The sequence below is a fragment of the Alligator mississippiensis genome, chromosome 1 (genome assembly GCF_030867095.1).
Source record: "Alligator mississippiensis isolate rAllMis1 chromosome 1, rAllMis1, whole genome shotgun sequence".
NCBI classification, from domain to species: Eukaryota; Metazoa; Chordata; order Crocodylia; family Alligatoridae; genus Alligator; species Alligator mississippiensis.
In genome coordinates this window covers 412,995,242-413,139,420 of record NC_081824.1, presented here as the reverse complement: position 1 = coordinate 413,139,420, position 144,179 = coordinate 412,995,242, and the positions used below count along the sequence as shown (strand labels likewise).

The window sequence follows — 144,179 nt, the reverse complement described above, 5'->3', positions numbered from 1 at the left end:
GCAGTGATCCAATCAGCTTTGGATCTGGCCACTTTGGGTGGCAGTGATGTGATCTGGAGCTCCAGACCAGGTTTCCACCTCCATCCAGCCAAAGCAGCTCCAAAGCCTTGGAGATCTAGCCATAGGGTATAATGGGGAAACAATAAAATATCTAACTTTTTGTTTGTTTTTTGTCCAATTTAGATTAAACTTGCAGGGATGGTAGCCTCTGCTGAGAGCATGAAATCTGCCAAGTTTCAGGAAGATCAGTGCAGGGGTTTGGGGGAAACTACCCCAAATTCTTGAAAGCCAAACTCATGTCACAGCTGTGTGTCACACCACAGGGGGGTCAAAACTGCATGGATGGTAGCTCTTACTGAGGCCACTAAGCCTGCCAGGTTTCAAGAAGATCAATGCAGGGGTTTGGGGGGAACTGCCCCTCAAGCTGCAGACAAGCAAAACTTGTGCCATGGCTGACACTGTTTGTGTTAAGGTGCAGCAGGGTGGCAGCTGCAGGGATGGTGGCCCCTGCTGCGGCCATGACGCCTGCCAGCTGTTGAGGAGATAGGTGCAGGGGGGGGGTTCTGGGGCCCTGCACCCCTAGCTGCTGACAGGCAAAACTCGTGCCAAGACTGTCTCTGACTTGGGGCAGTTGATTGTCTGTATTGAGTCTTTCTGCTCCTTAGCCTGGTTTTGTAGGTGCTAATTGATGCTCATTAAGTCATTATGTAGTAGCTAGCTCCTGTGTATTGAGCTGGTCCCTGAGTGAATCATGATTGATTGACTGGGAACACAGTATCTTAGCAGTCAGGCCTGCAGTAGCTGTCCCCTCCCCACCCCAAGCCAGAAACAGTCAGTCCCACAAGCACCCATGGCATGAGTTTTGCTTGTCTGCAGCTTGAGGGGCAGTTTTTCCCAAATCCCTGCACTGATCTTGAAACTTGTCAGGCTTTGTGGCCTCAGTAAGAGCTACCACCCCTGCAGTTTTCACCCACCTATGTTGTAATGCCTAGATGTGACATGAGTTTTGCTTTGAAGAATTTGGGATGTTATTTCCTCCTCCCCCCCCTCCCCCCCCCAAACCCCTGCACTGAACTTGGCAGGCTTTATTCTCTCTGCAGAGTCTACCACCCCTGAATTTCATCCGATGGGACATAAAACAACAAAGTTATAGATATTTTATTGTTTCTCCATTATACCCTATGGCTGGATCTTCAAGGCAGCTCCGAACCGCTTTGGGAAGCCTAATGAGGCCAGCGCTTCGACCCGGACATGCTGCTTTGGACCCCAAAGCATCCAAAGCTTCTCCAGATCCGAAGCTCTGTCCAAAGCCTCACACAGTCTCTCATGTAGAGGCACCCAGTTCGGAAATATTGAAGTGGTTTTTTTTTTTTTTTTGTTTTGTTTTGAACATGTTGAAATATTGACATCAAAAGTAATGTTGTTAGATATGATATTTAAATATTCCATTATAATAAACATGAAAAGGAGAGAGTTGGAACAAAAGCATGAAACAAGAATTAGAAAGTCAAAACAAAATGTTTTTACCTTATTGAAATGAAATGTTTTGATGTGAACAAAATGAAACTAGAATTGGAATGATTCATTATGATTTTTTTTTTCTCATGAAAAGTTTTGCTATAATTGACATGTTTCTGTGAAATGTTTTGATGGGGGCTACATTTAAAAAAAAAATAAAAAATTGTTCCATTAAATTTTGGAAGCCATGAGCAGGGATACGTGGGTGGTACTCCCTGCTGTAGGAAGTTGGAACAGCTGAGACTGGTAGGGTGAAATGAATCCCAGGAGGAGTACTGCCAACACAGGGTTGATATGTGGGAGCTGAGATCTTAAACAGTGGGCCAGAGCTGAGGGTGCAGCCAGAGAAAATAAGGGCCAAGGCTGAGAAAGCTGAAGCCCTGACAGGTGTTCAGAAGCTTGTGGGAGACCTCCCTTAAAAGGAAGCACTTGAGGGAGAGCACAGGTGCCAGGTGGGAGAGCTGGTATAGCCAGGCAGACAAGACAACCAGCAAAGTTACCCCAGGGACTGCCAGCTCCAACAACAAACTAGATAACATCAAAGTTGTGGCAGGTGAGAGACTGGAGGTGAGGTGGGGCTGGGAAAGAGCTTACAAGTGGGTTGGACCATAGGGTGGGACCCTCCTCAAAGCTACCAAAAACATAAACAGATCTCACTGCAGAAGTGAGATTTGCACAATTAGGGAGACTAAGCTGTATTACAAAGGATTTGGGTTATACCATCTCAAGATTTTATATTAAAATCCATCTTGTTTTCTCAGTTCAAGGGAGTGCTTGGCTATCAGCTGGTGCTTTGACATCTTGTAATAGGATATGTCCTTCTCTCTCCCTGTAAAGCCTTGTCCCACCTCTGACTGTTATGTGGCTTTTTGTATGCAGGTGTTATAAACACCCTTAAGCACATTGTATTTTCCTCAACTATTAGTCCCAGGGCTAATACTCAAGGCAGCTCTATCCCAAAATGACAGCATAGCTGTTGTGTTCAGTATTTCTTTCCACCACCTCCTTGATTTTTCCCTCCCTCCTCCTAACTTGCAAGAGTGCATATTTATTCATTTCAGAAGTATTTCACCCATTTAAAAGCGTCTCTAAGAGGAGTTGGGTGTGTACGTGTCCTATAGGCAGGTAACTGAGCCATCTAAGATTGGATTTCTGCAGGAAGCAGTCCCTTCCTTCTTGCTGCAGGGGTAGACACAGCAATTCCTGGGGAAGTAAACTACCATTCTTCAATGGTTATAAAGAACTCTAATTTTTCAAATGGTGCCTAGGAACAAAAATTCTTAAAAAGCGTGTGTGTGTGTGTACATCATAACAGGGCTGGAAGTTTAAATGTGGCAGATCACACTGAGGACAAAATGCACACCTGTGTCAAACCAGAAGCATCCACACAGGCAATTGGATAGGTGGGTTTCATTCATCTGTCTGTCCAACCCAATAATACTGTATGTTAGCGAGTCATTTATTGGCTGAACCAGAAGCCTAGGTCTCATTAGAATGACTGGGAAGGATTGACTGCTAAAAATCCCACAAAACTTTGAAGCCTTTAAGTTGCATAACCTGTCCGTGTCTGATACCTTTGCAAAGATATGGTATATTCTGTTTGAAATCAGAAGGAATAGTACCAGGCCCTGAAAGGGAGTGAACAAAAGAATTCAAGAATGAAATTCATTACCGGACTATTCCAAGGGGGATCAGAAATTACCCAGTGGAACTGAGGGAAAAGAGCTAAAGCTACTTGTGTTTTGTGTGGAACACGGGAATCTTTGTCACAGCAGGGGCATCACTGTGTGCTGCCCAGCCATAGAAGCAGTGTATCTGGGGGGGGGTGTGGGCAAGTAGGGCAAGCAGAATGGGCCCCTCATTGAGAGTTTTTGTTACAGCAGGCACAACCCCGCACCCAATAGCATATCTGGAGGGCATGGATGGGATGTAAATGGGCACCAGGGGAGGATCCTAGGATGCCCATGCCATGGGGATGCTGTCCCTGAAGATGATGCTGTCTTCAGTATGCAGACAGCCAAGGCAGATAAGGCTTTTCTCCCCCTCCTTCCTCACCCCCCCCCCCAACCTACAGTGGTTGGCATACCCCCTTCCCCAAGCCCTAGGCGTTAAATGAGGTAATTATGCCTCTGGTGCTGTGACTCAGAACCATCAAGCTTGCTTGGTGAGTGATGATGTGACTTCAGATAGTGATTTTTGCATTTAAAAAAAAAAAAAAGTGTTCTTTTACTCTAAAGTCTTTGCCTAGGGATTGGAACCCTCCACAGGCAAATTATTTATTTAATGAGCCAAAATAGATTACTATAAAAATAAAAAGATGCCTAACAAAACTGTTTAAAAGTATGGGCAGTAGCAGCAACAGACACCTTTTCTGGTTAAAGTTAAAAGCTGTGAAGATATTCAGCAGGAGTATGATGAGCCTTCAGATGAGGTGGCTGACTTACAGAACTGATTAGCTTGTTTCACTATGAGGAGCCAGTGTCCTTGGTTGGGATGTCTTTCCCACTGACTCTTAAAGCTAGCAAACCCACAGAAAGTTTTATCTGCTGTTACTCAAGAATTGCATATTCCATAGGCCCCAATTATTAGAAAAAATGAAAGAGATTGGAGATCAGCCAGCACAACAAAGGGAGTCAAGATGCATCTCGGTACCAGAGGTTGAGTCTTTCTTTATGTAATGGGCTGTGATTCCATGAAATAATTTAAATACATATACCAAGTAGCTTATGTAGAACCTGTGAAACAAAAATTATACAGCCTAACCAAAGAACACTGGCATATAGTTTTTCAAAAGGCCCATGAGTCATTGTTATGGTTATGTGTCTTCTGACATATTCTAGGAGGAAATACTGCAAGAGCAGCAGCATTATTCATACTCTGGTTCAAAATAAGAAACCGGGGGGACTGAAAGAATCAAGTTAAAAAATGGGACTAGAGGTAGGGCCTTAAGAGGGCTGGATAAAATGCAAATATGTTGGGCCAGTAACACGCACTGAATGACCTAATAACATCCAATAGTAATAGTATTAGTAGCTCTGGCAGCAGCCAAGCTCTTAGGCTGTAATACGGGGTAGTGGATTTAAGGAAATACATTTACCAAGTGTAAGTGCTTCTCTCTTCTCTTCCTCTTCCCAATGCAACCTCAACCCCTTCAAACACTTCCTCTCCCTCCACTCCTGTTCCTACAATCCTGTGTCCCATTTCAAAACCTTGGCTAGAATCCGGTGTATTATTCCAATGATGGAATAAAAGATTGACACTGTTGGTTGGATAAATGTTTCATTGTTACTTTTTTCTGTTAGGCCAAACTCGATAGTTTGATGGCCACTTCATGGACATGGTAAACTGTGAAAAATTTATCTATATTGAACTGTGGAAAGACCCTATGGGCCTGTGCATGAAACATAACATTGGATTATTTTTCTGGTCTGGATGTGACCCTTGGAAATACTGCAGGTATTGGAACATTGCATTTTTGAATTAACAGTGTGGATAATGGAAGAAGAAGGGCTGTTAAAATTGGCGGCTGTACTAATAGTTTTTAATTCAATCAACATTGACTTGGGGCCACTTCTGTAATGACACTAACATTGGACAGTGCCTTGACAATCAGTAGCCAGCTGGCTTGCTTTACCTCACCCCCTGAATACCTTTAGCTAGCCATTTAACTAGCATTTAAATGTATGTCACCCTGGGTGGTACGTGGCTGGTACCCCCTCTTCAATTGAAGGGATGCCAGTGGGTGCATGTGTGCTGTGGAGGTGTGACTGTGTCTAGCTGCAGGGCAGCTCACCTCCTTTCCCTACAGAGCAGAGACCAAGGACTCCCAGTGATACTTAACTACTTACAGGTTTAACTGTGCAAACGTGCCTCCCCCCCCCCCCCCCCCCCCGAGCTACATACAGGATTTTTTGTACAAACATATTTATATGTATATGTATGTAGCCCCTGCCTTCAAAATGGCCCTCCAGGCAGCAGACTGGGAACACTCAATGATAAAACACAGGTTAGGCAGTAAATCAACAAATGAAAATCTGGCAGTGATGGGACAATAACAGAACATACACATTGAGATTACAACAAATGAGATACAAATACATAAAGATAACCAATACAATGAATTCAGATACAGAGTTGAGGCTGTGCTAGCAGACCCCACTAGCAGACTAAATAGACCAGTTTACAGTCCTCTTATAATACAACAGTAAGGATGCAAAAATCCCAACAACATGAGGAATCCAAACTCAACAATGGCACAGCAGCTGTGCCCAAAGAAGAAATGGTACCAGGAGAAGGATTCCATTACCTAAGAGGAACACCATCACCCTCTCCTAGGTTGCCCGACTAGGAGGAGGCCTGTAACCATGGAAACCCCCCTTAACAAACAGGGGGCCCTAGATTCCTCTCTACCCCCAAGGGTGAATGGCCAACCCTCCCCATCAGGGGCTTCCCTTTGATTACCCAAAATGTGGAGGACCCCTCCTCCCCTGTGAAAATCCCCTTCCCAGGTAACTCACAACATCCAGCAGCTTTTGAAGGACTAGGCTTATTTCTATTTGTGGGTTGAATGTGGGGTGTCCTCCCTCACTAGGGTGGTCAACCTGTCTAGTTGCTGCTTACTGCAGAAAGGCCCAAGCTGCCTCATGCAGCCACTCAGCCTCTCTGCCTCCTGTGCACCAAAGGGGCCACCTGCCTCTAACAGAGTTGGGGATCTGAACTGCCTCTTGTAGCCATGTTGAACCCTTCAGCTCTCCAGCCCTGTGCATCAAGGCTCCTGCCTTGTGCAGGGTTGGGGACTAGTGCTGCCTCGTGTAGCTGCTGCCGGACCTTCCATGCATTGATCTGTGCACTGATGATGCAGCTCTTCCCATGGTGGGGCTGGGATGCAGCCATCTGCTGCCTCCCACTTGGCACGGGTGTCTTGGGACAACTGCTCTGCCCTGCTGGTCAGCTCTTACTAGCTGTTCTGTAGCCCATCTTCATCGTCCTTAGTTGAAGCCACTTGTGTGCTCAGCACATGAGCTTTTATTCCTTCTCAAGGCTCTGCCCCCAGATTGGGAATGGATCAATGGGAAAGCCTGAAGGGGTAGTTCCCCCTTGGTCCTCTTTTTCACTTCACCACTTAGGTCAGGGTGGGGCAAGCCTCTCTCCTCCTCTTGCTTGGTGGGGAAGGAGAATGCCTGTCCAATCAGCCAGAGCCATCTGGCTCAAATTGTCAAGCCGGGCCGCCTCTGGCAAGACTGCCACATGCACATGTTCAATCATTTAATTTGTCTTCCCATTAAAGGAAGGTAAGAACAGGATCCCTAGGTTGCTGATAGCAGAAATGTCACTTTCCAGCAAAACAAAGGCTTCAGAAATGACTCAGGAATGAGAACTTCCATGTTCAAACGTGTGGTGGCCAGAACCGGAGGGGTTACTATCATGAGCAATACATATATGCTCTTGGAGACATCCAGGCAGTTGTCTAGCAATTGAGATTAGCTAATGCAAAGCTTGCAAGTTTGCAACCCACAAATGGAATTTGTCTGTCACAATTTAACCAAAGTTTGAATCTAACTGTTTGCACTGATCATGGGGGGAAAATCCTTGAAAATTTTTTCAAGGATCACATCTGTGAGGGGCCAGCAGGGGAGATCATGCCCAGGGGAAATCAACATGGGTTCATCAAAGGCAGGTCCTGCCAGACCAACCTGATGGCCTTTTATGACCAGGTAACTAAATCCCTGGATGATGGTGTCGTTGTGGATGTAGTCTTCCTGGACTTTAAGAAGGCCTTTGACACTGCCTCTCACCCCATTCTCATTAATAAATTGAGCAACTGTGGTATTGATGCCTACACAGTTGGATGGGTTAGAAATTGGCTGATGGGGCACACCCAGAGAGTGGTGGTGGCTGGGTCATACTCGACCTGGCAGGATGCGAATAGTGGGGCCCCACAGGGCTTGGTTTTGGGGCCTACACTGTTCAACATCTTCATCAGGGACTTGGATGAGGGGGTGGAAAACACGTTGTCCAAGTTTACCGATGACACCAAGATGTGGGGAGAGGTAGGCACGCTCGAAGGGAGAGAGAGGCTGCAATTAGACTTAGACGGACTACCCAAGTGGGTGGATGGTAATAGAATGGGCTTCATTGTGGATAAGTGCAGGGTGCTGCACCTAGGGAGAAGGAATCCACAACACGCATACAAGCTGGGGAGCTCCCCCCTTGAGAGCACAGAAGTGGAAAGGGATCTTGGAGTCATTATTGACTCCAAGATGAACATGAGCCACCAATGCCAGACCGTAGCCAGCAAGGCCAACCGCACCTTGTTGTGCATCCAAAGATGCATCTCAAGCCGGTCCAGAGAGGTGATACTCCCCCTCTACGCGACATTGGTTTAGCCTCAAATGGAGTACTGCATCCAGTTCTGGGCACCGCACTTTAAGAAAGATGTGGCCTGCCTTGAGAGGGTTCAGAGGAGGGCCACCCGCTTGGCTAGAGGGCAACAGGGAAGGCCCTATGAAGAGAGGCTGAGGGACCTGAACCTGTTCAGCCTCAATAAACGGAGGCTGAGGGAAGATTTGGTGGCTGCCTACAAACTTGTTAGGGGAGATCAGCAACAAATAGGAAGGGTCCTATTCCCCCCAGCAGCACCTGGGGTGACAAGGAACAATGGCCAGAAGCTGCTGGAGAACAAATTCAGGTTAGAGAGTAGGAGGCACTATTTCACTGTTAGGGTGACTAGGATCTGGAACCAACTTCCTAGGGAAGCGGTCCTTGCTCCTTCCTTAGGTAAATTCAAAAAGAGGTTGGATAAACACCTGTCATGTGATCCCAGCATGTGCTCCGGCCAGTGGTAAGGGGTCAGACTAGATGATCTATTTAGGTCCCTACTGACCCTTAACTACTATGAAACTATGGGACTGACTGGGCCCCAAAAATAAGCAGAACTACAAGATTAGCTGATCTAACAGGTTTTTTAAATGTCGGCCATAACAAGATCTGACCACCTAATATAATTAGCACATTCCAAGGAATAAGAAACCAAGGGGTTGAGCTTGGGCAGAGTAATGCTAATTTCAAACCTCAAATTAATGTGGTGTAATTTGCTTATTGGGTGAACCTGAGTTTGGGCGGTAACCTTTCATGATAATTTCTAACACTTTTTAATCCCATAGGGTAATAGCTATAGGGCAAGACTGTGAGTGGCTCTAAAGCCAACAGATTAGCATAAAATAAGGCATAAAGGAATGCACATGTCAAGTGACCAGGTAGAAGGACCATTGCTGTACCAAGCCTGGACCCCGAACTCCCAGTGTGAGTGAGGACCGGATCCTGACCAAGGGATCTTCCCAGTGACCCCTCGGACAGCATTGATTGGGGACACCTGACTTCTCTGGAACAACTTGGCATGCACCTGGCATAGAGGGACTGCTGATAAGTTCCCACATGGGGTTGGCAACTCTTTGTCATTCTATCTGTTGTTATAATTCACTATTACCTCTTTATTACTATACTATCTGTTTGTCGCATTAACCTTTCTGTTTAACTGTTATATGCTAAGCTATAAGTAAAAATGCCTTTCTTTCACCCCCGACTTGCCTCCTTGATCCCGAACGCAGAAGCCTAATGGCTGTTACACACACTCACAGTGCCTAGCCAGCCTGTGACAAACATGCACTTCGTTATTCTTTATGTGAACTTTCAGGCTGTGGAGTGACCAGAACTACTTCATTTTTTGTTCCACTTAAGAAGGGTTGAGTGGTGGGGTAGGCAGAGCCCTTGGCTCCTTATTGTACTCCTGGGTTCTGATCTGGATTTGTACTCTAGCTCTTGGGTCAGGAGAAATATCAGATATTATCTGAATAAGAAACCAAAAAAAGCAATAGAATTGTGAATCAAAACACAGAGGAAAAATTGGAGCTTTTGTAAATGTGCAAACAGAACTTTTTGAAACACATAAAACAATGGTATAAGAAGGCTTTGCTCTATACATAAAAAGATTATGCTACAGCAAGCATGACTAATGCTATGCTTAGTGTATTCCATATATGTTCTTAAAAATTTTGGTGGTAACTTTTTGAGCCAAATTTTCAAAGGGATTCAGCTACCAGAAAAATAGACAGGCAGGTGGGTGCTTTAAATATTTCACTAGGCATCAAATTCCCATTCAATTCAAGATCCATTAGGTGCCTGTCTGCTCTGTTAGATGCCTTTAACCAAGAAGCAGCAAAAGGACCAGATTTTTAAAGTTTAAAAAAATATTGCCATTTAAGGAAACGATCAGTACATGAATTGCATCTAATTCTGCTCCCAATGAAGTCAACAGCAAACTCTCATTAATGTCACTTGGAGGAAGAGAAGACCCTGGATTCCTTTGGGAATGTATTACTGGGGAAAAAAACATTGTATGAGAGTGTATTTTCTTGTAGTTATTCTGGCACTGAACCTAGTAGACCCTGTGAAATTAGTAGCACCCCAAATAATGTCTTATTAAGAAGCTCTTAGGAAGAAGTCTACATTTCCCTTCCTTTTGGAATTCAGATTGTGCTGCTTAAAAAAAACAGTGTACTTAAGAGCAGGAAAAATGTTTAATATTATGCAGAGGGGTATTCATGGTAACTATTCTTTTCTAATGTGGAATCTCTTTAACAAGTTGCCCTAATGGGAATTGTCATTGGTCTGAGTTCAGATGGGGACTAGAGTCTCTTTGTTTTGCTCAGCATGTGAAAGAATGAAATTAGTAATCAGTTTTCTGAAGCAGAGGTTGGCTTGGACATTGTTTCCCCAGAAATGGAAATCAGTGGCAAAGTACTGATTCCCTGAAGTTTTGAATTATGCTTTTTCTGTTAGCTAAGGTTTCTCTCTGCCACCATGAATGACTCCTATTTAGAAGCCAGCCATTTTGTAGATGCACATAAAGAAACTACTTGGCAATGGGCAAGAAGCAAGCATAACTGCTTGATTTACCAATGGAAACTTGGTAGAAATGTGCTAGAAAGCTGGTCTGTTTTGTAATCAAGTATTCTGAGTTTTTCCTACATACAGGGTGCATCTACATGAGATGCTGACTGCCCAGTAGCCTGACACAACTGCACAGTGGCATTGCATGGCAAAAACTGTGCCAAGATGCTACTATGTGGTCATTGGTGATGAGTAGGGGGTGCATGTGCACCTCCTGAGCATGGCGGTGCACCCCCTGTGAAAAGGCAACACTGACACTGCCAGTGGCGACTGCGGGTGGTCGCCACTCACCAACACCATTGCGTCTGCAGGCAGTCGATGCTGCTGGCAACCACTGCTGCTACAGGTGGTGTCTGCGGGTGCTTGACGACCGCTGGTTGGCATTCGTCACCCCCCCCCCGCCGACAGTGCCGTGGACATCTGTGAGAGCCCCCTGCTTGCTGCTGCCATGCTTTTGTTGCCAACAGTGCTGCTGCCACCTGTGGGAGCTCACTGTGCCCCCTCCAGCCTCTGGGGGCATGCGGCATTCATGTACATGGTAGTATTAGGTTACTGGGCAGTAGTGTCACTTTAAAAGGCATTCACCAGAGCTACTGTGCAGTAACTCCAGTTACTGCACATTTATTTAGTACTTGCTTATACAACTCTAATCTGCCTAACATAAGCAGGCATGTGTAGCAGGTCTGGTGATCTCATGGGTAGTCTGCTGCCACCTGGCAGCCCACCCCAGCCTTCTTCACACAGCACTATATTGGTGACTTTCCTACCTCACCTGTCATGCCTTTGATAAATTTATAGGTGGCCACAAGGTCACCCCATAGCCATCTTTTGTATAGGCTGAAGAGATCCAGATCTCTCACCTTCTCCTTGTAGGGTCTTTCATGGAGACCACTAATCAATACGGGTGGCCCTCTTCTGAACCCTTTCCAGATCCTCCGTGTCCCTCTTGAAGTGCGGTGCCCAAAACTGGACACAGTACTCCAACTGTGGCCTGACTAGTGCTGCATAGAGGGGGAGCATCACCTCCCTCTATCTGTTAGTCATGCATCTGCTAATACACGACAAGGTGCAATTGGCTTTGTTGATGGCCTCGTTGCACTGCTGGCTCATGTTCATCTTGAAGTCAACTATGACTCCAAGATCCCTCTCAGCCTCTGAGCTGCTGAGGAAGACATCCCCCAACCTGTAGTTGTGCTGGGGATTCCTCCTTCCTAGGTGGAGTACCTTACATGTATCTTTATTGAATTGCATCCTATTACATTCTGCCCATTGATCTAACTTCTCCAGGTCAGCCTGTAACTGCTTCCTGCCCTCTGGTGTATTAACTTTACCCCATAATTTGGTATCATCTATGAACTTGGAGAGGGGTGCTCAACACACCTTCATGCAAATCACTGATGAAGATATTAAATAATACCGGCCCAAGGACCAAATCCTGTGGGACCCCACTGCCCACCTCCTTCCAAGTTGAACATGACCCATCAACCACCACTCTCTGGGTGCGGTCCCTAAGCCAGTTAGCCACCCACCTGGCTGTGTAGGCGTCCACTTCACAGCCCATTAGCTTCCCTATAAGAATAGGATGCGAAACTGTGTTGAAGGCCTTCCTAAAATCCAGGTAGATGACATCGGCCTCCGCTCCTGTGTCAAGGCAGTGTGTAACCTGATCATAAAAGGCTATAAAGTTTGTCAGGCAGGATCTACCTTAGATGAACCCATGCTGATTTCCATCCAGCATTGTTTCCCCTGCTAGGCTTTCACAAATATATTTTTTGATTATTTTTTTTCTAGTATTTTCCCAGGGATAGAGGTAAGACCTGACTGGCCTAAAGTTACCCAGCTCCTCCCTTCTCCCCTTCTTAAAAATAGGCATCACATTGGCCTTTTTCCAGTCCTCAGGGACCTGTCCAGAGCACCATGAGAGCTGAAACACCTGTGCCAGCAGCTTGGCAATGACACTGGCTAATTCCTTCAGCACCCATGGGTGGAGGTCATCCGGGCTGGCTGACTTGTACCCATCCAGCCCTTCCAAGTGCTCTTTAACTAAGTCAGCACTAACCTTTGGCAATCTGGTGCCTTTTGGACATCTGCCTATGTTCAAGGTGGGGGGATTATCTTGATTAGTATTAAGGAATACTGAAGCGAAGAACTCATTGAAGAGCTCTGCCTTTTTTGTCTGCATCAACCACCAACTGTCCTGATTTGTCCTGCAGGGGCCCTATGCTCTTTTGTGCCTTCTTTTTGCTTGCTATGTATCTGTAGAAGGACTTTTTATTGTCCCTGATTGTTTTAGCCAGCCTAAGCTCCAGTCCTGCCTTGGCCTGCCTAAATGACTCCCTGCAATAGCGCGCCAGTGTGGTGTATGCCTCCTTGGTGGCTGCCCCCTGCTTCCACTGGCAATATCTCTCCTTTCTTTGCCCCCAGTCTTTCCTGAATCTCCCTGTTCAGCCAAGCAGGCTTTTTTTTATCCCCTTAGCACCTTTCCTGCGTAAGGGGATAGACTCCTTTTGTGCTACAAGGATCACTCCCTTGAGAAACTTCCAACCCTCTTGGACCCCCATTAGCCCAATGCTCTTGAGTTGGGTCACCTCAGTAACTAGGTTCCTAAATTTAGTAAAGTTGGCCCTTCTGAAGTCTAAAACTCTAGCATTACTGGATATTTTTGTCACCCTTTGCTGGATAGTGAACTTTACCAAGTGGTGGACACTATCACCCAGGCTACTGTGTACCCACAGGTCCCCCATGAGATCATCCCCTGTTGCTAGGACCAAGTCTAGCAGGGCACTACGCCTGGTGGGACTGGACACCATCTGGGTTAGGTGGAGGTCCTGCACACAGTGTAAGAACTTCCTTGAGCGGCTTGTTTTGGCTGTCTGTTCCTCCCAACTGATATCTAGGTAATTTAGGTCCCCCATGACCACTGCCTCCCTTGCCTATATGGCATCTGAAAGCTGCTTGGAGAATACCTCGTCTAGCTCATCATCCTGGTGAGGAGGTCTGTAGTAGACCCTCACTACCAAGTCCTTCTCCCCTGCCCCCCCCTGGATCCTGACCCACAATGTCTCGGTATTCCCCTCCTCCACTCCTGCGCTTTGATAGCAGAAGATGTGTACTGCTCCTTAACATAGAGAGCTACACCCTGCCTTTTCTCCCCACTCTGTCCCGTTTATATAACCTGTACCCCTAAATGTCTACCGCCCAGTCATGCGTAGAATCCCACCATGTTTCAGTTAAGCCGACTAGGTCATACTGCGTGCTAGCAAGCAGGAGTGTGAGTTCCTCCTGCTTGTTCCCCATACTCCTGGCATTTGTGTAAAGACATTTTAGCGCCCCCAGTGGGTGCTCTTGGTATCCCTTTGCCTTGATGGCACGTGTTCCCCTTAATGCTTACCTGGTTAGGTCCAGTGCCTTGTTTGTGGCTTTCCAACCCTGGGTTCACATCATCCACCGATTCACACTCTTCTCTGAGTGTCCTGCTCCCCTAATAGCTGTCTCGTGCTTCATGACATCTCTGCCCAAGAATCAGAAACAAACACAAACTACTGCCAAGCAAACAACTCAGTTCATGCCAGGGCACCTTTTACCTCAAGACTTTCTCTTTTAGCCTGCTGGCTACTGTAGCTTCAACCCTCTTGGGCTTACTTATCATTTCTTCCAGTACTTCCTCCACCCAAGCTGCTTGCCCTTTCATGGACCAAGCCAGACTTTCTTCCTCTGTTTTGGCGCCCAGCTTATCTCCCTTGGCTACGCCCTATCTGGCCACAGTCCTCTTGGACCTCATGGCGAGGGATCTACCTCATGTAATTAAGGTTGTTGCTTTGCTGTTTGTAGGCCTTCAGCTTGGAGTCTGTAGCTTATGCTCACCCTCTTCTAAGTAGCAGGGGCAGGGTTCTTTGCTACAGCATTCATTGTTAACATCTTTTTCAAAAATGTTTGTTGAAGAGAGACTGAGATGGGTAGTACAATTTGTAGGAAGGGTGATCTCCACATTTCATTGCTGTTCCTATTAATTGTTCATTGCTGATCTTGTTAGCTGACCTATAGTGAGTGAAGGTGTTTCCTTCAGGATCCCAAACTGTTTTCCATGTGTTCTAAAGCATACAAGCCCCACTTCCTTTCAGCTCATCTGCAAGACATCCAACTTTTACCTTAAGAATTTCTCTAAGTGGACTCTTGCATTTTCAATACAAAATACTGAAGCACAGGGAAAATTAAAATTTTAGGGCAGTATAAAATTAAGTGTACTATCAAATTAATAACACATGGATTACCATACTGATTGCATTATTCATTTTCATATTTAATTCAATAAAAAGCTCTAATTTTTTTATGCATCTGATTGGAGCTTCATGGGATCCAGACCCTTTGCCATAGAGTTCACAGGGCCTTGTACATGAGATGATGTCACAAATATGACTCAAACAACAAGAGAACCTCAATAACAAAATGAGCAAGGAGGCAAAGATCATGATCCAAATTCACCCTGTATAAATCCGCTGATTTAAACTACTTCACCTCTGATCCCATAATCCCTATTAAGCCTTTAGTATTCATAACCACTAGGGCTGTGTGAAACAGCACCATTCTGTTTCACCTTGAGTTTTGACAGTTTGAAGGAACAGAGTTTTGTCTTGAATTTCATTTTGAATTGAAACAGCTGTTCCATTTTGTTCCATCAAAACAACAGAAAGGCTGTTTCACCACTGTTTTGAGTTTCACTGGGGATGGGGAGTCAGACCAGCTGGGCTGACTTCCCATCCCCAGCACTAGATCACCTAGCTGGGCTGCTTCTCTGACCCCCCGCGTGATTGCGCCAGGGGCAGGAGGCAGCTGAGTGGGGCCGCTTCCCTGACACCCACGTGTGATCGCGCTGGGGGTGGGAGGCAGCCCAGCTGGGCTGTTTCCCCAACCCCAGTGTGATTAAGTGCGGGGGTTGGGAAAGTAGCCCCACTCGGCTGCCTCCTGCCCCCTGCCAGATTTTGCACTGGGGATCGGAAGTCAGGCCGGCTGGACTGACTTCCCATCCCCAGCCTATGGTCGAAATGTTTTGATCAGCTTCGTTTTGTTTCGAGGCTATTTCAGTGGCCTTTGTTTTGTTTCGATTTTGCTGTTTCGAACTTGAAATTGGTCGAAACAGTGTTGGAACGAAACAGCCATCGAAATTTTGCATAGCCCTAATAACCACACCCTTCCTCTCCTAGCATCAGACCATTTTGAATTCTCCTCCAGCTAATTCTCCAAAGGATCCTGGTTACAAAGGCCCTCCATTGTATAGTAAGCAGTATGGACTTGGTAGAATCCCCTCTGACTTTAGACATTTAGGCTAAAGATCACAAAACTTCAGACCACACTGCAGAATATGATTAGTAAATAATATTATAGCCACTGTGGTGCCACTAGTATGAAGGGTGATTCTGCACTTACAAGTTCACGTGTAGTGGCTTCAGCGCTTAGAACATTATTTGGGTCAATGATGTCTAAAGTAATTTTTATATTATTATCCAGCTCCCAAAGTCACAGAATAGCAGTTGCTTTCCTTCTAGAGTCTGTTAACTTCAAAGTTTAAATAGACCAACTTTCTCTTTAAAAGTGGCCAAACAACAGCTGAATAATATGTTCATTTAAGTAGCTAAACTTTTAATATTCCACTGATTCTGTGACTTGTGTTCTAAAATTCTAACATGGTCTGACATTGCAGGTGCAGCAACTGAGTGTTTCTGTGAAACTGGCCACTGAGAAATGGACAGTGGGAATCAAAGATCAGATCTCCCCTGGAGAAGGGAAGAAAACCTGGAGACAAGACACAGAAGTAAGATCATTACTTCAGTGGTAGGGAAGCCTGCAGCGACAGTAGGAAAGACTACACAATACAGGAGAGAGATCAAATGAGCATATTAAATGCTGAAGGCTTCATTTTGTAATTACTATTTTTATTAAAGCTTGTTGTTGGTACATGGATGGCAAGAGCTTCAAAGAAAACCTGGCACTAGATTATAATGTTGGCTTTCTCATTATTATTCATCCTAGCTCCTTTGCCTTGTGCTCTGCAGTACTGCAATCAGACTAACAAAATATTCTCTCTGAATCCCTTTGCTGTGAAGAAGAGGAATCTATGATGTAAGAGACTTAGGACAGTTTGAAGCAGAGGGAGGAGAATGATCAAAGCTACTCAAAATTATTATGTTTTTTCCAAAGTGACTCGAATTTTTTATTTTGGAGAGATCATGCATTTTGTACGAGGCTTCTCCAGACTGTTAATACCATTAGGAAGATTTTACCAGGGTAAAGTTATTGAAGGTAACTGTGGTTAGTAGAATTGAAATGAATTAAAATTTAAAAATAGGAGTTTTAAATGGCAGTGTGGATTGAACTTTTTTAATGTTAATTTCTTGATTCCCTCCATAGGCAGACAGAAATGAAGGCACTGGCTCTGGGCTAGATCCAGGGAGATGCAACTGGTAGAAAGGAGGAGTAGGTCACCCTTTGCAGTCTTTAATCCTGGGTTCCCTCTGAATCGTGTCGGCCCTTAATGTAGTTTAGAACTGCAAAGACGGCATCATTAACTGAGGAGTTTTATGGAACCTGAGTATCTGTGGGCACAGGGGAGCCCTTGACAAGGACATTGCACAGGGCATGCTCCAGGGACTTTATTTTACTGGAGCTTCCCTTCCCCCTGCCAGAAATCTGGAGATCATCAATATCTTTCTTATGTCCTCAAAGCCAGTGACTTAAAAGCAAGTAATGTAAAAGAAGTGGCTTAAAAGCAAGGTTGTTGCATTTGCAAGATTTTATTTTTTGAATGGTTAGAAACAAGTGTCTGCTTGAATGTAGTAAAAAAAAAAATAAAAAAAATCACCCAGCAGTGTCTAACTTTTCTGCCTTCCCTCTTTAATTTTGGGGAACTTTACCATTTATTACAATTTTGTATTCTGTCCAATGAACCTTGTCTCTTTCTATGATCAAGTAATAAACTGCTTATATGTAGATGATGCAGTTGATGATGCTTGGATTTTAAAAAGGTATGGTCTCCCATGATGTTCTTACAAGAAAACTGGGGGATTGTGGGCTGGCAGAGTCCACAGTCAGGTGGGTTGGGAACTGGCTAAGGGGTCAAGCCTAGGGAGTGTTAGTGGACAGGTCTGTATTGTCCACTGTATTGGTGGGAGGTGGCCAGTTGTGTCCTGCAGGGTCTTGGTCCCATGCTGTTCAACATCTTTATCAGTAATTCAGATGAGGATGTGGAAAGCACACTGGCCAAGTTTGCAGATGATACTAAGTTATAGGGAAAAGCAGTCAAGCTAGGGAATAGGATACAGATTTTCAAGTGGACTCGGACAAGCTGCAAAGGTGGGCAGTGCAGAACCGGATGCAGTTTGATAAGGATAAATGCAGAGTGCTTCATCTGGGCAGAAGTAACCTGCAATATGAATATAGGTTAGGAGGAGATGTCCTGGCCAGTATGATGGCTGAAAGGGATCTCGGGGTTATGGCTGATCACAGGATAAACATGAGCCACCAGTGCGATGCTATAGTCAACAGAGCTAATAGCCCTGCTGGTGTTGCATCAGCTAATGCATTCCAGTATGCTAAGGAAGTGATACTTCCTCTCTACTTGGCATTGGTGAGAACCCAGCTGAAGTGCTGTGTCCAGTTCTGGGCATTGCACTTCAAAAAAAAGACATGGAGAATCTTGAAAGTGTCCAGAAAAGGGCCACAAGAATGATTAAGGGCCTGAAGGACAAACCTTATGATGAAAGGCTAAAGGATCTGGAACTGTTCAGCTTGGGGAAGAGAAGACTGAGGAGGGACTTGGTGGTCATCTGTAAAGTATGAAAGGGGTGAATATCAGGAACAGGGAGAGAAACTGTTCACTAGGGCACCCCAGGAGGAGATAAGGAGCAATGGCCATAAACTGTTAGAGGATGGTTTCAGGTTGGATGTAAGGAAGAACTTCTTTATGGTAAGGGTGACCTAGAATAGACTTCCCAAGGAGGTGGTGCAGTCTCCAACCTCCTCTCCTCTTCAAGAGGAGACTAGACAGACCTTGCTGGGATCATTTGAGCACAGCAGTATTCCTACCCAGAGCAGGGGGGTTGGACTTGATGATCTTTCAAGGTCCTATGATTCTATGATTCTGTACAAGGCTCTGATTGACAGCACTAAGACTCATGTCCTTGACACCCTGCCAAGATGCCTCAAACCTACATTACATGGAACATTACTGGGGGATGCTAATTAATTTTATGTGTCCATTCAATCTTCAGCTTTACTGAGACTTCTAGGAAGGCTGCCAGTTGTAGCACTGGTTTTTGCAATGTAAATACCTGAGTCCTGGGATCTGGAGTGAAACCAACCATTAGTTTAATTGATTTAATTCAATTTAAAAGAATCTGAATAAAATAATGAAATCTGTGCACCTTCTTCTACCAGGCCTTACTGTATGCAAGAAAAAAATACGCAAAGGATAAAAACTACATCTTATGTTCCAGTGGATCTTTCAGATATTTGAATTATAAAAAGACCTTGTTCTATAATGCTTATTCCTGTGAATATTCTTTACTTGTATGAAAATCACCACACACTTCAGTAGGACTATAGCAACAGCTCTCTTTGTATCAAAAGCAATGGCAATGGCCCTAGAGACTTCAATGGTGCAGGATGAGACTCAGGGCAAATAAAGATTTCAGACAATGAGTTTAGTTATGATGCAGGAAACTATGGAGCCCCTATACATGAGCAGCAAGGCTGCTCCGACATGCTGTTGGAACAGATTCGGTTAATCGAATCTGCTGAAGCGTGGTAATTATTACGTTCCAGTAGACTCCAGGATCTTATGTACCCATGTCCCTGTGCTTCAAAATGATGGCAGGGGTGCTTTAACTAAAGCTAATTGAACAAATTTAGTTAAAGCTGCCATTTTGAAGCATGGGGATGCTGATACGTGAGATGCTCTGGGTGTTTTAATTAGAATGGCTTTCAGAGACACTCTAATTAAAATGATGTCCCCACCCCACTCCCAGAGTATGTGTATAAACGCCTATGGAGTTCATTTGTCAGTTGTTTTGAGACTACAGTTTTTGGCATGAACTAGTAGTGCAAAGGTTGCAAAGTCCAACATTTACAGTTTGAACAAGTGCATGCAATTTTAATTTATGCCCTTTATGTGCAACCATCATGTTACAGCCAGATTACATGGTCATCTGCTATTTTAATAGAGAACTCTGTCTCACTCCGGGCATGGGATGGACTGTGTTCAATCAGTGAGTATTTTATTTTCTCCTCATTGTTTACCATGTAGCCCTGGGTCATCTTTACTGCTCTGAATACAGAATTATTAATTTCCTCATGGGCTTTCTTCATGGTACTTATCATTATATTACATGAGTCATGCCCAAATCTGAGCCATCTTCCCACAATTGCCAAGGTGTGAGAGGCTATTATTTTGACCCTGAAGAACTGAGTCACAAATGGCTAGATTCACAAAGACATAATGGCTGTAGCTCCTACCTTCTAGGTGTTTTGCTGCCTAATGAAATCTACTGCCCAGCATTAGGTATCTAGGTTCCCTATAAAATACATGGTGATGCATGATTTAGGCATGTAAGAATGGGATTCAAGGGAGTCAGCCCACTGAGCAAGGAGATGCCTCAGAAAAAAGGGTTATGTATGAGGAGGTCCCCATCATCTTAGAGACTTAAGTTTGGGTTGTGGAGAGAGGGGCTGAGGCCTACTTTGATTTAATAGCCACTAATGCTTTCCTAGAATCCAGCACCTCAGCCAGTTAGGCCTTTCTTACTAAATATGGAGAGGCCTGCCCAGCCCCCTCTTTCCCTAATGCCAAGTGCTTAGGTTACCTACCTGAAATGTGGAAGGCTGGGATTTAAACCCCTCCTGTCTGAGGGAACATGCACTCACATCTCCCTCTTCCCAGGAGACTGCCCTAACCATTGGGCTATAAAGTATGGTGGAGCACTCCCTCAGGCTCACCTGTGTAAACTTTTCCAATTTGCATGCATGCAGGATTGCCAACTCTGACTGAAGCTATTCCAAGAGATTTTTTTCCCCCAACATGACATAACATCATTGTAACAAGGGGGCCTTCCTGGGGCTGCCTTCCCAGTGGCCCACCCACCTGTTTCTGGGCTAACTGCCCACCTTCTTTCCTGCCACACCTTGGTGGTAATTGATTCATTGATGTAATTAAGTGGGAGGCTGCCCATTTCCTGCCCCAATGCCAGGGGGTGCTATCTGCAGCTCCATTCCATCCCTACACCACAGCCCAAGCCTCACAGATGGCATCTAGATGGTATCATCATCACCGTCCCCCACACTGGGCCCCAGAATCTTCCTAACTGAACCTCAACTAGATTCCTCTCCTTAGGCGGTCTCATCCACCTTCATACAAGGCAGCATAGCTCCGTGAACTGCTTCCCCCTTCAGGTGTAGTTCCCCCGGGACCTTTGGCTACTAGCCCTGGCCCACCTCTAGGCCTGTCGGAACCCTAGGCCCTCAGCTCTGAGCATCCCTCACGGTGGCCCCTGGCCCTTAGACCCTCCCAGTCCTGGCCCCAGCATTGACCAGTCAGGGGAAGTTCAGACAGGTATGAGTCTATGGCCTTTTCTCTCTCTCCAGGGATCCACCCTCCAGGCCCTCCAACCAAGGGGTAACCCACCTGGTTTTGGGGGGGTAGGGGTTAAGGTGCCCTGACCCACCTTTCACCAGGGTGGTAACTGGTAACTGGCCTGGCATTTCCTGGGGGCTCCCATGCCACTGGGAGCCCCACCAGGCCACCCACTCCCAGCAGGGTGCAGTTTTAGGTTATACCCAGGACCAGGAGCCTCCTGAGCACCCCTACCTCCAGAAGATACCAGCAGCCCTCTGGCCAGGCAATGTTGTTGCCTGGCCTCCAGCAGCAGAACTGCCCTGTTTATATGGGCAGCCCTTGGTTCAAAATGACTGCCCTCATCAGGCACCTGGCAGCTGCCAGCTCCAGGCCCTTAAAGTGACTGGCACAAACAGTGCCCTGCCACAGTCATTAATAGGGGTACACCGATAGAGATTTTTTGGGCCGATACCAATGGCCAGTTTTTAATGAGCCATATTGACTGATACCAGTCTGATTGCCGATATGCAGCTGGGTAGCTTGGACAACAGCATCTATCTGGTAAGTCTATTGTGTGGGAAGGAGTGAGGGGGGAGAGAAAGGGCATGGATGGGGGCAGATTGAGGCCCCCAAGGTGAGGGAGGGAGTGGGGCTGGGGCAGGGGCAGGTGCTGCACAGCTGGGGTGGAGCATGGGATGAAGCCATGAGTGGCGTGTCCAGGGGAACCCGTGGAGGGGGCAGCTCCCATTGCTTCATGCACCCCAGGAGGACATGTGGGGGTACACCCCCAGATATGCGCAGGGCAAGGGTGGGCTGCTGCTGGGGGCTGGGGCTGGGGTGGGTGGTGGGGCTGCAACCATCCCAAAATTCTCCATAGTCTCTGTGAAAGAACTCCATTCCCGGTCTCCTCTTTTGGTTTTTTTTCCTTTCCTCTTTCTTTGTCCTCTCACATGTCTGGTTGCCCTGAGTTACTGACTTCAGGTAAGAGGGTGTGAATTAAACCTCTCTATTGTTTGGAGCTCTGACCTCATGAAATGGGGGCTGGGGCTTCAGCCCATGTCATGCCAGTAGGTAACTCTGATGTTTTTCAAATTGATTGACCAGCATCAAATAACACCTATCCCTGACTGGGATTAGCTGGTGAGGTCAGTAGGGCTATTTAAGAGGGTCGGTCCAGGAAGAAGGTGGTCAGATATTTTAAAATGCACACAGAAGTGTGGGCCTCTGCAGCTCTCTCTCTCATACATAGGATGTGGAAGTGAGTAACTTACCAGAAACCTAACTAGAAGCTCAGTTTAATGTGCTCTAGTCACATTTTGAAAGGCTGACAAGCCATCTAGATTTGCTCAAGATTGGTTTTCTTTCTATATTTCACTTTTAGTATTCCTTCCCCCCATCCCTCTTGGTTCAATAAATCTATCTGTTTTAGCATGCCTCGCTAAGGGAAGGGACCTGCTAATGTGGGCTCGGCTTTTTACTTTCCCCCTGCACGGGAGGCTGCAGGTGAGTGCTTCAGGCCTATAGAAGCACCCCAAGATCCCAAGGTCTACAGGTCCTGTGTATCTTGGGTGGCACAGGGCCCAGACAAAGACCTGAGTCCAGGTGGTGGTGGCAGTACTCTAGGCTTGCAGATGTGCTCCAGGAAGGGGGCTGGCTGGGCGTAGGCACCCCAGAGGAAACACTCAGAGCTTGGTTTTGGCTAGGCACAGTGACATGGGTGGCTCAGTGCAAGAACACCCCCTGCTGGCCCTCCAGAGCTCCCCTAACCCCCCTCCACCCCCTTGCTGCCACTACCCACCCAAGCACAGCCTGGCCCAGCCCCCACACTGGGAAGAGCTGAGCACCACCCCGGCCCCAGCCCACAGTGGCAACCTGCCCGTGCCTCACATGCAGATCTGGGGCACATACCCACCATGCCCTTCACCATGCCCAGCACCTCCCTATGCCCCCCCAGATGAGCTGCTTGCAGCTCCATCCCACACCCTGCCTCAGCTGTGCAGTGCCTGCCCCAGTCCCAGGCCCACTCCCTCCCTCACTGCTGGAGCCTCGATCTGCCTCCCCCCACACCCTTCCCTCACAATAGACTTACCAGCCGGAACTGGCTGCTCTCCATGCTGCCAGGCCGCCTGCTGCGCACATGCACAGGGCATTTATCAGTGACATTATCAGCCACATTAACCAAAAAAAGCCAATTGCATATACTGTCAATTTTCTTTATATCAATGCCAATCCGATATAGGACCGATTGTATTGGTGCACCTCTAGTCATTAATTGTACTGTTCAACCTGTTTACAATATCAGTCTCCCAGATTGCTTTCAATAGTCACCAGGAGATCGATGCCAATTCTGGCAGACTCCTGGCCACTCTGGGAGGGTTGGCAACCTTACATGCATGGAATAATTAAACATTCATTAGGCCAAATAGAAGAAAGAGCCTAATGGTTAGGGCATGCCACACAATGGTGTGGAGTGTGTGGAAGACCTAGGGAGCAGTCCCTGCTCCAATGAGAATACATGAATAGTTTATATTATTCAGTGGGATGCTGATTCTCCTTCCCTTTGGTTCTTGGCAGCCCAAAAGAACAGTTGCAGGACAAATCATGCTTGCCTCCCATTGTCCCAGGCTGAAGCACAGCCAGGTCAGATGGAAAATTCAGATAATTTAGTTTCCAAACTTCAAAAGGTCTCTACTGGGCTTGGGCAGATTGAAATCTTCCAAAGGTACAATTTGGATGTTTTTTTAAAGGGAAAAGCAAAAGGCACGAGAGCTGCCAAGAGCTCTGGTCTCAGCTACCCAATGTGTGAGCAGTGAGCACTCTGCTGATCCTGCACCCACCCTTCCCTTCCCCCACTATTCATCATCCTGGATTTGATATAATAAAGTAATGGGCAAATATAATAAAGTAGCATTCTAGAGTCCAAGGGCTTTTTAAGCATGTGTTCTGACAGCAACTGCTCTTTATTAAGTTATCTTCCTTTTGAATAGTGACATAGGGCGAGGGTTCTCAATTCAAGGGTTATAGATGATATTTTCAATTTTTAAGCTTTGTGATGTAGTTTATTTATAGCTGTTGTGTTCATGGCTAGGTAAAGAAGGCTGCAGGAGCAGCAACTGGCACTACTGGGGTGCCTGCACTCCCACTCCCAGCTTCCCCCACTCCACCAGAATGGGCAAAGCATGCTGGGAACATTTTTAGTCCCTGAATCAGGTAAGAATGTCCCTTCCCTTCCATGCTCAGCAGCATGTCCCCTCCCCTTCCCTTCTATTTGTCCCCTCCCTCCCCTACTGCAGCTGGTGTCCCTCTGTCCTCAACTGCCAGAGTCTCTCCTGTCCCCTCTAGCTAGGCTGCGTGGGGACCTGGATTCAGCCAGAGACAGAAGCAGTGGTAGCAGGTGGGTTCCCTCTCACTGAACTTGCTCCTGGGCTAGTGGGGAACACCCAGGGGGATTGGGCAGGGAGAAGAAACCTGGCCACTGCTGCTGGTCTCCCTGGCTGAGACCAGCCCCCGACACAGCCTAGCTGGAGCATGGCAGGAGTGACTCTGGAGCTCCCTATGCTCCTGGGGCAGCTGGGGACAGTGGCAGCAGTGGGCAGGAGAGGGAGTGAACGGGAGTGGAAGGAGGGGGAATTCTTACCTGATTCACTGACTTAAAGTTCCTGGTTGCTGATCCCACAGTGTAGTTTGAAAAGGCGGGTATAACTGCTTTACTGTACCCTGTTTGGATCTAGAGTTGTGTTTGGTTCTGAGAAAAGAAACAGCTGCTAGAGTTAACACACTGTTAACTATATGCCAAACTGGAGGATGATTCACCCAACAGCAACAATTATGGTCACAGGCTAATCTCAAAGGGCATTTGTGATCCACTGGGTTTGATCCTCATTAATTTACCTCGCCTAAAAAATTTTAACCCATGTTATTTTGGTGCTTTGTGTTTGTGTTTACACACTACGGGCTTTCAAATGAATTAAGTGATGTGTGTAATTCCCAACAAATTCCAGCAGGGGGAGTCAAATACCAATCTAGCTTGGATTGCCTTGCCCCTGTTCCCACCAGCCCAGTAAAGCAAAATCCTGAACATCTGGTCAGAGCAGAGGGGGTGGGGGTAGAGGCTGGTCAGGAGTGAGGGGCAGTGGCAGAGCTGGAGGCCAGGGTACTGCTTTTTGGGAGTGAGGGGCACTGGCAGAGCTGGGGTCAGTGGGGTGGGAGTGAGGGGCAGCAGCAGAGCTGGGGGGGCTGTGGCTTGTCAGTGAGGGGCAAAAGAATAGGCAGGGGCAGGACACCAGCATGTCACTTGCCCCCCCACCATCATATTTCCCCTGCCCCCCCAGGTGTCCTCTTTTTTGGACCTGGAAATATCTGGGGTCAGTGGGTTGGGAGTGATGAACCACAGACATGGGTGAAGGTCCCCCAGCCTGCCCCAGCTGATTGCGTGTGGCTCCTGTGTCCTGGCAGGGGTGGGTGGGGGGAGCACATTCATCACTAGCTGCTGGGCGCTGACAGGGGGAGGGAGGCAGGGATGCAGGCGGCTGGATCAGCTTGCATGCCTGGCTCTGTGGCCCACTGCACATCCAAGGATGTACGCACACACATGGATGAACACACACAGTATGCTCTCCTGTTATGGGCATGCACACATGCACTGGGACAGGCACACACAGCCGGGGCCCGTGCACACCCAGGTTACATACATGTACACATGGGGCACAGCATGGCTGGATGGGGAGCTGACAAAGGGGGGCTCAGTGCTGATGGGGGCAGTGAGGGGCTAGGTCAAGCCACAGGGGCTGTGCCTCACAGACCCCCCCACACCTGAGGAGTGGGCTTCAGACCCGCCTGGAGGCTGCAACGGATTTATACCCCTTTCATCTATCAGCGGGGCACCGAGATGAGCTGTGCTGAGAAATGGGGCCATGTGCCAGCCACCCACTGCATCCCCCAGCCCCTGCGAAGCCTCCCATGGAGCCTACAGCCCCTGTGCCAGCCCGAATGCATGGCAGGGGGCACATGCCAGCGGGGGATGTCCATGGTATGGCTGGCAGGTTGGGGGGAGGCTCCAAATCTGCAGCACTTCAGTCACCTCTGGAGTGGAGCAGAGAGGAGTGACAAGGAGGAATGGGGTGCCTGGTTCCCAACGGGCTCCCAGCAAGCCTCCTGTGTGCACCTAGTACCCGCTGAGGTCAGTGGGGTGGGGGCAAAGCTGCCCTCAGTGCGTCGCTGCAATGGGTGCACCCAAGCATGGGCTGCCACCCCCTTGACATAGCTTAGGAGAGCCTCAGGGATGGCAACCCATTGGAACTGTGTACACTGCAGGCACAGGGTGGGGTGGAAGCATCCGGTCTCTCCCAGGCTCTGCACCCTTCCCCCCGCACAGCCTTTCCCAGCCCTGGTGATAATTCCCCTCCAGCCATCATGCAGGAGCTAATTGTCAGCCCACAATGGCTGCACCTCCTGAATGGGCTTTTGTGCGCCTGTCCAGCCCGGCATGTACAAGTGCCCAAAATGCCAAAAGGGAAGAACACCTTGGGTGGGTCTTGCAGGGGTTTCTGCCCTTTCAATCAGGACACACTAATGACCCCTCCATTTCCCACTGTCAGTATTAAGACACCACACCTGGTATCACTCTGGCAGACAAGTATATAACTAGGTATTGCACTGCAGAGCAGCAGAAGATGACTGGGAAACTGCATGGATCAAGCATTAATATTTAGCTTCTAGGGTATGAACCTATTTGAATGATGTTCCTGTTGGTGCAGGGTGCTGAGTGTTTCCTTCAAGAAGCAATATTTAATCAGCTGCTTACTGGACATGAGTTTAGTGGGAGGCCAAGGAGCTTAACACTTTCCTACACCTGTCCCTAGCACCTGGCTGTAGTAGTAATAGTAGTACTAGTAATACTTATTATTATCATTGTTATTATTAGTTACAATTTCTTCATCTTTGTCTTCATCTTCTTTGTCTTTGTCATTGTCGTCTTTTTCATTACTACAATGGGCAGAATTAAGTGTTTGACTTTTGTGCCCCAGGGAGAATTCTGAATGGAACAGTTCATGGTCCTGAATAATATCCTTTTTCATAGCAGTAGCCCTACTGCCACTTTTTTTATGAAGCCATACCAATAATCCAGGGCTGATCATTCACAGAAACTGTCCTTTGTCTTTTTCATTGTGTAGACAGAAAGAGAGGCTCATGCTGCATACTTGAGTGGGCTGTTGGGTTGGATAAAGAGATACTTTTAGATGCAAAGTTCATAAAGTGGCATTTCAGGCTGCACTTTATTTTGTGAATAATAAACGTTGCTGAAAGCATTCATGCATCTCTACAGACTGGCTCTGGACCAGGCCCTTCAGAGATGCAAAACAAGAACAATAAATGTTGGTGCTGTTTGTGTGAGGCAAGCAGCAGAGAAGTTCCAATTTGTAAGTGGTGTTTCATTTTTATTAGATTTGCTGTGCATATTTGGTTTGCTAGGCCAATATTCACAAATCAATCAGGCTATAATGGCCGTATTTTCCTTATGGTACAAGGAGCCTCCAGTGCATTTCTCTCATGTATTATTCACACAGAAGGATGAAAAAATAAGTGATCTACACAGAATATAAGTGAGGGGAGATCTGTAATAATTAAAACAGGGAAACTCCGCTGGGTTCTGGTCCCTGCTGCCAGGGCTATTTCTGGGTTGTTTTTTGTTCAATAATTCTTTAATGCAAATTTAGAAACAGGTCTGGGAATGGAACCCACACCTCCCTCACTCTCAGCTGAATGCCTTAAACATTAGGCTAACTTTTGCTTGCTTTCCTCCAGGCCCCATGACACTCCCAAACTTGGCTACTCAGTGACCCAGCTTCAAAAGGAAGGGCACGGGGTACCTCTGCAGCCAACCTCACCTATTTCTCATTGGGTAGGGCACCTTCCTGGGAGATAGGAGATGTTGATTTCAATTACCCCAAGCTGACAAAGACCTAGAATCCAGGTCTCTCACTTTGTGGTGAGAACTTTGATACTAGGCTATTACAGAAAAGGTGAGCACTGCCTTCTCTGTGCTTTTAGTGTAAGTGACTGTAGCTAGTCTGCTTTGTATTAAACTAAGTGCTGTTGATGTGAACTCAGACACTCTGATTGACTGGACCCTGTCAAGAATTTAAGTGCAGTTAGCAGCCCCAGTGTTAACTGAGACCTGACAACCTTTGCTTTTCTATGCATCTAGGGTTCACTGAAGTCCTAGGTGAGGCACTGAATCAGAAGGAGGGGAAGAGAGACAGCAGAGGGGGTGCTAAGTACTTGTCTTCTTATAGAAGGACTGCTGCAGCTACTGTTGGAGTAGTGTGACCTTCCCAGGGACTGCCATTCCAGGGCCTCTTCTAACTCAGTGCCTGGGACTGGTGCCCTGTTTACTGATCCTTATTGAAACGCCTGTCCTGAATGAGTTTAGATGTCTCAGGGTTGTTGTATCATTCGAGTGGGGTTATTCTGGATCACCTTTTGTGAGCTAGATGTCTAAATTCAACCTAGGTCCCACTTAGATTTTGGTTTAGCTTGATAAATATAAAGCACCTTTTTTCTGGCTACTGTCTGAGCACTGGATTTTACTTTCTAGCATGGGTGATTTGCAGAAGTGCAGACTGCTCAGAACCATGACTCAAGTTGATGGGAATTGTGCTTTGAATATCCATTTAATGTGCTGTCCAGTGCTGTGGCAAGAAAGTTTGGCACCTGGGGCAAAGCCTGCAGCGGCAGGTCACCCTCGCCTCGTGCACAGATCCAGGTGGCATCCCCCTCCCCATGTTTGTCCAGGAGTGTATGCAGCTGTGCCCCCCCTTCCTCCCCCCCGCTATCAAATATGTCACTTGGGGCTCTGTCCCGTGCCCCGCCCCAGCTGGACAGCACCTGTTGGTGCCCCTTCACTTTGGTGCCTAGAGCGGTCGCCCTGCTTACCTCCCACTTGCTACAGCACTGGCTGTGTCATGCTAAGGAGCATGTCTGCACCTCCAGAGGACAGTATTAAGTAACACTGCAGTGAAGCATGCAGTGCCTGCTCCAAACATGCCACCTACTAAAACTACCTTAAAGCCACGCTGGCCACAGCTAATGAGCACTCCCAGGAGAGCAAGGTTAATAGTGCTTTACTAAGGCTTCTGTGCTGCATCCATTTTAGGATACAACATGTGGAGTAGGTGTGATATGCTGTTGCCTTGAATGAACAGGTCATGCAAGTGAGAGCATGAAAAAGTCAAAAGTTGTCAAAACAGACAAAGAGGAAGTGGGTAAGATCTTGCAGATACCAGATGGATTGAGGCAGGGGGGCAAAGCTTGTACAATGTTGCTAAAATAACCAATAATCTAAGCCTGCTATATTTGTGATCAGTGTAGTAATTGCAGCTCTAAAATAGGCGTATGCTTGTCAGCAATAAAATAAATTGAAAAACATTAGCAACTAATGCATAAAAGGCCAAGGCAGGACCTTGGAGTTGATTTCCCTATTTTTCTCCCTGTAAGTAGAACACAAGCTGATCACTTATTTCACCTAATAAAGAGCCATACTTGCTTTCATGCTAAGTCTGAGGTTATTGCAGCGTGGACTGAGCAGCAGACCAAGGATGGGGATTCAACATACGCTTCACTGCAGCAATACTTAACACGATTCCTTGACAGTGCAGACTTTCCCTGGATTCTTCATTTGGGGCATTCAGAATTGGTGCTTAATGTCTTTGTGCCTTACCTCTAAATCTCTAAAATGGATATAATTCTTCCTTATCTCACAGGGACTTTGCGGAGAGAAATTAATTGATATTTGTGTGGCATTCACAGTGATGAGCATTATTAAAAAAATCCAGGAGGAAATGAATACTTTTCTCTTCAGACCAAGGTCTTTATTGAATGTGCAATAAAGATGGCTGTGGGTAATGTATGGGATGAGAAGAAAATTACATTTTGACTAGTTGTTCATTAACTAAACAGCATTGTGGCAGTGCACCTTTGGGTGCTTGCCACTTTAAGTGCTGGAGGCAGACATCTGGCAGGTGCCTGATTAAGGTGGCCAGTTTATATAGGGTGAAGCAGCAGTTTGCTGCCAGAGGCTGAGAGAGAAACATCAGCTGCCTGAGCTATGGCTCAGGAACATCTTGGAGGTAAGGACAGGAGCTATGGGGATGGTTTGGAGGCTCCTGGTCCTGGGCATGACCTAAAACTGCACCCTACTAGTGTAGAGAGGCCTGGAGGGATTGCCAGTGGCGTGACAGCCCCACTTAAATGCCAGGACCTCCCCAGTGAAAGGTGAGTTGGGGCACCTTAACCCCAGCCACACCATCTGGTGGGTATATAGGAACAAAGAGGAGGTCCTAAGGGGTGTAGCATTATGATAGGAGGCCCCAAAGGGTATAGTGTGACTTTGAGAGGCCCCAAGGGGCACAGAGTTATGTTGAGGGCCTATGCAGAGTATGGCACAGCAGGGTGTCTGAAGGACTGTGCGATCTGTGGTGCAGAGTAGGGCTGCAGAGGGTGGCTTGAAGGGTTGCAGCAGGGGCATATTGAGTAGGGTTGCCAAGGCAGCTTGACGGGGAATACATGGGCCAACCCCAAGTGTGTGTGTGTGTGTGTGTGCGTGTGTGCGTGTGTGGGTCCGTGTGCATATGCGTGTGTGTGCGCATCTGCTTGCCCATCTGCCTGCCCAGTGAGGGCAGAAAGCAGCCCAGTGAAGGCATAAGGTGCTACCATGTAGAGTAGGGGAGCATGAGTGAACTGAAGTAGCTGCATTGCAGGGCTGGAGTGAGAGTAGCAAAGCCTGAAGGCCCAAAGGAGTTGTTCAAGGGGAGCAAGGGTGGTGGAGTGTTGTTTAGTGATAGGATGTATCTAAGAGGCCCCTATGAGAGGGGGGCAGAGTGTATGTGGCTCTTGTGAGAGGGGAGCAGTGTGAATGAGTGTGCAAGCAAGAGACCAACAACGGACTGAGTTTGCTCAGGCCTCAGACTGGGGAGCAAATATAATTTGGATTCCATCTATGAGGCATGGGCCATGGTGTAGGGAAGGTACAGAGCTGTGGATAGCACCCCAATGACAGGTAAGGGCAGCCTCCCGCTTATTATATCATGTTAATGATATATTCCATGGTCCTTATCCATGTGGGAACAAATGACACGGCCAGGGGCAACCCAGACCACGCCATGAAGGACTTCGAGGCCTTGGGGGCCAAGCTCAAGGAGACAGGGGCACAGGGGGTATTCTCCTCTATTCTCCCAGTAAGTAGACGTGGATGGCAACACGAGGCCTGCATTGGCGAGGTTAACCGGCGGCTACGGAGCTGGTGCTGCCAAGCAGGCCTTGGGTTCCTGGACAATGACCCACACTTTCACACAGGGGAAATGCTTCGGAGGGATGGGCTGCATCTCTCCCCTAAAGGCAAGGTTGTCTTTTCTTCCAGGTTGGTTGATCTCATACAGCATGCTTTAAATTAGCTTTGCCGAGGGATGGGGCCATAGGAGGACATGAGGACACCTCCTAGCCAAGACAGGCTGAAGTGCTCTGGGTCAGAATACAGGGGGGTTGTGGGGAAAGGGACTTAACGGTGGGGGTCTAGTACAGACCACTCAACCAAGGGGAAGAGCTGGACCACGAATTCTCGGGTCAGCTTGTGGAGATACTTAAGGCAAGGGATGTAGTTGTCATGGGTGATCTAAATTACCCAGACGTCTGCTGGGAGGAGCAGTCAGCCAGGTCGGACCGCTCACAAAAGTTCCTTGCTGAGATACAGGACCTCCACTTAACCCAGGAGGTGCACAGTCCCACCAGGGGGAATGCCCTGCTAGACCTGGTCTTGGCCACAGGTGATGACCTGGTGAGGGGACTCCAGGTTCTTGACCACCTGGGTGACAGTGATCATCGCCTACTGGAATTCACCATCCAGTGCAGGGTGTCAAGGGCCTGCAGCAAGGCAGTATCCCTTGACTTCAAGAGGGCCAACTTCAATGAGATGAGGAGATTGGCAGGAAAGGCACTGGGGTCCTGGAGGGTAGGGGAACTGGGTGTCCAAGACGAGTAGTCAATCCTTTAGGAAACGATCCTCTGAGCCCAAGGGGTGACAATCCCAATGAGAATCAAAGGGGGCAAGAGTGCTCAAAAGCCCCCCTGGCTCACCAAAGGCATTCAGGAATGCCTGAAAGCCAAAAAGGAAGCGTACACCTAGTGGAAGGGAGGGGCTATCACCAAAGAGGAGTATACTTCCATCCCTTGGGTTTGTAGGGGGGCTGTTAGGAAAGCTAAGGCAGATACAGAACTAGGGCTAGCATCAAGGATCAACAAAAAGTCCTTTTTTAAATACACGGGGAATATGAAGAAGGCACAAGGTAACGTGGGGCCCCTGTGGGATACACTTGGCAATCTGGTGGTTGTAGCAGAGGAAAAGGCAGACCTTTTTAACAATTTCTTTGCCTCCATTTTTTTGTGCAGGGACCGGGACTCCCCCACCGAGATTCAGGACAGACTCAGGAGATACTCCGCCAGGCCTAGGATCAGGGAAGACCAAATTAGGGAACTTCTGGAGGGACTGGATGTGTTCAAATCAGCAGGTCCAGATGCTGTCCACCCCAGGGTGCTGAGGGAATTGGCAGGAGTCATCATGGGGCCCCTCGCACGGCTTTACAAGCACTCGTGGTGCTCTGGCCAGGTGCCAGACAACTGGAAGAAGGCCAATGTGGTCCCCATTTTCAAAAAAGGGAGGAGGGAGGACCCGGGCAACCATAGGTCTTACTTTGAGCCTGGGAAAGCTATTTGAGAACATTATCCAGGAGCACATCTGGGAAGGATCAGCAGGGGGGATGACACTCAGGTTCAACCAGCATGGGTTCATTAGAGGCAGGTCCTGTCAGACCAACCTGATTGCCTTCTACTATCAGGTCACAAAATCATTGGACGCAGGTGTTGCAGTGGACGTCTTTCTGGACTTCAGGAAGGCCTTTGACACGGTCTCCAACCCTATTCTTATTAAAAAGCTAGGTGACTGTGGCATTGATACCTACACAGTCAGATGGGTCACAAATTGGCTGAGGGGCCGCACCCAGAGAGTGGTGGTGGACAGGTCATATTCGACCTGGAGGTATGTGGGCAGTAGAGTCCCCCAGGGCTTGGTCCTTGGGCCTGCACTGTTCAATTTCTTTATTAGCGACTTGGACGAGGGGGTGAAAAGCACCCTGTTCAAATTTGCTGATGACACCAAGATTTGGGGCAAGGTGGGCATGCTAGAAGGGAGGGTCAGGATACACCTGGACCTGGACAGATTACAGGGGTGGGCAAATGAGAATTGGATGGGATTCAATACTGACAAGTGCAAGGTACTGCACCTGGGGCAGAAGAACCAGCAGCATGCCTATAGGCTGAGGAACTCCCTTCTCATCAGCACAGAGGCAGAAAGAGATCTTGGAGTCGTTATCGATTCCAAAATGAACATAGGCCGCCAATGTGAGGACACGGTCAGTAGAATCAACCGCACCTTGTCATGCATCCACAGATGCATCACAAGCAGGGCCAAGAAGGTGATCCTCCCCCTCTGTGCGACACCAGTCAGGCCACAGTTGGAGTATTGGATCCAGTTCTGGGTGCCACAGTTTAGGAGATATGTGGCCAGCATTGAGAGGATCCAGAGGAGGGCCACTAGCATGATCGGGGGCAGCAGGGCAGACCCTATGAGGAGAAGCTATGGGACCTGAACCTGTTCAGCCTTCACAAGATAAGGCTGAAAGGGGACCTGGTGGCCATCTATAAATTGACCAGGGGGGACCAGTGGGGAATGGGAGAGACCCTGTTCCCCCAAGCACCTCCCGGAGTAACAAGGAATAATGGCCATAAGTTGTTTGAGAGTAGGTTCAGGCTGGACATTAGAAGGTCCTGACTTCACAGCCTGACTTCACAGTCAGGGCAGCTAGGATCTGGAACCAACTTCCAAGGGAAGTGGTGCTGGCTCCTACCTTGGGGGTCTTTAAGAGGAGACTTGATAATTACCTAGCTGGGGTCATATGAGCCCATTATTCTCTCCTGCCCAGGGCAGGGGGTCAGACTTGAAGATCTACTTAGGTCCCTTACGACCCTACATCTATGAATCTAATATTCAAGTTGTGGCAGGAAAGTTAGGGCAGACTGCCCTGGGCAGGTGGGTGGGCCAACTTATGGCTTGGCCTCGAGGTTTCCCCCTGTCACAAGCATCTAGTTTGTACACTGAATGAGGGAGGGTTCCTGAGGAAAAGTAGGCATCTGGTATTGTAAGCAAAGACTAGCATAATACATGTGCCTCGCAGGGCTGAATTAAGATTGCATAGACAACATTAATTCTGGAATTTCCTAATATTTGAGTGCCTGACTGTTCAACTCAATTTTTTTTATTGAAGTGTGTAAAATATAGATATGTAAATTAGCTAAGGTTCTGAACATAAATGGTATTCTTTAACTTGTCAGAAGTCGTGATAAAGTTTGACTTAAAAGAAAAATGATGCCAGCCTTGTCTTAAATCCTTTCTGCATAGTCATTACCTTCACTCTAAAACTTAAGGGTGCAGTGATTTGGGAGTATCTTTGGCTTTCACAAACACTTCTTTCAGTATTCACAGGCTGTTTGGCTAGGGACAGACATTCAAAAAGCCTGAGCCTGAATTGATTCAGTACCTTTGCAGGTTAGTCGAACTTGGCTATGCTGAACCGGTTTGTAACTGGACAGACATACTCTCTGGACTGAGGAAATTGAGGCATATGCCTGCAGTGGTTTAGGCTAGAAGCCTGGGTGTGGGGTGCTAGAGCAGCCCTCCCTTCTCTTTCACAGAACTGAGCTGGTGGGGGGGATGTGGCCAGGCCCTGGCAGGACCTCTGACTAGGGAGGGCTGTCTGCATCATCCCAGGCTTTTCTCTGCTGGCTGCTCAAGGAGAAGGAATGTTGCTAGCTCCCTGCTAGCACTCTGAGGCAAAGAGGGTGTGCAGTGCATGCATCTACTGATGATGCAGAGTTTTTCAGTCTCCCTCCCTGCTTCTTTATACTGTCTGCAGCAAACTGACAGGTGAGCAAGCCAGCAGGGGGCTGATAAGTGTTTATTACCTCATCAGCAAAACAGCTCCAAAAAGCCCTAAGCAGTTAATGTTCTGCCTGCTTGTCCCAGTGAACTTGGAGACAATCACGCACAGAGACACCTCTCAGTATTAGCTAGCATACCACGTGCCTAGGGTCCGTGGGGCTTGGGTTCGTGCTATGGGAGATAGGAGGAAGGAATGTAGGGTCCCTGCTTGTCCAGAAAGTAGCTAAGTGGGGGAGGGGGAGAAGAAATTAGGGCAGGAGGAAGCTAGGCAGATCTGGCTGTACCTGCAGTCTCTACTGGAGCTCCAGCCAGGGAGCAGAGGGGAGGGGCAAGCTCTGCCTTGGAGCAGAGAGCCCCACCCAGCCCAAAGAGCATGCCGGGATGCTGGGGGACTCTGTTTTGTCTTAAACCAGCAAGGGCTCTGGGGCAGATTTTGCATAAACTGGTTTGAGCCAAATCAGTTAAGTCTGATACTTCATTCAACCAGGTTTATCTCAAACTGGTTTCAGCCATTTTCAAACTGGTTTACGTGCACTGGTTATATGCATCTGTTCTGTTACAGGTTTAAACCAGGTTCTGATCACTTAAACCGGGTTATATGTAATATCTGTCCCTAGCCTTTATGTTTAGATTCCTGTGGAAGCATTTTTTGTTTAGATTAACATTAGCCATGTTCTAGCCTGAAAACATTTTATGAATACAGTAAATTTTAACTCTCTATGAATGTAATCAAGATGATTGGAGGCGTGTTTAGGAAAGTACATAAACATTAAAGGGAGCTAGACTGAAAGCATTTCTTGTAATAAATTCATGACCTGTTTTTTCTCTCTTATACTTCAGCTTCTTGTCTGCTTTTCTCTTTTGTTCTTTCTTCTCCATTATTTTCCCCAACCTTTCTGAATTAAAAATAAACTTTGTATAATCCCACTCATCCTTGGCTCCTTCTCATCTGAAAATAATTGCAAATGGGACAGGATTGATAATCTAAAGATTAGAAGATTAGATTGTGCATGGGGACCATCAGAGACTACAGAAGACTCCCTTAGCAACTAAGGGCCATTGCAAACACACTTCTTATTTTTGGCTGAGTGAAAGGCACACTCCTTCAGTGTTCCTTCTCTATCAAATGCATAGTCATATGCATATACTTAACTCTCCTTCAAACAAAGCATACTTCAGTGAACCTAAGTAACAGATGCTAGTTATGTTGTTTAATGTACTTGGGGAAGGAGCACAGATGCTGTAGGGAGAAGAACAGCAAAAAACCCTGTAAAAATAGCATATATCTAAGGTACCCATGTTGTTGCTGCATATTTCCTTGTTGTTCTGCCTGAGGGCAACAATGGACCACAGAACAAACTGAACACATCTTTAAAATATTTTCTGTTTGTCTTTATTCTGGAGAACTTTACCAGGTTTGGAAACCATAGGAAAATAATGTGGTTTCCATGTGACAATGTATATTGCTAAGTAATTGACTGCTTTGTCGTTAAATATGTAACAAACATATTTTAAACAGAAGGGCTATAGAGATAGATGGGATTTGGGGCTGAGGGGGGTGGTGAGATCTGTTGGGGTGAAATGGAATGTGAGGAGGGTTGGGAGCAAGAAGGATGATGGGTGAGGGGGGCTGCAGTGAGGTTTCCATGAGGGGATCAGTGAGGTGTCAGGGGGATGGAGAAAGGTCAGAGGTGCTGAGGTGTGATGGGGATGAGTCTGTGCAGGGTGTAGTGGGGTCTTGAGGGCAATGAGGGGACAGGGTAAGACTCAGTGAGGAGTGAGGGGATGGGGTTCTGATGGGTTTGTGGCATGATGGAGTGGGGCTGATCATGGGTTGTTTGGCATAATGGGGAAAAAAGTAGAGCCAGGGGGCATTTGAGGTGAAAGGGGCAATATATAAAGGGCAGTGAGGGACAGTGAGTCCAGGGTAGAGTGTCTGGGGGACTTGTGTTGGGGTGATGATGATAATCTCAGTTAGTAGTCATGGATAAAGTTTTTGAGACAGTGAAGGGTGTGGTCATTATTGACTATATCATAACAAGCAAAGTCATCATTGAGGAGTATTATGCTTGTGAGAGGCTGGAGAGGGGCTACTAGCGGTGTTCCTCTGGAGTCATTCTTGAACCCTATCCTGTTGAATACTTTCATTAGTGACCTTGATACTAGAACTACATATGTGCTTGCAAATTTGTAGAAGATGCAATGTTGGGAGACATTGCCAATAGGGAGGAGCACTGTATTATTATACAAGGAGAAGAAGGTAACCTTCTGGAGTGGAGCAGTAGAACTGGCATGAAGTTTTACTACAAAATGCAAAGAAATGCATTCTAAGGTTCAATGGCAAGAATGTTTCTATAAGATGTGGACTTATAGACTAGAGGCAATGGCAGAAGTCAGGGACATGCGTATGTAAGCTGATCATGGGATGACCAAGAACTGCAAGTGTAATATGGCAGTGAAAAAAAATAAATGCAAATTTGGAGTGTTAGGTAGGGTATATTCAAGAGAGACAATGAAGAACTAGTACCACTGTACAAGGCTTTGGTAAGAGCCTGTTTAGAAAGCTATGCATAGTTCTGGCTATGTATGTTTAAATCAATAAATCTAAACTAAAACAGATACAAAGAAAGGTTACTAAGACTGTTAGAGGAATGGAGAACCTATTATGAGAGGAAATGAAAAGATCTTGGCTTGTTTAGCTTGGAATAAAGGTTGAAAGGGGTCTAATTACTCTTTATAGATACATTCCTGGGGTGAATTTCAGAGAGGGAGAAAGGCTCCTGAGGTTAAAGATCAGTACTATAACAGGATACAGTGGGTACAAACTGATCAGGAACAAATTGAGAGTGGTAATTAGAAGATTTCTTTTCTTTTTCTTCTTTTTTTTTTTTAAATCCAGGCAAATATAGAAACAAAATTCTAACATCGGAGAAATCCACAGGAATTACATGAAGTTAGAGTTATTCAATACTTAAAAAAGAAATAATGTACAACAATTTTTATAGCTCATCTATACTACTGATATAATGTTTATATATGTAAATATTCATTAATATTAAAACCATCTACAGTAAAAGCTGCGTTATCTGGCACTGTGTTATGCAGAACTCTCTATTAACCGGCATGCCGATCGACGTGGAATCACCGGCCGATTGACGCAGCAAAAGTGAAACCGGAAGTCCCACCGTGGCACTTCCAGTTTCACCAAGTCCTACCTGTTCCTCGCTTACCATGGCCCAGGGTAAAGCAGCCTGTGCAGGGCCCACCTCCCTGTCCCCTGGCACACTGATGCCATGGAGCGAAAGCCCTGGTGCACTGGATGTGGTGGGAGGGGTGGCGGCCTGAACAGGCAAAGATGCTTCTCAGATAACTGTCATATTTGGTTATCTGCCCCCTCCTCCCCCATTCCCCATGGATGCCAGGTAACAGACCTTTTGCTGTAAATGGTTTCTGCAAAACAGAGACTGGCTGACTGGCTGGTGTAATATATATTAGCTAGAATTGGCTTCACCTCTTTGTAAGAAAATAAGAAATATAGCATATCTAGATTATGTCTGGTCTGCTTAATATACCTCAATACTGTTTTGATCTCAGTGTATTCTTGTATACATTTTTGCCCTAAAATTAACTTTATTTATTAAAGCCCCCTCATTCCCCCTTCCCCCCCCTCATAATTTACCCCATCCAATTTCCCTCCAATGTGTGTTCCCAAATGATTCTTATTTTACACCCTTTACCCTTTAGTGTGCTCTCCTTTCTCCCCACCTTCATTATTTACCCAGTCCAATTTCCCTTCCTTTTCGATCTCCAAATGATCTGTACGCTTGTACCCTTTATCCCTTTCCTAAAATGTGAAGATTCACCGTAACTCACAGATACAAGGGAATATTTAAGTCCTCCACACTTGAGCAGTGAACTCCATACTGGGAGGCTCCTGGCTCCCATGTTGGGCTGGTCATGGCACTATATCACAGTTTATCAGATTCTGTTTTCTGGGGGCAGTTGTGTAGAGCTGTATTTCAGGCCTCCCCAGTCTCTTCCCATGTTACACTATATTTATATCCCTCTACTTCTCCCTGTCATTACCCAATGATTGTGTGTGTGCTTCGGCACTGCAGAATTATTTCCCGCCACATGGAGCTTTCTTTGCATGGTGCAATTCTCAGCTGCAGAGAGAAAACCCCGGTGCAAAGGAGTTCCCGCTGCTCGCATGCAAATTTGTTCCCCATTATTGGCTGTTTCTAAATTATTCCCACGTGGTGGCTAGCGATTGGCTTGCTAGCCGTATAAGATGCTTGAGCAGTTTCTGCCCAAGTCGGAGATCTCCGAGAATCTCAGGAGGATCCCGAGAACCCCGATTCCGAGAATTCCGGCAAGGAGTCCACGATTATCTCGTGGATTTCTACGTATATCTCGGACCCAATGGTGGTTTGATCACCCATCAAGAATCTCTTCCCGTCACCGGATGATCTTTGACGTACCCCTGCCCTGCGTGCTCGTTGAGAGTCACAGCACGGACTCTCGTATCGGTTTAAAGAGCTCTCATTGTTCGAGTTTTTCTTCTTTTCTTCTGTCTACAACTGTAACCAAGCAAGTTTTCCTGCCTGCACCGCGACCATCTACGGTGTAAGTAAAATAATCTTTAATCAACCTCCACGCGTCAGTGCCTAATTCTAGTTCGCCGTGCCGACTTCCCCGGCCCACGTGCCTGGGTTGCTGGCCACAGCCCCTCGGCCCCGACACTCCCTTACCCTTTGCTTTTAATCTCAGAATATGTCTTTACTCCTACCTTTTCCTAATTATTCCTGCTTCCAACATTGCTGTTTTTTTACCTTTTTCCTGCTTCTGATATTACCCTTCCCATTTTTTCTTTTAATTTCTCTCATACTCTTATTCCAGTCCCTCTCAGATCCTCTTCAGTACCCCTAGTCTTGTGAAATGTTTCCAGTCTCCTCATCCTTTCTTTCTCCTGGGCTTGAGTTTGCCATCTAGTATTAAGGGGTGTCTATACATGTACTCTAGGGTGTGTGTGTGTGGGGGGGGGGGGGTTGGGGGTGGGGAAGTGGCAGTTTAATTAGAGTGGCTCCCAGATAGTGCTCTAATTAAAAGAACCCAGCTTCATGTGTACTCAGCGTCCCGTATTTCAAAATGATGATGGGGGAGCTTTAACTAAAAGTAATTTGATGAGTTTTAGTTAGTGCCCCCACTGCCATTTTAAAATATGGGACACTGAATACACATGATGCTGCAGCACACTGAAGCATTCTAATTAAAATGCTCCAGCAGACTCGATTAATCAAGTCTGCTCCAATGCACTCTAATTAGAATGCGTCGGAGCATGCCTATCTGTCAGTCTTAGGCTGATTCCTGGGTGTTTTTTGTACATTTAGTTTCTCAAGGATTTTAAGACCTTCTTTCTTCTCCTTTATAGTATGCTGCTGTTCTTGATACGTGATCAGTTTAAAAGGAAAACCTCACCTGTATTGTATTTGCTTTTGTGAGAAACGCTTTAATTTCATTCAGTTTCTTCCTTGTCCTTAAAGTAACCTGAAGCACTTGTATATCCTCCCAGAGTAGGAACTGAGGTCTCTCTACCTTCTTTAGAATCTGCTACTTCTGCTGAAAACAGAGCAAATATAGTATCATGTCTCTTTGTTTGAACTGGGGGGAAAGTAGAGATCTCTGTGTGTTCTATTTATAAGGACAGTTATCTTTGTTTTCAGCTGTAAGATGGAGTGGGATACCTGCTTTAAATATTTTCTGGATCTCTCTTCACCTTTTATTCTAGGGTTATTTCTTCTCATGACTTTTTATAGTCTCAATTTGCTCTGCAATTTCCTTTCTTTTCTTTTTTCCCCAATCGTCTTAATTTTATTTTTCATATTTATTACTGATTGCAGGTTTACCTCCACCTTCACCTTCTGTCACCCCCCCCCCCCCCAGTTTATTTTATCTCTACTTTGGCAGAGAAAGTCTCTGAAATCAGAGCTTTAAAATTATTTAAGGAGGCACAACTAGATAACATCAAAGTCCTCTCTGGGCTGTTTTATCTTTCCCTGCTACTTGGTCTGTTCTGTTTCTTCATAAAGCAGCTATCTTTGATTCTGAAGACCCTGTAAGCTGTTCTTAATAAAGGTCTTCCAGTAAGTTTCTTCTGGGGAAACAGCTTTTCAAATTGGTCCCTGTACATGGGCATGCATTCTACAAACAGGAAAAATGCTTTTTGGGAGTCAAGGGCATCACAGTTCACCAATGTCTACAGATTGTGCCATCCATGGGCGGATCTATGATTTTGAAAAGGGGGATACAGTGGGTATTGCACATCATCACATATGACACAACATCTATTTATCTTTACTTAAAGAGAAACTAGATGCTTTACTAATATGCTAGGGGACTAGCACTTTACAAATATAACTATTAGCAGTGCACTGATTTACTAGATAATTAGTAATAATTTACTAATTTACTATATAGGTTAAAAAACACAACAAACTAGGCAAAAATAGTCAAAGTAGTCAAAAGATATTGTTTTATTAGTCTTCTAGTCATTCTAGTTAAATATGTGTGTCTTACTAAGATTTAGAAAACAAAATCTAGCTTTCTTGAGCATCTTGACAGTGTCTCCAGTACTTCACTATAAGTCATTTCTACACTGGAGTTAATATTACTACACCTGAGTTAAGGCTTTTAGCTAGAGCTAAAAGTAGTCTACAGGGCTGTGAAATAGAAGAGAGACATTACCAGGGATGGTAAACAGAAAGCAAACTTGCAAAAGGAAGGATAGTGGAGCATCAAAACCATTGAAAAGGAGAGAGGGTCATTAACACTTATGGAGTGGAGGGAGAGTAACAAGAATCAGGGAAATGACAATGAGCCAAGAAGTCAACTGACTTTATCATAACTGCCTGAATGGAAATGGAACTGCCCCTCTGAGGATGTTGGTTTTAAAGTTTGGATGTGGATTTCGGGTTACTTTTTTTAACCCCAAAATTGGGAATTTTTTTTTTATCAGAGAAAAACAGAATCCCTGCTGATGAAAACTACAGTATGTTAGGCTATGCATGTTCTTGAATTAGTAATCAGAGCATCAGATATGTGGATCTGAGTATCTGGTATCTCCATTAATAAGGCTGAAAAGAAACTACCACTGTGTGAGAGGTATCTAATAATCTTACGTTTCAGGCTTTCTGCGGGTTGCCTGCAGGAGATAGAGGGTGTGTCTACGTGAGACGCTACATTGCCATAGTGATGAGCTATGACAACATAGTGTTGGTGGACATGAACTGTGATGCCACCACTGCTTCGCAGTAGCAACGAGCTACTGTGCAGTAGGTTCGGAAATGACCCGTGTGGCGCCGGGACTGCACAGTGCCAGCAGTTACTATGCAGTCATTTAGTATGTGCTAAAGTTGGGACCAGCTCTTGGAAATATGTGAGTGGAAGCCTGTCATGCTCTTGAGAGCAAAAGACCCCCACCCCCCCAGCATGGAGCCAGGAGGTAAGTGGGAACCGTGGTTGGTAGGCAGGAACAGCAGTGGGAGGCAGCTGAGTGGAGCAGAGGAAGATCATGCCCCTCCCCTGGCTCCTACATAGCCTAGCCCCTCCAGGGAGTTGCGCAACCAGATCTACGCAAACAGGTGCAGTCTGGGCCCCAGCGTGTGAGTTAGCGCAGGGGTTCATGTGGAAGGGAGAAAGCCTATGAATATGATGGGGATTCTCAGCTGTGCTACACTCACTAGCACCACGACTGAAAGAGACTTGGGGGTCATGACTGACCACAAGATGAACATGAGCCATCAATGCAATACCGCAGCTGGCAAAGCAAATAAAACTCTGGCTTGCATCTACTGATGCATCTCAAGCAAGACCCAAGGAGTCATCCTCCCACTTTACTCCAGCTGTGGCCTCACCAAGGCTGAGTACTGCATCCAATTCTGGGCTCCACACTTCAGAAAAGATGTGGAGAAGCTTGAGAGAGTCCAGAAGAGAGCAACATGCATGATTAGAGGTCAAGAGAGCAGGCCTTATGAGGAGAAGCCGAGAGGCATGGGACTCTTCTCCCTGGAGAAGAGAAGGCTCAGGGGGGACTTGTTGGCAGCCTACAAGTATCTAAGGGGTGTGCATCAGGAACTGGGAGAATGTCTGTTCAGCAGGGCACCGCAAGGGAAGACAATGTCTGATGGTCACTACCTGCTGGAAGACCATTTTAGACTGGACATAAGGAAAAACTTCTTTACCATCCAAGTCTCCCTAGTCTGGAATAGACTTCCCCAAGAAGTGGTACAAGCACCTACTCTGGATACTTTTAAAAAATGCTTGGATGCTTATCTTGCGGGGGTGATCTGACCTCAGCTGACTTTGATGATCTTTGGTGAGGTCCCTTCCAGCCCTAATGTCTATGAAACCTGTAAGTACTAAATGACTGCATAGTAACAATGGTGCAGTTGGGTGCACGTATAAATGTGCCCAGGAAGATTTTTTTTCATCATAAAATCATTATTTGGATAATTTTTTTCCACCTTCCTCTGAAGCATGGGACATTGGTGCCAGCTAGAGTTGTGAATTTTTGGCTGTGGTGTTCTGATTCAATTAAGGATCAATGAAACCTCTCAGGTGCTTGGCTCATGGGTCTTCCTCATACATTGAGGGTCAAACTGATCATCATGTTTTGGGTCATGAAAGAATTCTTCTCCCAAATTAAATAGGCAAGAACTATTGGAACGTTTTCCATGTCTCTGTCAGTGTGGGGCACAGTCCTTTTCCTGAAATCTGAGTATATTTTAACACGGGGGTGTCTGTATGTGGCTTGTGAGGGGTTAAGTTGTGGTTCCCGGGCTCTCGCCCAACTACTGCTCCTTCTAAACAGCCAAAGTCTCTGTGCTCCCCCTTCCTCCTCTGGCTGCCATTTCTTGCCCCTGCTTCAGGTGGTGGGTCAGTGCGGTGCAGTATGGGGAGCTGAGAGTGAATGATGCCTGTGTACTGGGGGTGGAGGGTCTGGGATGAGGAGAGGTGGAGCTGAGGGGATCATGAGCACACAAGGAGGGAGATTGTGGCTGTATGGGGCACCTGATGCAGTGGTGGGGGGTGATCATGTCCACAAGGTGCAACCTTGCAGGGGCTGCTCAGTGTAGCAGTGGGGGCCACATGAGGGGCAGCAGGGGAAACAGTCTGTGTGGCATGGTGGCCTGTGGTTTGCCTGATGTGGCCCCTGCTGGTGTGTTTCCTAGAAGCTTAGAAGTTGGATCATCCTGTTGTAACCTAACACATTCTTTGCTATTTCAGGAGCTAATATATTAGTGCCCCTCTGCTCTTTTACCCATAGTATGTTATAGAGAGTTTTAACATTTTTTAAATAGGATCCTTTGAGGTTCTGGTATACAACATTTTGGACTAATGGTTGTCTGAGGATTTGTAGGACTGGACTTGATAGCTTGGGAGGTACATTCCAGTCCCATGTTTGCATGTAAATTATATATGTGTTTGCATGTAAATGTATCCATCTTGCAGTCATGAGAGGTAGCTCATTTTGTAAATTAATCCCCGGTCATGTTCTGAATGAGCCTGGACTTTCTGAAGACTATCACATGGGACTTCATAAAACAAAAGAAGATGTCTATGAATTGGCAACCACTTTGCTATTACTTAACTTTCATCAGGACTCCCCATTTTAGAGCCTTCTGTTCTGAAGGACAACAACCTTGCAAAAAGCTAAGAGGACACTTGTATTCAATTCCCAGTGCCTGTCTTGTCAGGCTAATGCTCCGTTACTAATGATGTCTGTCCTCAAGCAGTGATGAGAAACTTAGAGGTTGTCGTGGACAAGACAAAGCTATTTCAGCACCTTTACAGAAAAGTGTGAGACATGGTCTCTAGCATGCTTTCTGTGGCAGTGCTGAAAATGGTTGTCCCAGGTATACAAGCAGTTAAACCATTTTCAACAGCCCTGGATGACAGAGGAGCAAGGAATATTTATTTCTAACAATGATAGCCAGAGTGAGTCATTTTCCTAATATAGATGGTCCTTTAATCTTTCAATGTCATCTATCGTATTGTGAACTCTCCCTTCTTCTGAGGCATCTGAGATGAGATCAGTACCCTCTCTCAAGCCCTTGTAGGCCAGATAAAGTGGGAAAGCTGTGAAGGGGACCTCAAAGCCCTGCCTGTTTCTAGTTAAGTATTTCCCTGATGCCACCATTGTGGGAGACAGTTGTTTCCAGAGGAACCCCTTCACAAACTCTGCTGTGGGGGAGGCAGGGCTAGAGCGAGAGACAATGATTCAGGGGCAGCCATGCAGCATGTGGTCCTGCAGTTCATAAGGCAGCCTGTGGAGCCTGCCACACTTTAGACATGTCCTCAAGCTAAGTGTCTGCTAGGGGTCTTTCTATCCTTGAAACAGGCCAGGACTTGGGTGGGCTTATCTGTAGGTTAAAGTTACTCCCCCCAACCCCGCCACCCTTTCAAGTTTGTGATGTGCCTATGAGATGCAGGACATCACTCCTAGCCTTTTCCAAATAAGACATAGATAACTCTTACCTCTTTTCCAGCCTCTTCCATAAACTCTAATAGCATGGGGTACATTAATTAACAGTTGTGGCTGCTCTGGGTTTGTCTGAAGTATTTTTTCTTCAGTGCTATTCTTCACAAAGCATGCAGTGTGCACTAGTTATAGCTGAGTAATGTGTGTGCTCTCTGACTTATTCTTTACATGTCTCAGCATAAGAGATGCTCTGGTCTTGTTGTAATGCCCCATCTCCACTTGTCTGAGCACCAGGAAGAGTTGAGAACAGCAGTGATGATGCAAGCTGTAGTTCTATCACCAGGATTTTCAAAGTGACTTGCCTTTTGGGTGCCCATCCTGAGACAACAAAAAAGTGCAGGGTGCCATTCCACAGAAAAGTTGGTGGCTGTGAGGTGTTTCAAGTTGGGTGTTCAAAATCACGTGTACCTAAAATCACCATCTACTGCTGAAAATCTCAGCCATTCCTCTTAAGATAGAAAACCCTGTAGTTTTCACCCCAATTCTAAGAGAGATGGAGGCAAAACTGCTGTTGAGTCTCTTGTTTCTTTTAACGATAGGTGATAGTCACATTAGCAGATAGAGGCTTCTGTTGGTAGTAAATGGAGGTTTGTTGATGATTGATCATATAGGCTAGGCATAGACATTCAAAAAGCTTAAGGTGGAATCAATCTAAATTACATGGTTTCCTGAAAGCGGTGTAGTTTTGATCAGTAGTTAGCAGAACACACATTCACCTTTTGGTGGCGGGAGCAAATCTTAGATTGGGTTTCACCATTTTTAAACCAGTCTTTGTGTGCTGAACTTCTGTTCTGTTACTTCTGTTTGGTTACTGCTCACTTATACCTGTAAAAGTATAATGTTTGTACCTGGCCATATATTGTAACACTGATATGACACGTTTGACTATGGATCTGGAATACTTTCTGACTCAAAGTATCCTAAGCTATGCTCTCCCCTACTATTCCTACCCTACTAAAATCTTATTAAGATTAGACAGTTTGCTGATACGTGGCCATAAACAACAACATGTAAAAAGCAGCCTTGGAGCAATAGATGGTTCCCAGGTGGCAGTGATTTGAATATTTTTTTATAGCCCCAAGACATCTATGTTGTGTATCTGTGTATAAGTGGTGCTTGACTCCAGTCTGCAAGCCAGAGTTAGCCAATGGAGCTGTGTCATCTAACCTATGGGGCTTCCCGTGGGTCTGGCAATCTGGAGGTGGGCAAGCAGTACCAGCATTAATTGCTCTCAAAGCCATGGCAATAAATAATGCCACCATTCTCACATTGCCAAATTTCCAGACCCATGGGGAAGCCTGTGGTCTGGATGACATGAACCCATGTGCCAAATCACATTGGTGTATGGTTGCTCTTTGAATGGAAGCAGTGGGAGGGATTGGGCCAGTTCGTGGGGTCATGCTGTGGCTGGATCCAGCATGCCAACCCTGTGGTGGATCGGGCACATGGACTGACCCTGAGTGTGGGACCCAGTCCCTAGACCACATTCACACCACTTGTCTAGCCTGCTACAAATATATAGTTTTGCAGTCCTGTGAGACATTGGCATTCCTGATAGAATTAGATTGAGTTCCAGCTGTTCTAGTTTGTGGTCCTCTTTGTATATTTCTGTTAGTGATGGTTCATTCTAGATAATGGGTCACTCTAAAAAACTGATATTTTACTTCTAGGCTAAAAAAGCATTATCTTTCCTTACTCTCTCTTCCCAGAGAGCCCAATTTCATCCGCAGCTTTAAAATTCAGTGCATGAGTCATCAGCAAGAGAGAGACTTCCAAAGTTACCTTTGCATGGGGAATAAAAGACATACAAGAGACTCCCTTCAAGACAACCCAGATACTTTTGACACCTTGCCTTTTGGAGGAAGGAAGAAAAAACATCTGTCAAGCAGCAAGTCACATTTTTCTCATTATATCTACCAGAAAAAGCGTTTGATGCCTGAAATAGCTAAAATTAAGATGGCTTTCTTGGACAACTACTCCTCTTAAGCATCCATTCATTCCTGCACCCCACTCCCTTTTATACCAGTGTCCCATTAACATTTCCTTGCAAATGATTCTAGGAACAAAAGTAAGCCCTTTTGTATGTGGGGTGCAACTCCAATGAAGTCTTCTGCTTGTTACATTGTGGCTGAATTTGGTCTTATGATTTATTAGAGTAGGTGCTCAAGTGCCTATTCAGTTGGTGGCATACCTCCCTCTAAATCTGTACTTTTCTGGTGACCCATTATGCTTTCTGTTGCATTGTGTGGCTGGAGAGCACTATGTTTCAGATGAGATGGACTTGAGGACCCTTGCCCTTGGTCAGTAAGGGTCCCAAAGTACTTCTGTAGGAGTGGGAGGGGTGATCCAGGTGTTCTGGGCAAACTCTAATTTACATGAGTATATCTTTACCTCCCTATGTGCTCAAGATAACCCCAGTCAAGTGTGATCTTCTCACACTAGTTCAGCAACATAATACTATGTGTAATTTTAAAGCAGAGGCATTTCACCACAGATGCAGCTGCATTTCAGTGGGTGAGTCAACATGAGACGCTTTACTGCACAGTAGATGAATTAACTGAGTAGTAGAGCATTACCATGTAATAGGGGTGTGCAAAATAGGCGGTATTTGATTTGGATTTGGCCCAAACTGGGGACAGTGATTTGATTAGTTGATTCGGATTACTGTCCCTGATTTGATTCAGCCAAATCCAAATGTGAAGATTCAATGCTGATTCAGAGATTCAGCTATTCAGCCACAGACACAGCTTTAAATGTTTTTTCTACATACCTTGAGGTACCAATGCGTGGCTCGAGAATGCTGCAATGGTGGGGTGAATGGAGTGTCCCACAGGAACATGGGGGCCCCCCATGTGTTCGGCAGCGAACCTAGTTGTGGACCAGAAATATTTCCAGTCCACTTCTGGGTCTGCTGTTGAGCTCACAGGGGGGTCCCCTGCACCACCCTGGTTCAGCAATCAGCTACAGGGGGAACCCTGGGTGCCCTCCCAGACCCAGGAGGCACCAATCACTGAGCCAGAAGGGTGTGGGGAGGTCCCCCGCACGCTCCCTGGTGGACCCAGAAATGGACTGGTAGTGCTTCTGGTCCACTTCCAAGTCTGCTGCTGAGCATGCTGGGGAGCCCCCCGCGTTCCTGTGGGATGCTTCATCCAACCCACCATTGCAGCATTCACGAGCCGCCTGGTTCCTTGAGGTATGTAGGAAAAACATTTAAAACTGGGTCTATATCCGAAGTGCCAAATCTTTCCTAATCTCTCTGAATCAATTTGGAGGGTTTCAATTTGATTCAGAGAGATTAAAGGAGCTCTTGATTTTATTTGGATTCAGAGATTTGGCCGCTGAATTAGGCCGAATCTCCACCAAATTGAATCAGGGACTGAAGCTTCACACAGCCCTACTGTGTAACTGAGTGCAGGAGCTACCATGCAGTAGATTCATCTACTATGTGGTTTTCTACTACTGCACATTGGGTGTGTCTACATGTTCATTAATGTGCCGAAGTTACTGTGCATTAGATTTAGTATTTGGATAACGAAGTACTAAATCAATGTGTAGTAACTGGTGCTACTACTTAGTATTGTTGGCACATGAGTATTTACAGATGCTAACTGTGCAGTAGCCTGATACTACTGTGCAGTAGCATATTAGCATGGGTTTTACCCAGCACACTGCATCACAGTGTTATTAGGCTACTGTGCAGTTAATGTCTTGTATAGATCTGCCCAGTAGCTAGTGCACAGTAGTCTATGGTTACATAACTGACTGGGAGCAAATTGCTCCCGGTCAGCCTGGGCAGCAGGGGGTGGGTGAACACTCCTCTCCCCCAGGCCACTGCCTGCTGCCAGGGCCAGCTCTGATCATGGAACTGAGTTGGGGACAATGTCCTCTTGCCTCTGCAGCAGGCAGCTCCAGTCCCTGTGATCAGAGCTCCTGGTGGAGGGCATAATGTCCCAGCTCTTGGGGGCAGGGGCAATGTCCCAGGAGCTGCCTGCTGCAGGGGCAGGGGACATTGTCCGCGCCCCAGCTCTGTGATCAGAGTGGGGTTTGTGCAGCAGGCAGCTGCCTGGGATAGGGGTGGGTGTGGAGGCAGCTGCCTCAATGGGGGGACAGCTCCTCCCACCCCCTGGAGCCTGGGCCTGACCCTGGTGTTCCCTGCTAGCTTAGGGCTGGCACTAGGGAGAGCCTAGAGCTCCCTGGCTGCCATATAATATCAGAACGAGGCAGGAGTATCACTGTCCTGAACTGCTCCCATCAGGAGAAAATGTACTCCTCATGGGCATGTGTAGACTCAGGGAAAGTTTACTGTGCAGTATTTTACTTCGCAGTAAGCTTTATGATCACTAATTGCTCATATAGCTGCTCCCAGTGGCAAGTAAGTGAATCTCTGTGTATACTAATTAAATAAAGTACATTCCATTATGGTTTATTTTTGTATATGTGCATATGCAGCGGTGGGTGTGGTCCTTTTTCTTGGATCTCTTGAGTGTGTTTTAACAGTTTAATCAGGGATGATCCTACCTTGAACTAGGGGCTGGACTAAATGACCTCATGAGGTCCCTTCCAGTCCTACTTTCTTTAAATCCTATAAACCCTTGCAGCAGCAGGACATTGGCTGCCCTTGTCTGCCAGCTTTAACTGTGGCAGGTTAGGATGCTTTGTCTTACGGTTGTGTCAAGGTTGACTGTATAGTTTTGCTAATATGTTGGACCTTGGTTTTGTACAGGATGGTTTGGATAGGGATGATCCTGCCTTTGGCAGGGGATTGGACTAGATTACCTCCAGAGGTCCTGCCTCACTCTTCTATGATTCTATGTGTCCACATGTATAAGGCACACAAACCTGACAACCACTCAGCATATAGTCCTTGTATGTCCCAAACACATCACCTCAGCATATACCCCCAGGTCTGGCTACTTGTGACATGCCTAAAGCTCCTCCTCAGACACCTTCCTCAGACACCAATTTCAGCCTGTTTATGTAAAGTCCTTCCCTGCTGGAACTCCCTATCGGGAGTGACCTCCTGTGCCTGGGCTGTCCTTGGCTCTTCACTGTTCTCAGTTGCCAAGTTAGAGATTTCAGAGGTAAGCCCTTATGCCAATCCATAGTGCTGTGCCTTCTGCAGCCCTTCTCTCTGATCTAGGAAAAGGTGGTACGTAAGTCCTTTGCTTACTCTCCTTTCCTGCTCCTTAGTCTTTTCCCACAAGGGGTAGCCAGAAAGGCTGCAAACAAATGTTGCTTTTGTGCCACCATTAACATTGTTATGACAACACGAAAGCTGAGCAAACATACCTCACAGTCCTCTATTACACCACAAGTGCCCATTTTTGTGAGTGTGACCATACCTAGTAATAGCTCGTGCTACTTTTTCGTGGCTGACATCTGTTTGCTTTTAGGGGGTCAGGGGGTTGCTCATGCTCTCCTGCTGCTCTAGGCAGGTGGTCAAGGGCTTCAGGGGCCAGATCCTGTGTGTTTGCAGATGTGCACCCTGGGAATTCCCCTACAGGTGTACTCCTGGGGTACACGTTATGCCACCACACCGGGATTTGGGTGCACCTCTGGAAGTGGGAGGACCCTGTCAAGTAAGAGAACCCTAGCTTTCTCTGTTTGCAGACATGTACCCTGGGAGTCCTCTGGCAGGGAACTCCCCAGGCATGCAGGGCTGTTGCCTGCAGGATCAGGCCCCTGAAGCTCCAGGAGCAACAGGGCCCCAGCGCTACTGGACAACCATCCCAGCAATCTCTGTAGATGCCACTGAAGTGGATCAGCTTTGTCAAGATATCTTCTGGCACAGCTGATCAAGCTCCAGAGAAGATGTTTGTATATACCCTAGACCAGTTGTCTGTCTAGCAAGCCCTCTCCAGCTTTGCCTCTCTGGCTCAGGATCATCAAGACTAGGGACAGAAGTTACACATAAACTGGTTTAAATGATCAGAAACTAGTTTAAACCTGTAACAGAACAGAAACTCAGTCTACACAAATCAGTTCCAAAATGGCTGAAACTGGTTTAAGATAAACCTGGTTGAATGTAGTATCAGATTTAACTAATTTGGTTTAAATCAATTTATGAAACTTCTGTCTCAGACCCCTTTCTGGTTCAAGTTCAGTCACAATCTCCAAGCATCCCAGCATGCTTTCCAGCCCTGGGCTGGGCTGTGCTGTCTGCTCTAGCAGAGAAGGGTTGGAGTGGGGGAGGCAAGGACTACCCGCCCTGGCAAACCCCGTCTGGGGCCAGGGTGGGAGGTTAAACCCCCCTTCTCCCAAGTACAGAGCTGCCCTGCTGCTAAACTTACTGAAACTTACTGCTGCCTGTGACTGTGAACAACAAATCCCATAGGTTACCTGAAAGCAGGAAGAGGAAGTAATGAGCAACCCTGGAGAGTCCTGCTGCTGTGATTCTGGGTTGCAAATCCCAGAGACCACAGGGCAGCAGGAAGAGATAGCAAATACAGAGCCCATGCTGGCTATGTGTCAGAGAGGTATGCTCTAGTGTCTGCTTCTAGCCTGAGTCACTGCAGGTATGTGGTTGCATTTCCTGAATCAAAATTTAATGTGTTTCCAGTTGTTTCTTAGTTTAATCTCTGCTAGTTTTTTTAGACTACCCTGCAAAGACTGAATCAATTCAGCCTCGGGCTTTTTGACTGTCTATACTTAGCCCAACAGGCCCCTCTACTATCCTCCCTACTCTGAAACTTAGAGTCTTCTTCAGGAAACTCTTGTTCTCCCCATATCTCAGCTAGCAATAAGATAGCTCTTTTTCTCTGCTCTCTGTCTCTCACTATTTTATTTTCTCCAACTCTATTGGCACTTGTTTGGAAAACCAGCATAAATATTTAATGGAGAAAGGACATGTTGATCCTAGACACAATACAACTGCTGTAATTACTAGGCCTGTGCAAAGCAGCTAGTATTTGCTTCGGATTTGAATTCGGCCGATTTGGGGGACAGTGATTTGATTCGGTGATTCGAATCACTGTCCTAAATAGATTTGGCTGCCGCTAAATCAGCCAAATCTCTGAATCAAATGATCAAAAATCATTCCCCCCCCCTCCCCCCCCCTGGTCAATGGCTGCCCCACCCAGCCCCAGCATCCTGGCTTTTTTAAGAAAAAAACAAAACAGCCCTGCACTCACCGGCTGCTGCCAGGCTGGGAGGGTGGGGGTGGGCAGGCAATCCCCATTGCCCCCACTACCCCATGCTGCATGGGGGGCTTGCCATAAGCCCCAAGAAACCCCGACAGCCACTGCAGCAGCCGCTGAGTGCAGGACTTTTTTTTTTTTAAAGAGCCGTGATGCTGAGGCCAGGTGGGGCAGCTATTGACAGGGCTGGGAGAGCAGGCGATGGTTGGGGGTTGCTCAGAGGGGCTGGGGGAGCAGACAGGGGATGGGGCCAGTGGGGGTCCTCCCATGGTTCCCTCCCCTCTCCTCCAGCCCCCCCCACCTCCTACTTACTGGCACAGAGTCTGGGTCCAGCTCCCTGCAGTGGTGAGTGGGGACTGTCCAAATCTCCGAAGCTCTCTGAATCTTCTCTGAATCAATTCGCAGAGCTTTGATTTGATTCAGACATTTTTATTGGTGTCCCAATTTGATTTGGTGATTTGGCCACTGAATCACCTCTGAATTGAATCAGCACCCGAAGCTTTGCACAGCCCTAGTCATTACCCTTTTACTTATGCAGCTTTAAAAAAGGACTGGAATACAGACACTGAAAGGCTCATTTGTGAAAAGAACAAGATAAGCAAAATAAAAATGCATAGTCTTGTCCCCACTGCAGCAGACAGCAAATGCACAATAAGCTTTTGGCATATTTGATGTTACAAAATAAAACCAGTCATATATTAATAAATAAATAGATATTTAAAAAAATGTTTGCCTAGGAAGACAGAATAGCAGCATACAAGAAGGAACTGAAGCTAGGATATATGATGATCTGTGGTGACTGAACCCCAATGGTTTATTTCAGTTAGCCTCCTATTATAAAGATATAAGATTTACCTGATGGTTTTGCTCTTAGCTCAAATAACGTGACATTGTATTTGATTGAGTTTTCATGCCTCCTTATTACACAGCTCATTTTTCTAGTGTTTTGACTCTTGCTTCCTGCATTTCCAATTGCAAACAACACTGTTTAATCTCCTTCTTTCTTAGCCTCATTTGAGGTCAGGTTTAGGCTCCATGCATCTACCCTTTCACATAGGAGTTGGACCAATTTTACCACAAGGTGCCAGTGGTATTAATACGTGCATATTTTGCATATGTACAATTTTTTATAATTTGTGTATTGTAAGCTAAACAGACCAAAGGCTTCAAGTCTTTCTGTTGTGTACAGTATCCTGAACAAAACCAAACATTATGTTTTTAATTTATAATGAAATACAACATGTTTCCTCTCAATAGCATCCTCCTCTCCCTCTTAGTTGAGTCATTTCAGATACCAACTGCCTCTCTAACAAATGTCTTTTCTCCATTAGCTGATCTAATGTCTAGATGGTCCCTGTAGAGTGATGTAGGAAGGAAATCAAGCTTCCTTGTAACCTTCCTTACAACAAGCCCAAGAAAATACAACTGAAATTTTAGTAGTGATTAGCACAGGGAAGTGTAAGTCTGTTTTCCTTTTGCGCCTTTACCTGACAATATTTTTATACATAGATTGAAAGAATGGGCATCATTAGAGGATCTAAAAGCCAAAACAATACACTTGGCTACTTTAGAAACCCAGATGAAGTTCTGGATTCACCAGTAAATACAAATGATCAATAGTAAACAAGTGTTGTAAAAAAATCCTAAAATCCCAAATCATTTACAGAATGTGCAGACACGATGATGAGCAGGGATCTGGGTTTTCTGTTTCCAACAGACAAATGGAGAAAACCATGCATTTCCCCTTTTTGTCAGAGAAAACGGGGATTTCTCCTTTTAGCAGATAAACCCATGGATTCCCCGCTTTTTGCAAACAGCTCTGCAGGCTGCTTGAGCTCCAGCCTGCAAGAGCTGTTTGCAAACAGGGCGGGAAACCCTAGCCCTGCCTGGAAGGGGAGGGGGAGGGGGAAAGGCAGGGCCTGAGGCTCTCACTCAGCCACGGTTGCACTCGGCTCAGCTCAGCCTCACTCTTCCCCTGGTGTCTGTGAGGTAAGTGGGGCTTGCAGGGCTGGGGGGGCCCTCTGGGAGGGATGGGGGGTTGTAGGTCATGGCTGGGGGCACCTGCAGGGCTGGGGGGGGAGCCAGAAGCCCTGGCTCTGCCCAAGCAGGCAGCAACAGTGGAGGAGCCAGCTCCATGCTGCTATTGCTGCAGCTGCTTGCTGTTGGGGGCAGGGAGCTGCAGACTTGGGTCCCTGGCCCCATAGCCCAGGCAGCTGGGGGCCCCCTCTGGCAGGCCTGGGAGTCAGGGGCTGTGGTGGGGGCAAGAGGCATGAGTAGTACAGGGTGGCTGTTGTGGGGGCAGTGAGGGGCACCACCAGGCTGGGGGAGGCACTGGGGGGTTGTGAGGGGCACCAGCAGGGGTGAGAGGTGCTGCAGGGGGCTTTTAATTTTAATAACAAATTTTGGGGGTTTTGTCAGAGAATTTGTGATTTTTTTTTTATCAGAGAAAACCAGGATCCCTGATGCTTACTAACAGAATTATAGTTTAAAACAGAATATTGAATTTGCTGCTAGAGATGAGTTTAGGGTTGTATTTTTGCAGCAAGAGTTTGTGACATTACAGTCATTTTACTTATTACTACTAACTATTATAGTAGTACATAATAGTAGCACCCTGAGGTCCAAATGAGAATACTGGCCCCATTGTGCTATATAAAACTGTAAACCAGGTGTACCCAAGTATGTGCTCCCCTCTTCAAAAAGAAGGGATGGGTGGCCAGGCAGGAGTGTTGTGAGAGGGATATACAATATCGGCCCATTCCCTCTGTTCTCTATAGCAGTGGTTCTCAACCTTTGGTACCTTATGTACCCCCTACCTATCAACGTGGCAAAACCAAAACCAGAAGTCTCTCTGTGGCATTTCTGGTTTCACCGTCGTAAGCTGAGTCCCACTTTTTTCACCACGGCCTGGGGCAAAGCAGCCTGTGCAGGGCCTTCCATCCTATCCCCCGGCACATTGATGCTGGGGAGTGAAAGCCCGGTGCACTGGACATGGTGGGAGGGGCGGTGGCTGAAACTTCCAGCCCAAGCAGGCAAAGACCAAAATGCAGCATCCGTGTACCCCTGCCTGTGTTTCACGTACCTGCAGGGGTACACATACCATGGGTTAAGAAACACTGCTCTGTAGAGTCAGGCCAGGACAGAAATAGTTTAACTATATATAAGTTTATTAATATATACAAAACTGAAAAAGTGATATTAATAAAGATACAATACTATATACAACATAGACACTTTATATATAAGGCTATATGCTATAATAGGTGACTAGGAAATTATACCATCACCAATGGCCTCGAACCAAGCACAGGTAAGTAATTGATCTGAAACCGGTAAGCATAGGTAGGTCCAAATAACCAACAAGTAAATATGGGTGAGCAGCAAATAAACACTGACAAACTACAGAGGGGGAGGGGCTATCAACAAGGAATTCAACAAGACAGGTAAATATATATACAATATACAACAATTAAACAACCACCCACATTAGAAATAACAAAATATGAGGCACCTGCACACCCTTCAGTGTATCAACATCACTGTGAGTACAGGAGACTCCCCTTTGATGCTAGGAGATTTGGCACTGTTCCAAAAAAAAAAGGGAGAAGGAAGGGGCCCCATTACCTCAGCCCCTCGTGGGCTTGTCAGGGTTTCTTTTCCCACAGGGTCCTCTGCTAGACCCACTTCTTCCCCCCCCGTAAGAACCCTTTTCCTGATAATTCAGCTCCGATGGGCGATGTGGTGTCCTTGTCATCCCAGCCAGGGTTTCTTTCAGCTGATGTAGATGCAGTCCTCTGGCTCCTGCAGGGCCTCTGATCCCCTCGCAGCCCTGTGCCCCAGTTCGGGCACTGAGGGCTCTGTCTGCTGCTCATGGTTGGGGACTCATCCTGCCTTCTGTGGCTCCAAGGCCTAGGTCCCCACCTGGGACCAGCTGCATACTGAGTGTGCATGTGAGCCCTGGCCATGTGCCAGGAAATGGTGGACCCGAGCAGCCTTGAGCGGCTCCCAGGATTGGAGTCCTGCTGGACCATGCCACACTGTGCTGCCAGCTCTGGGTTCCCAGCCTCATGCTGGGGGTTGCAGACCTGAGCTGCATCATGCAGCTCCCAGGGTCTGAGGCTCCGTGTGCTGCTGCATGCAGAGTGACTGGAGACCTGAGCTGCCTCACATAGCTCTCAGGGTCTCGCCCCATGCGCCACACTGCATCGACTGGAGCTGAAGCTATTCGCTGCTCCTGTCTGGCAAGAGGCATCTTCAGGAGATGTTCAGGGCAACAGCATTCACCCACTTGGCTGTTCTTCCCCAGCTCTTCTTAGCCCTGCTCTCTTCTCCATCCCTTGATGCATCTGCCTGCATGTCTGGCATGCTGTTCTTTTATTTCCTCTAGAGGCTCCACCCCCCGGATTGTAAAGGGACCAATCAGGGTGAGGTGGAGTCAGTCAACAACCAGGTCCAGACTCTTTACCTCGCCCTAGGTAGGGGTGGGCCAGCCCCTCCCCAAGTGTTACCTGATTGGTGGGAACAGTTCACCAATCGAAATCAAGCTTCTCCAAGCCCAGTGTGCTGGGCAATGGCCGATGAGCCCATAACAAAACCATGGAAAACATAATCCCTTTCTTATATGTACAAGTTAAGAAGACAGGCAACCTGCAAAGGACATGGAAGAGGACTGTAATTAGAATATTTTGTATACGAACACAAGGCTTCTTAAAGTAATATACATGTGAGTACTTGTCCTCTAGCTATTGTTAATTGGCAGATGCCTTATAGACATCAGAGGAGAAGTGAATTTCATAGATATTAGATACTAGGGCTGGAAGGGACCTTGAAGATCATCGAGAGGGATTCATTCCGGGAGAAGGTAGTGGCTTTAGAGATTGGATTACAGCAGATTTGCATAAAGGGGAAGATGGAACAAAAGCAGCATAGAAAATGTATTCCAAAGGGATGTTGTGAGACAAAAAGATAAACCCCTTTCTTTCCCCACGTTATTTTTACATCTCACTCTTTTAAACCAGACCACCTCTTCTAGTCTATATAGACTTTCATGCATTGCTCATTCCATAACTTGTGGACACATTCCAGTATTTTCTTAAGCAATGCAGCTCGGATCTGTCACTTATAATGGATTATTTCTATGCTCCCCAGCTCCAGGGACAAACACTGTGTGTAGTGCTGTGTTTTGTTTTAGCAAGATTTTGTTGTTGGTTTATATTATTCTAATCTTCTCCATTTGTGATTCATTCCTTTATCTCCTCTCTGTTGATGTTACTCTGTGGTAGTTGGTCCTCCATACCTGTCCATCAGCTGGTTGAAAAGGTCCATCACGTCTGAGAGAAGGAGTTCCTGGGGTTGGGAAATAGGTTTGTAACTGAAAGCTTTGGCTGTTGTAATGATGGTTATTAGTTCACCCATAATGGAAGCACCCCATGCCTCTACACCCTTGCTCTTGACATACAGATATCTATCTACTCGGGGTGTGTGAAGCAGGCCCTATTTGATTCAGATTTGGATTTGGCTGGAATCAGGGACAGTGATTTGATTAATTGATTCAGATCATTGTCCCCGATTCAATTCGGCCAAATCTGAACCTGAGGATTTGGTGCTGATTTGGAGAATCAGTGATTCAGCCATAGACACGGCTTTAAATGTTTTTTCTACATACCTCAAGGTACCAGTGCAGCTCTTGACCACAGCGATGCTGGGGCAGATGGAGCATCTCACAGGAGCGTGGGGGGGCCCCCACATGCTCAGCAGTGAACCCAGAAGTGGACTGAAGTACTTCCAGTCCACTTCCAGGTCTTCTGGGGCGTGCACAGGGGAGCCCCCTGTGCCCCCCCTGGCTTGGCAATCAGCTATGGGGGGGACCCTGGATGCCCCCCCAGACCCAGGGGGCACCAGCTGCTGAACCAGAGGGGCGTGGCGAGGGGCTCCCCTGCACACTCTCTGGTAGACCCAGAAGTGGACCAGAATTGCTTCTGGTCCACTTCCGGGTCTGCTGCCAAGCGCGCTGGGGACCCTCCTGTGCTTCTGTTGGATGCTCCATGCACCCCAGCATTGCAGCATTCACAAGCTGCCTGCTACCTAGAGGTATATAGAAATAACATTTAAAGCTGTGTCTAGGTCCAAATTGCCAAATCTCTCCAAATTGTTTTGGAGGGTTCCGATTTGACTTGGAGAGATTAAAGGGTCCTCTGATTCGATTTGGATTCAGAGATTCGGCCACTGAATTGGGCTTAATCTCCGCCAAATCAAATCAGGGACTGAAGCTTCACACAGCCCTACTATTTACACAGCTGAAAGTTACAAAATTTATTGTCAAGAAACGTTTAAAAGCTACCTCTTCCCTCCAACTGATTAACACACACATGAACGTTCCAATGATACAATATAGGCAAATGGACATGCCTGAAGAAAAGAACAAGACAGAGGAAATCTTTTTTTTTCCTGCTGTATCACCAGTGATGGGCATTGTGGAAAAAGAACATTTTTATATGGCTTTATCACATGCATAACTATCTCATTCTCTTTATTCTAATTTGAATAAAAGTTTTAATTTAATACTTGGTGCTATCCTGCCAAGAGATCAGACCTGGAAACATGAGGCAGCCCTCCATTGGGAAAATGGAGGCAATATGGTTGTCCCAGAGTATGAAACCCATGAAATATGGGTCATTTTGTCAATTGTTGCTTTGATTAAAGGAAATGAAGAAAGAAATACTTTACTCTTAAACAAATTAACAGCAAATGTGTATTTATTCTGTGATTTAAAATTGCATCTAGAAGCACATGATATTCTATTAAATACAATTGATGAACACATTGCTTGAAGGAATAAGTCTGTCATAAATGAAACCTTGAATAAGGAGGATTTTATTATAATTGATGAATTGATGGATTTATGAACGGACCAAACTTCTTCTGTTTTTAATCATCATAGTTCTATTAGAGATGGAATTAAAAGCTCAATAGAGGAAAATATCCTCCTATTTAGTATTTGTCCTCACAAGAGAGAGAGGTGTGTAAAAGAGAATTGCAAGATTTGTACATAAAGGTGGAATACTCCCTTTTGGTAATTGGAAAGCAACATTTTTAATTTATCCTGGCTATAGTCCTTAAGTGGATTAATAACAAACCGCCTCCCCCTGAGAATTTGCTGTAGGAGTTTGAATGTTGGGTACCTTGTGGTTACTAGGGTAGCCACTAGTCCTCTTTATTACCAGAAATTAAAGAACCCCTCCAAAGTTGGGAATGTGATAGAGATTTGAGGACCCAAGTCCATGTGCATCCTCCAGCTCTGACCAATGACTTCATAATCCACGCATCTGTGGATGTAAGACAGGGGTGGGCAAAATGCGGCCCGCGGGCCAGATGCAGCCTGTCAGGCCATTCTACCTGGCCTGTGAGGCCCCTACAAAATTGAGAAAATTGATATTTATCTGCTCCTGGCTGCAGTAGTATAAGTGTCACTAAAAAGCCATATGCCAGCGCTACTGCACAGTAGTGCCAGTTACTGTGCATTGATTTAGTACTTGGTTATACAAATACTAAACTTAATGCACAGTAACTATGGTGCATTAAGGAACATGTAGATGCACCCCTAGGAGAAGCAAATTGCTACATCTTCAAGTGAGTTTGGACTATTGGTCTGGAACATTGCTGGACTCTCAAATAAATTGCCCAATTCATAGTGGAGAACTTTTATCAGTGATTGAAATATTGTGATTTTACAGGAGACATTGTCTGGGCAGATGGTATCCATTCCTGGATTTCTGTCATTTTATAAAAATGGCTGGAAGGATAAAGCTAAAGGGTGGCTGTAGGGAAGCTTGGTCACTCATCTCCTGGGGTGGATCCAGCACCTGCTCTTAGCTTTCTCCGTCTCCCCCATGGGGACACACCCCATTGTGGCAGCCTCTGGGGACATTTTTCAAGTGCATGCAAGAATCCCCCACCCTTCCCCTCCATGCTCAGAGGCACATCCCTTCCCCTCCTCTTTTCCCCCTTCCCAGCTGCTGCTACTGCTTTCTCTGCTGTCTTGAGGGCAGGAAAGCTTCAAGTCTCCTCCTGTCCACTCCAGTTTGGCTGCCTGGATGGTGGGGAGGAACAGTGACCACAGTAGCAGCTAAGATGGGTGAGGGGTGGGTTCCTTCACCCTACCCGGTCCCCTGAGAGCAGGCTTAGAAAGGGGGATCCCCCATGCCCATCACCTGTGCAGCCTGGCTGGAGCAGGCAGGATCAGCTTTGAAGCTCCTCCCTCATACCCCAGACTGTAGGGAAAGCAGCAGCAGTAGGCAGGGGAGGAGAGAGAAGTGGATGCATCTCTGAGCATGGAGGGGAAGGAGAGAAATTCTTATGTACTTTTGGGACTTGAAAAAAGTCCCCAGAGGTTCCTGGACTGGATCCAATCCAAAAGCAGGAGGTGGTGGTGGTGGGGGAAGGGTCAACTGCATTACTGTACCCCCTCTGGATCCACCCCTTCTCATCTTAGTAAGGAGCCTGCTTGTGGGGGTTAGAAGTTGAAATAGGTTCTACCATCTATTAACAACACTTACTAAATTTCAAGGCAATTATCTCCTGATTCTGATGAATGTATTATATTTTCCACCATTTAAACCTAGAACTGATATAATCTTGAAAGGGGAATCATTATGTAATGCTCTCAAGGTGATCCAAATAAAGTTCCAGAGTTGGAAATAATAATAGCAGGTGATTTCAGTATTGGAACTGGTGGCACTGACATTCTTGGAAATGACAATGTGATCAATGTACTATGGGACCTTCCATCCCTTCCCCCCACTGGTGAATTTATGACTTGATAATTATTCATGTAGCTTTGTAAAGAGAAATACTTCTGTCCCCATGCCTCTTCCTGACTGGCCTGTTTACCTGCAGCAGTCGCTTTGACCTCTCTACCCAGCTACTTCCCTTTTTCCTTCAGGCCTCTTGGGTACGTGTCACTATTAATTCTGTTCCCCTGCTATCTTACTTACAATAACACCTACAATATATTTCATGGGGAAAAATATAAGTGGAAGCAAAAGTCCCTAGAGCAAAAAAAAGATTTGCCCCAGGTTTGTCTACAGTATTGCAAGAAATTATTGAGAATCAAAACTTTTATTAGCAATTTCCCACAGGTTTGAATGGAGGTTCTGGGAAACGCCTGAGAAATGGAACCATGCCTCTTGTAGTCTTTTGACCACTTAACAGGTCAGGTAGAAGACATTTGGGGCATTTTCACATGTGCTCCAGGAGTGTGTGTGGGGAAGATGGGGTGCTGAGGGGGATGCATTAATTAAAGTGCCCTCCCACTGCCATTTTGAAGCACAGGGATGTTGATACACAAGACGTAGAGACTGCTGGAGCACACTAATTACAATGCTCCAGCAGACTTGATTAATCACAGGGGAGATTAATCGAGTTTGCTCTAACGTGCTGTAATTACAGCACATCAGAGCAGCCTCCCCATCTGTCGACAGGCACACTTGCTTCTTAAACCCAAGGGATCACTACAAGGTAGAGCCTGATATGGCATTATTTATATGACAAGATTCCCATGAGCACTTCATTTGGTTACCTGGGTGACCCATGTCCTTCTACCCATGTATCTGGCACTCTGCTGTAATTGATTTTGACTCCAGTCCAGTTAGTTTCTTGCTTCACTAGAGTAAACTTGGTTTAGTGGTTGGCATGTTTATACTTTTATTGCAGCCAAGGCAATTTATATCTTAAACATTTACAAATTTTATCATATATAAGTCTTATATAGTGTCAGTCCTGGATAGTGATTCTCTGTAGTGTGAATTTAGATTTAGATAGATTTATCTAAATTTAGATGCATATTATATATTAGTGATCCTCTTTGGTGTACATCCTACCTATTGTAGTTACCATATCCAGGCCCTTCTTGAAAGCCTCCAGAATAGGGATTCCATGACTTTCCTAGGATACCTGTTCCATTGCCCTATAGCTCATGAAGTTTTTCCCATGATTTAATCTTAATCTCCTTGGCTACAGTTTAAGTCCATTGCTTCTGTGGTAAGGGAGGACTGAAATTTTGTCTTCTTTAGGAAGCCTTTCAAATATTCATGAGCTGCTGTTATGTTCCTTCCCTAATCTCATTTTCTCCAGAATAAACTTAACCAGTTTTATCAACTCTTCCTCAGCCAGCTGGCATTATAACTCTTTTGTCCTCATGATCCACTCCCCTTCACATCTCCTTCAGTTTCTTTACTTCCAGAACTGGATGTAATGCTTCCACTGAGGCTTACTTAGGTCTAAATAGAGTGATATTATCACCTCCCATATGTTACATACAAAACTTCAATTACTGCAGCTTTTTATGAGAGCATCACATTGCTGATTCACATTGTGTTTCTGGGCCACCTTCAGCAGTCTCCTATTCTGTATACGTGCATTCAGTTTTTCTCCCTTAAATGTAGTACGTACATTTCATAGATTTCATAGACATTAGGGCTGGAAGGGACCTCGGAAGATCATCGAGTCCAGCCCCTCACCCAAAGGGCAGGAAGTCAGCTGGGTTCATAGGATCCCAGCAAGATAAGAGCAAACTGGATGCTTGAAGGTGTTCAATGTAGGCGCTTGAACCACCTCCGGTGGCAGGCTGTTCCAGACCTTGGGGGCTCGGACAGGAAAGAAATTCTTCCTTACGTCCAGCTTGAAACAGTCTTGTAGTAGTTTATGACCATTCGACCTAGTCGTCATCCCTTGGGGCGCTCTGGTGAACAAACGTTCCCCCAGATACTGGTGGTCACCCCTGATAAACTTATAGGTGGCCATCAGATCACCCCTGAGCCTGTGCTTTTCCAGGCTAAAGAGCCCCAGGGCTCTCAGCCTGTCATTGTAGGGTCTGCTTCCCTGACCTGTGATCATGTGCGTGGCTCTTCTATGGACTCTCTCAAGCTTCTCCACATCCTTTTGAATTGTGGAGCCCAAAACTGGACGCAGTACTCCAGCTGCGGCCTCACTAAGGCCGAGTACAAGGGGAGAATGACGTCCCGGGATTTGCTTGAGAAGCATCTATGGATGCAAGCCAGAGTTTTGGTCGCTTTACTAGCCGCAGCATCGCACTGCAGGCTCATGTTCATCTTGTGGTCAATGATGACTCCCAAGTCTCTTTCTTGCATAGTGCTAACCAACATAACACTGCCGAGCCTATAAGGATGCTGCGGGTTTTTCTTCCCAAGGTGGAGAACCTTGCATTTATCAGCGTTGAACACCATCAGATTCTCGTCCGCCCACTTGCTGAGCCTGTCCAGGTCAGCCTGGATCACCTGCCTGTCATGTCAAAGACATTTGTCTTTGTTGAAGTTCATTCTGTTTCCTGTTGCACACTTCTTAAATTTATCAAGGCTCTCTTCAATTCTGTTTCTGTCTTGCAAAGTGCTTGCAAACCCATCTAGTACCATGCACTGAAGTTCACTGTGGATCAGCTCCTCCGTGAATTGGCATAACAACAGTGCCCTATTAGGCACGTGGAGATAGGCTAAATGTACAAAAGATTGTAAATTTCTCAAATATGGGGTGGGTGGGGGCAGTACAAGTACATGGGCAAGATAGTAAACTCCTTGGATCCCTTGTTAAGGTGCCTGGCTGTAAGTAGCTACTTCTTGTGACAGAGTGAAGTGAAGATGTCCTTCCCTGCAAGCTCCTTCAGAAGCAGAGTGTGTAAGGCAAGAGTGAAGTGTTATAGTTGTGTAGTCTGAGTTCTTGCATAACAGGTCTTTGAATTCACCCGTTAATTTCTTCACTGACCTCATTAACTGGAGGGAGTTCTGTCTTCTGCCATTCACAGATAGAGGCCAAGGTGCACTTTGCACCTTCCTCCATTTTGGAAGCCTTTTGTGCCATCTTAAAAAAAGGAAAATCCTGGGGTGACGGAGGTAGCCGTCAAGAGCCCAGTGCCCTCGGTCTTCTACTCTGCAAGACACGGACAGAGGTAGCAGCAGTAAGACCGCATAATGATTGAATTTCTGTATCTCTAAAACTTCTTCATTAGCAGGGATCCTGGTTTTCTCTGATTAAAAAAAAAATCCCCAGTTTTTGGTTAAAAAAAGTAACCCCAACTCCACATTTTTTGTGATTTAAATGAACCATCATTAAATATATATATAGCAGTGTTTCATTTAAATCACAGAAAAATATGGAGTTGAGGTTACTTTTTTTTTTTTAACTGAAAATTGGGAATTTTTTTTAAATCAGAGAAAACCAAGATCCCTGCTCATTAGGACCTTATCCTCCAGTGCAGCCTTCCCACAGGCTTCCATGCCAATGCCCCTACAAAGTAGCCTCACTAGGCAATTGGAACACCTACTAGCTCTGTCCATTTTCTTATTGCACCTTGTTGTGCAGCCCATCTGAAAATCCATGGGAAGAGCTTGGAGTGGACAAGGACTTCCGTGGTCTTACCAAGACTTCCTGGTCTTGGGAGACTGCAACAAGAAATCAGTTGAATTTGGTTTCCTAGGCAGTGCTGTCCAACTTCAAAGCAGCTGAGGGCCACATGCCCCAGAGGTTGCACATGCCAGGGACAGCACTAGCAGAGGCCATGCCCCCTCCCCCCACCCCAGGCTGCACATGCTCATGTGCATGAGAGCAGGTGGGCACAGGAGTGGATCTAGGGGGGGTTCAGTGGTGCAGTTGTACCTCCTGTATGATTTCTGGTCCATTTAAAGTTAAAAAAGAAACAGCTTGACAATGGCAGCAGAATTTGTATTCAGGCAGCAGTGAGGGAGTCAATTAAGTTCATGGCTCTCTGTAATCTAAATGATTCTTTCTAATCATTCCGCAGGTGTTAACTACCCTCTCTCCTTTTTAATGGTTTTGATGTTCCACGAATCAAGCTAGCCTCTCTTCTATAATTCTGCATCTGTTAGTGGCTTCTAGTAATGTAGCTCCCTTTTCACAGCCCTGCAGACTGTTTTTAATTGTAGCTTAAAAACATTAACTGGAAATAACTTTCAGTGGAGCATTGGATGAACTGTCAAGATACTCGTGAAGGCTAGCCTTTGTTTTATGAATCGGAAAAATGCTAATGACCACAGGACTAATGAAACAACATATTTTGTTTTTTTCCCCCTAGTTTGTTGTGTTTCTATATGTACTATATAGCAAATGCATATTACAATAAACATATACTTGTTTTTGCTTTGATCTTAAACTGAATAATATAGCCCTAGGCCTCTGGCATATTAGCTAAACTTCCAGTTTCTTTTTAACTGAAGAAACATATATATTGTGTTATATGTGAGGTTGTACAACCCTATTGTTACTCCCCTTTTCAAAATCCTAGATCTGCCCATGGGTGGGCATTTCCCTCCTCTTGTTGGAAGCAAGATACTGAATTAAAAGGACCATTGATCTGACCCAGTATGGCAGCTCTTTTGTTCTTACGTTTTTAGAAGCTGGGAGGAGGTGCAGCCCTGAGAAGTTTAGTAGCAGTTGGGTGGGAGCTTGGGGAACACATGTTAACCCCTTGTAGGCCACATGTGGCCCATGGCACACCAGTTGTACAGCCCTGTTAATGAGTATCAGCTTCCAATATGGAGAGAGCCTGAGTGCTGGTGAGCACTGAATGACAGGAAAGAATGCCAAATTGTGCTCTTGCTTACTGATGTGGAGCCATTGGTTTCTGTGGAGTTGCTGGCGGGTCACAGAGCTTGGAAGAATTCTAAAGAAAAATTTTGCCTGAAGTTGAATTGATTGAAGCCCTGTAGTGGGACTGGTTGGATGGCTTTCTTGTCAATTGATTTTCTTGTAGTCCCCACTTAGCTGAAGTTAATGCATTTTCTAAGAAAATCCAGAGGCAACTGAAAATAAAATAAGATAATCAGAATGTGTGATAAGAGAGTATCTGATTGTGAGATTTACTTTGATCTACCAGAAGGACAGACTCTAAATCACTGTGATGGCCACTCATGTGATAGTATTTAAAAACATTAATAAAATGGACCATTTCTCATGCTGCAAACTCTCTCAGGTTGGCAACTATAGGCCTTGTCCTATACGATGAGAATTTGAGATGAACAAAAGAAACTATGGAAAGTGAAGCTTTTTTAAAATCTAAGAAACAGAAATACAGAGAAGGACAGGAACAAAACATCTGATCCAGTTGTCTGCCGAATGGAGCTCTGGAACATTGTAGGCAGACCAGGGTCCCACACCTCTCTGCCTCCCTCCCCCAGATCACCCCTTTAGAATTTCTTCTTCGTACTCTTTCTCCCAGTGAATTGCACAGGCTTTTCCAGGACTGCTTAGGCCTACCTATTGGACATCTCCCCATAGCATCAAATTATAGAACCATAGAATCATAGAAGGCAGAAACTAAATTAAAGCAGAACATTAGGAAAAACTTCTTCACAACTAGGGTGTCCAGACTATGGAACCAGGTCCCCCAGAGGTGGTGCAATCACCTACCCTAAAGGTCTTCAGGAGAAGACTTGACCGTCACCTGGCTGGGGTCACCTGGCCCCAGATGTCTTTCCTGCTCATGTAGGGGGATGGACCCAATGATCCTTTGGGGTCCTGTCCAGCCCTATGATTCTAAGGTCCCTGCAGTGAGGGAGGGACAGGGGCTGGGGCAAGCGCTGCTTAGCCAGGGCTGCACAGCGCTCTGGGAGCTGGGGCTATGGGTGGGCACAGGAGAAGCCATGGCTTGTCCAACTGCTCCTGGCAAAGCCAGGCAGGCAGTGCCGGGCTGCACTCTGAGGGCTGTGAGTGGCTCTGCCTTGCTGTGGGGGAAGCAGTGGGGGAGCAGCCAGATGAGTTGCAGCTGCGCTTTGGGGGCTATGGCCAGCTTTGGGAGAAGCCATGGCCCCCGCTGCTCCCCCCACAGCGAGGTGGGCAGTACCGGGCTGCTACTACAGCTGCCCATAGTCCCCAGAGTGCAGCCTGGCACTGCCCACTTTGCCAAGGGGAACAGCTGGATGAGACAGCTGCGCTCCAGGGGCTATGGGCAGCCATAGGAGAAGCCGGGACACATTTGGCTGCTCCCCCACTGCTCCCCCCATGGCCAAGTAGGGCTGCCCATAGCCCCCAGAGTGCAGCCATGGCTCATTTGGCTGCTCCCCTGCTGCTCCTCCCATGGTGAGGTGGGCAGTGCTGGGCTGTTCTTGCAGCCCCCCACAGCCCCCACTCCGGCAGTGCTGGGAGTGGGGGCTATGGGCAGCTGCAGGAGAAGCTGTGGCTTCTCCCACTGCTGCTTCTGCTGGGGCAAGGTTGTCAGTGCTGGGGCTGTGCCAGACTGGAGACTTAGATTGGGCCTGGAGGAAAAAAGGATTGAGCCCGCAGCTACTTTTGCATTCCAGAGGCTCCTGTGCCCGCCTGGAACCTGGCTGCCCTCTGGGAAGGGCTGGCCCAGCCCAGGGGGTAGTGTAGGAGTGCAGCTGAGGCCACTGGGGGCGGCATGAGCCGGTGGGGACCAGCACAGGGACTGGAAAGCTGGGAAGCCTCCCCCTGTTAGATTGGGCACCTGAGGTTTTGGGCAACAGTGGCTCAGCTTGCCCCCCGAAAGGGTGGCACTGAGGGGTGCTGCTGCCTCGGTGAGAAGGCCCGTGTCTCTCCACATGACAGGTCACCCCCCAGCCCCAGGGCAGGCAGGGAGGCTCGGCAGCAGCAAGGAATCGGCCCACCACTGCTTCTTTTGGAAGCAGGACCTTCTGACTGGCAAGGAAGAGGCCAGCTTGCCCTGCGGGAAGTGTGGGAAGGGGGCAGGCTGCTGGTGGGGTGGGGAGGCACTGGGGACGGGGGGTGGTGGAAGCCAGGAAGACTTAAGCCCAGGTAGGGGGGAGAGGTGTTTTCAGAGCTTAAGCCTCCAGTGGTGAGGCAGCCCCTCTGTGCCTCCCTGCCCAGTTGCCCACAGCAGCACTGGGAGCAGGGACTATGGGCGGGTGCAGGAGAAGCCACAGCTCATCTGGCACCTCCCGCCACATGTCCGGGAGGGGATTGGGAGTGGGGGAAACATGTGTCCCCAGATCTGGTTGGGGCTGGGTGGCCTGCATGCAGGGCAGATCCAGGGACACGTGCCCCCACCCTCCATGCCCTTTTGGACACGTGGCTGGAGCAGCAGCGTGTCACTCGCTTGGGAGCCATTTGTCAGACAGCTCATCTGGTGCTTGCTCATTGCCACTGTCACCACTACAGCACTAACTCTACTGAAAAAACATAAGTCTCAGTCCAGTATAAAATAAGTAAATGTAGCTGTATTACTCGTCTATAATTGAGTACTGTACAAAATTCTAAGTTAGTTTTGGTGAAAATAGGGTAGCGGGCCTAGGTTCAGGAACCAATCCCCCATTTATAACATTGTCTTCTATGGGAAAATCATGTTTGAATTACAACATTTCAACTTAAGACATAGTTTTCAGGAACTAATTGTGTCGTAAGTGTGAGGACTGCCTGTATTCCATACATCTGTCACAATTTGGGAAACCAGTTTGCCTTATGTTCCTATTTCAGGTTGACCAAAAGTTTTCCAGAGGTTCCACCAAGTCTGTGGAGGCTCAATACAAATGACAAAAGATAAAGGAAAAATGTAGGGAGGGACCTCTCATAGTTTGAATCAGTAAAGATTGATCCATAGGAAGCTGCAGGCTGCTTCTGACCAGTTCACAGCAGAAAAACCCTTAGACTAGGGGATGAAGGAAATCTAGAGGGATAAATGACACTACAAAAGGCATGGTCATTGTTGGTGCCAAAACAGCTGTGATGGAGCCAGAGCAATGTGAGCAAGCTTTGACCCTTAAGCTTCATCTCATTTTAAGCATCTGCTGAAAGACTGTAATAATTATACTGACCAGGAATTGTATTGTCTTTGCACATGAGCAAGCAGCTCTCTGTTTCTAGGCTTCTTTTGGTTTGTAAAGATTTAAAAAGGAGGAAGAAATTGTTGCAGCACTCACTTTCAGCTGTTTTATTGCCTCTGACAACACTTCAGCCTGCTTCTGCTGTGTCTGAAATCAGGTACGGGGTCTGTATTTCTGAAGGCAGAAACAGAGCTGCTTACAGCCGTATGGCAAAAAATCCATTGTGTTTTGCCTTCACTACTCAGGTCAGTGAGGCAGTCAGCTAGAGAATTTTCAGAGGGAAATGAAGCTGTTTTGTTCTGGTCTTGTGCTTTCTGAACAAAAGGAGGGAAGAGGAAGTGAGAGGCTAATGATACAGTATAGGGTAGAGGCGGGCAATTATTTTGGGTGGAGGGCCGCTTACCCAGTTTTGGCAGGGTATTGAGGGCCACATGGGTAGCTCCACCCCTTGACAGGTGCCCCGCCCCCTGGTCACCATCTTGGGACCAATGTCCCAATGTCTTTGGTCCCAAGACATTGGGACATTGGTCCCATATGTCCTAGGGCCAGCACTGGTGGAGCCCAAAGTGAGGCACAGGCTGCCAGGGGTCTGTGGAGCTGGGCTGGGTTGCACCAGCAGGGAGAGGGGGGGAACTGGCCTGGCTCCATAGAGCCCCTGCTGGCTGGGACCCCGCAGTCCTGCCACCCTGCTCTGGACCCCGCTGGCACAGGCACTGGGTCACTGGGGTGGGTCCTGTGCTCCCACTGGCTCCGTGCCCACTGGCTCCCAATGCCGCACAGCTCCACAGTACAGGCGGGGGGCAGCGCACAGCCCTATTTCCTTTCCCTGCAGGCCCAGGCACCCAAGGAAGAAGCAGCCCGGGGAGTGCCCTCCACAGCAGAGTGGCAGATGGTCACAGCCAGGACCGGAGCAGCTCGCAGCGAACCGGTACCAGCTTCTCCAGTCTGACTGGTGAACAGGTACGAGGCCCTGGCGACCCTGCAGGAGATGGAAGGGGAGGAGGAAACCCTTGGGCAAGAAGAAACACCACGTTCTTCACACTCCAAACAGATCAAGAGATCCACGAGGACCCAGAGGAGGAGGCGACGAGTGCTCGTCATAGGCGACTCCATCCTGAGAGGTACGGAAGGACCCATCTGTCACCAGGACCCCTCGGCACGAGAGGTATGCTGCCTCCCTGGAGCAAAGATTCGGGATGTGACGGAGGTAATCCAGGCCAGGATCAAGCCCACCGATTACTACCCCATGGTCCTAGTCCATGTGGGTACTAATGATGCGGCCAGGAGAACCCCCGATCACCTGATGGCGGACTACAGTGCTCTGGGTGGCGTGCTGAAGGAGTTCGGTGCACAGGTGGTTTTCTCTTCCATCCTACCAGTGACCGGACGAGGAAGACGGCAGGAGAACTGCATCAGAGAGACCAACTGGCGGCTTCGGCAGTGGTGTCTCGAGACAGGCTTCGGATTCCTGGACAATGACCTGCACATCACGACGAGGGACATGCTCAGCTGGGATGGGCTTCACCTGTCCCCCAAAGGTAAGCGTGTGTTTTCTACTAGGTTGGCGGATCTCCTCTGGCGGGCTTTAAACTAGGCTCGTCGGGGGGAGGGGAGTACGAGGGCAGGGGAAGCTGTGGACCACCAAACCATGTGGCACCCACAAGGACAGCCCAGCCTGAAGAAGGAGAACATTGGAAACCTGAAAGCCATGGGGAGATCAGCACTACAGAACAGGTAAGAAACAAGAAGGTAAGAAACAATGGGCCCCTTGGGACTCGGAGCGGGGGGGCAGCAAAGGCACCAGTAGCAGGGCTCAAGTGCCTATATACTAATGCTAGGAGCATGGGGAACAAGCAGAATGAATTAGCGCTCCTGCTTGCACTAAACACCTATGACTTAGTGGGGCTAACAGAGACCTGGTGGGAATCATCCCATGACTGGGCGGTACATATTGAGGGCTATAGATTGTACAGAAAGGACAGGTCGGGGAAGAAAGGGGGGGGGGTTGCACTTTATGTCAGTGAGCAATATACATCAACCCTCATCAAGACAGAATCCAAGGTTGAGGAAGTAGAAGGATTGTGGGTTAGGCTACATGGGGGGCAAGGAGAAAGGGATTTGGTGGTAGGAGTCTGCTACAGACCCCCACACCAAGGGGAAGAAATAGATGCGGGGCTCCTGAGGCATCTCTCAGAGACCATAAAAGCTAAAGAGGCGGTAGTCATGGGGGACCTAAACTACCCGGACATCTGCTGGGAGACGCAGACAGCAAGGTCCCATCGCTCACGCAGGTTTCTAACCTGTGTACAGGACCTCCACCTGACACAGGAGGTGCATGGTCCCACTAGGGGGAATGCCATACTGGATCTGGTATTGGCAACAGGAGATGACATGATAGGGAACCTCCAGATCGGTAGCCATTTGGGAGACAGTGATCACCTAATAATAGAATTCAACATAAGACGGCGAGTGGGTAAGGTAACTAGTAGGGTGAAAGTGCTAGACTTTAGGAAAGCTGATCTCAATGCACTCAGGCGATTAGTCAAGGAAGCACTGCAGAGTAGGAGTTTTGAAGGGATGGGAGCCCAAGAAGGGTGGCTGTGCCTAAAGGAAACGATCCTTCGGGCACAAAGCAAGACGATCCCCGAGCGAGGCAAAAAAGGGAAAGGGGCCAGAAGGCTTCCATGACTGACCAGAGAAATCCAGGGCAGCCTAAGGGCCAAAAGGGGAGCACATAAAAAGTGGAAACAGGGTGAGATCACTAAAGACGAATATACCTCCTCTGCTCGTGCTTGTAGGGAGGCAGTTAGGCGGGCCAAAGCTACCATGGAGCTGAGGATGGCAACCCAAGTAAAAGACAACAAGAAATTGTTTTTTAGATATATTGGGAGTAAAAGGAAGGCCCAGGGAGGAATAGGACCTCTGCTAAATGTGCAGAAACAATTGGTGACAGATAGGGGGGACAAGGCTGAACTCCTCAACGAGTTCTTTGCCTCAGTGTTCCTAAGTGAGGGGCACGACAAGTCTCTCACTGGGGTTGTAGAGAGGCAGCAGCAAGGCGCCAGACTTCCATACGTAGATCCTGAGGTGGTGCAGAGTCATTTGGAAGAACTGGATGCCTTTAAATCGGCAGACCCGGATGGGCTCCATCCAAGGGTGCTGAAGGCACTGGCCGACATCATTGCAGAGCCACTGGCGGGAATATTCGAACGCTCGTGGCGCACGGGCCAAGTCCTGGAGGACTGGAAAAGGGCTAATGTGGTCCCCATTTTCAAGAAGGGGAGGAAGGAGGACCCGGGCAACTATAGGCCAGTCAGTCTCACCTCCATCCTTGGTAAAGTCTTTGAAAAAATTATCAAGGCTCACATTTGTGAGAGCCCGGCAGGGCAAATTATGCTGAGGGGAAACCAGCATGGGTTTGTGGCGGGCAGATCGTGCCTGACCAATCTAGTCTCTTTCTATGACCAGGTTACGAAATGCCTGGACACAGGAGGAGGGGTGGATGTCGTATACTTAGACTTCAGGAAGGCCTTTGATACGGTATCCCACCCCATACTGGTGAACAAGCTAAGAGGCTGTGATGTGGATGACTGCACAGTCCGGTGGGTGGCGAATTGGCTAGAGGGTCGCACCCAAAGAGTCGTGGTGGATGGGTCGGTCTCGACCTGGAAGGGTGTGGGCAGTGGGGTCCCTCGGGGCTTGGTCCTTGGACCGATACTCTTTAATGTCTTCATCAGCGACTTGGACGAGGGAGTCAAATGTACTCTGTCCAAGTTTGCAGATGACACAAAGCTATGGGGAGAAGTGGACACGCCGGAGGGCAGGGAACAGCTGCAGGCAGACCTGGATAGGTTGGACAAGTGGGCAGAAAACAACAGGATGCAGTTCAACAAGGAGAAATGCAAAGTGCTGCACCTAGGGAGGAAAAATGTCCGGCACACCTACAGCCAAGGGAATGACCTGCTGGGTGGCACGGAAGTGGAAAGGGACCTTGGAGTCCTAGTGGACTCCAAGATGAACATGAGTCGGCAGTGTGACGAAGCCATCAGAAAAGCCAATGGCACTTTATCGTGCATCAGCAGATGCATGACGAATAGGTCCAGGGAGGTGATACTTCCCCTCTATAGGGCGCTGGTCAGACCGCAGTTGGAGTACTGCGTGCAATTCTGGGCGCCACACTTCAAGAAGGATGCGGATAACCTGGAGAGGGTCCAGAGAAGGGCCATTCGTATGGTCAAGGGCCTGCAGACCAAGCCCTACGAGGAGAGACTAGAGAACCTGGACCTTTTCAGCCTCCGCAAGAGAAGGTTGAGAGGCGACCTTGTGGCTGCCTTTAAGTTCATCATGGGGGCACAGAAGGGAATTGGTGAGTATTTATTCACCAAGGTGCCTCTGGGGGTTACAAGAAACAATGGCCACAAGCTAGCAGAGAGCAGATTTAGATTGGACATTAGGAAGAACTTCTTCACAGTTCGAGTGGCCAAGATCTGGAACAGGCTCCCAAGGGGGTGGTGCTCTCCCCTACCCTAGGGGTCTGCAAGAGGTTAGATGACTATCTAGCTGGGGTCATCTAGACCCAGCACTCTTTCCTGCTTATGCAGGGGGTCGGACTCGATGATCTATTGAGGTCCCTTCCGACCCTAACATCTATGAATCTGACCCCCTGCTCACCAGCAGGGAAGAAGCTGGTGTTGAGCGCAGGTAAAAGCGGCCTCTCACCCGCCCCGTGGCTGGCGCTCCCTGCTGCAGGCTCTTGTAGCCCATGTGGGGCTGTCCTGAGCAGGCACAGGAAGCCCCACACAGGCTGCAAGTGGCTGCAGTGTGGGGCACTGGCCATGGGGCGAGTGAGGGGCCATTTTTCCCTGCGCTCAGCACCAGCTTGTAACCTGGCCCTGCCGCCAGCCTGGGCTCTGCACCAGCTCTGGGCTTGCCCACTGGGGCTGTGTGCAGCGGCAGCTGCTGCAGCCCCCCCCGCATGCCATGCCGGGCAGTGTTGGCTGCTGCTGTCTGTCCAGAGCTCACGTGCTGGGCAGCCCGTAGGCGGCATTGGCAAACACTGCCTGGCGTGGCAAGCTGGGGGGCCGTAGCTGCTGTTGCCATGTGCAGCCCCAGTGGGCAAGCCTGGAGCCACACGGGGCCCAGGCTGGTAGTGAGGCTGGGTTACAAGGTGATTCTGAGTGTGGCAGGGGGAAAGCAGCCCCTCGCCCATCCCGTACCTGGCACCCCACGCTGTAGCCACTTTCACCCTGCCTAGGACTGCCTGTGCCTGCTCCAGACAGCCCCGCATGGGCTGTGAGCAGCTGCAACAGGGAGCGCTGGCCATGGGGTGGGGAAGGGCCGCTTTCCTCTGTGCCAGGAAGGAGCAAGGGAAAAGCTGAACACGCGTGGGTGTGGGGGAAGCAGCCCCTCCCCAACTCTGTGGCTGTCGCTCCCTGCTGTGGCCACTCGCAGCCTGCATGGGTCTGTTTGGAGCAGGCACAGGCAGTCCCATGTGGGATGTAAGCAGCTGCAGCCCGGGGCACTGGGCACAGGGTGAGGGAGGGGCCGCTTTCCCCCCACCTCCCGCCGTGCTCAGCTTTTCCCCAGGCCACTTTTCCCCAGGCTCCTCCCCTGCCCGGGGTCCTTCCCTGCCCTTCCCCCTTACCTGAGGTTCCGGCATGGGGCAGCCACATGGTCCCAGGCCAGAAGCCCCTGCTGGGGCTTCCAGCTGGGAGGGCAGGGCCAGGCAGGCCCTGCTGTTGTGGGAGCCTGCCAGGGCTTCCCCTGGGTCCTATTGACCTTGGTTCTTGTCATTTTTGACAGGAACCAAGGGAAGAGAAATATTAATTTTCTAAATTTTTTAGGGGCCCTGTGGGCTGGAGAGAATGGCCTTGCAGGCCAGATCCAGCCGGCAGACCATATTTTGCTCACCCCGGTATAGGGAAAGGGAGTGGCTGGTGTCTGGGGAGATCCGTCATCTGAGGGAAGAAGGTTCTAATGGAGCCAGAAAGGTAGGAGTTCTGCAAGGTCATGGCAAAACCTGGAAAAATTGAAAAGAAAAATCAAGGATATGGGAGAAACCACAATATACCAGTGTACCAAGGGTTATTTTATTGTTTAATATAAATCCTGTTGATATTTTACACAGAAAACAACCTTTTATGACCATGTACTGGGTCAGAAGGCTACCAAAGTTTGCCAAAGAATTGTTTTACATTTGACACAGGGGTGTGTGTTTTAAAACCTGTTTTTTCCTCCCCCTACAATGAAAATAGTTTTGGAGGTGTATCTTGTCCTGCAGGGCTTTCCAACATGGGTTGATGACATGCAATACCTAACCTTTCTTTCAAAATGCTAATTCACATTTCAGGTCCTTAGTGATAGTGTTCATTTAGGAAAAAAAACCCACCTTTGCCAATGGTGAATTTTATGTGGATACAGTATTGCTTGAACAGACGAGAAGGCTCAGGGATGAGCCTGGGATGTTTTGTAAGGCAGATGCTGTACAGGCAGTCCTTGACTTACAGTGTTTCAAGTTACAATGTTTTGCACTTACAATATTTATAAATTGACACCCTGTTTCAACTTTATGACATCAGTTTCAACTTTACAATGCTTGATCCAATGAGACGCCACACAGGCAAAAAAGTTTGTTGCATCACTCATCTCTCTGGAGAACATCTGTCCAAACTTCCTTGGCGCTTTAACAAAGCAGCCAAAACTCCAGAAAAACCTGCAGCCAAGACTCCTGAGAAGACTCCAGCCAAGAACCCTTCAAAAATTCCAACCAAGAGCCTTTCAAATAATCCACCAAAGTCACCTCAAAGAAGTCCTTCCAAATCAACGTGTTTGCTATTTACAATATAAATACATTAATGTAGCTATATTACTCATCTATAATTGATCGAGTACAAAATTCTGGGGTATTTTTAGTGAAAATAGGGTATCGGGCCTAGGTTCAGGAACCAATCCCCCATTTTTAATTTTGTTTCTTATGAGAAAATTGGTTCCGAGCTACAACGTTTCGACGCAAGGCGCAATTTTCAGGAACCAATTGTGTTGTAAGTCCAAGGACTGCCTATATCCTCAAAGGGTTTTGGCCCTGCTCTGTGATCATCAGATGGGGTTTTCCAGGCATCTTAATTCACCATTAGCTCTGCAAATTTGAATAATCTCTTTACTGAGCTCATGTAATTTGCCTCAGGATTATCTTTAGTGATTAGCACGATGACACATCTTTTAGCCCTATGTCCGCTGTCTAACGTGGTAAACAGAAGTTGTAATAATGGGTGTAGATATTTTTACATTCCCTTCCTAAGGGTAGCCTGGTGCCCCAGTGGGGTACCATTTTGTCTCTGGCTTCTTCTATTGCCTCTGGATATTTCCTCTTGTCCTCCATCTCTAACTTTTTGCCATTCATATTTTTTGCCAAGTCACTGCAATGATTCCAGCCCCCCCAGCTCTTAGAGAAATGAAGTCCCTCTGAGCACTGAGAGAGTCACCAGAACTCCAGCCTGAGGGATAGTAAAGTAGCAGTAAACATTGATGTTGGGAGGGTGTTTTAGAACATGGTAGGTGGAGTCAATTAGCAGTGCAATGCAGGGAGGGATTCCTTGGTTTCAGAACTGAGATGTAGCCTAGCTAATAGAGGGTGTTCTGTCACCAGGCTGCGTAACAGCAGCATGGGCGGGACAGTAATGTGGCCAACTCCTGGATACAGAAATTGGAGAATGAAAACAGTGCTAGCAAGAATCACCATGTACGAAAATTGTGAATTTGTGTGTAGGTATATGTGTGAACACTTGTGCAAATGGGGCGAGAAGATAACAGGGGTGTATTCTGTTGGGAGGGCAGAATGTGTGCGCTAATACACAAAGATTTCCAGATTCCTGGAGGTGGAAATGCACAGGCTCCCCTTATGTGGCATGTCAGTGCTTATGATTCCCCTGCTGATGCAGGGAGGAGGAGAGTCAGTCTTTTGTCTGTGGCAGTATAAGTTGGCACCTTTTATCTTGTGGGTAGGAACTTGTCATCTTCTTACTATGTCCCTGTAATGGTCTTTTTGTTCTTCTTTATGTTTGCCTGCTACGTGACTGTTTCTTCTTTATGTTTGCTTTGCTGCGTGACTGTTCTTTAGTGTGTAGAGAGGTAGAAACAGCGAGTTGTTAGATGTGAGATATATGAACTACATTGAATCTGCACATGAGAATCCAGCTTTTTGTTGAATCTGCACATGAGAATCCAGCTTTTTGTTGAATCTGCTGATGCCAATAAACACATAGCTTTACCTTATGTTCACAATACTTTGCCAGCCTGGCAACATTTTTGCCCACAATTATGGCCCAAGTCATTTTATTTTGGAATGCCCTTGGACAAAAATCAACAATAGAGCCTGGCAGCCACGTTCTTCAGGAGCAGTTTGCAGGGAAGCTGAGCAAGGGGCTGTTGGGTTCTATTGATGATAAGGTCTGCCTTTCCAGAGAAGTCTGCTGACATATGTATGAATCACAAGCCTCTCTGTGAGTGTCTTGGATCCTTTACCTTTCTTACTGATATGGGACAAGCTCCGTGTCCCTGAGAGATGGCCAAATAAATGGAAGCGCTGTAACATTTGGTGTGCATGTAAGTGCCAATGCCTGTGTACTTCTGCACTGGTTCAGGGGAAGCTCTGCTTTGGGTCTCCCCAAAAAGAAAAATTATTCAGTCTCCCTTCTTCAAGACCCCTTGAAATTAGCCCTGGCATGATTTCTCAAAGGGCAATCTCTGGCTTGAGATGTTTTATGGATTGCCAGGGACAAAGAATCAGCCTTTCCTCAGAGAGCTTCCTTCTTTGGTCAGCTCCTGGGAAGGGGGGTATTTTTCTTTTCAAGGGGGGGGAAGGGAGACCAGAATGCTGACATCCGAAACAGCATAGCAGCTGCTGAACTCTAAAAATATTATCTTTATTGTGCACCACAGTTCCCCAGGGGTCCTAACTCAGACCCTTGCTGAGAAACATAAAATGATAGAAAATTAGATTAGAAGGGACATCAGGAGATCATCTAGTCTGACCCCCTGCTCAAAGCAGGACCATCCCCAACTATATCTCAGGCAAGGCTTTGTCAAGCTGGGTTTAAAAAAACTCCAAGGATGGTAAAGCAGGCTGCATGTCTTGGGGGCTACAGCTCAGCTGCAGGCAGTAAGAAAGTGATTGCAGGCCTGCCTAGGAAGAGGGTAACTGGCTGGCTCTGGGGAAGTTAAAAGCTCCCAGGGAAGACAGCTGTGGCAGAGAGAAGGCTTGTCAGGCAGAGGCTGCAACACTGAGCCAGAACACTCTCTCAGGGTCTGGGGAAGGACCACAGGATATGAGTTAATGCTTTACTATTGTTGTTTCAGTTTATTTGAGTATTTATGGTTTATGTTGTCCTGTGGGGCAAGTTCACCTCAGGCAATTAAAGACCGTGTTGTGCAAATGGACAACCTGCAATAGATGGAGATTCCACAACTTCTCTGGGTAACCCGTTCCAGTGCTTTACTACCCTCCTGGTGAGTCTTTCCTAATATCTAACCTAAACTTCCCTTACTACAACTTGAGACCATTGCTTCTTGTTCTGTCTAGTTCCATCTGTTTTGGAACTACCTAAAGGCTGCTGTTAAATTTCCTCCCCCCCAGTCTTCTCTTCTCCAGACTAAATAAGCTCAGTTCCCCCAGCCTCTCCTCAATCATGTGCTTCTGCCCCCTAACCATCTTTGTTACCCTCTGCTAAACTCTCTCTGTCTATATCCTTTCTGTAGTGGGCGGCCAAGGGCCCCACACTGGACATAGCACTCCAGATACTGGACATAGTTAGGACTGTCCCTGGGGAAGGTGGGGGGCAAATCAGGGTAACTGCCCCAGGCCCTGCACTTTGGGGGGCTCAGCAGACAGTGCCATACAAGCTCCGCCACAGTCTCTACACGCCACTGGCTCCGGCCACTCGCCGCCCCCCCCCCCGGGCCCTGCTCTGGCTGCTTGCCACCCTCTGGGCCTGCACGGGCTGATATGCCCCGGGCCCCACACACCCCTAGGGACGGCTCTGGATACAGTACTCCAGATACTTCAGATGTGGCCTAATCAGTTCTGAATAGAGGGGAATAATTTCATAGACATTAGGGCTGGAAGGGACCTCAGAAGATCATTGAGTCCAGCCCCCCGCCCAAAGGGCAGGACGTCAGCTGGGGTCATAGGATCCCAGCAAGATAAGCATCCAGTTTCATCTTGAAGGTGTTCAATGAAGGCGCTTGAACAACCTCCGGTGGCAGGCTGTTCCAGACCTTGGGGGCTCAGACAGTAAAGAAATTCTTCCTTATGTCCAGCCTGAAATGATCTTGTAGTAGTTTGTGACCATTCGTCCTCGTCATCCCTTGGGGCGTTCTGGTGAACAAACATTCCCCTAGATACTGGTGGTCACCCCTGATTATTTCCCTCAATCTTCTGGCAACACTCCTACTAATTCAACCCAGTATGCTGTTAGTTTTCTTCGCAACAAGGGCATACTGTTGGCTAATATTCAGCTTATTGTCCACTGTAATCCCCAGGTACTTTTCTGCAGAAATGCTCCTTAGTCAGCTGGGCCCTAGACTGTATTGGTGCATGTGATTTTTTCCATCCTAAGTGCAGGACTTTGCACTTATACTTATTGAACCTCATAAGGTTTCTTTTGGTCTAATCCTCCACTTTGTCTAGGTCTCTCTGACTCCTATCCTTACCCTCCAGAGTATTTACTACTGCCCCAAGCTTGGTGTCATCTGCAAACTTGCTGAGGGTGCACCCCATCCCATCTTTAGGTCACTGGTGAATATACTGAACAAAACTGGCCCCAGGAACAACTCCTGGGGCACTCAACTTGATACTGGCTGCTAAATATACATTGAGCCATTGACTATCCTTTCAGCCTGATGATTCAGCCAGTTGTCTCTCCACCTTACATTAGTCCATTTATCTAACATGCACTTCCATAGCTTGCTTGCAAGAATGTTGTGGGAGATTACAAGCTAATAGAAGGCAAAATTCTGAACGACAGCCAGCACAGTTTTTTGTTGCGGGTAGGTCATGTTTGACTACCTCATCTCTTTCTACAACCAGGTTACTCACCACCTGGATAAGGGAGATGACGTTGGCGTCATTTACTTGGAATTGTCTTGTCCTGCAGGGCTCCTCAGTATGGGCTGATGACATGCAAGACCTAACCTTTCTTTCAAAATGTTAATTCATATTTCAGGTCTTCCACCAATGGAATGTGCTTCTCCTTTTCTGTTGCTAGAGCTCCATATTTATTCTCCAGGCAAACCATTGCAGGTGCTGCCAGAGGTAACAAGTTTCCAGCTTCCACCTTCTTGAGAATCCATGTCTTTTTCCTTCTCTAGCTGTGCCTCTGGCAGTCCTCCCTCTACAGTACTAGAGGTCTCCTCCAGCATGGAATCAATGAAGTCCTCATGACAGAGGATGCTTGGGGGCTTTGCTGCCACCTCCTATAGTTTTCTTGCCTGCTTCTTGAAGGATACCACTAGGAGGTACCACTCATTTTGCTGTCACTTTCTGACCTGGCTGGCACTGGAGGGAACCTGCAAGCTGCAGTCTCCATAGAGCCAAACCAGGACCTAGGTGGAAGCCTCAACAGTGAGTGGTCTCAACTAGACAGATACCTCATACATGCAAGCAAAGGAAGAGCTGGCAGTGGCAGTAGCTCTGGCATTGCAACATCCTCCAGTGATTTCTTTGGGTCTCTCAAGCTCTTTCTGGCCTTCTTCTCCAAGGCTTTACTCTGTCCTCACTGGGACTATTCTTTTCTCCCCAGATCTCTGTCCTCCTTCGACCTACGTCTTTTTTCTCTACTCTGCCTTCCCTGGGACTGCTCCTTTCTCTCCAGCTCTCCCACAGCCCCACTCTTCATTTGGCACAGTCAGTCACACTAGCAAGAAAACTGAACACAAGTATAATATTAATGAAGTATAATAATACACAAGTATAATATTAACAAATAATATCATTATTAATAATAACAACAATATTAACCAGCAGCCACCCAATCAAATGGAGCATAATGTTATGGGGAACAGTCTCTGTGGCATGCCGCCAGGCCCAGACTGCCATCTGCACCTGGGGTGAAAAGGGCATAAGTTATCTTACTTATGAAACTATTTACAGAAGCTATTTATAGGAAAGCATGCTCACACTGAGTTCCCCAAAGTATTCCCCACCAGAACTGCAGGCTAGAAGTCAGCCCAATCTTTGGTCACAGAAGAGAGATGTGTTTCCAATTGTTCCTTCACTGGCTCCACATTAGTTATTCAAAGTGGTTATGATAAAGATTATGACTAAAATGCTTGTTTTCTTCAGTGCCTTATTGCACCATTCCAATTTAGTCCAGCAGTTGGAGCTGCCTTCTATGGTAGGACTCTTTGGAGCAGAAAACCCCTATATACATATTAATAGCAGGAAGTGAATCTTCTAGTGGTGCCTAAAGGAGATTAAGGCTGCATTTGGCGAGAACTGCACTTCCTTTCCTTCCACCTGAGAAAAGGACCTTAGCATGCGAGGTTCTTCCTGTGTTGCCTTTCCTTTTTACCTTGCTCTGGGATGATGTGTTTTTGTAGGGTCCGGTGACACTTTGGTTCTATCACAGATCTTGGAATGGCTGTTTCTGTTAGAACTTGGTTATCGGATATCTTGAGGAGCTAAACCTTGACTGATTGTATAAGCCCTGGGAAGATTGCAAAACTGTTCTGTTGTAGTTTCTTAGTCTTTGAACTTCAAGCACAAGCATGACATCATGGAGGATGTAGGACTGGCAAAGTTGGAGCCCTCTGGTTTTATGGCTTAATGATCTCCAGGTTTAACATTTTGTTATAACAAAAGGATCACCTTTGTAGCTGCTTCAAAAGCAGTCTACAGCAGAAAAAAAATCCTGAACAACTGGTATACCATGTACACTTATCAAGCAGTCTCTTTGTTGAGTAAACTTCAATGTAACCATGTGACTCAGAGCAATTACCTGGTGCAGACAAGCGCCTCCTAGAATTGTTTAGCTTCAAGTGCAATAGTTTTGAACTTGGAAGGACTGACACACTATTTGGTAGAGGCAATTTTTTATTGAAAGGAAGACATTGCCTCCTTCCAACAAAGGAAACCCAAACAAAACCAAAAAGGCTCCATGTGCCATAAGGAGACTTTATTGCTTTTCATATATAGACAACTGTGACAGGGGGCCTCCTTGGGGCCGGCCTCTGTGGCCTGCCCCCTGTCTGGTGGGCAACCGCCCGCCTATCTCGCCCGCCATGCCTTTGATGATAATTGATTCAATCAGATGTCAATTAAGCAGGAAGCTACCTATCTAACACCCTGATACCAGGGGGCACTCTCTGCAGCTCCTATCCTCCCCAATACTGCAGCCCAAGCCTTGCAGATGGCATCATGGTGTTCACCTAATCACTGGCCCCATACTGGGCCCCAGAATCATCCACACAGGACCCCTCTATGATCCTCTCTTATCAGGAGGCCACTCCGCTGTCATCCGGGCTACCTAGCCCCCCTGAAGCCACATTCCCCTCAGGTGTAGTCCCCCCGGGACCTTCGGCCACTTGCCCTGGCCCACCTCCAGGCCAGTCGGGACCCCAGGCCCCTGGCTCTTGGGCGACCCTTGTGGTGGGCCCCCGGCCCTTTTGACTCCCATAGTCCTGGCCCAGCTTGGGCCAGTCGAGGGTACTCTCCCCTTCGGGCAGGGTCTCTAGCCACTCACTCGCATCCTCAGGCCTCACCATATCACTACTCCCTTTCTCCTAGGGGCAACCACAGCACCATGCCCTGTACTCAATCAAGCTCTCGGGGTCCACCCTCTCTGAGCCCCTCACAACACTGGCTTTCTGGGCCCCCCAACAAACACAAGGGTAACCCACCCAGTGGTGGTGGGAGCTAGGGGTTAAGGCACCCCAACCCACCTTTCACTGGGGTGATAACTGGCCTGGCATTTCCTGGGGGCTCCCGCGCCACTGAGAGCCCCACCAGGCCACCCACTCCTGGCAGGGTGCAGTTTCAGGCTATACCCAGGACCAGGAGCCTCCTTACCAACCCTTTGCAGCTCTCCCTTACCTCCAGGTTGTTCCCAGCAGCCCTCCAGCCAGGCAATGTTGCTGCCTGGCCTCCAGCAGCCCAACTGCCCTGCTTATATAGGCAGCCCTTGCCTCTAAAATGGCTGCCCTAATCAGGCACCTGGAGGCTGCCAGCTCTAGGCCCTTAAAGTGGCAGGCACACCCAGTGCACTGCCACACACCTCCCCCCTTAGATCATCACTGCCCCCTTGCTGGGGCCACTTCACCACCCCCTTTCAATGGGGCTTCTCATCGCTCATTCTACTGCCCCCTCACACTGGGGCCCCGCAACCCACTGGTTGCTCTCATTGCTGCCCCCTCTCACTGGGGCCGCCCCCTCACTGGGGCCGGGGTCTCCATACCCCGCACACAACCCGGGGTCTATGTTCCCCGCCTGCAACCCACTGGTTGCGCTCATCACTGCCCCCTCTCTTGGGGCGTCTCTTCTTATCGAGCCTCCGGTCTTCTAGGCCCCACACTGCTACCCTCAATTAACTGGGCTCACCGTCCTGCTATTCCTTCTCCCGAAGCTACCTTCCCCTCTCAGGTGTGGTTCCCCTGGAACCTTCGGCCTCTTGCCCTGGCCCACCTCCAGGCCAGTTGGGACCCCAGGCCCCCGGCTCTTGGGCATCCCTCACAGTGGGCCCCTGGCCCTTTTGACCTTCGTGGTCCTGGCCCCAGCTTGGGCCAGTCGAGGGTACTCTCTCCTTCAGGCTGACCACCGCAGGACCCTGCCCCCCTCAAGGCCTATTGCTGTGCTCATCTACCACCGGGCTTGATGTACGGCCCCTCTCGGGCTCCTCTCGTCGCTGTCCCCCTTTCAATGGGGCTGGGGTCCATGCACCACACACGCAACCCACTGGTTGCAAGTGGCAGGCACACCCAGTGCACTGCCACAGCAACCATCAATCCTCTGGATCCCAAACAGGCCTGACTTATCCTTGAACTCAGCTTAGGGCACTCTTGAGACAGCAGCTACTGGGGATGACCCAGGAGCATACTGGATAGGTATCAATGTGCTTCCAGGTTTCTAATGTATCTGTGCAATTGGTTGAGCAGGGTGTGCTGGCCAGGAGACCTTGTTGCGGTAGGGTAGATGAACCGTGTGGAATTTGGAAGATGACATTATTGTGTTACTTTATGCCCAAAAGCCCCTTCATCATGAGAAAGTGCAAGGGGAACTGCATAGGGAACTGCAGCTTTAGAAAAACTTTCCTTCCTTCATGTGCATCTCCACTCAAAGGTAGGATTTGGAGCATATTTACTAATCTGACAACTTGCACAGTGACGGTGACTAATAGTTCCTTGAAGTAGACATTGCTATTCTTCACATCTGGATTCCTCCTGCTTTATTCCAAAAGCCCGTGTCACTTTTCTTAATTAACTGAATCTCATCTACTGGAAAATAAATATACGCATTAAAAGAGAGGGAAATGAAACTAATGATCCTGATATGACCAAGCAATTACTGAACTGGTTTCAGACAATCAGGAATTAATGAACATAATATAAATTCTGCTGTTGAATATTTTAAAGCTGGGAATATGGGCAAATAAATCATCAGAGCTAGATAGTGTACTCTCTGGGGGGGCTGAGGGAAATAACCACAGCTTTTTCTAGGAATGATGTCTGAAGAGAAAAGGAGAGTGTGTGTGTGTGTGTGTGGGGGGGGTACTAGAGGATTTCAGAAAGCAAATATTATGAATTTTAAATGAAACCTACCAAAGCTATTGACTAATTCCATAGCACTGTCAGTACTGAATGCTGCTATGAATTGGTATATTTTGTGTCTGTGTGATCGTTTAGGGTAGGCATCCATTGAAATAAAGGAAATGTAGGGAGTATTTACATATTGCCCTATGGTGATATTGTTACTGCAGCATGCTTTAGTATTTCCTTTTGGAAGTACTAAAGCATGGTGCAGTAACTGCTGTGCATGCAGTACAGTTTTTATCGCTACTTTGCCATAGCAGCATGCTAAAACGAGGGAGTATGCTGCTACCGCAAAGTAGCTGCTGATCATGTGTAAACTCACATGATCGCTGTGTCATTGTAGTGTTTCATACAGTGACGTAGAGCTTCACTACAGCAACGTAGGGCAATGTGTAGATGTGCCCATAGTATTACAAATGGTGGAGAGGAGCAGGGGCACATGACAGTTAGCCCTCAAAGCCAATCAGTGGCAAGGGATGGGAACACCATCTATCTTGCCCGCAGCCCTTCTAGCGGGCAGCCTCCTGCTTCCCTGCCCTGCTGGGCTGCTGCAGTGCACTGAGAACTGCTGAATCCCTCTGAGAAGCCAGCATTTTCTTTTCTGTAAGTTTTTTTTCTCCTGAGGATTTCACAGATTTTGCAGACATTGCCAAGATTTCATGGGCAATACTGGATTTTGTGGACTTTGCAAAACAATGTAGTGGCTCACCATGACTGGAAAAAGTGTTGATGCTGAGGGGGACTGAGAGAAATAGACACTACCATATATTTTATTCAGACATGCTGTATTAACTTGTCTTGATGGGAGGTTTCCCATCACCATCTTTGCCTTTTGGCTAAGATCCTACATTTTTCTGCTCCTGATGTTGGCCTGGTATTGCAGTACCACCAAGCTCAGTGCCAGCACTCTGGAGAGAGAACCTTTACCTGCTTACCTGCTTTTTTTAAGGGCTGAAAAAAATTTCCCATCAGTATGGTTGCCCAATGTGGGCTATATTTTTTATAGTCATGCTCAGTGTTGGTGTTGTCCCCAAAGGACAGTGAGTTCGTGCCCGGTGCGCTTGTGCCAATAAACACACAGGGGTGAAGGATCCAACTTAATCTTTATTTCTGCGCAGAAAGCGGTGCTTGGCAATCGTTCGCAAAGCAAGCATCCCCACCCACGTGGGCATCAGCCTTATATAGCCTCTTTTAGCCTTATACACTGTACAGTCTCTATAGGTTGCCCCTTTTGGTCCATGCGCACTTTACCCTAGCTACAGACCCCTCCCTAATCAGTTGGAACTGCCTTTGTGACAGTATAATTCGCTGATGTGGCATCTGTTATTCAGCATGCTCAGCCAGCGACCCCCCTTTCCACACCCTTAGGGACCTTGCTGATATGGCTTTACTTCTAGCAAGGCCAGCAATTAAGTAACTAGGCAACAAGCGATCTCTCCCAGCCTAAACAACCTACTCTATGCCCTTGGTTAGATAAAATACTTTTTCAAAACCTACAAAGCTGTTCCCAAAGTATAAAAAAAACCCTATAAAAGTTTCAGGGGTACTCATCATTGGCTGCATTTAATCAACCTCATAGTTGGTTTCTATTACTGAGTTTAATGATAGACAATGTATTTAATGAGGTTTCTTTGTATGCAAGCATAAAACAAGGAACTTTTTCCCCATACTGCTTGAGGAAACAAACCTCTTCTTATATTCAAGTAAATATGGTAAATTCAGCCCATGATAGCTTCTGTTACCTGCATCTCCCTGAGTATTCAGTCTCAGTCATGTGTACATTATTGTGCTTACACTTCCATGTAACAGTGAGTTGAGTCCTTAAGACTATGCCATAAGAAGTTAGTCTTACAGAACTGCCTTTCTTTTAAGAGAAGGGAAGCCCTTAAGGGTAGAATCAGATTCAAATGTTCATTTGATTTACATTGTTAATGAGAACTGTCAGATTCAGCCACGATGGATGTTGGATGTAACATCACTTTGTAATATATACTCAGTGAACTGCTTGGCATGCTGGTCACTCAGAAAGAAATGAGCTGCATCTGGCCCACTTTATCTGGTCCTTTGGTACAAATAAGCTGTAGCTGTACTGGCTATGCTTTCTGGAGTATTTCTCCTGCACTGTAGAGCCTTAAGGTATCTTGCTGTTTAGTAGAATCCTTTGCTTTCAGCTAGGTGTTCAGGCACATGAGGAAGGGATCCTCAGGCATCAAATGAGGGTGACAGTCATCTACCTTAGCCATGAATGAAAGGTAGAAGGAAAGGCAGGATTTAGATGTCTAAGCTGGACACTCAGATTCCACAGCTGTGAGCTCCCACCTGGAATTAGGAGCTAAAATCAGATCAATCTGCTTTCCTATCTGCCAAGAAACTGAGACCCTCCCAAGGGATCAGAGGTTCAAATCCCTGCTCTGCCTGATTTTGGTGTGTGAGACAACCACAAGATTATTAATTATTTTGGGATGGGTTGTTCTTGCTGAAGCTGTTATGCTTTGTAGAAATAACTAGTCACTGGGTTGGAGGGACACCTGGGATGTGAGACAGATAGGTTCAAGCTTCTCCTCCAATAAACTTTCTTTTAATAGTTAATAGGAAGCAAAATAGCTCCATCAGGAGTGGTGAAGAGTGTTTCATCTCAGAGTAGCCAATAGTTTGGTGGTTAGAGCATTGCCTGAAGTAGTTGAGACCTTTGTTCAATTCCTTCTCCAAATCAGGCAGAGTAGGAATTTTAACTGTTTCCCTCATCCCACAGGAGTATTGCCTGCCATTCCCATACTCTGTCATGTTGGCTGTGTTTGCCTTAGGTGCGTTCTGAATATTCCTAGCAAATCAGGCCCTGCTGGTGACCTAAACAAAAGAACACTTTGACTGGAAATCCTCCTGTGGGGTCTAGTGAGCTTTTGCTTGAATATTAGCTTAAAGCAGCTCACTAGCTATATAGGGTGTCATTAGGGCTCAGATAGCTTTACATATGCTGATTGATGGGGGGTTAAGCACTTAAGGGGTTAAGCAGCAGGTGACTGGTGGTTTTGAGAATGTCATGGGTGCCTAAATGCCAGTGTTAGGTTTGTAAGTACCTTTAAAGACCACCTCTCCGTATAGACACATTAAACAGGAAACATTTTAGAATTGCCAGCAAAATTGCTATTACTGCTGTCTTTAGCCATTAAAACACATGAATGCAGTTAAGTTGTTGTTCTCTCAAACATTTAAATTTGCTAATGAAGCCTCTCTAAAATTAAAAATTGTTGCATGCATATTAAGTTGTCAGGGGAATGCTCAAGTATTGAGCTAATTAGAGCTTGTGCCAGACCCAGGTGCTGTCAGCTCAATTTAAGTTATTGAACATAAAACAAGATGCAAAATCTTTGCTATTTGCAATGCATTCAATTAGTACAAATTGCAAAATGGTCAACAGTGCCACTCTAACCTCCCTTTTTTAGATCTGTGGTGCTAATCAGATCTAAGTTTAGATCACCAGCCACCCTGAGGGTTGGAATAAAATTTCAGCAAGCACTTTGAATTCAATAAAGAACTGACTTTTAACTGCTTGGCTCCCACAGTGGAATCCAAAGCTTGGATTGAAGTGTTTGAGCACCCTTTGGGAAGGAGTTAATCATCTCAGAACAATATTCAAAACAGCAGATGGAGCAGGGAACTGCCTAAACTCAGCACACATGGTTTGGAGCTACCTAGGGCTAGTCAAGAGGAAGGAATGAGGATCCTGCCCTTTTTGGGGAACTCTTAATACTTAAGGAAGATGCCTCCATTCACTTTGGATCAATAGCCTATAACTGTCTCCCCATGGCTCACTCTTTCCTATTAAATAGTGGTAGCCATAACATCCCTTCTTGCATTATTGCTTAGGCCAGGGTTTAGAGCACTCACCCATGAAGTAGGAGATATATGTGTAATCCCTTCCTCAGCCCAAAAAACTTAAAATCCCCTACCTCCCTAATCATCAGGGTATAGGGCAGGGGGATGGATAACAAAGGGGAGCCTGCACTGTGCAGAAAGGAATGCAAAATTCAAGGGTTATGAATTTTGGGATGATAGAGAGGCTGTTCAGGCATTCTGTATTAAATAGTCATTAGATAAAATACAAAAACTATCTTGGAAGCAGTGACTGAAACCCGGGATTCTCTGTCCCTATGTGAGTACCTTGATGAAGAATGCCTTGCATTCTAAAGGGGTGTAGGCTGTAGCCGTGTTGGTCTCAGGACATAGGCAGACAAGGTTCTTTGGGTGAATATGATATCTTTTATTAGACCAATTTAAATGGCTGGAAAAAAATTTTTTTGGCAAGCTTTCGGATTTAAAAATCCTTTGCCAGGCTGAGGAAGTCTCTGCAGTTGGTGTGTGCTCTTCCTGGATGGAATGAAAAGTAAAGAAGTCAGAGGCTGGGCTGGTATGCATACAAGATATGCAGTCAGTAAAGATGTAAACTGAGGTGTCATCGGGTGAGAGGCAGGCTGGGTGGTGGGGAGAAAGGGATGAATGTAGCAGGTAAATAGTGGAGAGGTACCTGGGGAGTCAGATGTCAGGCAGGTAATAATGTGTCATAAATCCAATGTCTATATTTAGTTCATGATTTTTAGTATCCAGGAGTTTGATGAAGTGGAGTTCATAGGCTTGTCTCTGGGAAGTGTTTTGTAAATTTCCTTTTAGGATTAGAACTGAGAGATTGGAGAGAGAGTCGTTTTCTTGTGAGAAACGTGCCCCCACAGGTACTTGGGTATTCTTGTCTTTGATAGATTTCGGTGTGCATTCATTCTGGTGCGCATTCATTCTGGTGCGCAGGTGTTGTTTGGTCTTCTCTGGATGGATTCATTTAATCTAGGAAGAGCACACACCAACTGCAGAGGCTTTCTCAGCCTGACGAAGGGATTTTAAACCCAAAAGCTTGCCAAAATTTTTTTTCAATTACAGTAAAACTCTGTTATCTGGCATCCTCCGGGAATTGGGGATGCTGGTTAATCAAATAAGCCGGTTAATTAAATATGCTGCATCCGGTGCACCAGGTATGCACCAAATATGCTGTGTCAGTGTGCCTGGGGACAAGGAGTGGGACCCCGCGCAGGCTGCTCTGCCCCAGGCCGTGGTCCACAAGGAAGAAGTGGGACTCGGCTTGTGGCAGCAAAACTGGAAATGGGCCTTCCAGTTTTGCTTTTGACAGATGCTGGTTACTAGAGCTTTCCGGTTGGTAAAGTGCTGGATAACATGGCTGTTGCTTTATTTAAGTTGGTCTAATAAAAGAGATCGTATTTACCCAAAGAACCTTGTCTTGTATTTTAAAACTTGTTTAACTTTGTCCCTACCATGCAATTGGTCCAATACAAGATATCACCCACAGTAATCCTTGCCCTAGCCACTAAGATATAGGGGTAGGTTCTCTTATGTGCATACTTTCTCTCTAGCTCAATTAATTTTGTATTCTTTTCTGCAGAATGGCATTGTTTCAACATAAGGGGTGGAGCATCTTCCACCCAGAATAATTTATAGTTTGGTGGTTAGGGTAGCAGGATGGTAGATGTGGGTTATAATCCCTCAGGGTGAAGCAGGAATGTCATTCATTTCAGGTGCTTCTACACGTTAATTTAGGTGCGACTGAATTTAATGTACATTAAGCTAATGCACATTAGGAGATTTTTGACAGATGTCTACATGTGACTTGGGACAAAATTAATTAAAATTAGGCCCAATTAAAATTAGTCCCAAGGCCCTGCAGCCCTCCCATGTGACCCTCTGGCCACCAGGATGGGGAGCTCCAGCCTCTGGCCATGTGGTTTGCAGCACTTGGCAGCCATGTTGAAGCCAGAGCCAGCTGCCAGCACCTGGCAGCCGTCTGGGAAACTGATCCCTGGCCAGGCTCTTCCCTGCCCAGGATCTGTGTGCCCAGTGCAGGGGCAGCATGTGGTAGCTCCCTCCTTGCTCACCTTGCTTTCCCATGCCAGGGCTGCTCCAGCCTGGCCCCTGCCAGTAATGACCAGCACCCCATGCTCCTGCTGGCCATGGTGCTAGCCCTGCTGGCCCCAGCAGGCCCCCCTCTTCCACCACCCAGGCCCCAGGACAGCAGGGCACCCTCCAGCAGGGGCCAGGGCACTAGTTGCAGGATGCCCTGCTCAACCTCCTCTTCCTGTACTCCCTGTTCCAGTCCACATGCCCCATTGCCCACACATCCCCTAACCCCTGACCCACCCCCAGCACCACTCTCAGGACATTCACATAGGTGCAATTAAAAAAAACATTATTACCCTCGCAACACTGACCCCCATCCTACCCCCCTTAACAAACAGTACTCCCTCAACCAACAGAGCCCCTCCACCCTCTCTCTACCCACCAACAATAAAAAACTTGTTTACAAGCGGGAAACTATGTACAAGGGGAAACTATTTACAATATTTTGGGTTTTCAGGCCCGGTGGGGGGGAGGTTAGGGGGCAGGGTCCCAGGGCAGGTATCCAGCATCCCAACTAGTTGTTCCCTGGGGCTAGGCTCAGGCTGGCCTCCTAGTGGCAGGGCAGACCCAGCTCTGAAGTTAGTTCTCAGTCATGTCTACATGTGCATTAATGTTCATTAACTTAGGTTAATCATGCCTAAATTTGATTCCTGCAAATTCAGGTATCAAATTTAGGCATGATTAGTTAATGTACATTAAGGGTATGCACATGTAGACAGGCACCCATAATGGAAATTAATTTAGGCCAATGCTCATTAACACATCTCATGTAGATACACACACCTGGTGTAAATGCTCTAACCACCAGGCTATTATGGAAAAGGTGGACTTCAGGACAAAGACTTTAAAGAAAGTGGGGGTTGCTGCCACTACATTTTGTGAGGAGCCAGGTTCTGTCACACTGTAGTAAGTGAGCTCTGAGAATACCTTGATCAAGCCTGTTAGGGGACTTAGAACAAAGCCTCACTTTTGCACCAGCATCAGGCTTAGGCATAAGCTAAGCACTGAGCTAATCAGCCCTGCTGAGTCTAAGGTAGTTCTGATTATGCTCACAAGTGCAACTCTAGGCACCAAGGGAACTTTCAGATGAAAAAGAAAGACACTTTTGGAGCACAGACAACAGCTGAGCTAGGATTTTTAGGATCACAATTTTCACTTTAGGCGTCTAAATCCTACCTAATTTCCTACTCCAATAACATGACAAACCATCTCAAATTTTCCAGGACTGGCCTGAATGTCAGGCTGTGACCTGGTGTCTTAAAAGAATCTATAGAATAGGACTTCTGTCCCATATTTGGAAAACTGGACTGTCCTGTAATCCCTTTTTCTCCCCCTTGCCTGCAAACATTCCAGTAGTGCTAGGAGGTGTCCTAGTGCATCAGTAGTGCAGTAGAATGCTGCTTGGTGGTGCAGAAATATTGATTCCAGTTCAGAAGGTAGCTAGAGGGACATTCATGTAGTACATGTGTGGAATAATTAGCTCTGTCTCTCAACAGAGCTAATTAGCTGTGCTGCAGCACCACACTAAAGCTACTACCCTAAGTGGTATCACAACTGGTATTGGTGACTTCCAGTTCCAGAGGTTTGTGAGTAACTAGGACTGTGCTCTAGATTTTGTACCTAAACGTTGGTCACTTTATATTTTAGGGTTCTAGATCCTCTAATGAGCTCTTAGCTAGCAGTTCTTTGTGACAGGGTGAAGAGACACTCACTGAGGCCACAAAACCTTGTTACAGCAGTATAATTTCCCAATGCATCAGCTGAGCTTCCAACTCTTCTTGTACAAGTGCTATGGGAAAGGATTATTAAGTGGTTGTGTGAAAGAATATGTTTAGGAGGGCCTCACTCTGGGATTATACAGAGTTGGCTGAACTAAAGTTTGATTGTTTAATTGCTTATGTTACCTTATCTTGACTTTTTTCATTGTCTTTGAGGAAAAAGACTAATTGTATGCCATCTGTTTTTGTTGCACCCTACCTACATTCTTATTAAGAAGTCAGAACAATGACCAGTCACATGCATGGAGGAAATGGACTGAATAATTTGTGTATGTACAACTCAATTATACTTTGCCTTCACTCAGCAGACAGTGCTGCAGGTAGCCTAGCAACAGAGCAGGTGAGCCATGATAGGCATGGACTCGTGAAGTAGTCCTCTTTTTAACAAAAAAGAAAGAGTTATGAAAAAAAGCCTGACATCATTTAGAACATAATACTTTTACCATCATGCTGAGTTATCAATACTGAACTCTTCAAACAAGAAGCCCCTGAAAATGATCAAGTCATTTATGATTAAGCAGGAAAATTACTGCTGCTTAGCTGATTTACAAAAAAGTCTATAAAATATATACGTTAACAATAATATTGTAATTATATTTAATCAATAACAGGAATCTGCAGAAAAGGAGTTTCTTGTAACTATGGCTCTTTAGGGGGAAAAAGGAGATTTTTAGTGATGATAAAAACATTCTGATAGGCTTCCCAGCCTTTAGAAGTTATTGGGTTTATTTTAAACCCTTGAAGCAATTTAATATACATTGCAATGGAAATGGTTGGGAAATTTTACTGCTAGAACCCCCTGACTATTTCACATAGGAAGGTTGTTTAAAAACAGACTGTATGTTTAAGAAAGGGAAAGAGACTACAAAAAATCTTGAGGTATGCAAATTCTGAAAAAAAGTTGACATTTATTTCTTTTGCTCTGCACAGTAAAATTTGCTTGATAGTCATAACACGCACACACATTTCAGTGAATATTCTCTACACACATTACCAACGTACAGCAAGACAATGACATTTGCTTTCTCATTTTTTTGTTTTAATTTTTAGTTAAGGAAGCCAGATCCACTCTCACTATAATTATATTTTCCCTAGACTTTGAACTGGGGAAGGGGGGAAATGTACTGTAGGCTACTCAAGTTCTTACTGCAGAGCTGTTCAGTAATGCTCTTGGGAGTTTTGTTTGTACAATGAATTTGACTTTAGAAAACCTTTAACAGTTAAACATCACTTAAGCAAACCGATATAGCTGGGGATGGTCCTGATCTGAGTAAGGGGTTGGACTAGATGACCTCCTGAGGTCCCTTCCAACCCTAATTTTCTATGATTCTATGAATATGGTGGAAAAAAATGGTCTTCAACCATTTGATCTGTAAGCCAGGCTTCCTGAACAGCTCAAGCCGGAGTTCTGAGGTATAATATTAGTGTTGAGATGAGAATCTGATGTATTATAGTTGAGTCAGTACTGTCAAAGTAACTAGCTCTAGAAAACTGGCCTACTTTTGAAAATGGTTTTACCTGGAAAATCTTTGTCTGAAATCTGTGGTGAAGAGCACATTAACAGTGACAGCAAGCACCATTATAAACTTTCCATTTGCTTGATCATGTTTATAGCATCTTCTGGATACTAACTATTGAGAACATCTAGGGTATGTGCAGACATTTGGGAAGGTTAGGTGGAGGTTAGATTGAGTGAATAATGGCCACCCAATATAAGGTAAGTCAGAACAGGGGGGACTGGTGAGGTGCTTGTGGAGGGCAAGTGGGGCCTGCAGGGGGGTAGAGCGAATCAGGGGGGCTGGTAGAGTCTGAGAGGGTTTGGTAGGATTGGGTGTGGGAGGCCTAATGGTGTCCACAGGGAGGGTTTGGAGGGTTGTGGGGCAAGAGGGAAAGCTTGGCAGGATTGGAGGAGATAACAGGGTCTTCTGGGAGGTTGGGTGAATCATGGGGGCTAGCAGGGTCTGTGGGGGGTTACTGCAGTCTGAGAGGGTTTGTGGAATCAGGGAGGCTAGTGGAGTCTGGGGGGGGAGAGGTTGTGGGGGTATGGGGAATTTGGCAGGATCAGAGAGGCCCTCTTCCCCCCCGCCGCCCCAGCTGCAGCTAAACTGCTCCCGCTCCTGCAAGCTGCTTGCAGGGTGGTTCACTGGTCCCAGGAGCCTGACTGAAATAAGTTAGAGTGGGGGGAGGGGCAGACAGAGGGGGCTGTTCACTATGTGGGAGGTGGATTGTCAGGATGTGGGGGATTCTTCCCCCCCCCACAAGGACCAGGGGCTATTTTTAGCCCCATGATTTTCCCTGCCCCCAGAGGAATGCCTCTTCCCCCCACCCCATCTTACTTACTTCGGCTACTGGCACTGATGAACACCAGTAAAACCAGCACTGGGAGCAGTTTGCACATGGTGTGGGGTTGTCCAGTTTGGGGTGGGGTGAGGGGTTGGAAGGCTAAAAATAGCCCAGTACCGGGGGTGTGGGCAGGGGGTGGAGGGAGTGCATCCCAAGGGCTGAGGCCAGTGGCTGGGATTTCCCAGCCCTGGGGCTGTGCTGGGAACTGTACTGAAGTTCAGTTAGATTGGTCTCACCTGACCTGATCTAAGTTAGACTACCTTGGAAGTACAGTTAAAAGATTGGGTCAGCCATTTTTAGATGTATCTAACCTTCCTGACTGCTGTAAAGATTGGACTTCAATTGACCTAACTAGGGATCTACATGAAAGATCTGCACCTGGATGAATTAAGATAGATCAGGTGGCCATTTTTAACATGATCTAACCTCTCCCTAACCTCCCCAAACATCTGTACATAGGCCTCAATAGGTCAGGATATTGACCTACCTCTTAGCAATATCACTTTAAATATCTACTATAATTTTCACTTGCTATAAAGCAAGACATAATAGATACTTACAGAGTGTATGATTTATATTTCTTTGGCTCCGTGGACTGAGAGATATAGTTGCAATAGAACATAAAACCATTCAACCAAATAGCTACACATAAAACTGCTTAATTACACAAGATAGATCAACAGCTGGGAGCCACTGAAAATTGATCAGAAAATGACTGGACTTTGTCACTTAGTTCTGTACCTCATCAACAATTTGAAATACAAGTTTACCATCCACTCCTGCCTATGGCTGTATACTTTTCCATTTAAGTAATCAGACTTTATAGTGGTAATTAAAAAAAGAAGGAAAAATGAAATTTACTGCTTTAATTATATTCTTGGAACATGCCAAGGCATCACACTCATTCTTCTGAAGGTGTAAAACTTGTGGTAATTACTTACTTTACCATTTAACTGTTCTAATTGCTGCTATAAAAATAATTATTTTCACCTAAAAAACAAAAAAGAAAATGGTTTAGAATGTCAGACAAGAGTCTTGATTTAACTTGATGCTGAAGAAATCTGTAACCTCTATGAATATACTGCTACGAATATACAATAATTGCTATGAATATACAATATCATAGAATCATATGCCTCCAAAGCCTTTTCAGACCCTTAAAAATATTCTGTGGCATATTTTACAATGTCCTATTAAGCCTTCTGGCAGCATCACAACTAGTTTTTTTTAAATGTTGTATTCAGCCAAGTGGTAGAGACTGGGTGGGTCCAGTTTGGTCTCAGAAGTGCTAATATGGGTCTTTGCCTTCCTCCACCATCAAGTTCCACAGAGCGATTCAGTCTAGTTTTCAAAAGCAGCCAAAGTTAGGTAGTGTCTCTATTTTGGTAGGCAATATTCACTAGATGCCTGCCTTTGGGCTCTTGGACATGTTCAGAAATGATCTGATTTGATCACTTAACCTCCCCCTAAGCCAGGGACAGGCAAAATATAGCTAGTGTGCTGGATCTGGCCCACCAGGCAATTTCATCCAGCTTGTGGGCATCTACCAACTAACTGTAGCTCACCCAGCCCAAATGCCTCACTCCCACCCTTGTGGGTGGAAGGGCCCAGCCTAGCCAGCACGCAGCTTCCAGGCAGGGCTGCTGCTGCCACTGGGGGTCCTGCTCTGCTTCCCCAGCACCCTGTTCACTCCAGGCAGAAGGTAGGGGTGTCAGGGGCAGGGGTAGCTGCAGCTAGGTGGGAGGGTGGAGCATGTGGCTGGGGCTGGTGGCAGCGCAGAGCTTGTTCCCAGGGTGGGTGGCAAGACAGCGGAGCTCAGGTGGGCAGGGTGTGCATGTGAGGGAGGGTGGGAGACCCCCCATACACTCTCCTGCATAGTGCACAGCCTCTGCTGGTGGCAGCAACAGCAGGCAGTGGGTACTAGGGGCGCTTGTGGCCCATGCAGATACTGCTGCCCAGTGGTGTGTGGTTCTGGCCAGTGCTGCACATGGTGGCAAAAAGTGCAACTAGGCTGGCCCATCTCTATTGCGCAGGGCATCCTGCAGTACACATACAGCTTCCAGCACTCATGCACTGCCAAGGGAAGCCCTGCACAATGAAGCTGGTTGCCTTTGCCGCTTCCTGCCATGCAGGTCCCGGGACTTCTCTGGGAAGCAGGGGGCAAGGCTCCCCTCCATTTCTGGCAGAGTCCGGGAACCTGCATGGCAAGGAGTGACAAAGGCAGCCGGCTTCATCACGCGGAACTTCCCCAGTGGAATGCGAGTGCTGGGAGCTGCATGTGCACCTTGCAGAGCCCCACACAATAGAGATGGGCTGGCCTGGCCACATTCCTTGATGCCACATGCAGTGCTGGCCTGGCCAGAGCTACACCCTGCCAGACAGCAATGCCTGCATGGGCCAGGAGCATCCCAAGCACCTGCCTCCTGTTGCTGTCACTGGTGGTGGGGGCTGGGCGCCATGGGGGGAGTGCGTGAGGGGTCCATACACTCCCCCCACTCTCCCTCACATCCCACAAATTCCACACACCCATGCCCCACCCCCACGACCCCCCATATACACGCTCCCAACTTACTTCATTGCCCTCTGCACATGCAGCCCCCCTCCACTCCCCCACCCACCCACAATATACAAGAGTAAGTCTTTATTTTTGAGTTATTATGTGATCACCTCTATATACAGTATGCAAACACAAATCATGACAAAAATATTTTTGTAATAAAATTAAAATATGTTATAGTAGGTGTTTGACTTTTAGTATATGATTTGTCTTTTGGTTTGGTTTTTTTTTTGGTACCTGTCATAACTCAAGGGTGTGATTTTTGTTTGTGTGTGCTTTGGCACCGCTGAATTATTTTCCCGCCGTTTGAAGCTTTCTTTGCACGGTGCATTTCTTCTTTGCAGCATAGAAGTGCACGTTGCAAGGAGTTCCCGCCATTTGTATTTAAATTCGACCCCCCACTATTGGTTGTTTCTAAATTATTCCCACGTGGCGGTTAGCGATTGGCTTGCTAGCCGTATAAGAGGCTTGAGTGGTTTCCGCCCAAGTTGGAGGACTCCACAAACATCAGGAGGAGGAGACTTCACGTCTCGTGAAGATCTCTAAGCGCTGCAGAGCCTATTGGACCCAGCGTGAATATCAAGAAGGCAACAGGGGTCTGATCAGCCTCTCGCCTCTCCCTGTCACCGAGTGCAATCCTTCGATGTATCCCTTTTCCCTGCGCGCAAAAAAGTTCCACGGAGCCTCGACAACTTCGTGTGAGTCAGAGTTTTGTCCGAGTCCTTAACATAGGGATTTAAGTGGAGCTTTACCTGGGAAACTGTCCAGCCTACACCGCGACCATCTACGGTGTAAGTAAACAATCTTGAATCAACCACTAAACGTCCGTGCCTAATTCTAGCGTGTCGCCTGGTTTCTCCGACCCAGCGTGTCCGGGCTGCTGGCCACAGCCCGCGGTGCGAAAAAAGGGCCCCGGATCGCTCCCGGCCCGCACAGTTCCAAGACAGCAACCGTCCTCTCCCAAAAGGAGTTCTTCCGGGGGACAAAGGGAGGGACTTCCAATGGCAAAGATCAGGGGTTAGTGGCAGGACTTCCAGTCCCAAGATGGTGGCCAGGTGGCAGGGCACCTGTCTACCATTGTGGCCCTCATCAGCTCACCAAAACTCAGCCCTCCAGCTGAAATAATTGCCCACCCCTGCCCTAAGCTCACCTGCAATCCAGTTGTATGCAGGGGCAGCACATAAGTCCCCAAAGAGACACTAGGTGGTACTTTTTGTTCAGTTTTTCCTGCCTGAGTTATTTCTATTGATTATAGTACAAGTTCTGAGAGCCAGGATCAGAACCCTTGTCTTCCCCTCCCCATAACTGGCAGAAAGCTATAACCAGCTAAAGAGTCAGGCTCCATCCTGTTCTCCTTCTGGTCCCATCACTCTTTCATTATTGGCTGTTTAGTGGCCGAACTTCTTTCAAGAGGGGGTGTGGAGAGTCCTGTCATGTAGCCTAGTGGTTATAGCATTCTTTTGGAAGCAAGAGCAGTAGATTCAAATCCCCAGAGGGCAAAGAGGGCCTAGAACTTGGGTATCCCACTATATGGGGGAGTAGATAATCATCAGCTTTAGGTGCTACACTCAGAAGTGAGACAAGGTGGTCTGGATCAGAAGTGCTTAATCTGCAGGAGTTTGTGTACTCTTGAACTTAGTGTTTTTATTGGCTGCTTCTAACCACCTTCTGCCTTTTTGGATCACTCTTAGGAAGTGCTTAGGCCTCCCTATTGGACCCTGGATCATGGCACCCAGATCTGAGGCATCCCAATGCCTAAATGTAGGCACGTGTAAGAGCAAACTAGATTGTTCCTTTGATCCGGCAAAGCAGTTAAGCATATGCTTGGGCTATCTTGATTCAGCAAAACATGTAAAGATGCTGATTACAGTGGCATTTTAAGAACATTCTTGAAGTTAAGCATGTGACTAAAATGGATCAGGACTGGACTATGCACTACTGTAATAATATAAATAATGATGATATTGCCTGGCAGTGGACTGTTGAATGATTCTATGAACTACTTCTACAAAGTATATCAATTAGTTTGTTTTGCAAGGAAAATATTATCATGTGTCTGAGAAATATAACTTGCACTATAAATGTATATAAACTATTACTAGATGGTGTTTATTTTTAAATGTTTTAAAATGTCTTTAAAGTAGAGATTTTTAATAGGATGAATTATTCCTTGAACATTCTGTGGCTGCAGGTTAACTTGATTTGTTTTTTTTTCTCCTATTCTGTTGGTTTTTTTGGTGTCTTGAACACATTTTATAACAAGGCATATTTTCTATTTTTTTTGTTAAAAGAGCTATAAATTAAATGTCAGTTTGATTCTCAAGTAATATTGTAATTTAAAAAAAAACAGGTCAAAACTAAAAGCCAGTGGAATTTGCCTTCTTTCACCCCAGCTGAATTTTTTTACAGCTTAAATTTTCAAGCAACTAATAAGAATTGTTCCTGTCGCATCAGCTAAGAGCTGAGCTCCAATAAAGCCCTTGGTGTTACAGCAAATCAATTCTCTGTGATCTACATTTTAGTGACAAAACGGCAGCTTCCAGTACTAACAGATGAGCTTGTCAAAGTCAGTCACATCCGCTACCCTGCATTGCATATAATTGCATTTGACATCTTTTTATCTCAAATGATCCTCCACTTGCAAAGATATAAAGAATCGCAGTAGTCACTCTGCTAACTAAGATTTGCATGAATTGCTCTGCTTCTTAAAGACAGTGTGTCTTCAGGATGCACTTACTTTTTTCTCTAAAAAGAAAAGAAAAGTGTACCATAATAATAATAAAAAATACACCTTCAGTGTCTCCTAAGATACGTGCATTACTCTCACAAGCAGCCATGTGATTGTATTATCACCCTGATTTTCCCTTCCTTCCAGGAGTAGTAGATTTGGGCCCTATGCTACACAGCTGGGGCATGGTATTCTTCCTTACATACGCCTGCAAACAGATGTTGCCCTTCTGCTGCCCTAAACATTTTTATGGAGGCACAAAGCTTGATTAAACATACATCCATGCTCCTTGCCACACTGCAAATGGCCCAAATTGTGGCTGCAATGCAGGATTGGACCCCTGAAGTCCTGAGAAAAGCAGGGGCCCAACCCTGCAGACAGTGTCCCTGGGCAACATCTGTAGATGCCAGTGATGTGGATCAGCTGTGCTGGGACACATCCCAGCACAGTTAATCTTGCTTCAAAGATGACATCTGTTTATAGCTTATATTATATCTTATAGTACCTGAAATGGTCTCATAGATGAATCAGCAGCAGACACCCCATCACCTTAGAATAGAAGATGGTCCTTTAATTCCTATCTAAAGTTCACAGGAGAAAAAAGATGCGTTATCATGGGGGAACTTCCTGAGTAACACATGCTGCCAGTACTAAAATAATCTCAGAATTGCTAAAAATTACACATGACAGTTTCCTAACCCACGAAGTGCTGAATCTAGCACAGGGGAGTTTTATAGTAAATCACATCTTGACAGATTAAGAAGAAATGATCACAGAACTAAAAAGTGATAGTAGCTTGGGTACAGGGATTCAAGGCTTGATTGAGTTTATTGTGTACAAACCAAATAAAGTCAAGCCCAGTGCTACATAGTCTTTGTACTTAAGAAGAGCCAGTTTCACCAACTGAAAACAGTTTATAAACCATGAAATTTAAACAGAATTTAAACATAAAATGGAATGGATGATTTGGAACTGTTGAAGAATATTTTGCTAGTTGCCCAAAATTTTAGCCATTGTTGGGTAAAAATGCATCAGTAAGGAGGGGAAATGTGTGTAACTGGAGTTTAAAAAAAGAATTTATGATGAAAGATTAAAAGATAAATTGATAAGAATTAATTTAAGTCAGGAGCTAGGAACTGTATAAAATGTATGAGAAAATGTTTGCAGGTGGCAAAGAGTGGTACAAGAATGGATGATGAAAAGAGTTCACTAATAAACAATAATTGCATTGCTTGGTAAGCTGTGTGCAAGCAAATAACATTCATTTTAATATGGATCAATACAGAATAAGACAGCAAGGATTAAAAAAATAAATCATATTTTCAAGCTGGAGGCATCTATATTGGGGAGCAGTGACTCCAAAAAGACAGGGTGTTATGGTGGATAATCAGCTGTGCAATGACCTCCCACCCATAACCTTCCAGTCTGATGCTGTGTCCAGAACACCTAATGCAGTTCTTGGCTATATAAGCAGGTGGTTATAATAGCTGTCTTTGGCACAGGTACTGCTGCTACTAGAATCACATGTTCAGTTCTGGTGTCAGTAAGGCATGGCTGTTGATGAATTGAAGAAGGCTCAGAGAAGAGCCATGATAATGGTTAAAGGAGCTAAGATATAGAGGAAAAGAATCCAAGAGCTCATTATATTTAGTTCATTAAAGAGAATTTTAAAGAGGTGACTTGGTAACCATCTACAGATGAAGGGGAACAGAGGTTTGATAATTGGGGGGTCTTCAGTTGAGCAAACTAGGGTATAATGAAGCTACTTAAATTAATGTTGGCTATGAAGGGCAAAACTGTACCAGTGAGACCAACTAGGAGGCTGCACATTACTGCTGTAGCCTGAGCTTATTGTACCCACCCTCTGCATCCCTGAATTTCCCCTAGCTTTCCTCCATGCAGAGTGCTCTGGGTGTTCCCATTTCTCTATTAGTTTCAGGCTGGAATCCTCCAGTCTTGACTACCATGTCAGAATCTCTGTATTTGTGCCCATTTTCTTTTTCTACCCGTATCATAGTCCCTCAGTTTCTCTTGTGCCAGGAGATCTCTGTTTGGCCCTCCTGTCATGCTAGGGGTTCTATATTTTCTCCATTCCTTCTTCTGAATATACTAGGGTCCCACATTTCCCCTCACCGGAGCCAATATGAGGGGTGGTGGACACACCCTCACTCTTCTCTTCCCCTCCCCACTGCTACCCATTTGCCTCATTATTAGTCTTTCTGTCTGGGAGACCAGTCATTCTGGGTGTCAAGATGTCAGCCATTTTGGAAGAACGGAAACTGCTGAGACCAGGTAGAGTAACGTTAAAGTAGATTAGCTGGTTCATTGATCTACAGACATTTAGGACTTTGGTACATGTTAATTTTAGGTGGCTCCTAGAGTGCTTAACCCCTGGATTGTCCACATATTAACATATGAAATGAGTTTTAAGAGATCTTTTAAATGATGTGCATCAGGTGAGGGAATACCTTGAGAATCTGGACATTCACAAGTCCACGGGCCAAGATGGAATGTACCTGAGAGTCTTGAAAGAGCTGGCAGACATCATTGCATCCCCCTTGGCAGGGATACTTGAAAAATTGTGGTGCTTGGGCAAGGTCCCAGATTACTGGAAAAGAGCCAACGGCGGTCCCTATCTACAAGAAAGAGAGGAGGGATGTCCCAGGGAACTATAGACCAGTCAGTCTGATGTCTGTCCCTAGAAAAATCCTGGAGAAAATTGTCAAGGGATCCATCAATGCCAGACTAACAGAAGGCAAGATTCTGAATGCCAGCCAACATGGCTTTGTGACTGGCAGTCTTGCCTGACCAACCTCATCTCCTTCTATGACCAGGTAATATACACCCTGGACAAGAGAGATGATGTAGACATCATATATCTGGACTTCAGGAAGGCCTTTGACCTAGTTCCCCATGATGTCCTCATGGTTAAGCTGGGGAATTGTGGCCTTGATCATCATACAGTCTGATGGCTAGGCAACTACCTACAGGGTTGGACCCAAAGAGTACTAGTTGAAGGGAGCAAATCAACGTGGTGCAGGGTGACCAATGGAGTCCCTCAGGGCTCGGTACTTGGGCTGGTACTCTTCAACATCTTCATCAATGATCTGCATTTGGAAGTCAGATATGAACTGGCCAAGTTCATGGATGATACCAAATTATGGGGGAAGGTGATCACACCACAGGACAGGCAAGGGATACAGGAAGACTTAGACATGCTCTCAAGGTAGGCTGAGCAAAACCTGATGGCCTTCAAAGCAGAGAAGTGTAAAGTGCTGCACCTCGGTAGGAAGAACCCCCAGCATACTTACAGGCTCAGCAGGGCTACGCTCGCTAGCACCACAGCCGAAAAGGATTTGGGGATCTTGATTGACCACCGGATGAATATGAGCCACCAATCTGATGCTGTGGCTGGCAAAGCTAACCAAACTCTGGCATGCATCCACTGATGCATCTCAAGCAAAACCAGGGAAGTCATTCTCCCACCTTATTCAGCCCTGGTGAGACTGCAGCTGGAGTACTGCATCCAGTATTGGCTCCCCCACTTCAGGAAGGATGTGGAGAAGCTTGAGAGAGTCCAGAGGAGAGCCACTTGTATGATTCAAGGTCTGGAGGGAAAGCTGTACAAGGAGAGGCTGAGGGACTTGGGACTCTTCAGTCTGGAGGAGAGAAGGCTCAGGAGGGACTTGGTGGCAGCCTACAATTACACAAGAGGGGTACATCAGGACCTGGGAGAACACCTGTTCACCAGAGCTTCACAAGGGATAACAGGTTCTAATGGCCATAAACTCTAGGAAGGCCGATTTAGACTGGATATAAGAAAACATTTCTTTATGGTGCATGTGTCCAGGGTCTGGAACAAACTCCCCCCAGAGGTAGTGCAAGCAGCTACTCTGGACTCCTTCAAAAAACAGGTGGATATATTTCTTGCTGGGGTCACTTGATCCCAGCTGACTTCCTGCCTATGGTGGGGGGCTGGACCCGATGATCTCATGAGGTCCCTTCCAGCCCCTAAAGTCTATGAAATCTATGAAATTTAGGTGGCTTAACGTTATGCCACTCCAGGGCAAGTGTACCCAGCTCATAGATTCAAAGATTCGTAGATGCTAGGGTCGGAAGGGACTTCAAAGGATCATCAAGTCTGACCCCCCTGCCAGTGGCAGGAAAAAATGCTGGGGTCATGTGACCCCAGCCGGGTGCTTGTCCAGTCTCCTCTTGAAGACCCCCAAGGTAAGGGAGAGCACCATCTCCCTTGGAAGCCCATTCCAGATTCTGGCAACCCTAACCATGAATCTACTCTCCATAAATCTACTTTCTATCAGCTTGTGGCCCTTGTTCCTGGTTATTTCAAGGGGTGCGCTGGTAAACAGAACATCTCCTATTCCCTGTGCTCCCACCTTTCGGGTGAATTTGTATACTGCCACAAGATTCCCTCTCAGCCTTCTCTTGCAGAGGCTGAAAAGTACCAGATCCCTCAGCCTTTACTCATAAGGCCTTCCCTGCAGGCCTCTAACCATATGAGTGGCCCTTCTCTGGAACCTCTCAAGGTTGTCCACATTCTTCTTGAATTGCGACACACAGTAGTCTAGCTGCAGTCTGACCAGTGCTGCATAGAGGGGGAGCATCACCTTCCTGGACCTCTTCGTGATGCATATACTAATGCATGACAAAGTGTGGTTAGCTCTACCAATTACTTCATCACATTGATGACTCATATTAATCTTGGAGTTGAAAATGACTCTGAGATTTCTTTCTGCCGCTGTGCTGCTGAGAAGGTCCCCCCCAGCCTATAAGTGTGCTGGTGGTTCCTTCTCCTTAGGTGCAGCACCTTGCACTTGTCCTTGTTGAACTGCATCCTATTGTTCTCTGCCTACTTCTCTAACCTGTCCAGGTCCGCCTGGATTCAGTTTCTTCCATCAGTGTGTTTGCTTCGCCACATAGTTTGGTGTCATCTGCAAATTTGGACAGAGTATTTTCCATGCCCTCATCCAGGTCGCTGATGAAGATACTGAACAGCACCAGCCCAGGGACCGAGCCTTGGGGGACACCACTGCCCACATCTTTCCAGGTTGATTCTGACCCATCCACCACACGCTCTGGGTATGACCTTTAAGCCAATTTGCCACCCATATGACTGTGTAATTGTCTATGGCACAGGCGTTCAATTTGGTATCCCATCCTATTCTTATAAGCATGTCAAAGGCCTTCTTAAAGTCCAAGTAGATGACATCTAGACTCATGCATCTAAGCTTTTAGTGACCTGGTCATAGAAAAAAACAAGGTTAGTCAGGCAGGATCTGTGTGTGTGTGCATGTGTGTGTGTGTGTGTGTGTATCTGACAGCCCTCTGCTTTACTTATGGCAAGTTACAAAACTTATTTTACCAGCTGGGCATATCACCCAGGTCCAAAATCATGAATATTTATTTATTTATTTATTTGAAGAGTATAATCTATCATATTATTTTTATATTATATTTTATATATATAATATGATAGAGTATACTTTTCAAATTCATCTCTTGGCTCCCTGTGGAAATTTTCTACAGCAATATCAATTTCTCTTTATTCTCATAAGCTTCATTCTGATCCAGTTTCACTATATCTCTTTGTAGGGCTGATTCTGTCTGTTGTTCAGCACTTCTGTTTTGGGAAAAGTCCCAGAAAGTTTCTTTGTGGGAAATAAATATAAGAGGAAACAAACAAACAAATGGAATAAGATAATGGATAAAAAATAGTAAGTTTAACGGTGTCTCAGCCACTGTAATCAAATGTGTGTTTTGGAACCCAGAAAATAATTTAATAACACTGCCAGTCTCATAAGATTAGCTGTACTTACACAAAAAAGAAAATGAGCATGAACTAGCTGTAAAGAGCATTACACAAAGCAAGGAGCCAAACATCTGCTCTGCAAATTAATTGTCACTACTTGTTCATGTTACATCAGTGCTGACTGAGTGTCAAATGTTGGTCTCATTGAAGCTCAAGACAGTGAATTGTGTGTATTTATATACATTATAACATTTGTGATGCATTAAACTCTTCAAATCCATCTCTTGTTTCCCTGTAGAAAGTATCCTAAATATTCCAAGTTTGTATGTGCTGTGAAATTACAACCTAATTTTTAACCATAAAGATGATGCAGTGCAGCTCTGGTGACTAAGGCTGTGGACACACAAACATTGGGCAAAAGGGGCTTTACAATGAGTTAGCTGTTCCACTATAACTGCTTATGTGTTGGCTGTGACAGCTGAAAATTTTGTCTGTGTGATAAAGGTGCTTGCTGAAGGCTCTATGAAGATTAGACCAACTGTTTTTCTGTCATTTGTTCAGATATTAAGCTACATGTTGTTGTTAAGAGCCTAATTAAAGTTTAAGATGTAGTGAGGCCCTGTATGTAGGAGAAGGCCTAGTAAATTTAGCAAAGCTTTACAGAAGTAATGGTAGGCCTTGTGGTGTAGTTAAAATTAACCTTATCAGAAGAATGCAAGGCTTGTGCTATTGGTCAGTCTAAGGACAGTAGAAGTAAAAAGAATCTGAATGGCTATAAGTTATCAGCATAGCTCAGAAGGTATAAATTGGCTGACACATCCGGAAATCATTTAGAAGGAAGATACAGCTCTGTGAAAAGAACTACTAATTAGCTGTTAACCTGGATCAGTGGGCCCGTGGATCTCAAGGAGCCCAAGGACTGAATACCAGGGTCCTTCCCGGTACCCCTCGGATAGTGCTAATCAGGGATGCCTGACTTGTCTGAGCTTTGTGGAAAGAGAAACTTGTCATATATCAGGCATCAGAGGGGACTGCCGATAATTTGCTGATGTGAATTATTATTGTCTGTCATTATCTGTTTTAGTATACTATGTTTAGTCATGTTTTTGTTAAGTCAATAAACCTTCCTTACCTTTCTACCCCCTGACCACACTCTCAATCAATCCCGAACCCTCCGCAGGCAGTTGAGATATCAGCTTTATCCCAGGATAAGATGAAGCTAAATCATGGTAGCTTGCCCCCCCTGCACTGAGGGCTAATGTACCTGCAAAACAAGTTGCACTTACTATGTGGGAGACGCAAACATACAGATAGTTACTGCAGACAGCTGATGGGAAGCAAATCCCAGGCCCATTTTACTTTGGGGCATATTGTTTGTAGGAGGGATTGAAGGGACCTCCAGAGGTTGCTTAGTCCACCCCCCTGCCTGAGGTAGGATCACCACTACCCAGACTATCCCACAGAAGTCCTTGTCTAACCTGCTCATAAAACTACACAATCAACCTTTCAGGGGTCTAGGTTGTAGCTGTGTTGGTCTAAGATCATAGGCAGACAAGGTTCTTTGGGTAAATATGAGATCTTTTGTTAGACCAACTCAAATAGTTGAAAAAAATTCTTCTTATCTAGCTTTTGGGCATAAACACTCTTCATCAGGTTGAGGAAGTGTCTGCAGATGGTCTGTGCTCTTCCTGGATGGGGTGGTAAAGCAGCCAGAGGTACAAACAACCTTGACACACAGCTACAAGGCAAACTGCCCAGAGACAGCAAAGGCTTTGTAACTTGCCATAAGTAAAGCAGAGGGCTGTCAGTGTCTTGTTGCTGACCAGAAGCACCTAGACTTGTAACTTCTTCAAGCTTGATTGTACTTCAAGTAGCAAAATACAGTGTAATGCCCAGTTTGGGTCTCTTGTGTAAGTTCCATTTAAGCAAATGATGTTACATGAATGTTGCATTTGGTCCATGATGCTGAGCTTTGCTGAGCTTTTTCTTTCCAAAAGCAACTTTTCAGGTAATGCAATAAGAATCCATAGTCTTAGTTTAGAGTAGACCATACTTAACATAGTCCAGCTTGTGGCTAATTTCTTGTTCTGCAGTTTCCTGTTCAAGTTCATTTTAAAGTTTTGTTGTTTAAGAACAGCTACTGTGAAGTCAGTGATGGAATCTCCAGGGAGGTTCTTCCATGGGCTTGCATGTCTTTTTGGAATTGATGTTAAATCAGCATTCATTCATTATTTCATGTAGGGATCACCCCCTTTTTCCTGATTTATCCAGAGCGGGGTGCAGTGGCATAGATGCACCCCCCCCTTTAGGACTGCACCAGGAGCAACAGTATGGATTTTTTTAAGCCCCCACATTAAGTAAATATCCCTGTACCCCCACTCTCCGTAACCCTCCATCTTTAGCAGCACAGGAATCCTGCCATGGCCACTGCCACTGTCTCTGGGTAATAGGAGCAGCTCTAGAGCACCTCTGTGCCTGCTGCAGTTGGGAATAGTGACAGCAGGAGTGTTTCTCCTCTTAGCCCTGTCCTTCAGGTGCTTCATGCCAGCCCAGGACGGCACAAGGATTTCTGCTTCCCTAGGCAAACACAATTTTGCCATTCTCTCCTTTCAGCTGACTGCCACATCACCGAAAGGGGCTGCATCTTCTTTCTTCCCCACCAGCACATTTCCCCGCCTCCCCCACTTCAGTTTCCTCTGCTTCAGCTGTCATTGTCATTCAGGCAGTTCGGGTAACCTGACCCTTGCGTGGCAGGAGCAAATAGAGCTTAGCATGAGGGGCCATGCATTGTTCATGAAACCCCTTGGCCATGCCCAGCCAGGCTGTCAGTTCTGGGAGTCCCATCCAGGGGAGGCATCTAGTGGTGACATGGCTCAGTACCAAGCCCCACCAGGGACCCAAGTTTTATGGGTTTGGCCACCCAGACAGGGGAGCCTGGTGGCTGCCTGTGTCTGGGGGTGCAGCTGCACTTCTGTCCATGGAGGTGTGTCCATCCAGGCATCTCCAGGCTTGTGCCTCCTAACTGCCAGAAACCTGGTTGCAGTGAGCCCTGCCAGGGCTCCCCAGCAGGCAAAGCCACCATTTGTGCCATGCTCACATGTGTTGGGGATGAAGTCCCTGTCCCCTGGGTGGTGCAGGTTCAAGCCAGCAGAGGGGAGGGGTACAAGAGGCTGCATATGAGCCCCTGCATATTGGGGCTGGTGCTGGGGGAATGGGCTGGCATTGTCAGGCCAGGTCAGCCCAACACCAGCTGATTCAGGGCCCTGGATGCCCCTGGGGCAGGGAGGGGGCAGCCTGCACCGTAGCCCCTTGTTTGCTTGCCCATCTCTGCCCTCTGTTGGGCCAGTGTCAGGATGTCGAGAGAATGGTCCACACCTGCCCAGCCCCAACTAAGCTCAGGGGTCTCTTTCCTGGGGCCCAGGGAAGCCGCACTGCAGGGGAAGTCCCTGGGGAGGCTGAAAGCTCTGCTAAGATAGGGGATGAGCAGCAGCAAGGGACTGGGGCTGAGCCTCCACCTCCACCTATTCTGCTCCACTCCCCAGTGAGGTTCCCAGCAGCTTACTTTCCTGTGGCAGCAGCCCAGAGCTCCACCTGCTGGTCCTCCCTACCCTTCCCCCCAGCACTGACCTCACCTGGCCTTGTCCCTCCTGCTTAGACCCCAATTTGTGCCCTGCCAAGGTGATGCGTGTCTTGCCAGGGCACTGCCCTGAGCATGGAGCATGCCCCTTTTCTGAAGCCCACAAAGCTGTTCAACTCAGGACAGCAGTACAGAAAGGGGCAAATGGTAGGGGTGGGAACATGATGCTGAGGTGGGAGGGGAAGGAAGGCGGTACCAAGTGGAGGGGAGACAAGATTTTTAGCTGATTTGGTGCCTAAAAAAAATGTCCACTGCTCCTTCTGGGATGCAGTCTGCCTGCCTTGGGGCTTGGAGGGGGCGTGTGTGTGTGTGTGTGTGTGTGTGTGTGTGTGTGTGTGTGGAGGGGGGGGGTGCAGCTACCCCTGCAGCGTCAGTGCTGCCCCTGCACCTCCTTCACAAAATCCTGGATCTGACGATAGATTTATCTCATTACTTGGAGTAGCTTTTAAAATCCCCGTGTCCCTCAATGGTTTAACAGCTTTGTTTTCTCTTCTTCCAACCTTACTTTTCCTAGCAGTACTCACTCCTTTCTCCTCCCCTTTCCCGTTGTATTCTAATCACTGATTTCTATTTTGAAGCTCTGCTTCTTGCAACCCTTTCATAGCATCTAGGGCAGCATTTCCCAACCTTTTCCGTCCCACGGCACACATACACAGCCTTTTCTGGTGGCGTGGGGTGATGGTGGTGGCACTGGCTGTAACCACGCCCCACTGGGAGCCACGCCCTCAAGATTCCACGGCACACCTGGACATGTCCGATGGCACACCAGTGTGCCGCAGCGTGCAGGTTGGGAAACGGTGATCTAGGGAAGTAAGCTGCTACTTATGAAAGCATATGCCTCTCTGATTTAGTTAGTCTACAAGGTGCAAATCTATCCTGCCTTCTGTCCGACTTAAGTCTAACACAGCTAATTACCTCTATTACATCTAATGACCTTTTATTATATCTAACCACAATGATTTCTAAACCTAAATTTTACAAAAGCACTCCTGTTTTTTTGTAGCTTGACTCAATCCAAATAGTGAATACAAAGAATGAAAGATAATTTGTTACATGCTGTAGGTACAAGAAAAGGGGAGAGGTTGTGTGAAACTTGATGTTGTTATGAATGTAACTATAAACATTTATGATGTTAATCTAATTCAGCAAAATAGTCAGTTATGCTATTACTCCCAGTCCTGACAGCTCAGAATTTGTTTTGAGTATATCCACAATTATTTTATCATGCAAGAAATAACTCAGTGAATTGGGACAATCTGACACCAATATGAGACAAGAGTAAATTCAGATTTATTTTTATTTATTTATTAATTTTTGTAGTTCTTCTGTTTGCAGAACCTGCTTGCACTGCAGTTTCCCTCTGGTGATAGGCTGAAGTGCTATAAAACCACTGGGCACTGGTGGTGAATATTTGGACATGGGTCTGAGATGAAATCTTTTTTGTCTGAGGCCTGAAGTCTTCAGTCCTGTTTTATTAAACTCAGGCCAAATTGATCCCATGTGTAATATGTGTAATTTTTTCCTTTGTGGAATGAATTATACTTTGTAAATGCAGTACTTAGCAATTTGGCTAGGGACAAACACGTAAAGTTTACACATTACACATAAGGTTTAAGTTATCCAAAACTGGTTTAAATCTGTAACAGAACAGACATTCAGTGCATGTAAACTAGTTCCAAAATGGCCAAAACTGGTTTGAGATAAGTCTGGTATTGCATTCAACCAGGTTTAACTGATTGAGCTCAAACTGGTTTATGCAATGTCTGTCCCAGACTCCTTCCTGGCTTAACTTAAACCAAAGTCTCCCAGCATCCTGGCATGCTCTCTGGGCTGGGCTTTCTGCTCCAGCCCAGCATGGCTGACCTGCCCCTCTGCTCCCCAGCCAGAGCAGGGACAGGCAGGGGCAGGAGTCTGGCCAGAGAGGGGCTTAATTCCCCTCTCCCTGTGCCACCAGCAAGGACCTGAGCTGGGTCTGCCGGTTGCTCCCCCCGCTCACTGCTGCTGCAGCAGGCTGACATGGCTCCTGAGGCACAGGGGGTAGGGAGTGGAGTTATTTCCCTCTCTACCCCCACTGCCCCCAGGGGACTGCAGCTTGGTCTGCCTGCCCTGACTGCCACCGCTGCTCACTCCCTGCTTAGGGCAAATGGTGGAATAAGCCCCCTCTGCTGGACACCAGAGGGAGGGGGAAATAACCCCCATCCCTGCCCCCTGCCTAAGGGGCCCTTTTGGCTGACTTCTGGCCATGTCCCCCCCTGGCTGCTGCAGCAGTGAGGGTGTGGGGCCCTTGCTGGGGGAAGCAGTCCCTGTCATACTGTCAGGGATCATCTGACACTGAGTGCTGCCCCCTTCATGGTTGCTGCTACAGCAGCCGGGGAGGGGTGGGGGCGGGGCCAGATGCCAGCTGGCAGGGCCCCTTAGTCAGGGGGCCAGGAAGCGGGGTTATTCTCTGCTTTGCCCCCAGGGCACCTCAGTGGCATTTGCCCACCTTGGCCACTGCTGCCACCACTTGCTCTGTGTCTGGTGTAAGCGGCAGAATAAGCCCCCTCCACCAGACACTCTAGTGCCCCCTGACTCCTGGCCTGAGCAGCTGCAGGCATGTGCCCACATTTCCTCAGTCCAGAGGGAATGTCTGTACTGTTACAAATCAGTTCAACCTAGGCAGGTTAGACTAACCTGCAATGATTTAATCAGTTCAGGCTCTGGTTTTTTGCACACCTGTCCCTAGCCTTTAAGACAGAAAAGTATAGGGGCAGGTTGGGGTGGGGGCACTGAGAGAGAGAACATTTGTTCTGTGTTTTCAGTTGGCTTAGGGAACGGCATGAGATGCATGGGTGAAAGCCCGTCGCACCCCTGCACCCCAAAGCCCCCCAGCACAACTGGAGGTAAGTGGGGCCTGTGGTGGGAGGGGACTAGTGCAGTTCAGCTGTGGGGAGGCAGCCAAGAGGAGCCTAGGAGGGTCTTGCCCCGCCCTGTTTTGTACTTGGTCCAGCCCCCCAGGGAGCCATGCGACCAGAGCCTCATGAACAGGCCATACAAACAGGCACACTTCTGGCCCGGCGTGGGAGTTTAGTGTGGGAATTTGTGCAGGAGGGTGAGTGGGAGGGCCCAAGGCCCTGTCAGTGAGCCCTAGGGAAGCTAGTCTCATCAGTAGCTGGCTTACCAGCAGCATGATGCAGATGGGCACATGCTGCACCCCTCGGGTCCCCAAGCACCTCAGAGGTCTCCACCCAGATGGACCTCACGGTTCCGGGCTCCACGCAGACAGAGCTTCTGGCTCTCAGCTGCGGGGGTGCCTGGCACATTTCCAGGCTCATGGGACCGGGAGCATGGCCACCTCTCCTTGCAAGGTTTGCTTCACTTTGGAGTCTCTGGGGCACCAGATAGAGTTGCTCCAGGCTGCAGTCCAGAGACTGTGTGCCATCAGGGAGGGCCTGGCAGTAGGAGTCTTTCACCCCCAGAGGCAGAGGATAGACCAAGGTCACCTTCCAGGACAAGGGAGGACTTGGGAATCTCCCATATCGTCCAGCCAGGGGATTGCACCAAGGTGGTCAAGGGCCCCAAGGCCTGCCGCACCAAGGTCCCCCTCCCCTCTGGGGCTTTCCAACAGATACAAGCTTCTTGCAGCCCCAGTAGAGCCTGCAGAGGTGCCAGCTCCTGCAGGCAAGGGAGGAACCACCCACCCCTAATGTCCCTAAGATAAAACACAGAGTGGTTGTCATGGGAGACTCCCTTCTGAGGGGACTGAGGGGGCAATCTGCCACCCTGACCCCCTAGCCCGGGAGGTCTGCTACTTCCCGGGGGCCCGCATCTGGGACATAATCTTTTTGGATCCTGTCTGCTATCAGGCCTTCCAACCACTACTCCTTATCCATATGGGCATGAATGACACAGCTCGGAGCAATCCCAGCCATGAGAGACTACAGGGCTCTGGGAGCAGGGCTTAGGGTGTTGGGGGTGCAGGTGGTCTTTTCCTTTCTCCTCCAGGTTGTGGGTCATGGGCTGAGGAGAGAGAGAGAGATGAGTCAAGGTAGTCAACCAGAGACTGTGGCACTGGTGTCATTGTGAAGACTTCTGCTTCCACAATCACAGTCCGCTCTTTGGTGAGGGAGGCAATGGTCTGCTGGGGAGAGATGGCCTCCACCTCACTATGCTGGGGAGGAGGCTCTTCTCAGCCAGACTGGCTGACCTGCTTGACTGGGCTTTAAACTAAGCCTGCCAGGGGTTGGGGGATTACTGCCACTGCAAACCCACTAGGCAACCTTTGTAAATCCAGCAGGAAAAGGCACTTAAGGGAACCCACCCCTACCCTAGCCCTGGAACGATCTGTAGGGAAGGCAGGGGCCCTCAATGGGACACTTGCCTACCTGTACACCAATGCCAGGAGCTTGGGGAATAAAGAGGAGGAACTGGTCCTCCTGCTAAACAAGAATGACTGTGACATCATAGGGATAATAGAGACCTGGTGGGACTCCACCTGTGACTGGGCCACAGGTATAGATGGCTATGCCCTGTACAGATGAGATCATGCAGATCATGATCTTCGAGGTCCCTTCCAGCCCTGCTGTCTATGAAATTTTGTATACTTTCCACCAAATAGTGTTGGGGGAAAGCAATAAAAGAAAATCAGTGTTGCTATCCACTTGGGTTAAAACTTACTTGCCTGCTTTCTTGCTATCACAAGTTTGTTCAGAAAATGTAAGTGATGGCAATCTTCCTGGTTTTAGCATCTTGCATGTCTTTGATATTTTGTGCCCTGATTATTTCTGCCTTTCTACCACAATCTGTAGCCAGCAGGCGGCAATTATAGTATAGCTGAAAATCCAGGTAGGGGATGGAACATGCAATTTTCTTCTAAGCTGCTGCTGTTACAGCTTCATAGATGAGGGACAGAGAGCATTATATAGTGAAAGCCTATGCACCTGACACTTGAGAACAAAAAGAAATCCAAGAGTAGGTCTTAAGACTGAGTCCCTGGCAGTGCAGAACAATAAATACTGATCAAACTGACTAGATAAGGGTCCACCAGATTGTGGAAAGTGGATTTGGTGTACTTTTTAAAAAAAAAAAAGACAGGCTTGATTTTAACACTGCATGGCCAGGTCTACACAAGTCATTAAGTGGTCATCACTGTGCAGTCACGACCACTTGCATACACAAGTACTAAATGACTGCGCAGTAACTGGAGTTATTGTACAGCAGCATCACTGAACAGCTTTTCGGTGATGCTGACTGCTCAGTATCTCATTACTACTGCGCAGTAGTGTCATGTCATGATTCATGCGACGCAATGCTACTGCACAGTAGCTTGTTACTACTGTGCAGTAGCATTGCGTTGCATGAAGCATGACATGACATGCAGTCTGCACATGACTGTGCAGTCAGCATCTCATGTAAATGCAGCCCATTTGAACCAGTGCACAGGCATTTTAACAATTTTCCTGAGGACAATTGTTTTTGTGGGAGTGAGTTTGCTTCTGGTAGTCATACTTGTGGCATGAGATAGTGGGATGCAGGCAGGAGCTGGAGACTAGAAGATAGGCAAAGGGTTCTGGGAGGAGCTAGGAAAAAGACAGCAGAGATTCAGGGACCAGGACTAGGAAACTAGGAGCAAGGACAAGTGCTAAGGAAGTAGAGGCACAAAGTCAGGCACACTGGGGCTAAGACAGAGAAGAACATGTCTTGTTGAAAGCCTACAGAGTACTGCAGGGGCTGTGGCTTATATAAAGCATTCACACCCAAGCACTTTGAGTGGGGCCTGCTGTGGGCACTCAGACAGCCATGGCCAGTCCCACCCAGGCAATCAGCACCAGTAGAAGCTCCTAGCAACCTAGGACACAATGTTTATTGTAAGCTTTGTATTACTTGGTAAGGCAGCTGAGGGTTAGTCCTTAATGAGATGTATAATACAGCTAAAATTTCTATATAGTGTGTGACAGGGGGCCTCCTCGGGGAGGATCTCCATGGCCCGCCCACCTGTTCTTGGGCCAACCACCCGCTATCTCTCCTGCCATGCCTTGGTGTTAATTGATTCACTGATTGATAGATGTCACATAAGCGGGAGGCTACCCATTTTAGTGCCCCAATGCCAGGGGGCACTCTCTGCAGCTCCTATCCTCCCCAATACCGCAGCCCAAGCCTCACAGATGGCATCTTGATGTTCATATCCTCACCAGCCCCACGCTGGGCCCCAGAATCATCCTACAGGACCCCTCCATGATCCCTTCAATCAGGCAGCCTCTCTGCCTTCATCCAGGCTACCTAGCCCCCTGAAGACATTTTCCCCTCTCGGGCATGGTCCCCCCGGGACCTTCGGCTACTAGCCCTGGCCCACCTCCAGGCCAGTCAGGACCCCAGGCCCCTGGCTCTTGGGCGTCCCTCGCGGTGGGCCCCTGGCCCTTTTGACCCTCCTGGTCCTGGCCCCAGCATGGGCCAGTCAACGGTACTCTCTCATCTGGGTCAGGTCTCAAGCCCCTCACTTTCTCCCAGGGACCGCCCTCTGGGCCCCTCAAACAAACAGGATTACCCACCCGGTGGTGGGGGCAAGGGGTTAAGGTGCCCCAACTCACCTTCCACCAGGGTGGTAACTGGCCTGGCATTTCCTGGGGGCTCCCGCACCACTGAGAGCCCCACCAGACCACCCACTCCCAGCAGGGTGCAGTTTTAGGTCATGCCCAGGACCAGGAGCCTCCTTACCATCCCCTACAGCTCCTCCCTTACCTCCAGATTGTTCTCAGCAACCCTCCAACCAGGTGATATTGCTGCCTGACCTCCAGGCAGCCAAACTGCCCTGTTTATATAGGCAGCCCTTGCCTCCAAAATGGCTGCCCTCGTCAGGCACCTGGTGGCTGCCGGCTCCAGGCCCTTAAAGTGGCAGGCACACACAGTGCCCTGCCACACAGAGAGTCCCTGATTGCAGAAAGCTAGCTTGGTTACTTGGCATTGGTTCTTTCCTTCTGCTCTCAGTTTCTCCTGGCATTTAAGCTTTGTAGTGAACAAACTGTCTTTGTTTATATGTCCAAGCAGTGAAAAAGAAACAGGAGCTGTCACACTGCATACACTAAGACCTGCTATTACATAGAACAGGGATGTCCAACTGGTGGCCTGTGGTACTTATACAGCCTACAAGGAGTTAATGTGGCCTCTGGGCTCCTATCCAGTCACTGCTGTCCTTACTGCACTGGCTGCAGCAGCAGCTGGGGTCTCAGGGCTTTCCTTCCCTTCCCCAGATTCTGCTGCATGTTCCTGCCCCAGGGCCAGTGCCAGGTGAGTGGGCAGCCAGGAGCATCCATGCAACATGGTGCCACAAGGAAGCCTGCAGAAAACCACCTCTGCTCATGGTGCAGCAGGGGTGGAGCACCCACTCACATGCATGTACATGGGGTGTGCTGCCTGGGGGGCCCATGACTCCCACTAGTGCTGTCATCATGATGTGTGAAGCCCGTGGACCATATTGTCCCCAGCCACTTTGAACTTGGACAGCCCTGACACAGAAAAAGAAATGGAAGTAAAGCTGAGGTACCAGTGCCAGCCTAGGGACTAGGCCTATGAGCTGCTAGTAAGAGACCATCATCTGTGGTCAAAGGGAGCTGAAGGTACGTCTACATTGCATTCCCAGTGCTCTCAGGGAGAGATGCTCTCAAGCATGATCCACCCACCCACTCCCAGCCCCAGAAATGTGGTAGTGAAGCCACCCCAGGGCATCCCTTTTGGCTGGTCTAAGCAGGCTGCAAACCAATGTCTCGAGAGCATCCATAAGTAGTCAGCCCTGCTGGAGTAGCTTTACCACCTTCTTTCTCAGTCTAGTGCACACAAGGGTGTCCCTCCCCTAGAGCAATGGGAAGCAGAGCTTACATACTTTAAATCTCACGAAAGCCTTTGCTGAGGGAGGGAGGAGATTGACATTGATAATGTTTAGGGAAGATGAAATATAGAGAGGAAGTGGGCAATGCGATTAAAATCAAGTAAATAACATTTGAATACTTCCCCTCTATTATTTTTCTGTGCAAGCCGTTTCTGTAGATGCCAAAGCCAGGTTTCATCATTGCTATGGGGTGGAGACATTTCCCTATGCAGTCTTTTGGTTGAGATATGATCTTATGAAAAGGTTTTAGCACCCTGGTCTACAGGAAATATATATAATTCTAGTGCCTTCCTTCCATGGATCTCAAAGTACCCCACAAATGCTAATTCACTAAGCTGCACAATATTTCTCAAAGATAAGAATACAGGAAGCCCAAATTACAGATAAGTAAATTAGGCAAAGATGAAGAGAGTTTTCAAGTGTACAAATATGTTTTGGGTACCTGGACGCTACTGACTTTCAGGCACTCAAGAGACCTTTGTGCTCTTGAAAACCTCGTCCCTTATGCCATGTTCATTCATCTGTAGCAGGGACACTGTACTTTCTTACCTTACACAATATCACACAATGACTGTAGCAGGCCCATAAAGAAAGCCCTGGAGGAATTCTAGTTTCCCACCCCTTGCTGTAATTACTAGGCAATACAACTTCTAGTTTATGCTCAGCAGCATTTGAGTTAAAGTAATCTCAGTTGTAACATTGTAAACATTCCAATTGTCTAGACTAGGTGAAGGCTGGAAAAATAGTCGCAAATTATTTCAGGCAACAGAAGGAGACAAATAAAGCTGTCTAATCAATAGAGTAGGCTAAACCTGAAGTACCAGTCTTTTATTTAAGAGTCTTTGTCGAGAGCCAATGCCTTATTAATCTTGATCCTGAGAACACTGGTAAACTGAAGCAAAGTAATTACTGGAACATGCCACACTACATTGAGGAAAGCATTTATTTATTGGGTATTCTTCATGAATACAGACAAGCTTCCTGGAACTATGAATCATTAGCGAAGGGAGGTTTGTATGGCAAAGGTACATTGACAGCAATGAAAAACGGCAGAACTGGAGATGAATACTGTTTGCATACATAAAGCTGAATGTATTTATTTAGGGTCACCATGGCTGCTAAGGAAAAACAACTAAATAGTTTGATGTATTGGACTCAGATTTTGAAAACTAGCTGAGGATATGAAGATAAGAGGATAGAGAGCAAGAGGCATAGATAGAGAGGAAACCCTCCTTGTCAGGTGTTATGTTCCTAAAACTTACAAAATACTATTGTCTCACGGTCATACCCAGAATTCCTGATAATGCTTAATCCTTTCCCTTGACACCCTTAATACCCATAATTTTCCCACTTGTAAGCTAAATTTGTATGAAACAAGGGGAACTGTTGAGGAATATAGTAGCGATCCATCTGTATCATCAGCAGTTTCAACCTTTTTAGACTCAAGGCACCCTTTATTAGATTCAAGGCATCTCTCAGAAAATGCCAGCTCTTAGCTTTTACGTGATTTTTGGCTACAGAAAAATTATAGAGCAATTCTTTTGTCGCAAACAATTCAGAAAGATCACAAGACAATAGCTTTAACACTATACATTTCTATTTGGAATTTTTGGGTTTATCTTGTGAATCATGTTTGGGCACTTACCTGTGCTAACATTGTGTGGCACTGTACAGCACCCTAGAAAGGTTCTCAAGGAACCCTACAACAACCTTGTTGAGAATCACTGATATGACTGATAAATACAGCAGCCCCCTTGGTAGCCATGTCTGTAATCCATTAAGTCATATCTTCCAGCCATCATCATGAATGGTCAATAGGCCAATGCCCTTTTCTTTGTCATTTCTTCCTTCCCAGCTATTAATTCCCACTTGTGTGTTTGGTGTCAGTGGCTGTGTCTACACGAGATGCTTACTGCACAGTAGTAATTACACTACTGAGCAGTAGTAATGGGCTACTATGCAGTAAGCATCACTAGACAACTGTGCTGGCATGCTACTGCTCAGCAACACCAATTGCTGTGCAGTCGTTTAGTACTTGGTTATGCAAGTACTAAATGACTGTGCAGTAACAACTGCATACGTAGGCATCTTGTGTAGATATGCCCAATGGGTTGTGTAGTCTTGGAGTGCTAATGTTCATGAGGCAGTCCTGTCTTCACTTGTTCTGTTCTATAGCTCTGCCACTGAATCCAGCCAAAGTGCTTTCATTTTTCTTTATTTGGTAGGTGTGCAAGTAGGAAGAACCTCATCAGACAGAGCTCCCTCAGCCTTTCATCTATTTTCTGTAGCCTTGGTGAAGAGCCCCCTCTACAATTTATCTCATCAAAGAAGCCTCCTTTTAGCACAGAGCTCTCAGCAAAGGAGAGCCAGTAAAAATAGAAGCCTTTTCTCCCTCTTATGTCATGCCAGTTCCATTACCCAACTTGTTCTGCAGTTAGAAGGAACAGTGTCCCTCAAATTGTCACTGGAGGAATTCTGAAGGGAAAGGCTTATGCAAATGACCTATCTCTGTGGCCATTCTTCCCCCTGTTTATCAATAGATTGGACAGGAGAGCTTCTTGGCTTCTAGTGTGTCAGGTCATATGACTTCTGCTTGCAAAGATGAGCTGCAGTGAGTTCTTCTTAGTCTGCGATGAATTGCTTCCTTTGGACAATGTGCACTGCCACGCACAATTGCCTGTTCACTTTCCTGCCTAGGAAGGGACATTCTACAGACATTCCAGCATTAATAAAGAATTAAGGGCAGGCCTTGGGTTTCACTTTGTTGTTGCTTGTTACAGTTCTGACAGTGGGAAGTTCTCTGTAATTTATAGATTTACAAATCTCTGTAATTTACAAATTCACTGTAATTTACAGTTACTGAGAACCACATTCTAAGGAGCAAGTAAAAAAACACTAATTCAAACAAGGTCTCAAAGAGGCAAACAGTTCTATGTTCAAAGCCCATTTTTCATGAGAAGTAAGTCAGTACGAGAAAACCATGTCCCTTCATTTTGATAGTCTTCATACCAGCCCTCAGTGGGTGGGTCCTCATGTGCAGGGGTGCGTGTGGTTTGTGACACCACAAACTGCATATGGGGAATGTGAAAATGTGTTCTGTGCTGCAAATTTACAGTATGGTGGCAAAATTTGCTACCAGGAAATCCCAGTAGCAAAAAAAAAAACCAGGGAAAAAAGAGGCATAGAACATATGTCAGTAGTGTGCACCACAGCAAATGGAGGGCTGGCCATCCAGAGCACTGCTGTGGCTGCTGGCCTGACTCTGTGCTGTTGGATCTGCACCCCTGATGCACCAGGACACTCGGTAATACTGCTGGGGCCAACACAGGTGCTGGCTCCAACCTCCCCTACCCCTATCTGGGACAATGTGCTGTGCACCGAACTGCATGTGTAGGGGTGTATGATGGGGAACAAAGCAACAGCACAAATTTGTGCTGCTTTTATTTGTGCCTCTACAGGCACTTCCCCCTGCACATGGGGATCTGATCCATTTGTACAAAGCAAATAGCAGCCTACATGAAGTTGAAGTCCTGGCCCATTTATTTTACTTGAAGAGAGGGGTAAGGCAAGTAACACAAGTAATATTTATTTTTTTAAACTCTTCGCTTGAGTTATGGAGACTCAGTTGCAGTCAAACATTCCAGGCTTACTTAAAAGTAATTACCTTTGTTGAGTTGATTGCCGCAGTAAAACACAGATAAAAGAGAAGACAGGAGAACAAAGGAGAAAAAACAGAAGCTCCATTTCCCTGTCAAGTGGTAAGTTAACAGCATTAGTGAAAGGTCTTCTGTCTTAGGTAGGTAGTATTTCTGTGTTCCTTTTGGAAGACTGGACCAGAAGAGGAGGCTTGCTTTTGAATGGGATAGCTCTCAGGAAGTGTTGGGTCCATGAGAAGCAGTGTCAGTGAGTTGTTGATGACCATCTAGGATGTGTTGCTAATTTTGAGAAATACTATGGCCAGAGTTGTAATAGCTAGCCCCATTACTCAGAGGAGAAAATAAAGAAAAGTAGGCATAATGAGGAAAGTGATAAAGAAAATAATCAAAACTACCTTCCTCTGGTTTACTTGAGGTTCTATTGTTTTTCAATCCATGGAAAAGCTACCAGCGCTGTTATGGCTCAGGCTTGAACACGGTGGGTGTGTCTACATGAGACACTTTACTGCTCAGCATACTAATTTGCTGTACAGTAAAGTGTCACCATCTACATGTGTGCAGCAATTAGGGCATAGTAGACTAATTTACTGCACTGCCAAATAGTCCTGTCAGATACAAGTGGTATCTGGCAGCGCAGTAAATTGTTGCCTTTAAAGGCATGTGTAGACAGTGAAGTTGGGATTAGTTTACTCAGGCTCAAATTGAGTCAAAGTATATTTAGTTGCCTTAATTGCTTGTGTAGATGCTTCCAGTGTTTCCTATAAGATGCTTCAATGTCAAGCCCTCAGAATGAAAATTCTAGCCTGAACCACGTTGCACGTGCACGTTAGCTTGGTAAATACCATGCTCCAGCAGACTCCAGTGTTATGCGTATCAGTGTCCCTGTGCTGAAAAATGGCAGTGGGGCATTTTACACTAAGGCTTGTTTAATGCAATTTAGTTCAAAGCACCCCACTGCCATTTTTCAGTATAGGGACACTGATACACATGGTGCTCCGGATGTTTTTAATTAGCGCAGCTCTTGGAGCTGTGTTAATTAAAATGCATGCCTGCCCCCCACCCTCCGCCCCCTGCCTCCTGGAGCATGTCTATAAACATCCACAGTGGTTAGGGCACTTACCTGCAATATGAATTGCAAGAACCAGTTCAGCCTGATTCAGACTAGGGGAACCGAGCCTCAGGCTCCCACATGCCAGGAGAATGCTCAACCGGCTATTCTGGGATGGAGCTGTCTCAATCTCTCTTAGTGGATTTTTTCTTTGAAGAGTCTTGGCTTTGTCCCCATGTAAAATATATATCCAAAAAAAAAAAAAAAGAAAAATCAAGGAAATGTGTGGGCTGCAACACTTTTCCCCAGCCACCTCTAATAATCACTGCAGTCCCTCCTTACCCCATTACATTCACACATAGTGCCCTGCAACTTCTGCACCACTCTGATTTTTCCTGTTTTCTTATTCAAAGTCACACTTTGAGGAGAAGTGTAGCACAAATGACTGGAATGAGTCATTTTGCCAGTGGCTATTTCACATACACTCATTGACAGAAGAAGGACATTCAGTGAAAAAGAAAAAAAAAAAAGTCAAAATAACTAAATATAAACCATAAATTAAAACAAGAAATAGGAATTTGGATACCTGGAAAAACCCAAAGAAGACTCAAATGGGGTGGTAAATATTGTTTCACTCCTTCACTGCACCCCCTATACTTTGAGAGTGCATTCAACGAAACAGGAGCAAGCTGTTCCTAGGTTACAGACTTACAAATAAATTATAAGGGAGTAAAAAGGAGGCAGGGCTTTACCCTGCACCAGCTCCTCCACAGTAGCTGTTTGCATGCAAAGTTTTACTCTGTGCTAAATGGAAATTAAACTGGTAACTTCCCCTTCTCTCACTAAGGACTGTGCTATCCTGGTTATCTTCCTTCTTACTGTGGGGTAAGAGCATGCACATACACAATTACCATAAAGCAAATGACACATAGTGGCCACATCTACACATGCAATTAATGCGCCTGAATTTTCTGCTCAGAAAATATAGATGCATTGAACTACAGCTCCACACGCATCTGAATGTGCACCCATCAGGAGAAAATTTGCTTCCAGTGGAAGTAGTTCATTCCAGGGCTGCTCCTGCCCTGTTCTGCCCTCTGGAAGCAGCCAGGGAAGCTCCTGGCTCCCCTGGGTTCTAGCCCTGGCCTGGCAGGGGGTATGAGGGCTAGTCCTGACCTTCTTGTGGCAGGGAGAGCTGTCCCAGCTGCCAGGCAGCTGCCTCTTAGCCATGCATCCCAGTCTCCACATAGCTGGAAGGCAGCATTCTACCAAGCCAGGACAGCTCTCCCTGCCCTTGTGGCCCCTTGCTGCTTAGGTTAACCATGAGCAATTTGGTCCTGGTCAGTGTCTATATGTGTACTTCAGTGTATTAGTTTAATGTGCCAATTTCTAGTACCTGCATTTACAGGTATTAGAAAATGGCGCATTAGAGTAATCTACTGTGCAGTAATTGCTTGGCACATATAGATGGTGATGCTTTACCGGGCATGTCTACAAGTATTCCTTTTGGAAGTACTAAATGATGGTGCAGTAACAGCCCATACTGTGCCCTGCTGGAGGTGCAGTTATTTTTAGATGCTATAACAAGGGTGCGCGTTGCTACAGCCATGTAGCTGTGGCATCATGGCTTGTGCCCACTGATGTTACATTGCTGTAGTGTGCTACTACAGCAATGTAGCGTCACGTGTAGAAGAGCCCCCTGAGCATTAGATTAGTCTAATGTTCAGTAAAGCATCTCATGTAGACTCACCCAGTAAAGCCTGTCTCTTTTACCCTAATTGCCCATATGTCCATACCTTTATTGAAAAAGAAGTATCTATATACCAGAAGTAGTCTGAATGATTCCACATGTAGACACACCCTAAACCAAATAGTTCTTTTTTAATGTACAGTGATTTAAATTGGAGTCAGGATTAAACAGTCTGCTGAAATGCAGAAGCTTTCACACTGTGATAAGCACTTCTGATAACATGGCTAGTACTCACACATAAACAGTGCCCTAAATACAGTTGATACCTTTGCCTGATGCACACAGAATTTAAAACTGAACCAAAAACTCCTGAGTTACAGGGTGTGTCTACATGTGCATCAGATCTGGGAGTAGTTTACTACTCATGAGTAAACACTCCTGGGCAGGCATCTGCACATGTAGGGAAATGGGAGCAGATTTGCTGCTAATGGCAGCAAACTGCTCCCGCTTCCTGGGGCCCTGCAATGGGCCCCTACCACCACCAGGGCCAGCAGGGGGTACTGGGACAGGACATTGCACTCTGCCACCAGGGAACTGTCTGCTGCCAGGGTGGGGACAATGTCCCCCTGCCCTGACAGCAGGGGGTTCCTGGCTCCAGCTCCCCAATCAGGGGCAGAGGACTCGGAAAGACTTGCAGGGGAGGGGCAGATCCCAGCCCCCTGTCCCAATCTGCCAGTAGCTAGCTGCTAGCTGACCCCCCCAGCAGATTGGGGCAGGGGGCTGGGACCTATCCCATCTCTGCAGCTCTTTTCAAGCCCCATGCCTTGATCACCCAATTGGGGCATGGGGCTGGGACCTGCCCCTGACTGGGACAGAGCCCTTGATTGGGACAGTGCAGTCTGCAATTGCAGAGTGGGGACCGGGGACTGTCCTGGTCAGGGACAGGTCCCAGCCCCGTGTCCTGATTGGATGATCAAGGCACAGGGCTTGGGAAAAGCTACAGGGGTATGGTAGGTCCCATAGATGATGCATAGGGGGGCACATGCCTCCCCCGCCCCCCAGATTGGGTTGCCATTACCACCTGTGGCACCACCTGTGGGTGGTCACCTCTAGTCAAGGCCCTGCTTGCCACTGACACTGCTGCAGCCACCTGTAGGCGGTCCCCACTCAGCTTACCCTCACTGGTGACATTACCGCAGCCACCTATGGGCGGTCACCGCTCGCTGCCACCATGCCCCCGCTGCTGACACTGCCGCTGCTGCCTGCGGGCTGTCCCCGTGCCCTCCCAGCCTCAGAAGGCATGAGTCATTCATGGTAGGTCCCAATGACCATTGAGCTTGGGCTGGGAGATACGGATCTCCCAGCGCCGGCCACACAACCACAGAGCTGGCACTAGGAGATAAGGATCTTGAAGCCCTGCAACCATGGACCTCAGGCTGGGAGATATGGATCTCTCAGCCCTCACTCTGCAATTGTGATCTCAGAGTGGGGGGCTTGGAGCTCCCTGCTGCTGGGGCAGGGGGACATAATCCCCACCTGGGCTCCAGTGGCAGAGCCTGGCCCAGCAGCAGACAGCTCCTGGGGGCAGGGAGCAATCTTCTGCCCCTGGTGGCCAGCTGACCAGGAGCAGGCATCTACATGAGTGCTACTGCGCAATTAGTAATTGCAAGTAAATTTGCTCCTTGCATTTGCGGGTAGCAAATTTACCCATGATTAGCGAGGTTTACTGCACAGTAAACATGTGCACATGTAGACACACGTGCTTACTGAACAGTAATCTAAGCTACTGTACAGTAAAGTGTCTCCTGAAGACACAATCATAGTCTAGAATTTCAATCACAGAACTAATGTATGTTTCAGTGACAAATTCATCTTTGACTTATGGCAAGACCAATGACACTGCAATGACAAAACATGATCCTCTCTCTCCACTTGCCCTTTAAGACTGTTTCCTGAAAACAGAAAAAAATAAAAAAGCAAATAGATAAAAACCTGCACTTGACTGTTCATTTTACATGCAGCACCTCTTACAGCTAACAAAGCAGGAGGAAATTTCATCTGTGATTGAGATAGAAAAATGTTATATCCCCATTAAATGATTGATGAAGCTGAAGTATCATGGCATAGAGCACTGTGATTTATACACTTGTTCAGTTATTCAAAGCTCTTATCAGAGGGCTACAGAGCAGTATCTTTACCTTTTTAGTTTACCCACCTAAAAGATCTCTAGATGCTTTTTTCTAATCCATAAGAGATTCTTCCCCAGCACATATGATCAGGGCTACCATATCCTAGCTCATACATTTTATTAAAATGCCTTTTTGATCCTTACAAAAGAGAACCAACAGTCTGATACTGCCCCTAGTACAGTAAAACGCAAAAACTCCTATTAATCAGGGAGAAAAGGAGCATACTATATTTGTCCATATGTCACACTCCCTCAAATAAGACAAACATCTTGTCTGGGAAAGCAGGATGAAGGAAAAAAAAAGAATTTTCCAGAGCCTTACCTGTCATGGTGGCAACTCACCCAGGGCTTAACCCTTTGGCCGCAGTTAAATAAGAGGGTTAAACCAGGAGGAAACAAGGGACTAACACTGGGCACATCTATTTGAGATGCTAGAAGTGCAGTAGACTAATTCTACTTATGTACTGTGCATTAGGGTAATGTAAAAAGCAAGTGCCAGTGCTACTGCACAATAGCGCCGATTACGGCACATGACATTAGTATCTGTTATTACAGGTACTAAACTTACTGTGCTGCGATTATGGGGCATTAGTGCATATGTCAATATGTCCGCTGACAGTGGGACCCAGCCCCTGCTCCGTAAGGCCAGAGGTGAGCAACACTGAGCACAGCCCTCTGGTGCCATTCCTGCACCTCTCTTGCTTCTATTGTAGTGGAGAGATCTGTTTCCCCATTTGAGACACAGACCCCAATTTTGGATGACTAATTTTCAGGGGAAAAGTTATACATGGCATACAAATAAGTATGGTATAATGAAAATGTTTCAGTATTACACCTTTACCGTGCAGTGCCTGCCCACTGAGTTCAACAGCAGGTTTTGGGTTCACAAGGAACGCAACATCAGTCCTGTACTTAGCGTTTTTAAGGGACAAAATCTGTTTTCAGTTATTCATGTGCAGTTCCTATAGAACAGGGTTAGGCAACGTTTTTTGGCTGGAGTGCTGAAAAAACTACATCTACCTTGGAAGGTGCTGGAGTGCCAACATGCGGAACCTGGAGCAGCTGTTTGTAGGCTCCCAGCTGCAGCAGGCCCATGGAGCCCCATCTGCTTGCAGCTGGGCTTGCAGCCCCCCTGGGAGTCCAGGGAGGCTGGGAGCAGCCTGGGCTCTGTGGCTGGCAGCAGCTGCTTATAGCCCAGGCTGGCAGTGGTGTGCCAAACAAAGTGGCCTTGTGTGCTATGCTTGGCACGCGTGCCGGGGATTGCTGACTCCTGCTATAGAATTACATCAGTTTGGTCATTACAATTTTATCCTTATAGGAATCACACTCATAACCTATAAAGTACACCTCTCCCATCTAAAAAGATCAAACTCCAGATTTTCTGTGCGAGGATCTACAGTGAGATAGAACCCAAACCAGAGCAAAGAACTAAAGCTGATTGAACATGCATACTGCTTTTCATGGGAAATCTAATGGAATTTGTTTTTAGAAATATCCTGTGAAAATATTACAGTTGAAAAACCTCACAATACTTCAGGGATTTTGTGGGGGAGAAATACTTTACTAGAAAAATTGGAAAAATGTAACGAAAATAAATGTTTTCTTCTTTTTTTCCTTTCTTTTGACTAAAAATAAAAAGAAAAAAGGAATTCCAGTACTTTGGACCATTGCAATTACAATGACTAGTTAAGAGGGAGGCCAGGCCTAGTGATGGAGGTATTGGACCATCTTTACCACAAACTCAGTGTGTAACTTCATTCATCATCCCAGTAAAGAAAGCCTCCTTTGCTTCTATTGCTCTTAGTTTTTCTTCTTGGCCTAACTCACTCCTAACTTCAGCTGACTTATGCTCCTATGAAGCAGCCTAACAGTGTATTAAAAACTCAGGCTGCAAGGGACACACTACCAATAACAACTGTGACATGTTATACTCCTACCCACCTGACTAGGTGCTAATATTGTCAGTCGGTTTTACCTGCATACACTTGAACTGAAGCCAGAAATATAATAGCATTTATGCAAATTGCCCAACAGCTGCAGAACAGTACCAACACCAGGGATCCTGGTTTTCTCTGATAAAAACAATTCCCAATTTTAGGATTAAAAAAAGTAACCCAAAATCCACATTTTCCCATGATTAAAATGAAACACCACTAATATATAGATATATATACAGTAGTGGTGTTTCATTTTGATCACAGAAAAATATGAATTTTGGCTTACTGTTTAAATCTGAAAACTGTGAATTTTCAGCACTAGAGGCATTTATACATGTGCTAGAGGCATTTATACATGTGCTCTTATACATGTATTTATACACAGGGGGATGCTTTCATTAGAGCATCTCTAATTAATGCACTTGGAGCGTCTTGTGTATCAGTGTTCCCCCTCTGAAAAATGGCAGCAGGAGCATTTTAACTAAAGCTTGTCAAATGAGCTCTAGTTGAAGCGCCCCTATCACCATTTTTCAGCATGGGGACACTGATACACAAGATGCTAGAATCTGCTGGAGTGTGGTAATTACCATGCTCCATCACACTTGATTAATGAAGTCTGCTCCAATGCACTGTAATTATAGCACGTTGGAGCAGCCTTGCTGTATGTGTGTAGGCGTCCTGTGGTACTGGCTGTTCTGGACCCAGTTCATAGAGAATCTCTGCTGTTGTTCTGAGATCCTTGGAGATCTCAGAACAACAACAGAGACTCTGATACCTGAAGAAGGGTGCTTGTGCCCAAAAGCTTGCAAAGAATATTTTTCCAACTACTCAGTTGGTCTAATGAAAGATATCACATCTACCCAAAGAACCTTACCTGGTAATATGCATCTGAATTTGTTTGCAGATACCCTTTCAAAAGGCAACTAAAATACTCCTGGTGATATGAGACATTGGGTGCAGCTACACATTCATTAATGCGCCATAGTTACAGTGCATTAAATTTAGGACTTGGATAACCAAGCATTAAATCAATGTGCAGTAACTGATGCTACTGCACAGTACCACCAGCGCATGGGTTTTTACAGATGCTAACTGCACAGCAGCCTAATACTACTGCACAGTAGCATATTAGCATGGGTCTTGCCTGGCACACTACTACACAGTGTTATTAGGCTACTGTGCAGTTAATGTCTCATGTAGACATACACACTGAGCACTCAGCTCCCGTTGACTCATGAAGAGCTGAGTTTGCTCAATCCATTGACTTGAACTGGCTTTAGGACAAATGCTAACCTTGTTACATGGTCAAACCACTGGCTGGGTGCACAGTACTATGAGCCTGATTTCTTAAGGGAGTCTTTAGACACTAGCTACCTGTGTTTAGAAGATGTCTTATTCTTCTGGTAGGACATAGTATCATCTTTAACTTGTTTCTTATCTTCACTCTAGTCTTACTCCCATGTTAAGGGGTATAGCTGTATTACTCTGGGCTTCAATATTTTTTATGACATTATGAGTGCGTCTACGTGTCATCATGCTTTAGTACTTTCTTTTGGGAGTACTAAAGCACAGCACAGTACAGGAGTGCGTGGTTAGATTTTGCTGCTACTTTGCCATAGCGGTGTGCTATGGGGGTGTGCCCCACTACGGCAACAGAGCTGGTGATCACATGTAGACCTGCATGATCGCTACGTTGCCATAGTGCATCACTACATTGCCATAGGGCAACATGTAGATGTGCCCTACTAGCTGTTAAAACATTTAAACCTTCCACAATTCATTTTTTCAGTACCTGAAACGTAAGCAATACTGAAATATTTTTAATGTCAGAACTGGGCCCAGACCAAAACCTGAAAGTTTTGATCTAGTTTCATGCTTTATGACTGTATACTCTTATTTCCTTAAAGGCTCCAGATAACCAGTGATTAGCAAGGATCCTGGTTTTCTCTGATTAAAAAATCCCCAATTTTTGGTTAAAAAAGTAACTCCAAATCCACATTTTTCTGTGACTTAAATGAAACACCACTAATATATAGATATGTATATAGTGGTATTTTATTTTAATCATGGAAAACCGTGGATTTGGGGTTACTTATTTTTAACTGAAAATTGGGGATTTTTTTAAATCCGAGGAAACCAGGATCCCTCATGATTATTAGGACCGCATAAGTAAGTAAGGAGGACTGATAACTCCCTTTATACTCCTAGACTTTGGTGCTTCTCATTCCCCCTTCCAGACTGAATGAATGAGTGGACAGTACAGGGAAGGCAGTGGGATGTAGCAGGCAGTAACGGTTTTGCACTTGTGGAATGGATTGATTTAGGTTTGGAGCCTGCTACTCTAGTGCAAGTAGGTTACAGGTGAAGGTAAATTGTTTCCCTGTCAATGGCTGAGAACTATTTGATAGAGCAGGTGATCAGTGAGCATTGTACACAGTCTGAGAATCTTTGGGCTTGTGATACCTTATTGATTTCCAGCTGTCTGACTTGGCCATTGACATGTGATTTTTTGTGCCTGGTTGACAGGTATTAGGTCACAACTCTTCCTTTCCATATACAACATTGTCAACTCTTCAGGTGAATCTCAGTGTTAATCCCAGTAGAAGATTTAAATTTCTGATTACTTACTTACCTGCTGGCATTGTGCTGGTTAATATGCAGTGCATATGTGCATATAAAGCTTTGGATTTAGACTGTGGTTTTGATGGTTTCTGATTGCAGTGCTGTTAATTATATTAATGTTAATTTATTCTTGATTTCCCATTCATCTACAACATATTACAGCCATTATGCTGCATCTGTTCTATTACCTTCATGTTTTTCTCCTTGTTTGCCTCTTGATACAGTTCTTTTAGGTGATGCCTCAACACTAGCTTTTCACCTGTCTCATCAAGGTCAGAGACAATCCATATCATATCTAGTAATTGCCACATTCCAGTTGGTCAAACCATCACTCTTCATGATCATTGACACAGTTGGGCACTACAGCCTAAGGGCAGAGCTATGAAATTTATTCTGTGGAAAAGGCTGAATAACACATTTAATATCCAAGAAATGACTCAAGGACAAAATGCTCTCCTCATTCCACATAGTGTCTCCCCTTAATGCCATTGAATGGTTTATACCGGGGCTTTCAGAATGATGGCCTGCAGGCCACATCTGTCCCATGAGAGGTTAATATGCAGCCAGCAGGCTCCCGCCTGGCTGGCTCTTCCCCATTGTTTCTGCTGCTGTGGCAATGGCTGGGGTCTCTGGGGCAGGGCAGCATGCTGGGAGGGGGCCAGTAAGCTTGCTGCTCACGTAGTGGGGAAATGGCTTGTGCTGTCCACCAGGCATCACTAGTAGGGGAGCTTGTGTGGGGGACTCACACTGCTTGTGTGGCTGCAGTGGCAGCAAGGAAGCTCACAAAACAATGGTTGAACCATGGGCTTGCACTGACCTTGTGGGAGCAGCAGATTGGGGGTTTGTGTATTGGGGGTCAGGAGTTTATGTTGCTTGTGTGACAAGGGTCCTGGGGGTTTGCATGGCACATGGTGCCCATGGCATATGGCCTGTGTGATATATGGCCCAGAGCTGGCAGCTGGTACAGCGTATGGCCCTCAGCTACTCTGAAATTGGACAGCTCTGGTTTATACAATGATCAAAGGAAAGCTTTTGGTAATTTGTGCCTTTGAAGGTCTCCTCCATTATCATTAGTATTTTGGTGCCCTATTTTCACATTCAGTAGCATTTGATCTGCATGCAGTACTACTTCTTTTTCTGCCCTTCAAGTCTTTTCTTCCTGGTTCCTAGTATTTTTCTACTTCCCCTAACTTCCTATGTTGTCTTAGTTCCTCTTCCTTGCATTTCCCACCCTGTAGCAACTCCTTGTTCTTCCTTCTGGGCTTCACACCCACATCCCACCAGCTACAGTGATTAACAAGGCAGCAGATAATACTGATGCTTGAATAGTAATATGCATCCAGGTTCAATGTTTATACACTCTACTGTGCCAGAGATATAAACAGAGATGAAGGAGCAGGGACCTCTATACTGTTATTTCAAGCTTGGTGGTTAGAGCATGAGGCAGGGAATGAGATCAGGTTCTGTTCTTTGCTATCCCATAAATCTGCTGTGACCTTGGGTGCAAGTCACTTAACTTTTCTGTGTCTGTTTCCTCAGCTGCGAAACAGAGATGACACTTATCTATAAGAGGTATGTGTACACTGCTATGCAGGGCTGCCTGTAGGGAACATGTCTACAATCTACTTTAAAACCCCAAGCTTAACCCACACAGCAGTCTGGCCTGGCCCTGGAAACTCCTCTGACCTTTGGGAGCTAAGGGCAAGTTTGGTTCCAGCCTGCCTCTCCCTGCTGTGTGTTCTGAACTGCCCAGGCATGCTAGAGTGCAGACACAAGGCATGTATTAATAGCGATCTCACAACTCCCTATTCCTGCCCTCTGGCCCTTCTCTACCTCATTTTGTGCCTTCTCTTCCCAGAATTAGGGCCAAGCATTTGGGAAGCATTTGAAGCATTGAAGGAAGCATTTGGGGCAAAATGATTCCTGGAAGGGGTTTGCCCAAGGAGCCGGAAAAGGAGCCCTCCTTGAATCAGACTACCCATAACTTATATCCCTGTGGTTTGAATGCAGTGAGATGTTATAAAAAGGAAGGGGTGGCATATGTGACTCCGATGAATTGAGGACAACCCTGAGCTTTACTACTAATTATCAAAATAGATAAACCATGGTGTTGTGAAGTGTAATATTTGCAAAATATTTTGAGTTCTTTGGTTGAAAGTCACTCTGCAAGTGGAAAGTACAGACTGTTTCATACCATTCCCTTTCCATTGTGCAGCTGGCTTTCCTCATTGTGAGACATCACCTTTGTGGGTATGCCAGAAGAACTGAGTCTTAAAGGCTAAGTACAGACAGTCAAAAAGCTCGAGGGTAAATTGATTGAATTGTCACAGGTTAGTCTAAGCTTTGTGTAGATGGAACTGATAACAGACATTCACTTGTGATTCTAGAAATGCAGCCACATGCCTGCAGTGGCTCAGGTCAGAAGCCAAGGGGTTAGAGCACGCTTCCCTGCTTGATTTGAGCAGACAGCTTGAGCCAAGGCTAGCCCACTTACACTGCAAGAGGGGTGGAGGAGGGTTTGTAGGGGAGGTGCAAAGCATCCTGGGGGACTGTGAGTTAATATGAATCTGGAGGAGATTTAGAACAGAAGTTCAATAAACAGATTTAACCTAAATCAGGTTTATCTTAAACCAGTTTCAGTCATTTCGAAAGCATTCACTGAACTTTTGTTCTGTTACAGATTTGAACCAGTTTCTGATCACTTATACCAGTTTATGTGTAATTTCTGTCCTAGCCAAGGAGACACTTGAAAGAGGAGAGAAGACTGGCTTGTAGATCAGAATGGCAGGACGTTGAATGCAACCTGGAAGAAGATCACAGAGGAAGTTATGGAGGAAGCAAACAAGATGTCAAATTAATAGCATTTATCATGAAGCTAGCTAAATCTTTATAGTTTTACCAGGTCCTGAGAATGTTTAGCGTGGCATTATTTCAAAGCCATTTTGCTTCATACCCTCTTCAAACTTAAATAACTTGATCTGGCTTCCTGGAGCCATGGAAATCCTTGAAAATTACATTGCTGTAGTCTTTGAATGAGGTAGCAGATCAAGAGCTGATCTGCAATTCCACTTCTACAGCAGCTTTCTGCCCTAATAAGTTAAATCAACACACTAGATCAAGGTTAAGGTCTTTTGGGGCTATTTAGCATTGCAAAAAAGACTTCTTTTATTTAGCATTTGGAAAGTGATATCTAAAGGTTTATATCATTAGCTAAAGGATATGGAGAACCAAAATGGCATCTTTTTGAAGCAATTAGATGTGGGCATGTCATTTGTGTGTACTTTGCTTATATAAGCGAATGCATTTAAGTTCAAGTAGATAAGTTGCTTAAAGATGAAGTCATAATTCTGGGAGGCTAGTCCAAGGGTGGGCAAAATACAGCCCGTGTGCTGGATCTAGCCTGCCAGGCCATTCTGTCTGGTCTGTGGGGCCCCTAAACATTTTAGAGAATTAATATTTAGCTGCCCCTAGCTGCCTGTCAAAGATGACAAAGTGCCAGTGGCAGTAGGACCCAGGGGAACTGATGGCAGGACCCAGAGGCTGCAGCAGCATGGTCTACCAGCCCTGCCCCAACCTCAGCTGCCCCCATCCCCCATCCCCCAGCTGGAAGCTTCAGTCTAGCAGAGGTTTCTGGCCTGGATACCCTGGGGCTGTTCCCTACCAGACAGCAGAGAATCAGATAAGAATGGGTGGAGTGGGGAGGGGAGGAAGGATTGCCGGTGCAGCAGGAGCCAGTGCAGTCCAGCCAGCACCACATGTTTCCCAGCTGGCTCCTGCTGCACCATGGGATCCCAGTCTTGCAGCCAGGAACCACGCATTGCAAGAGCGTCAGGTAGGTGGGTGGGGGAGTGGCAGGTGGGCAGGGAAGGAAAGAAAGTGGCAGGGGAAAAGCAGGTGGCGGTAGGCATGTGGGAAAAAGTGGCAGTGGGCAGGAGTGCAGGGTCCCGGGGGCCAGGGCCAACAGCAGCAGGAGCAAGCTGGGAACTGTGGGGGCTGGTCTGGCTCCTGCTGCATTCTGTGGTCCCCGCATTATAGCTGGGAACTGTGAGCTGATGGGAAGGTGCCCAGGTGGGCTGGCCAGTTCTGTGCTGTGCTGAAGAATGCAGCAGGAGCTAGCTCAGCCCCCACAGTTGCCAGCTGCCTTCTGCTGCCGCCTTTGTAGTGGGGGCCATATGCCTGCAGCTCCCATGCTGGAGCTGGCTGCTTTCCCCACCCCCTGCTACACAGGTCCATGGACTCCGCTGGGAGTGGAAGGAGCCCCATACCCTGCTTCCCTGCGGAGTCTAGCACAGGGCTTTCCCGGTATGAGTCCAGGAGCTGCAGGCATGTGGCACGGAGCCCCCATGATACAGGTGGGTGGGCAGGCTGCTCTTCTTGCCCCCCACATGCAGCACTGGCTGGAGCCATGCCCCACTGGGAGCCATCTCCTGTTCTGGGCATGAGCACCCTGGATCCCCCACCTACTGCTGTTGCCATCAGTGGGGGCTGCACACTATGTGGGGGAGAGTGTGGGGGGGGTCCCCTTACCTCTTACCCTCCCTCACACCCCACAAACTTCACACACCCACACCCTGCCCCCACAGTCCCCATGACATATACACACACCCCAGCATACCCTATGCCCCCCACATAACCACACCCCCTCACAACCTCCCCCACTCCCACACCCCACTGTACACACCCCTGTACCCCACATACACTCCCACACCCTACACCCCCACACACTATATAAAAGAGTGAGACTTTATTTTTAGTTATTATGAAATCCTTTCTATATACAGTATACAAACACAAATCATGACAAGTATTTTTTGTAATAAAATTAAAATATGTTTTAGCAGATGTTTTACTTCTAGTGCATGATTTGGTTTTTTTTCTGGTTCTAAGATGGCAATCTCCCTCCAAAAGGAGTATTTCGGAGGGGCAAGGGGAGCAACTTCCAGTGGCAAAGGTCAGGGGTCAGGGGGTGGGACTTCTGGTCCCAATATGGTAACCAGGAGGTGGGGCAATGGTTAAGGGGTGTGGCTAATCATGTGGCCCTCAACAGCTCACCAGAAGTTGTTAAGCAGCCCTCCAGCTGAAATAATTGCCCACCCCTCGGCTAGTCCAAACAGTGAGACTACTTCTGGATTCATTCCTTGAATTCCTTTAGTTTCCTAAAGTCTATAGGCGAGATCATCATGAAGTATGAATTTGCATATTTCTACAGCAGTTGATACAGCTACCTGATTTTATAACTGCTGGGAATCTGGCCATAACATTTCAGTATGAGTTCATGGTGTGTTCTATCTTACCAAATAAGAGACATTTCTAGGAAAATAGTAAATGCTGCCTCTAATCTTAGCTCAGCCTCATTGGAGGCATGTAGGAGATGCAAGTGGGTTCACATGCATGCCCTGAGATTGGCCATGCCCCCCTGAGAGGAGCTCCAGCAGCACTTCTGGGTTTGCCTCCAGCACTTCCAGTTTTCTGGTAATCCCCCCTACTCCTTGGTCAGCAATCGACTGCTGGTGCCCCCCCCATTATTAGTCACCAGTTGCCCATGCTCAGCTTGGAGACAAGAAATCCATGCACACATGCATGCTTTCTGAAGCAGTGTACTGTCTTCCAGCTGTGAACTGTGAGCTGTGGATCTGCTCAGGTGAACTAATATCAACATGGCCTTTAACTCTCATGTGGTTTAGGAACTATGGGTTGATCCTTTTTAAGAAACATAGTTCTGATTTGAATAATGCATAGAATGACACTAAAAGATGCACATGCATTTTCTTGGAGATTCAAAGGGTTTCTTCTTTTTATATTCCAAAATGAAACTGTTTTAATGCAGAAATGCTGCATAAATATGTAGTATGAAGCAATGCTGTAGTTTAATGCCAAACTAAATTATAAGTTAAACTCTATATTTAAGAGTTACGCCAAAGATGTATTTGACTTATTTTGACCCTAGTACAGCGAGATGCATCAGCATGTGCCTTGACTTTAAGCATGAGAGCACTCCTATTGGTTTCAAAAGAATTACTTCATTCAAGAGATGCTTGAGATTAGATTTACGCCTAATTACCTTGATGAATGGAAGCCTATGTTTCCTTACAAGAAATTAGCCAAGACTGAGGTGAAAAGTTGTTGTTAATTAACATTTAAGTCAAAATTACATATCTACTATGGTCTTTATTATCTCTCTGAAGAGCATTTGTGTTCTTAATTAATGAAATGACTATCTCAGAACAACTTTAACTGTGTTTAAGATTCTTGCCAGTGGCATGATATAAACATAACTAATAATAGAAAGATATTTCAGATAGCCTAGCATATCTCAAACTTCAGATTTATAAATTATGTTTTGCAAAATGAAACCTATCCAAAAAGACTTTCACTGACCTTTTCTACAATATATTTTTTCTGTCCTCATATTTTAAAATGTGTGGTTTTGCAATTCTATTTTGATCAGTTACATTTTATGTGATAAAATTTAAAGGTGTATTACATTTTTGAAGTTCTGCATTCTTCTTATGTCTTCAGCTGCAAAATTGATTATAAATTGTTCTGGAGAAAAACACTCTTTATTCTGAGGGTGGCATACTGATTTATTCATATGAGATACCACTGTTCCAAGGAATGTCAGGAAGTTACTAGGGCACTTCGCAGTGTTTTACTTTCCTTCCTATGTTCTGAAAACTCCTGTGCCTATGAGTAAAGGGAAACATACCATAAAAACCCATTCAGAAATGTTTTTCATACCAACAAAGGAGACTGATCAGTGAGGTTAATTTCAAGGAAATCTCTGCTGGTTTGAACTTTAAAATATCTCAGGGGTCAGCAGCTGCCGGGGTAAAAGCTCCATGGACCAGATGGCTCTGTGGCCTAGGAGCCGTTACCAACCCCAGGAATATCTAATCAACCCATGGGTCAAAGTCAGGGATGAAGCGAGCAGTGTGGGTTACAACATTAAATGCTGAGGAGGCAGGAGGGTTTGTAGCAGAAGTGGCCAATAAGAGGGGTAAGGCAATGTAAGATAAGAGCTTTCCTCAAAGTAGCAGTTAATAGAGCAAAATAGCAGGAGCCTGTTAGATTTACCTCAGTTTTACTGCACAGCACCCCAGCAGGTGCAACTGCTTTGAAAAGCATAATGCAGTCTGGAAAGTTTTTTTAATAACATTTTGGCAAAGAAACTGCTATGCATTGCACACTTCTCTTTTCCTCTTCTATCCCTCCCTCTTCCCTCCTTATAATTTTCCTTTTTATTGCTTATTACTTGTGAAAGACTTTTCAGATTTCTGCATATATAAAATGGAAAGGCTTTTTCTGTTGCATTTTGGACATTTTTGATGGTGCTTTTTAAATCTTTTTAAAATTTACATCTTTTTGGGGGTCCTTTTGATAGTCCTAACTGCACAGGACCAGCCCACAGGCAGGATCCTGAGTCTGGGGCCATTCATTGGCTGGAATTAGAACGTGGAGCTTCCTCATCTGGTCCATCGGGCAGGAATCTGGCAGCAGCAATATTACCTGCTGCAGCTGTAAGAGCTGTGGCAGCTGCCACGCCTCACACCACCAAATTTCCAGCCCTGTAGGCAGCCCTGCAGGCCAAATGACATTTTGAGTTGGACATCTCCTATATTCATAACTCCCCTCCCCTCCCCCCTTCAGCTCTGATTTATTTAGCATTTGGACTATCACATCCTTCTGAGTGCCTATAGGTTCTTTTGTCTGAGTCCTTGTCTTTTTCTGCATGTGTGCAAACATCCAGATGTAGGGAACAAATCCACCACTGCTCACCCTTTCTTTGGACTTAAATATAGTGCTAGAAGACAAAGAAGGTTTCTAGTTATTTGTTTGTGAAACCACATCCATGTTATAAGCAGAATTTGAAGGAAATGCATAAAATGAGGGGACAGCATTGGCACCATCTTGGGAGTTAGGTAAGTATGCTGGACTCTTGCACAGTTGTCAGAGAAATAAGAACATAAGAACTTATTGAAATAGCTATTTAAATTGGGTATAATTCTTGACATGCAGTTTATTTAACTTTGGGTAAGGCTATACAAACAAGTTACCACAAAGAAAGCCAGAGTATGACCTTAAAGCATACCAATTACTTCATGGTATCTGCTCATGTGTATGCTTTTATCCTATGGCAACTGTGAGCTTGCCCCTCATTGAAAGTGGAATGATCCACCTCACATTTACCATGCGGTAGGAATAGGCATGTAGGTGGTTACCATGGAGTAAGCAATGTGCTGAAAGATCACACATTAGCTTACTTTTGTGAGTGCATAGCCTGACTTGTTTGTGCTCTGATGCTGCTTTCAATGCAGAGGAAAAGGAACATGGCAACTCACTGCTGGCACTGTTGGAAGAACAGGGGATAAGCTAGTAAGTCAGTAACATTTCTGAGAAGAGTTCTACAGTTTCACTATTGCTGGAAGCTTTGCATCTTAAATTAACATGCCAATTCAAGGTCAAAGATTTAGATTATTTAGCATTGAAGAGTAGTATTTTGGTATTTAGTAGGGCTGTGCGAAGCTTCAGCCCCTGATTCGATTCGGTGTAGATTTGGCCTGATTTGGTGGCTGAACCTCTGAATACAAATCAAATCAGAGGACCCTTTAATCTCTTCGAATTGAATCAGAACCCTCCGAATCAATTCGGAGTTCCAAGGAAAGATTTGGAGATTCAGAGATAGAGACAGCTTTAAATGTTTTTTCTACATACCTCTAGGTAGCAGATGGCTCATGAGTGCTGTGATGCTGGGGTGCATGGAGTGTCCCACAGGAGTGCGGGGGCTCCCTAGTGCACTTGGCAGCAGACCCAGAAGTGGACCAGAAGCACTTCCAGTCCACTTCTGGGTCTGCCAGGGAGTGCACTGGGGGGCCCTCCTGTGCCCCCCTGGCTTGGTGACTGGTCCCTTCTGGGTCTGGGTGGGCACCTGGGGTCCCCCCATGGCTGACCGCTGAGCTGGGGAGGCACAGGGGACCCCCCAGCATGCTCCCTGGAAGACCCAGAAGTATCTCTGGTCCACTTCTGGGCTTGCTGCCGAGCACGTGGAGGGCCCCCCTGTGCTCCTGTGGGACGCTCCATCTGCCCCAGCATCACAGCATTCACAAGATGCGCCTGCTACCTCAAGGCATGTAGAAATACTTTTAAAGCTGTGTCTGTCCAAATTGCTGATTCTCCTAATCAGCATCAAATCTTTAGATTCAGATTCGGCTGAATTGAATCAAGGATAGTGATCTGAATCAATGAATCAAATCACTGATCTGAATCAATGAATCAAATCACTTCCCCTGATTCGGGCTGAGCTATCCCCGCTGCCCCCAACTGTCCTGTGCTGCACATGAGGGGCTCTACCACCAGCCTCCAGAGGCCCTGATCACCACCGCTGCAGCCAGTGAGTGCGGGGCTTGTTTTTTTTAAGTGATGGGAGGCTGGGGCCAGGCAGGGGATAGGGCCCGGCAGGGCAGCCATGGGGGCTTCTCCTGTCACTCCCCCAACCCAGGGAGAGGCAGGTACAGCTGGAGCAACTGTGGGAGAACCTGTAGCTTCCCAACTGTGCCTGCCTCTCCCTGGCCAATCCAAATATCCAAATCAGTGATGAATCTCCGATTCTGATTTGGGAAATAGAATGGGGACAGTGATTCAAATCACTGAATCAAATCAATGTCCTCCAAACTGGCTGAATCTGAATCCAAATCGAATACTTCCCTATTTGCACAGGCCTAGAAATAAATCCTAAAGGGTTATGCCATTAGCCAGAGGATAAACGGAACAGAACTGACCTTTTTTAAAAAGAAAATTATATGTGGCTATGGCATTTTCAGGGCTCTGCATTACACAAGCATATCGACTGAGATTAGGTCTACAATGAAATCCAGCGGTGTGGCATTAAAGTTCTTTCTTTTAATGTTACAGTGGCCCACTGTAGGTCCCTAGGAGAAGGGAAAGTGCAGTCATTTTCTGACACTGGGACCCCACCTCAGGTTTACAATATTGGGAAATATTTGCAATTTCCTTTCTATTCACGGACCTGTGTTAGGCTAATGTTGCTCAAGAATTGACCAGTACTGAGTAATGGGGAGATATGATCAGGACAATCTAAGGAAGTACTTTCTCATTTCCTGTGTAGCCCATGGCAGATGTTGAATCTCTCCTCTTATTTGTAGCTGGTGATGGAAACATCTTCAGCCCTTTTGTAGTTGGCCATGCATATAGGTAATCACAAAGGCAAATAAACATTGTACAAATCAGATGCTTTCCCCACTGATTAAAAGGACTGACAAAATTTGGATGAGTTCAAATTCTCAAAAAGTTCAGCTTTTTTAATTAAAGATGTTTGAGTGTATCTCTGATTAAGACAAATAAGTTAACATGTTTGTAAGATTCTATATAAGATATTTATATTCAGAACGAAGGGACATGTCCAAGAACTTAAAAGCCAATGGCAGTAATTGGTACTGTCAGCTCTAATGCAGCAGGATCACATCGAGCTGCTCTGTAGCAATCATTCTGCATAAATGGCATGGAATTAATGAGCTACAGTATCTTCAGTGAAGGGTAACAGAGACATGAAATAAAAAATGTCAGATCAGCAGGATCAAACACTTCTGTTTAAATCCATTTCAATTATGGGTATCTGCCCACAGAGCTCTTAGTTCTAATAATGCTTCTGCTCATTAACTATGTCAAAACTGGTTATATGGGTAATTTATTCAAAGTCCATATCCAGCCATCTCATCAAGTCTACAAGGTTCTTCAGGATGCCCTCCTGAAACACCTGCATATTAATTCAGTTCTACTTTGACATCCTTACTTTCAGCAGAAATTTGATGAAGATTATCATCTTCCTGAAGGACTCTGTTCCATTCACCGTAAGGGCCAGTTGTATCACACAGGCATGCAGGTACTAGGAACAGTAAAGTGTTTAGTGACTGAAATCTGAACTGAGTCAATGGGGCAGTAAGGAGCAGCTTTTTTCCAGGCAGCAAGGGCATGAGGGTACTGCTGTTCACTTACACTGGGTGCTCAAAACTTGAAAACTCTTAAATCCCTTTCCATTTATGCAAATCGCTGCCTTTTTAAAGTCTCTATCTTATGAGAGTATGATCAGATCTGATTTAATGTAATGCATTGATTTATCACCAAAATAGGGAAGTCAGACTGTGACTAGCTTTAAATGATACTCTCTCAAATGCAAACATTCCTTGTCTACAACTGAAAGGCACTTCAATCCTGATTCTACACAGCATGTCTGTTCAGGGAAAAATTGGCCATTTGCTTAAGTGCTTTCCCAAATCAGAGCCATTAATGTGTGCAGTGTGGCTACGTTATATGGTTCAGGTTGCCATGAGCACATTTTTTCTCTGTTCAAGTCCTCCTATTGCCTGAGAGCTAGTTTTTGATGTCACTTAAAATCCTGGGTTACTAATTTCAAAGCAATTAATAGAGCAAGCTCCAGCTACTTTATAGACCAAATTTCGTTTTAGAAGCCAAAGGAGGAAACAATCGTCTTCCTTTGGGGTAATGCAGATCAAACAGCCCGTAATGAAGCATGTGAGAGATATGGAGAAAAGCATTTTCATTTGAAGGGTTCTGGCCATGGAACAATTTTCCATAGGAGATCAGGCAGATCTTGAAACAGAACATATTCAGAAACACTCTAAAGCTCCCCTTTTTGAGAAAGTATTCTCAAAGTGTCAGAGCCCATGACACACATAAGGACTCTTCTACTTCCATTGATTTTATGTGGAAGACTCTTGGTTCATGGCAATGGGTGTTCACATATGTTATAAAATGGCCAGGCTAGGAACTACTGTAGCCTGGCCATTGCCATGTAAGTGCATGTGCATTCATCAGGAGTAAGTGCATGTGCAGTCATCCCAACTGGTTGTAATATAGTTGCCTATATATGGATGCATGCCAAATGCTCTTGGACTTGCATGTGCTTATCATGACTTTGCTGAGCTAAGGGTGTCTACAGTATATCCTTTTAGGTTGCTTTGCTGCATTCCCTGGAGCCATCTTTGGACGGTGTAGCAAAACCCCCCATTTTTCTTTTTTAACATTATATATATATATATATATATATATATATAAAAACATTTCCCACTGCCCTGCCACCTTTCAGTCTCTCCTGCTGCTTTTCTGTGATTTTCTGCTGTCCCTCTCTCTGTTTTCAGGCTTCCCCCGCACCTTCTGTAGTCCTCCCCCCCGACCCGCAGCTTCCCAGCTCCTCGTGGCTGTCCTGCAGTTTTCTCCAGAAGCTGGAGCCTTTCTCCAGCTCCCAGCACCTACTGCTGCTCCCTGCAGATTCTCTAGCTGCCCCGGAGCCATCCTCTGGCTCCCCACACCCAGAGCCCCGCTTTAACACCCACACTTTCCCTTAGTCCCATTTTCCTTCTCCCCACCTACCTTTTCAGCTCCCCCGTAGCTCTGGCTCCAGTCCCAGCCTCTGTGCTGCAGGCTTTAGACGTTGTCTTTTAATCAATTAAGATCAACTAACCTAAAGTTACCCCCGAGCCTCAGTTCTTCAGCCCAGGCCCCTCTAGTCTACCAATTCTAATCCCAGTCCCGGTAACTTTCACTCCCAGCAACTTTCACTCCCTACACTTCTACTTTCTTACCTTAACCTTTCCCCAGGTATCCCAAGTACACCAAGCACATACATACATGCATACATACATATACATCACAACACCCAACTTAGGAACTTACCTGTGTGTATGTATAGGTGGGTGGTATGTGTGTGAATTAGTGAATACACACATATATATATATATATATATATATATATATATATATACACACATATATAGATATCATTGTGTGTGTGTGGTATATGAATTAGTAACCTACGTATGCGTATTGGATGTGCAGGTGTTGGTAACTGATTCTGTCTAAATTTGGTGTGTGTAGCGTGTATGGGCTTAAACTGGTTATAGGTGTGCATGAACCTAGACTGGTTATTTTGAACGTGTGTGTATCTGAGTTGCTAGTGT

General features: G+C 46.5%; 1 long non-coding RNA gene across 2 annotated transcripts; it reads left to right on the top strand.

Moving 5' to 3' along the window:
• The first annotated feature begins 24,380 nt into the window (after nt 1–24,380).
• LOC109286383 (uncharacterized) lies at nt 24,381–136,036 on the top strand. Of its 2 annotated transcripts, XR_009462462.1 has the most exons (5): nt 24,381–24,464; nt 70,449–70,576; nt 70,668–70,781; nt 70,996–71,154; nt 133,922–136,036. It is a non-coding gene; the product is annotated as an uncharacterized LOC109286383 (long non-coding RNA). The 2 variants fall into 2 exon arrangements; XR_009462458.1 differs by having other exon boundaries at nt 70,449–70,781.
• Nucleotides 136,037–144,179: the final 8,143 nt, after the last annotated feature.